The 121896-nt window shown below is 44.4% G+C and overlaps 17 protein-coding genes and 1 long non-coding RNA gene across 35 annotated transcripts; 10 read left to right on the forward strand and 8 right to left on the reverse strand.

Annotated features, from left to right (window-relative positions):
- Positions 3350 to 8202, forward strand: LOC110436093 (cyclin-dependent kinase G-2). Of its 6 annotated transcripts, none has more exons than XM_021462246.1 (10): positions 3641 to 5049; positions 5136 to 5264; positions 5362 to 5497; positions 5587 to 5675; positions 5770 to 5881; positions 5974 to 6080; positions 6184 to 6628; positions 6747 to 6820; positions 7819 to 7943; positions 8029 to 8202. In XM_021462246.1, the coding sequence occupies exons 1-7, from the start codon at positions 3641 to 3643 to the stop codon at positions 6278 to 6280; spliced, it is 2079 nt and encodes a 692-aa protein (XP_021317921.1). In that variant the 3' UTR covers positions 6281 to 6628; positions 6747 to 6820; positions 7819 to 7943; positions 8029 to 8202. The 6 variants fall into 6 exon arrangements, with proteins under 6 accessions (XP_021317919.1, XP_021317921.1, XP_021317922.1 ...); XM_021462247.1 differs by having other exon boundaries at positions 8072 to 8202; XM_021462245.1 differs by having other exon boundaries at positions 7819 to 8143.
- LOC8060178 lies at positions 10138 to 15104 on the forward strand. The gene is made up of 14 exons (XM_002446660.2): positions 10138 to 10496; positions 11089 to 11127; positions 11254 to 11307; positions 11406 to 11469; positions 11775 to 11833; positions 12648 to 12772; positions 12875 to 12934; positions 13086 to 13144; positions 13707 to 13780; positions 14054 to 14092; positions 14196 to 14258; positions 14353 to 14400; positions 14482 to 14610; positions 14690 to 15104. Exons 1-14 carry the CDS (start codon positions 10296 to 10298, stop codon positions 14735 to 14737), a joined length of 1062 nt encoding a protein of 353 aa, XP_002446705.1. The 5' UTR covers positions 10138 to 10295; the 3' UTR covers positions 14738 to 15104.
- Positions 16007 to 18669, forward strand: LOC8073698. Its single transcript, XM_002446661.2, has 3 exons — positions 16007 to 16528; positions 17940 to 18005; positions 18275 to 18669. Exons 1-3 carry the CDS (start codon positions 16096 to 16098, stop codon positions 18418 to 18420), a joined length of 645 nt encoding a protein of 214 aa, XP_002446706.1. The 5' UTR covers positions 16007 to 16095; the 3' UTR covers positions 18421 to 18669.
- On the forward strand, positions 20848 to 21531 carry LOC8073699 (E3 ubiquitin-protein ligase RNF13). The gene has a single exon (XM_021463614.1). The coding sequence runs from the start codon at positions 20848 to 20850 to the stop codon at positions 21529 to 21531; it is 684 nt and encodes a 227-aa protein (XP_021319289.1).
- Positions 24960 to 26227, reverse strand: LOC110436575. Its single transcript, XR_002454373.1, has 2 exons — positions 25701 to 26227; positions 24960 to 25443 (listed from the first exon to the last, which is right to left on the reverse strand). It is a non-coding gene; the product is annotated as an uncharacterized LOC110436575 (long non-coding RNA).
- Positions 28918 to 29851, forward strand: LOC8073700 (E3 ubiquitin-protein ligase RNF167). Its single transcript, XM_002446663.2, has one exon. The coding sequence runs from the start codon at positions 28918 to 28920 to the stop codon at positions 29533 to 29535; it is 618 nt and encodes a 205-aa protein (XP_002446708.1). The 3' UTR covers positions 29536 to 29851.
- On the forward strand, positions 34149 to 35218 carry LOC8060179 (E3 ubiquitin-protein ligase RNF149). The gene has a single exon (XM_002446664.2). It carries the CDS (start codon positions 34233 to 34235, stop codon positions 34830 to 34832), a length of 600 nt encoding a protein of 199 aa, XP_002446709.2. The 5' UTR covers positions 34149 to 34232; the 3' UTR covers positions 34833 to 35218.
- On the forward strand, positions 41711 to 48407 carry LOC8073702 (protoporphyrinogen oxidase, mitochondrial). The gene is made up of 17 exons (XM_002446665.2): positions 41711 to 42037; positions 42160 to 42295; positions 43669 to 43734; positions 43833 to 43883; positions 43974 to 44030; positions 44252 to 44337; positions 44581 to 44617; positions 44721 to 44786; positions 45003 to 45043; positions 45553 to 45685; positions 46363 to 46551; positions 46720 to 46794; positions 46941 to 47067; positions 47229 to 47337; positions 47414 to 47488; positions 47645 to 47751; positions 48041 to 48407. Exons 1-17 carry the CDS (start codon positions 41871 to 41873, stop codon positions 48151 to 48153), a joined length of 1635 nt encoding a protein of 544 aa, XP_002446710.1. The 5' UTR covers positions 41711 to 41870; the 3' UTR covers positions 48154 to 48407.
- On the forward strand, positions 59289 to 68582 carry LOC8073703 (ankyrin-3). Its single transcript, XM_002446666.2, has 4 exons — positions 59289 to 59741; positions 64751 to 65026; positions 66458 to 66595; positions 66682 to 68582. The coding sequence occupies exons 1-4, from the start codon at positions 59397 to 59399 to the stop codon at positions 68230 to 68232; spliced, it is 2310 nt and encodes a 769-aa protein (XP_002446711.1). The 5' UTR covers positions 59289 to 59396; the 3' UTR covers positions 68233 to 68582.
- Positions 68738 to 71673, reverse strand: LOC8073704 (ribosome-recycling factor). Its single transcript, XM_002448048.2, has 8 exons — positions 71276 to 71673; positions 70921 to 71061; positions 70712 to 70827; positions 70315 to 70406; positions 69967 to 69988; positions 69823 to 69891; positions 69158 to 69226; positions 68738 to 69082 (listed from the first exon to the last, which is right to left on the reverse strand). The coding sequence occupies exons 1-8, from the start codon at positions 71460 to 71462 to the stop codon at positions 69002 to 69004; spliced, it is 777 nt and encodes a 258-aa protein (XP_002448093.1). The 5' UTR covers positions 71463 to 71673; the 3' UTR covers positions 68738 to 69001.
- On the forward strand, positions 72842 to 76036 carry LOC8060180 (PTI1-like tyrosine-protein kinase 1). Its single transcript, XM_002446667.2, has 6 exons — positions 72842 to 73319; positions 73702 to 74067; positions 74168 to 74462; positions 74562 to 74694; positions 75430 to 75516; positions 75655 to 76036. The coding sequence occupies exons 1-6, from the start codon at positions 72857 to 72859 to the stop codon at positions 75769 to 75771; spliced, it is 1461 nt and encodes a 486-aa protein (XP_002446712.2). The 5' UTR covers positions 72842 to 72856; the 3' UTR covers positions 75772 to 76036.
- On the reverse strand, positions 76099 to 81437 carry LOC8073705 (CMP-sialic acid transporter 4). Of its 3 annotated transcripts, XM_021463317.1 has the most exons (17): positions 81109 to 81437; positions 80832 to 81006; positions 80472 to 80714; positions 80005 to 80121; positions 79706 to 79762; positions 79329 to 79406; positions 78990 to 79034; positions 78772 to 78831; positions 78351 to 78473; positions 78171 to 78248; positions 77951 to 78020; positions 77427 to 77534; positions 77177 to 77310; positions 77029 to 77105; positions 76765 to 76813; positions 76612 to 76675; positions 76099 to 76401 (listed from the first exon to the last, which is right to left on the reverse strand). In XM_021463317.1, the coding sequence occupies exons 3-16, from the start codon at positions 80640 to 80642 to the stop codon at positions 76625 to 76627; spliced, it is 1218 nt and encodes a 405-aa protein (XP_021318992.1). In that variant the 5' UTR covers positions 80643 to 80714; positions 80832 to 81006; positions 81109 to 81437; the 3' UTR covers positions 76099 to 76401; positions 76612 to 76624. The 3 variants fall into 3 exon arrangements, with proteins under 3 accessions (XP_021318992.1, XP_021318991.1, XP_002448094.1); XM_021463316.1 differs by lacking the exon at positions 80832 to 81006 and having other exon boundaries at positions 80472 to 80728; XM_002448049.2 differs by lacking the exon at positions 80832 to 81006 and having other exon boundaries at positions 81109 to 81436.
- Positions 85351 to 87931, forward strand: LOC8060181. The gene has a single exon (XM_021463156.1). It carries the CDS (start codon positions 85666 to 85668, stop codon positions 87655 to 87657), a length of 1992 nt encoding a protein of 663 aa, XP_021318831.1. The 5' UTR covers positions 85351 to 85665; the 3' UTR covers positions 87658 to 87931.
- LOC8073706 (phosphoglycolate phosphatase 1B, chloroplastic) lies at positions 88202 to 90620 on the reverse strand. The gene is made up of 11 exons (XM_002448050.2): positions 90266 to 90620; positions 90094 to 90161; positions 89919 to 90011; positions 89756 to 89827; positions 89611 to 89682; positions 89360 to 89419; positions 89225 to 89277; positions 88998 to 89095; positions 88812 to 88911; positions 88570 to 88673; positions 88202 to 88482 (listed from the first exon to the last, which is right to left on the reverse strand). Exons 1-11 carry the CDS (start codon positions 90507 to 90509, stop codon positions 88376 to 88378), a joined length of 1071 nt encoding a protein of 356 aa, XP_002448095.1. The 5' UTR covers positions 90510 to 90620; the 3' UTR covers positions 88202 to 88375.
- Positions 92006 to 97369, reverse strand: LOC8060182 (protein NRT1/ PTR FAMILY 4.3). Of its 2 annotated transcripts, XM_021462660.1 has the most exons (7): positions 96807 to 97369; positions 96270 to 96490; positions 95400 to 95524; positions 95063 to 95280; positions 93491 to 93931; positions 93273 to 93391; positions 92006 to 93153 (listed from the first exon to the last, which is right to left on the reverse strand). In XM_021462660.1, the coding sequence occupies exons 2-7, from the start codon at positions 96323 to 96325 to the stop codon at positions 92343 to 92345; spliced, it is 1770 nt and encodes a 589-aa protein (XP_021318335.1). In that variant the 5' UTR covers positions 96326 to 96490; positions 96807 to 97369; the 3' UTR covers positions 92006 to 92342. The 2 variants fall into 2 exon arrangements, with proteins under 2 accessions (XP_021318335.1, XP_002448096.1); XM_002448051.2 differs by lacking the exon at positions 96270 to 96490 and having other exon boundaries at positions 96807 to 97368.
- LOC8060183 (protein NRT1/ PTR FAMILY 4.3) lies at positions 99641 to 105411 on the reverse strand. Of its 8 annotated transcripts, none has more exons than XM_021463813.1 (8): positions 103744 to 105411; positions 103556 to 103617; positions 103417 to 103482; positions 102653 to 102804; positions 102278 to 102495; positions 101145 to 101585; positions 100934 to 101052; positions 99641 to 100811 (listed from the first exon to the last, which is right to left on the reverse strand). In XM_021463813.1, exons 4-8 carry the CDS (start codon positions 102747 to 102749, stop codon positions 100025 to 100027), a joined length of 1662 nt encoding a protein of 553 aa, XP_021319488.1. In that variant the 5' UTR covers positions 102750 to 102804; positions 103417 to 103482; positions 103556 to 103617; positions 103744 to 105411; the 3' UTR covers positions 99641 to 100024. The 8 variants fall into 8 exon arrangements, with proteins under 8 accessions (XP_021319488.1, XP_021319485.1, XP_021319482.1 ...); XM_021463810.1 differs by having other exon boundaries at positions 102653 to 102822; XM_021463807.1 differs by having other exon boundaries at positions 102653 to 102986.
- LOC8060184 (protein NRT1/ PTR FAMILY 4.3) lies at positions 106117 to 111838 on the reverse strand. Of its 3 annotated transcripts, XM_021462638.1 has the most exons (9): positions 111468 to 111838; positions 111147 to 111390; positions 110511 to 110680; positions 110235 to 110289; positions 109503 to 109641; positions 109151 to 109368; positions 107412 to 107852; positions 107222 to 107340; positions 106117 to 107105 (listed from the first exon to the last, which is right to left on the reverse strand). In XM_021462638.1, the coding sequence occupies exons 5-9, from the start codon at positions 109588 to 109590 to the stop codon at positions 106295 to 106297; spliced, it is 1677 nt and encodes a 558-aa protein (XP_021318313.1). In that variant the 5' UTR covers positions 109591 to 109641; positions 110235 to 110289; positions 110511 to 110680; positions 111147 to 111390; positions 111468 to 111838; the 3' UTR covers positions 106117 to 106294. The 3 variants fall into 3 exon arrangements, with proteins under 3 accessions (XP_021318313.1, XP_021318314.1, XP_002448098.1); XM_021462639.1 differs by lacking the exon at positions 110511 to 110680; XM_002448053.2 differs by having other exon boundaries at positions 110235 to 110680.
- LOC8060185 (protein NRT1/ PTR FAMILY 4.6) lies at positions 113922 to 120863 on the reverse strand. Its single transcript, XM_002448054.2, has 5 exons — positions 120691 to 120863; positions 116875 to 117089; positions 116118 to 116558; positions 115436 to 115530; positions 113922 to 115216 (listed from the first exon to the last, which is right to left on the reverse strand). Exons 1-5 carry the CDS (start codon positions 120782 to 120784, stop codon positions 114427 to 114429), a joined length of 1635 nt encoding a protein of 544 aa, XP_002448099.2. The 5' UTR covers positions 120785 to 120863; the 3' UTR covers positions 113922 to 114426.

Genomic DNA, 121896 nt, shown 5'->3' on the forward strand with positions numbered 1-121896 from the left:
CGGATTGTTTTTGTTGAAATATGTTATAAAAGTTAATATATTGGGACTTAAGCAAGACTCTTCCAAGCCAGAAATCTTCCCATAACCTTATTTCAATTCCCTCTCCCAGCCAAAAGTTGTCTAGTTTTAAAAAATAATCTTCCCCCCTCATCAAACTCATCGGAACATGAGAAACTCTGATTTTTTAACATGCAAAAGGGGTTTGTTTGATATACTTATTTATTAGTAATTGCTGCCACAAACCATCTTCATTTGTCTAGTGAACAATCACTTATTTAAAAATCATTTATTTTGTATGTCAAGATTTTGTATGGTAGATGACTTAATATGCAACTTCACGAAGTGTGGCAAGCAAGAGGCGACCAGTCATGACTATATATTTTTTTGTACCATTTCTATTTCAAAGTATTTTTATTACCTTGCTAATTCACTCATTGGTTATCTCCTAGTCTTTCAATTGAATATATTTCTAAAACTACTAGAAAACTAGCTAGCTACACAGTAATACATTGTTCAGTCTAGGTATGTGATGCGGTACTTCCATGGACCTTCAATTTGTCTCTATATTCAATTCATATATTAAGCAATTAGAGCAATATGCACCATCACTTTTGTTAAAAATTAATTAGGCTAGTCTCAATTGAGTTTCTCGTTAGAGTTTCATGCACATAAAATGTGCTAATGTGACACTATATTAATGAAGAGAGAGATGATAAGAGATTCATGAAATAGAGAGAGTTTCATCCCCATAAAACTCCTACGCACTGTTTCTAAAATACGGATGTGTTGAAAATTAGGTCATAAAACTCACATTGAGTATAGCCTTAGTAATCACTAACATCATCCATTATTAGGCCTTGTTTGGCTACCCATGCGCTGCATACACGTGAAACATAGATCACAAGTCTAATTGGTTACCCCCCAATCCAGCGAATCCATCAAAAGTGAAACCACATTAGAGCTACTCTCATTTAGAAACATATGTATTGGTGACTATGTATGAATGTCTTAGCTACTCATTTAAAACCATCACTCGCTTCGTTGATAATCAAATTTCAACCATCTAGATACTAAAACCAAAGGTCATAGAATTTAAAAACCTTCTTAAAAATGACAAAATAGAAATTTGAGAAATAACTTAGAAAAATGTAAAGAAAAATAGAAGAATTGACATGCACTTCAATGATTGAACACATTATATTATGAAACTTTTATAGTTGAACAAGAATTTTTTATCCATCTATTCAATGATAGCAAATGCCGCACATACATGTTTCTAGAGTCTATTATAGATGTGGGGTAATTTAATTTAGTGTTTCAACTCCAAATTATTACTAACTTTTTGGCATAATTTGGTAGTAATATATAGTTCACTCTTTCTACAAATATACCTTTGAAGTACATGTACAATACAAACTCGCCAATTAAGATTCATCAGTTCTACTTGTTGAATAGAAATGACCGATGAAAAGTACAAGTCCAGTATAAAGAAATACTAATCTCTCAAGTTCTGCAAACAGAGTGCAATGTGCAAATCTATTACCAAATAACATGAATGATCTACAAAAAGAGTTTCCTACACCTCGACAAAGAATGCAAGTGAAACAACTTTGACCTTTTATTTTATACGAAACTGAAGAATAACATCACACCTTGTCTATCTCTCAACCGGAAAAAACAAGATAATCTTCTTGCTTCTAACATCTAAGCACGACAATGAACATGTGTACTAGCGTTGACGATGCCACTATTTTATTTTTTATGGTAGTTTCTGTAACGTAGTATGAAAAATACAACTTTGAGCCTCACAAATTCACCATATAGCCCCCTTAAACAGTGAGTCACATCATTAAAACTAAACTATTTTATAGGGATCATGATACTTAAGATGAGGCGGATTAGATAATTTTAAAACTATTAGCTTCCAAAACCTACTTACGAAAACCTATGCAAAATATATATCTAGATGTGCATTATGGTTTTGCTAAGTGTTGCGCTATCTCTGATATAAAAGAGTGTTGCACTATAGATTTCAACCCTATCAACTAACTTAGTAAGATAGACTAGAAAAGGTAAACACACAAATTAGAGAAAAAGTAAATGCGGAAGCTTAAATTGAGTTAGAGACGGCAAACACCCGATAATGGTTTTTCTCCCGATGTATCAAGAAAAGTTCATGCTCCCACTTTATCTTCTCAAACATCTCTATCACCAAATCTCCTATGGTGTAGTCTCTGTTGACCGCCAAGGTAAGATGGGTCTTCATTGTTTTACCCCCTGTAACGCGCTACAAATCTGAAAGCATTGGGAATGGTGATGCACTCTAGTGCTTTGTTTCTTCGTGTCTCTTTGCATGATCTTTTTTCATTGATTTATTACATATTTACATGTATTCTTATCACAATTTGATGCCTTATATGCTTCTTTTTTTAGTTTGAGAAAAATGTCTCAAATACGGGACTTGCTATATTTCATGTGCCTGAAATATGGCTTAATTTCAGGCGATAGTTCAAAACAGATGTACTCCCTCCGTTCACAAATAAATGTACATCTCGCTTCTCGAGGAGTTAAACTTTTTTAAGTTTGACTAGAAATATATCAACTAATATCAATATTTGTATCTAATATTATAAAAGTATATTTCATGCTCAATCTAATGATATATATTACATGTGATAAATATTAGTATATTTTAGTCAAACTTAAAAATATTTGACTCATCTGGAAATTTATGGATGGAGAGAGTAGTCTCTACGATAGTTTGATGAAGCATGAAAAATAAAATAGATCAACAGCCAAATGTGTCGCCTAAACCAAAACCCAAAAATCTGGCGCCTGAACAATAGGAACCGTGCTTAGGCCTTGTTTAGTTCCAAAATTTTTTGCAAAACAGGTACTGTAGCACTTTCGTTTGTTTGTGACAAATATTGTCCAATCATGAACTAACTAGGCTCAAAAGATTCGTCTCATCAATTCCGACTAAACTATGTAATTAGTTTTTATTTTTGTCTATATTTAATACTCCATGCATGCGTCTAAAGATTCGATGTGACGGGAAATCTAAAAAATTTTGCAAAATTTTTTGGGAACTAAACAAGGCCTTAGGGAGATGCTTCTTGCTTGGTTACAAATGGAAAAATTCCGATCGTTGGCCCATTTGTCTCTGAATAACCAGCGGCCCAGTCCAAAGCGTCTTTAAAGCACGTGTTCAATCATTTAGCTGACATCCTGGACCCACGCAACCATCCCTACGCGCGGCGCAGCCCTACCCGTCATCCATTCACGAAACCACCAGGCGCACGGTGCCCGCGGGTTCTGAGAAGGCCCGAAAAGGAAAAAGCCTGGAGCCGACCCGTAACAACGCGGAGCGGCCGCCCTAGCAGCAGTCGCTTCCGTCCCCCTTCCTCTTCCTCTCGTATTCGCTTCGCCGCCCAACCCCAGCCTCCACCGCTGCCTTCCCGACCGTTCTCGCCGCCACCGTCTCCGCGCCTGCCACCCCGCGCGGCCGGCGACCGGCGCCGACGCGGCCGCTCGATCCAAGGCCAGATCCGAACCCACCCTGGTCCGCATCACGCCGATATTTTTCAGGTTTTTGGTACGGATCTAGGGTTTTCCTGCTGCGGGTTCGTTCGATTCGCTCATGGCCGCTGGGCGCCATGGGGGCTACAGGGACTACGAGGCGAGGGAGCGGGAGCTCGACGCGGAGGCCTCCAGGAGGAGCAAGGAGCAGCACCACCATCTCGGCGGCCGCCACCGCGACGTGGACCGCCGCCGCGATGGCGGGCGCAGCAGGGGTGGTAGGGAGTTCGCCAACGGCCACGGTCGCCGACGCTCGCCCCCGCCCAGGAGCCGACTCGCGGGAAGGCTTGGTGACCGTGAGCCTGGCGAGGTGCTAAGCGGTAGTGCATCTGATGACTCCGGTGGCAGACCGCATAGAGGGAGGGAGAATGGCGTGCCCGGTTCTATCAGGGAGGGCGATGTGGCAGTAGGCTCAGGGATCTCGTCGCCGAGCAAGAAGAGGAAATTCTCACCTATAATTTGGGACAGGGATAGCCCAAAGCCACCACATTCTGATGCAACAAGGGACAAGAAAGTGGTAGAACCTGTGCCTTCTGAGCTCCCTCCGCCACCGCCACTGCCTCAGCAAGACCACAGCCCACCGAGGTTGGCTGTGGAGAAGTCACCTATGGATGCAGAGCCTACTGTTGGTACAGAGAGTGCTTTGCAGTTGCCGGAACATGAGGTGAATAAGGTGACAGAGCTGGAAGAGGAGTATCCAACAATGAGGAACATATCGACTTCAAGATGGGCGGGTGCTAATGATGATGAGGAAGATGGGGCAGCTCCAATGAAGAAGAAAAGTGTTTCTCCTGCAGACCCCTCTGTGGCAGGGCAGTGGAAAAGAACAAGTCCAGAACCTGGTGAAGTCTCCGGAGGAAGGACAATGTCTAGGTCATCTGACTCAGGGAAAATGGGTAATGATGAGAAAGAAGATTATGAGGTCGATAAAGATGACTATATGAATGTCGACAGGGAGCATGCTAGTGACAGTGATACAGAAAACCATATGTCAGATACTGACTCAGACAATGAAATACGCAGACCTGAAACCCCTGAACCAGAGAAGCCACCACACAGGTGTATCAATATGCTTCAAGGTTGCAGAAGTGTTGATGAGTTTGAGAGGCTCAACAAAATTAACGAGGGCACATATGGTGTTGTATACAGAGCAAGGGATAAGAAGACAAGTGAGATTGTTGCATTGAAGAAGGTAAAGATGGAGAAAGAGCGAGAAGGTTTCCCATTAACCTCTCTTAGGGAAATAAATATCCTCTTGTCTTTCCACCATCCTTCAATTGTGGATGTTAAGGAAGTAGTAGTTGGAAGTAGTCTAGATAGTATTTTTATGGTTATGGAGTACATGGAACATGATGTTAAAGGTGTCATGGAGACCATGAAACAACCATATACCCAAAGCGAGGTCAAATGTTTGATGCTTCAGCTGCTAGAGGGTGTAAAATATCTACATGACAATTGGGTACTTCATAGGTAGTTATTGTTTACCTTATTTTTTCTGTTCACATATAGTCTTGAATCTGTTATTGTGTTGTTGATACATGGGGAGCTTTTTACAGGGATCTGAAGACCTCAAATCTTTTGCTGAATAACCGTGGTGAGTTAAAAATATGTGATTTTGGACTGTCTCGTCAATATGGGAGCCCATTAAAACCTTATACTCAACTGGTTGTGACTTTGTGGTACAGGTAGGTCATCGGACAACATCAGATTCCTCAGCAGTGTTTTGGTTTTCTTCTAAAGTTATTCAGTTGGACTCACCTTTCTTGCTCCTTGTGGCTACAGGGCCCCAGAACTGTTGTTAGGAACAAAGGAGTATTCCACCGCTATTGATATGTGGTCGGTGGGCTGTATAATGGCTGAGCTTCTTGCCAAAGAACCATTATTCAATGGAAAAACAGAGTTTGAACAGCTAGATAAGGTATTTAATTTGCTCTGAACTCCTTTCAGGCAGCTCTTGATATAAACTTTTATCGATGATATCTCATGTTTAAGCTGCTTCTTTGGCAGATATTTAGAACACTTGGCACACCTAATGAGAAGATTTGGCCAGGCTATGCTAAATTGCCAGGTGTGAAAGTAAATTTTGTCAAACAACCGTAAGTGTCTATATTTATACTGTTGTCTTTTACTGAGTGTCATTTTTTTGTATGATAGAATCATAGAACATCTTTTTTTTGTTCTTATTGTCAGGTATAATAGGCTAAGGGATAAGTTCCCAGCTGCGTCTTTTTCTGGGCGACCAATCCTGTCTGAAGCTGGTTTTGATCTATTGAACAGGCTGCTAACTTATGACCCCGATAAGGTGCAATTTTTACTCTCAAGTTGTCATTTGATCTTGTGATTCTTGTTATCATCATGCATACCAGTCTGATCACACTTCTTTCTCTCGTACAGCGTATATCAGCAGACGACGCTCTGAAGCACAAATGGTTCTCTGAAGTTCCTCTGCCTAAATCAAAGGACTTCATGCCAACATTCCCTGCTCTTAATGAACTTGACAGGTCAATTTTTAACCTTCTCTTCCACGTTGGCCCAATGTTACGTAGTTCTATTTCATTCAACCAGCCAAAATTGATTTTCCGTATATAATTTGAAAATACACAGGCGTACCAAACGGTATCTGAAGAGTCCTGATCCTCTGGAAGAGCAACGTTTGAAAGAACTGCAAGGGAATATAGGCAACCGCGGGCTTTTTGGCTGATCTAGAAGCACTTGCTTGGGTTCCTGTCTGTACTAACTGTTATGCTTCACCCTGAATCCCCGAGGTCAGATATCTTCTGAGGTGAGGTGACATGGACATGAAGTATCACATCTTCTCGGTGTCTAGCAGCGACTGATAGTGTTCTTTAGCAGGCTTGGTGCCGGTTTAAGTGGATAAGGTTTCTCCTTGTGGTCCATCATAGAAATTTTGTTGCAGGATTAACACTTCATCCAGATTGATCATAAAAGCAAATATAATCTGCCTGCATCGTAAGGTGTGGCGTGTTGGCTTTTATTGGTTACACCAGTTTGCCCTTTGGAACTTCTGTATGTAAAATATTCCAGATTGGTACGTTGTAAACAATGTCCAGTGCGTTGGATTTAAATTTAAAATAAAACATCATCATTATTAGTTTTCTTTATGCTCCTTGTGCATTTTCTTTTGATCTTTGCATTTTGTTTGCAAGAGACGAAAGAAGCGCAGGAGAAGGATGCCTTTTGCTTTCACCAGGAAATCAATGGCATTAATACAACCTAGAAGGTAATATATCAAAAGCCAATTGCTGCAAGTGATATGTTGCTAACTAAAAACTAATGAGCGCGGGAGTTCTTTACTGAAAGATCAGCTGCATGAAATGCATGATATCTTATCGTTTTTTATGTGAACAAACTTAGTGTTAATGTGATAGCATTTCGATGTGCCAGCCGTGTCGTGCTCGTGCACCCAACATTTACAGAGCAGTTGCTCTTATATTAGAAACTTGAAAACGAAAATGATTTAAAGGAATGACCTACATGAGATATTTCTTGAATGTACCTTTTCTTGTTGCCATTTCAGCTACAAGAAATCAGTGAGAGTTCATAGCTACCATTGGCGTTTTCTGAACTTAGTTTCACTGCCAATATATATAGGTGAACTAATATGTCCACAAAGCAAATTTGGAATTGGAACTTGAACTAATGTGTGCATATAATATCTGCTTGGTGTTTACCTTATATCTTCATGTTCTTATTGTAATCGAGGAGAGAAACCACTTTGGATTTCTGGTTATTCATTATGCTGTGCATCTTGCTTATCTGCTCTCTGCTCCTCTGTGGGTTTACACATTGCTTGAGTTAGAAGTAAATAGTAGGTTTTTGTTCTTCACAGCCAAATCGGTTAGTACTTGTTTGGGAAACAGTTTTAAGAAGTATATGTGGAATAACAGGAGGATAACTGCTATTGAGAGGAGTCTTTCAATACTGAAATCATCATATGTTATTGAGCAGCTGGTCATATAAGTGACCAAATGCTTAGGAACAATAGGTCACATACATGATGATCTGTTGTTTTGGCCTGTTCTTTGTTGTGCACCTGCACGCAGGTTTTCTAGTACTGTAACTGGGAGATTGCTTTTCTGCTACCTGTTTTGTTTGGAAGCTTATGATTATTCCATGATCATGTAGTCTTCACTTGGTTATAGTTAGTTACTTCTTTATACCACTCCAGAGCTGAGAGTTTGTGGAACTCATTACCATTGTTGTATGACACGTCTGCAGCTAAGCTGTGGCTGCTTCAAGATAGGAAGCTTGATGGCCGTCAGCTTGTTGTACCTAAGTGACTAAATTATGTGGAGGGCCTTCAAAAGTGTTCATCTTTTACTAGTGAACCATGGCGGTCACTGGTCAGTGTACTATCCTTCCTTGTACATTAATGTAACCATTCTTCTAAATTATTTGGAGACTATTTGTCTGTATTTTTGTTTGTAGAGGTTGTTGCTTATCTTCAGTTGAGAGTTAACATTGCTTACAGAAAAACACGAAGCGAATTGGTTCCCTGCGATATAGTAAATCACAATGAATCAAGTGAAAGTTAGCATGTAAAGTATTTGCGATATGTACCGTGCCATTTGAAAGTTTTGGTGACTGTTTGTCAGACCTTCATGCTTCGTATGTGTTGCTGCCCCTGCATTTGATTACTGCACAAGCAGCATTCATGTAGACTCATTTTTCGTTTGTTTCCAACTTACACCAACAACGATCGTCACGGGGTTTAGGCTCACCGATCCAACGATACTATGATTAGCTTTTATGATCGGGAAGGTTACCTGCGAGGATGGTGTTCAACTTGCAACTTGGCTCAATCCCAGCTCCTCGTATATAGTTGATGCTAGCAATCCACTGTAGCAATAGTCAATGACAGTAGTTAACCTTTTTTAAAAAAATACAGTTGTCGATGCGAAGTGTTACGGATGTCAAAAGCGAGCTTGTTGTCTCGTTAGTTTGGTGCGGTAATCTGTAGTAGTGTAAGTCAGCTTCTCCCATTATTAGTGGGACTATTGGTGCACTGTGATGCTTGTTTTCCAATTTCCGCTATTGTTCGACAGCCCACGACGCCTGATTATGGCCTTGTTTAGTTCGCAAAAAATTTTGGTTCAAGGTATTGTAGCACTTTCGTTTTTATTTGATAAACATTGTCCAATTATGGATTAACTAGACTTAAAAGATTCATCTCGCGGTTTACAGGCAAACTGTGTAGTTACTTTTTATTTTTATTTATATTTAATGCTCTATACATATGCCGCAAGATTCGATATGACGGAGAATCTTTAAAAATTTTGAGTTTTTTGGTGAGCCTATGTTGTGTCGGATGTGCGCATCTGATTCTGAGCTCTGTGACATGTGTGCTCTTCGTCACGGTTTGCGCGCTTCATGCTCTGGCCAGTTATGACAAATTATAGGGTGATGGTTCGAGTAGCTGACTATCATAAGTCACTGTATCAAATTAAATTTGGCAGAATGAATCCAATACTCATGCTTATATCAACCATTAACTCGTGGGAATGAGGTGAAAAGGGTATATTCGTTCAGATTAAATTTGGCAGGTTGTTTTCAATTCTCATTCTTGTATTAATTAGCTCTAGGAATAAGGTGGAAAGATGTCGATGAATCACCCTTTTTATTTTGTTATGCAAACTAAATAAAGTGAGATAGGTTTGTTCTACTGTACTACTTTAGCAGTACTTTTCAGCGAACAAACAATATTTTTCTTTTACAGAATTTTAGCATAAGCACCAACATGAGCTCATTTCAGCGAAATGAGACAAATAAAAATGGTGGTGGACTGGCCTGTGAGAAAACAGTAAAACACACTAGCAAGAAAAATATAAGGCTAGTCTCAGTGGGTAGTTTTATGACGACATTTTCAAGACTACTATGTTATGTGAAAATGAAATAAAATTTAGATGAAACACTCACTCTCAATGGAGAGTTTCATTCTATGGTTTCATAGAAATTTAATTCCAAAACTGATAGAGAGTTAGTAATCGTGCCAAGAGAGTTTTATTTAGATAAAATTTATTTTTTTCTCTCTTTTTAAATATACTGCCATATCATCAAAAATACATATATGACAACCTACTGAATGTGAATAAAACTCACGTGAAACTTTCACCGAAACCAGCCTAATTGTGAACACTCAAGTTTGAGATTAGGAAACGAACGTCCCAAAGTTAGCCCATACAAACACAAACACAGTTAGTGCCCTGGCTTGACAGTAGCTTAAAATAGTTCCCAGAAGGGAAAAAAAAAGACAGTACCTTAAAATAAGGTTTGAACCCAGATCAGTAACAGGTGGAGCCCACGTGTCAGCCGCGCTTAATTTGAATCTCGCTGCCAAACGACGCGGATCTCCAGCAAGCAGTGCCCAAAAGCATTTTCTTCGCCTCTGTCCCTCTCGTGTCTCCTTCATCCCGCACTCTCTCGACAAACCACACCAACTGCCATCGGACGGCCCAAAACTGGGCCGCGTGTTCGATTCAACGGCTACTGCAGCCCGCCGAACTCACATCCAAAGGCCAAAGCCACGAGCCCCCCCGCCCCCGCCCCGCGCCGCCTCCCCCCTCCTTCAAATTTGCGTAGTAGCGTTGGTTCCACGCCCTATCGCCCCTGTACCCAAATCTACTACCGACGCACCTCTCACAACGCTCAATCCAATCGCGAGCCGCCCGCAACCCTAACCCTAGCAACCGCGAGTGATGGCGCGCCCGAGGGGTAAGAAGCGCACGGCGTCCCAGGCGGCCGCCACTGATTCGGTCGAGCTGGAGGCCGCCGCCGGTGCTTCGAGCAAGCCGGAGGCGGCGGCGGCGGAGCCGGCAACACGGGGGCGGGGGAAGCGCGTCAAGGCGCCGCCCAAGCCCAAGCCCGAGACGGACTACTTCCCTGAGAAGAGAAATCTGGTGAGTTTGTTTTCCAGGATGGCCTGGCTCGGGTTAGGTTTTTGGTTTCCCCGATTAGTCGTTTGGCCCTGATCTGACTAGCACGCGGGCGGCTTCACTTTCGATTGTTGCTCTAGCGGCAAGATTTGCAGTGCTTTGATTGGTCCAAAAACTGGGGAATGATGGCTCCATTCTGCCGCTGGTGATGCTCAAATGTGGCATTCCATGGTTATGTAGGATTATACTTTGAGTTTTACTATTGGATTCTCCTCATCTGTGTACGAAATCGCAATGCACTACTGTGGCGTTAGGAATTCGTTATGCATGAAAATTTTCAAATCTGTGTGTTTTGGGATGCAAGTGCAGTTTGATAGGTTAGCATTTTCTTCCGTCCATTGGTTGCGGTTGATATATAAGGCTTGAGAACCATGTATGATTACCACTAAAAAATAGAACATGATGGCTTTAGAAGCATTTTCTCGCTTGTTGGTTCAAACAGGTTTATTTTTGGAAGTCACCATAACGATTTAGATTGTGTTTGACTGCCCTATATTTGATGATGTTGCTATTTACTTTACGTGAATTCTGACTAATGATTTGCTGCTATGTTCAGGAGGATCTCTGGTTATCTGCTTTCCCAGTTGGTACTGAGGTTTGCTCCCATCCCTGCCTTGTTTAATTTGTAGTAGTGTGTATGACTGTATGTTAGTGATGCACATTTGGACATAGCTCACATCTTTTCCTTAACAACTTATATACCTTGCCATATTATCTACAGTGGGAAAACATTGATAAGATAAAGGAGTTCAATTGGAGCTTCGAAAATTTAGAGGTATGGCGATCAAAGTTAATGTTTTAGTCTATTTTGCTTTTTGAGTGCTTATTAGTTCCCCCTTCATGATTATATATGTGGTTGTTGTTCGTGAACAGAAAGCCTTAGAAGAAGGGGGAGAGCTTCATGGGAAGACAGTTTATATGTTTGGAAGCACCGAGCGTAAGTGCACTTTGCTTTCAGCTACTTTCCAAAATTAATTTGCTGCCACTAGTCCTTGATGTATTTTTGTTAATCTTTGTTATAGTTTACACCAGTGCTACTGCTATCTTGGTTAATTTTAATCTCAATTTAATCTCGAGCTATTAGTTTAGTAAATTCGACAATTCTATCTGTGCAACACTATTTATGTGCTGGATTTATAAACTGGATTTTAGTATAGGCCATATGTTTCATTTGCTTACTAGTTTTACGGGCCTGCTGAATATTGTTCTACACAAGACTAATTGGCTCCTGTTGTCATGCAGCCCAGCTACTGGATGTTAATGGAGAATCAAAGATAGTGCTTATTCCAATTGTAGTTGTTGTAAGTTCTTGTCTACCCTCTTTGCTGGACAGCTATCCTGTGTGTATATTTATTCCACAATTTTGAGTTGCAAAACATGCTATTAGAAACACACCTATTGAAAATGCCACCTTTAGTTCCACACTATGTTATGATGAACATCTAGCTCTTTCTATATCGCGGGATAACTCTGCTTTTGTTGAAAGAAAATAAGGTTCAATGTACACTTGCTGGGGATACCAGCTACCCTCTAGCCATAGAAGCAAACCACATAAGTGCTGGACATGAAAATCTACTCATCTAGGTCATAGAATATGCCAGCTAAACAATTAAGAAATTCTGTTTGTACTTTTGCATTAGCAAATAATTCATACCATCTTTGGTGGGTGGTTGTTGTTTCCATTTTTTTGGTACTATCAATTGCACAACTTTGAAAATATCAGTCTTTAAGATTAAAAATTGCAACAAACATTGTGAAAAGTAAAAAAATGGCAAGAGACTTAATCTACCTTTGTCCATTGATATTACCAAATACCAATGGAACTATATTTTGGTAGGCAGATTTAGTATGTTAAATCATTTTTGTTCTTTAACAATATTGGTGCTGTCCAGATAAAAGTTTTTGGCTGGTGACATTTTTCTTTTCATTAGTGTTTTGAGTCTAAAATGTAGTGGCAAGTGTTGATTTTTATATTTGCAGTTTATGATGGCTCTATCAAAACAATTTGTTTATGGGTCAAATATTTTGCTATCTGTTGTTTGAGAAAAATATTTTGCTATCTATCTCTGGGTGGTGTTGGTCTCATTTTAACACTTGAACTCTTTTATTTTGCAGGTAGACTGCCCTTTCCCTCCATCAGACAAAATTGGTATAAACTCAGTCCAAAGGGAAAATGAGGAAATCGTGCCAATGAAGGCGATGAAAATGGCATGGGTGCCTTATGTTCCACTTGAGGACCGGTACTTTTGTATTATCATGTTGAATGATATTTTCTGCTTATTGTTTGTTCTCCCAAGTCATTGCAACTCATTTTTCTAGCTTTGGCTTTGCGTTCTCTGTAGGCTTAGCAGGATTGACAGTTTAAAAACAAAAATATTCACTCTCGGATGCACACAGCGAAGGTTGGTGCAAATTTATGGTTCTGCAATGTCATGCTTTAGGATTTATATATATTTGTGCTCATCCATTGTTGTGTTATATTTCCTTTTTTTAAGCACTGCTGTTGTTACCGCTGGTTCAAGTTACGAAGTCTCTGGTTTACACCTTTTGTAGGTCTGCGCTGAAGCATCTCAAAATTGAGAGAGTCAAGAAGTTTGATTACTGCATGCCTTGTAAGTTTAATCTCTATGTCAGTTAATTCATTGGAATGACAGTTGAATAACGTGGCCACGAAGAAACATAGTGTCTTCTAAACTCTTTATAATCTCTTAGTTGGCTGATTGTTGTGCTGTTTATGGCTTGAAATTAACTTTTGTAATAAGTGTTGTGCTTGTTTTGTAGTTATGTTGTAGAGTGTCTAAACATGTTTTGTTATAAAAATCCTTAGGAAAGTGTTGATGTGGCATATAATGTGCAATGACGACCTAAACCTAGGCAGAAATCATAAGCTAGGTGGGATGGTGGTGCTCAGGAACCGTCTAGGTGGCTGAGGGTCAACACCTTCTAAAACAGCAGACAATCATTTCAAATAACCTAACATTCCAGCACCCTTATAAGCTCTACATGTGTTCTTGCAATCTTGCATATTCACACATCCTCGAACTATTGTACTAATTATTAATTATAAGTCTGTAAGTCATTTAGTTTAAATATGTTTGGCATTATCTGGTTTTATGTTCTTTTTCCTGAGTAATCTCCTCGTCTGTGTATGAACCTTGTCTATAATCTCTGCAGACTATATGCCTCTACAACCTCTTGAAGATGAGGATGACACAGTTATCAATTTCTTATATCCTCTAGAACCCCCGGTAAGATTCCTTATTTATTTCAGTGAGGAGTATTAATCAGTCCAAACCGAAATGGAAGGTTTGAGCTGTTTGAAGTTTTCCTCTACTGTGTGAATTGACAATAAATGTGCTCACCGCCTCACCGTGGTTTCCACTTTAACAATTTTATCAGTTGGTCCATCCAACATTAGTGTACTTGATAGTTATGCCTCCTAATTTGTGCATGAGTTTTGATTTCATATAGCTGTAGATTGTTGTCATGCATCACTGTGTTTACTTTGTGCTGTGCTGCAGATAGTAGATGAGTTCGACTGGGAAATGGATGATTATGAGGTTTGTCATGAAATGTGTTTTGTTCCGCTCAATATGCTAGAGTTTTGCTACCCATGAAAGTGCATCCGTGTTGAATGACTTCAATTTTTGTCTTGCAATACAGGATTTTTCAGATCAGAAAGTGCAAGAAGGTAGCCTGCCAGAGGGCGAGAAAGAAAAATTCAAGGTACTGTATTTTGTGCTTAATCTGTGGCTATGCTAATCTTCAGGAATTGGTTACATTTTGTGTCTTAAACTTACAGTTGCACATTATTTGATAGGAGTTCCTCAAGGAGAAGGTTAGAGAAAGGAAGAGAGAGCTGAAACAGGTTCACAATCATGGGAACTATCTATTTTATTCACAGGAGATTTGTTGCATTAGTACTCAATGTTTCCACAAACTTTTGTAGGCTAAAGAAGCCAGGAAGAAAGCTATCGACGACATGGATCCTAAAATGAAAGAAGCATTCGAGAATATCAAATTTTACAAATTTTATCCTGTAAAAACCCCAGACACACCTGATGTAAACAATGTAAAGGTATGCAGTGTTGCTATTAAGCATTCCTCAGTTAAAGCTAACTGAATATATTTAACTTTGTACCTATTGTTTTCTGCAGGCTAGGTACATCAACAGATACTACAGGAATGCCCATTATCTGATGTAATGGCTTTCCTGATGACCTGATCTCATGTGCTTGGCCAGCATGTCATTTGAGGAGTTGATAGAAGAAGATTTTTGAAACCCGGGAGGAGAACAATTTGGTGACATCTTCGAATGTGGTCTTACTGTTGTATTGTACTAGAGTTGCCCTCAGGTCTCAGGTTTTCATTCCCTTGGGCATCTTCTTTCACTGTACGGTGTATACAATCCTGCAGGATAGATTATTGTGTAGCATTCAGAGGGTCAAGGTAGTTTTGAGACTAAACAAATCATTAAGGAACAATTTGTTCCATTTTTATCATCTAAATAGTGAAGCTTCAGCACAAGATTCATGAGTTTAACATCGTTATAGCACAGCCTGATGGTTATGTTGTGACTGTTTTAACATCTGCTATGTGCAAGCTATGCAACACGATGTGATTGTGATGTACAGAGAATCATGCTGTAATCATAGACGCACCCGACTGTTTTTTTAGATGCCCTAGCTGGGAACTCCAAAGGTAGATGTGTATATAGGAGAAACACGGCCTATCTTAGACCATTTCGGTTGCCAGGTCTATTAATGTTATATTTGGTGTCACAACTAAAAAAATATTACTATAATTGATTCAGCTTGTATTCAGTCAAGAAAATGAGTTATCATCAACCACAGGAGTACACGTGTCACGAAAAGAGAACCTATGGACAATCAGGAGGATTGCTAGTGCTAAACGTTTACCTCTTCCATCCCAAATTATAATAAGACGTTTGACTTTTTTTTTACCTAAAATTTGATAACTCGTTTTATTCAAAAAAATGTACAAACATAATCAAATTTAAGTCATTTTTGAAGAATTTTTGTTAATAAACCAAGCAACGATAAAAGAAGTAATATTTTGTAAAAGTTTTTGAATAAGATGAGTGGTCAAATTTGGTATAAAAAATCAAACGTTTTGTAATTTAGGATGGATTTAGACATTGAGTAAATAGTTTAGGCTTTGTTTAGATAAAAAAGTTTTTTAATTTTGACACTGTAGCACTTTCGTTTTTATTTGATAAATATTGTTCAATTATAGAGTAACTAGGTTTAAAAGATTTATCTCGCGATTTATAGGCAAACTGTATAATTAGTTTTTGCTTTTATCTATATTTGATGTTTAATGCATATGAAGTAAAATTTGATGTGACGAAAAATCTTGGATTTTTTATTTTTTATTTTTGGCAAGCCTTAGACAGCGATTCCTCTGGTGGAGGCCACCCTTCCTTCCCCCTCTCTCCAATGTCCCATGCCCGTCCCCCAAAACCCAAACCCAATACCAACTTTTCAGAGAGCGCGCGTCTGGAGGCGCCGCACCGGCAACCCCATCGGCACCGCCACGCACCATGGGCCCTACCACAGCTCGCATCCTTCGCCTCGTGCCCTTCGTCGCCATGTTCCTCCTCGCCTCCCCCGCCTCCGCCTCCACCTCCACCGTGGACGCCGACTCCGCCCTGGACGCGACCACGCGGTGCGTGGCCACGATCGTGTCCATCTCGCCATGCCTGCCGCACGTGGCGGCCGTGGCGCCGCCGCTGGCTGGCTCCCCGCCCGCACCCACCGACGCCTGCTGCGTCGCCTTCCTTCGCGCCGTATCCCCATCGGCGGCGGGAGGCGGAGAGGAGGGCTGCCTATGCCACCTGCTCCGCAACCCGCTTCTCCTCGGCTTCCCCATCGACGCCGCCCGCCTCGCCGCGCTCCTCCCTGCCTGCGCTGCGGGAAACGCCTTTGCCGCCGCCACCGTGGAGGCCGCCACCCTCTTCGCCGACGCCTGCCGTGGTGAGGGAGTCACGCTCACGCCCCCTCGTGCCTTTCTCCCCTCTCGCACCATGATTGAAGAATCATCTGCATTGTTGCGTCAGGTTCCTGTACACGTTCTCGTCGCAATGCTCTTTGCGCGCTTTTGCTGTGCAGCAACCGCATATGGAGCACTAGCTCAAGCTGTGGATGACTAATAGCACTGGCTTGCTTGCTGCCTCCTAGACGCGCCACTATCGTTCTGTTCTCTGATGGCTAGTCGTCAACTTAACCAGTCGTCTATTTTTTTTTTTTTTCAAATTTTAGCGACTCTGTTTTGTCCTGACATTAATTGCTGCAATAGTAGTATTTCTGCTCTTTGGTACTGGTTCTTAGCATGATTTTATTTTTGGCCTCAAGTCATAATGTCATATCCAGATGTTTGGCCTCAAGTATTTTAGAATTCCTTGCTCGAGTACGATTGTATGCGAGTCAGGCAGGTTCTCCTTTCATTTTAGTTTGTGTTGGGGCCTGTTTGATGCATAGGGCTAATTATTAGCCAGCTAAGTTTTAGCCCAAATTAGCTCTAGCCTATCCAAACAGGAAGCTAATATGTGATCTAATTTCGGCTAATTTTTAGCCTGAACTAGTAACTAGGCTTAGCTGATTCAAATAGACCCTTAGGAAGACTGGTTCATTTGTTGTGTTGTTTAGCATGGTGTAGTGAAAAGGCAGCTAGCATGCTTCATTCTTGTAATATAAGGCAACAGTGCTTTTTTCACCCTTCTCTTTCATAATTTAAGATACACCATCAGTTTGGTATGTGCTAAACAAAATGTTAGTTTCTTTGGAACCATGATTAGTCATCTACTAAACCTTGTACGTTGGCCGCTGGTTGGACTATCTTTGTGGGTTCTGGTTTCTTGGGCTGGTGGCTTATCTTTTTTGGGGGTAGTTGTAAGATGAATGGTCTTTTATGTCTTTTTTTCTTTTCTTTTTCTTCTTAAACAGTCTAAGCTCTCTGTATTTCCATTGGACATCTAATGGAAATGGGAATGCCCCAATTTGAAAATCTACTAATCTTAATCAATTTTCCACGTTTTGATTTATGGGAGTCCTTTCTTTTCTCAAAGAAATTTATTGTAACAATGTGATAGTTCTGTCTTGTCTTCATGTCATATCCTGATGCTAAATCTTCATCTTATATCCTGATGGTTTAGCAGGGGACAAACATTACCTGATGCTTGGGAAATTTGTCTCCCTTACTAGTTCACCTGTTTTTGTTATGTTAGAAGCTGCCATCTTTCTTCTTGACATGCAGATCGTGCATGTACTGCTTGTCCTAATCATATGACAAACGAGATAAAGAGTATAAAAAAGAGATAAGAGTATAATATTGCACAACCCGTTAACTTCTCACTGATCATTTTGTTGTTTCATTTCCTGAACATAGAACTGAAGGCACTGCCGCAATTGCATTTCATGCCCCAGTCAACAACCAGGCAAGAAATTTCCCCAGGTGAACATATTCCTTCAGCTTACCACACCATTTTTTTTTTAAAAAAAAGGTTCTCACTGCTTTTCTGTCCACACGAATGTTAGTTATTGTTTATATTAACTATTTTTACTGTGTCATAACGAAGAATGCTTTGTAATTTGTGTTATTATGTATGGACTATTGTGTACTACTTTGTGGTAATGAACACTTGAGTTTCTCTATAGTATGGTTGCCTTCCTATGAAGGTTATATATATGAATTAATATCTTGATATTTATGTGTTGGTGCAGCTGCTGTCCCTGAGTTAATGTCCAGTCCAATGGAGGCAGTTCCACCAGCTGGGTCAATGGTTCGTTCAGGCGCTGAGGTCTCCAGTTCCCGTGGCATTCCTATTGCTGCATTGATCCTCGCTGCAGCAGGAGCTGTTATCACGTAGTGCTTGTGATGTTTAAGTGCCACTTAATACTCTCGTCGTCCGCAATTTTGTACTGCGTTTTGTCATGCCTAGATTTGACGATTCAGATGGCCATTGTACATGGTGTAGCGAAGAGATGGTCTCTAGAAAACCCTTTCTGACCGCGGTGGATTCTTTGTCTACCACATTTTATCCAGTGTTACTCCTATCATATGTTCATGCACCGCTTACGAAGAGTGGCGCCAATAGATGCAGTTTCTGCTTTGCTGAGATTACCTTTCTTGGGAAACAAAAAGTTTCTCTTCAGCTGAGTGTCTGTCTTGTTGATTGTGATACTCCCTCCGTATCGTAATTAGATGTCGTTGTGGAGGCCAGGCAATTTGCGGCAAATGATGTCGTTCACAGTATTGAGGCTAATTTTGTACATTCGAACCACCGCCTCCTCTAAACCCTAAACCCTAAGGAGTACATTCGAACCACCGTCTCCTCTCGGGTGGCCTTGCATTTGATAGGCATATTGGCCTCGCATTCGAACCACCTCGTATCAGACTAGAAGAAAAGTCAATTGTAAAGTTTGGTCAACAATAAGTTAAATTCTGTGCAACAGTGCAAGTTTAGAGGACCCCCACTTCCCGGGTCGCTCAATTCTTGCCTGCAATAGGAAATTTCAGTGCTGCGCATTTTTTCTTTTCTTGTTCAGAGTGCGTCGTCGGCCGGTTTGCTGGCTGCTCGCCGTCAGCCCAGCTCGCCTTGTACTCATTCTAACTTCTCTGAATGAATACACGCCAAAACACGTTCTCTAAATACTGTTCACAGCATTGTTCGCTAATTTGCAGTAGTGCTTGAAATCAGCTATTTGACATTTTGTTGATTGAAAAAAAATCTGTAGGTTCGGTTTACGAAAATATGTTTGATAGTCCTGAAAATCTGTGACCTCATTTTCTTGTTCTTATTTCATTTCTTGCATTCCAGCTATGCCGGTATGTTACAGTGTTTAATCATAATGAACATTATTGTATTGTTTAATCTGTAGGTTCGTTTTTCTGATGACTGAAGTGTTTAATCATCTATTCTTCAGCTCCTTGGATGTATGCAACACATGATGGAGTGATGTTGTGTCGTCTTCCCGGCCGATTTCAGATATTAGTAGAATTTTAGGAGGATGTGAGCTCTGTTTGCGATCAACTCTGAATCTCCTTGTGATATCTTTCGCTAATGTCTGTCCATGCATATTGTTTGAAATTCCATGTGGCCATTATGTTTTTTCTTCTTTTCAATTCCTTGTGCAGTACTAGTAGAAGCAGAATTCGTAGTAATAGAGCTTAGTTCTGTCAGGCTTGAGTTACCTAGCAGCTCTCTGTGGTTGCCTATTTGTTATCTTCACAAAATAACTGTCGGTTACCGAAGCCACCCTAAGTGCCATAAATTTGTCCTTTTAGATGCCCTATATGTGATTGTTGCTGGGAACTCCAACCCATTTATAGACCATTCCGGTTGCCAGGTCTATTAGTATCACAAAAAAAAAACTATTACTATAATTGTTTCAGCTTGTATTCAGTTTAAAAAATGAGTTATCAATTTATCATCAACCTCAGGAGTATACGTGTCATTTCACACTTAGAAATGAGAATCTATGGACAATCATCCGGATTGCTAAACTTCAAAATACTTTAGACCGCAGATTCTTCAGGCTACAGATTATAATAAAAAAAATGGACCGCAGATTCTTCAGACTTCAGATTAAAAGCAAGCCTTTTCTAGTTTGGTTGCCTGTTCGGTTTATATGAGTAAACTAGATACAGAAAGGATCTTTTGCTACTACACATGAACAATGCGCTCACAAAATGTGCAGAAATTCAGGATGGGTGAAGGCGTGAAGCTACATTATTAGTTTCCGAGCGCACATGTCAGAGCTTCTCCGATCCCGAACCTGTGGACAACATGCTGTGCCATGGCAACTTTCTTCAGAGATACTAGTTGAAAAGCAAGTCTCTAACACTGTAACACATGTACAGATCTTGGTAAGCACACATTGCCAGCTGCTGTTACATGAAGGACATACAGTACTTCTTCCTGCCGTTGTATCGTCTCAGTGCATTATATGGTTGTGACACTGGCATCCCTATTATATATAGTGAGCCTGACAAGGTTTTCTAGTACAATATAAAGTGCAAAATCCTTAGCTGTAGCAGTTCTTTTTTAAAAAAAATTAGTTATAGCAGAGTTTTAGGACTGGTTGCTCAGGGCTGTGACGCTGAAATATGTCTCCCTATCCATGTGACGTCATGGGCATCCATCCGGTATCGCAGTCCAGCATTCCCTTCCGCCCCCTCGCTCTGCCGGCTGGCGCCCGGTGTGTACGGTCGTCGTCGGGGATCGAGACCCGGGGCCCACATGGTAACCAACCGATCGACTCTAACAAACTAATTAATCAGCTAACCGCGCCCAATGGCCACCTTCGTCTACAAATACCCACGAGACGGCAATGCCATGCCACCACCTTGCAAACACGCGAACGCGAGCGAACAAGAAGGGAAGCCAAGAGCACGAGAGGGCGAGAGGAGGAGAGGCAAGACAAGAAGCAAGGAAGGGGAAGAGGAGCGAAGGAAGGAGATGGCCGCCGACATCGGCTATTATTGGCTGGTGGCCATCCCCGTCCGCGTCGTGCTCGGCGTCGTCCTCGCCGTGATCACCCTGGTCGTGATCGTCGTCGTTGCCTTCATCGTCTTCGTGTGCGCCACCAACTTCAGAGCGTGGTGGCGGTCCCCGCGGATGCGCCTCCTCAGGCTCGGCGGCGTCACCACCCTGAGGCGGAGCCTGAGCTACCCCTGCACCATCTGCCGCGACAGTATGGAGGCCGGCGAGAAGGTCCGCACGCTCTCCTGCGACCATGTCTTCCACTGTGGAGGCACCGTCAAGTGCGGGTTCGGCATCGACGCATGGCTTCTCGCTGGGGATGCCATGTCCTGGCAGTCCTGCCCAAACTGCCGCCAGGTTCCCCACCCCGTGCTGCCGTGGAAGCGGCCACCGCCATCGTCGCCAGCGCCGTCTTCGCCGCAGACGTCAGACTCGGACTCGGAGGAGGAGTTGCTGTTTCCGTCGCACTGGTTCGACGAAACACTACCGGAGTAGGCGCCGCCATCGCAGTAGACGCGTCATCGAGCTTGGATGCAATGGGACGGTGTTGCATTGACGCGCGTCCTGTGGGGCGTTCTGGATCAGTTCTTGGAGAGGTTCTTGAAGGATTCTTTCGTCGTTTCTGTCTCTGCATTCTTGGAACTGATCGAGGGTAGTCTGGTGGTGCGTGTTGTCTGATGGTCTGGATTAGTTCTTGAAAGATTCCTTCGTTGTTTCTGTCATTAGCTTTCTTGGAACTGATCGAGCTTAGCTTCCTGTCCTTCTGTTCAGATTTGTGCTCAAGGGGGTGGTGACGAACTGAATTAGTTGATGCCAAGAAACGATGATTTGTTAGTTCTTGGATCAGTTACAATGACGCAAATAGATCCTTGGTTCATTTCTCGGGTACTCTGTTCAACTGCTTAGTGCCTCAATGTCAAAATGATTTAGTGTAAACTGTTTCACAGCATTGTTCGCTAATGTCTTGCAGTAGTGCTTGAAATCAGCAGAATCATCTGTTGGACATTTTGTTGATTGACAAAAATCTGTATGTTCGGTTTATGAAAATGTGATTAATACTTCTGAAAATCTGTGAACTCATTTTCTTTGTTCTTATTTCATTTCTGTTTGCTTTTATATCGTTTTTTGGCATTCCAGCTACTGTCGGTATTTTACAGTGTTTAGTCATACTGAAGATTGCTGTATTGTTTGATCTGTAGGTTCGTTTTTCTGATAACTGGACTATTTAATCATCTACTCTTCAGCTACTTTGATGTATGCAATACATGATCGAGTGATGTTGTGTTTTCCCCCTCGATTTCAGATATTTTTTATGAAAGTTGATTTCAGATATTAGTCGAGTTTTAGGACGATGTGAGCTCTGTTTGCGTTCAACTCTGAATCTCCTTGTGAGTTGTGATATCTTTCGCTAATGTCTGTCCATGCATCCCTGTTGCCATTATGTTTTTCTTCTTTTCGATTCCTTGTGCAGTACTAGTAGAAGCAAAATTCATTAGTCAAAAAAAGCTTAGTTCTGTCAGGCTTGAGTTACCTAGCAGTTCAGAATTCCCCAGGCAGATTGAGGCGCAAGCCACGAAGAGGAGTTGATCTCTTTCATCGCATGGTGTCCTAGTGCCTACCCAGGCCTTTTCAATTGAGACCCATTCATGCTATAGTCATCTAAGCCTGGTGCTCTTGTGAATTTTTTCTATGTTGACATCCCCAGTTCCCGTTTCCCATAGGGAAGCAGCATTATGTTCAATTTAACTTGAGGCATTTTTCCCATTGTCAACTGTGTGTCCCCCGCCCGCTTCCTTAAATCCTTAGCCTGTCCAGCTCTTCAAGCAGCTCTTTACTTTAGTTGTTAAGGTCACCGGTGATGTTTCTTGGTTGGGTTAGGCCATGTTTCAGTGTAAGAACGACATTGCAATTTAAAATCAACTTTCAGGTTTGCTCATTGTACCGCTATCAGAGTAGTCCATGCACATTGCCTTGCCGTTACAGCGTTACTACTGGCTTCACCAATGTCAAATTGTCAATGTACTCTCTCTCTCTCTCTCTCTCTCTGAAACATCAAATTTCTAAACATTTCGCAAACCAAACATGGGAATCTGCCAGCATTTGATCTCTCCAGCCATCCTTGCCCTTCTCATTTCCAAGCCCCTCGGCCCTCCCTGCTCTTCCAGCTCCAACTGCCGCCTTCGGGTGTCGAGCCGTGGGTCCACCTTGTAACGAATTGATCATCAAACCAACCGACTTATCAGCAGTTCGACATCCTCCCTACAAATAGCCGCCACCCCAATTTGGCCAGCCTTGCAAACGAGCACAACACAATCCAAGAACGACGTGGGAGAGCGAGCGCGAAGAAAGCCAGAGCAAGAGCAAGAGAGAGCCACCGTCCAAGCAAGAAAGAGCCAGGGGCCGGAGCGAAGGACCGATGGCCGTCCGCTTCAGCATCCCCGTCTTCCTTGCCACCATCATCCTGCTCGCGAGCGTCATCGTCCTCGTCAGTGTCGCCATCATCATCTGGGGATTAGCTGCGTCTTCGTTCTCGTCATTGTCGTCCCGGGTCAAGGCATGGTGGCATTCGCGACCGGTGCTCCTCTCCAGGCTCGGCGGCGTCACCACCCTGAGGCAGAAGCTGAACTACACCTGCATCATGTGCCAGGACAGTATGGAGGCCGGCGAGAAGGTCCGCACGCTCTCCTGCGACCACGTCTTCCACTACGGCGCCACCGCCAGGTGCCAGAACGACATCGACCAATGGCTTCTCACTTCGGAGGACATGTCCTGCCCTATCTGCCGCGAGGTTCCCCATCCCGTGCTGCCGTGGAAGCGGCCACCGCCATCGTCGTCGCCAGCGCCGTCTTCGCCGCAGACGTCAGACTCGGACTCGGACTCGGAGGAGGAGGAGGAGGAGTTGCTGTTTCCGTCGCACTGGTTCGACGAGACACTACTGCAGGCGGACGCTGAGGCGGCGGAGTTGCTGTTTCCATCGCACTGGTTCGACGAAACACTACCAGAGGGGTCGCCATCGCAGTAGACATGCGTGATCGAGCTTGGATGGGACGGCGTTGACGCGTCCTGTGGGACGTTCTGGATCCGTTCTTGGAGAGGTTCTTGATGGATTCTTTCGTCATTTCTGTCTCTGCATTCTTGGAACTGATCGAGGGTAGTCTGGTGGTGCGTGTTGTCTGATGGTCTGGATTAGTTCTTGAAAGATTCCTTCGTTGTTTCTGTCATTCGCTTTCTTGAAACTGATCGACATTAGCTGCGTTCCTGCTCTTTTGTTCAGATTTGTGTTTAGCTGTGACGAACTGAATTAGTTGATGCCAAGATACGATGATTTGTTAGTTCTTGGATCAGTTACAATGTTCTGACTGAAGCAAATAGATCCTTGGTTCATTGCTCTGGTACTCTGTTCAATTGCTTAGTGCCTCAATGTCAAAATGATTCTTAGTAGCATTGTTTGCTAATTTCTTGCAATTGTGTTTGACATCAGTTGCTTCATCTGCTGGTCGTTTTCTTGAGCCAAAAACCTGTAGCTGTAGGTAGATGGTGAAGTTTGTCAAGAGTCAAGACCCAAGACTGAAAAAGTTTGTCTCCCGCAAAAGCTGTCTGTTGGATTTTAGCAATTTTTACCCAGGTCCGGTTAATGGCAAGTGCAATGCAATAGTTGATTTGGGCTCCTCCATAAATTAAAACTTGTTCTTGCTGTTCAGGCCTGTGGGCTGTGGCTAATCAGACTATTGTAGTTTTAAAGAGAGATTTTTTGTTGCAAATCTGACACTGCTAGATGCCATTTTGCCTTTCCCATCATGAGCAGGAAGGCAATTTCCAAAAAAAAAAGAGCCTCCAGAATATTTACACATTAGTGGCACACTTCTAAGTACAGAGATGAGAAGGAATAAGGCACTTTTCTGCACACAAAAAAAACCCCAAGAAGAAATCAGCAGGAGTTTCTAATTGCCAAATAAATTTCTCATGACTGAGACTTTAATAGTGCACATGTACAGGGTTTTCACCTGCAACTATTTCAGCCATATATGATGGTACAAGTCTACAAGATTGTCACATCTATGTCAGACAATTACAAAAGAAGATTTTGTATCATAAAATTCTGAAAACATGTTATCATCAGGAATTTTGCATCCTACAGAGCAACTGCTTGTAGCGAGGTGGTAGGATCTCTCCACTTCAGTGCATGGGCAAGTAGCTGGACATCGAATCTCTCCACTTCAGTGCCTCAATGTTGAAGATGCCAATTCCCAGGTCTAGAGCAAGATGCAACTCAACTGAGCAGGCAACATCCACATACATGCCTTCACCCTCCCTAGCAACGATGAAAGTCATCATGGACCCTGAAGATTATGCCTCATCCTCCTGTCTCCTGCCCCCATTTCGTAAGCACCATCATTATTTGCAATACTGCAAATAAACACAATACAATGATCAATTATTTCTCTCTCACAGTGATCAATTTCATAAGTACAGAACTAACAAAAGCTTTGCGAAACACAATAGTCATAACGTAATACACTGTTATTTTCTCCTCTTAAGTTCCCACAAATTAAGAAAGACCCCTGGGTCCAAGCACAGTTGAATTCATAATAATCCAAGCTTGCTAAGTAATGTTCTACAAATTCCGCATCCACAAATTTCTCGTTAGTCAACAAAACACGTACCACTAGCAAGTAAAACATGCATCAGAGAGCTCAGGAGCCCTGTTTCAATCTGCATTTCTGCACCTTGAGGCAGAGCCTGAGGCTAAGGACTAACGCCTCGGTCACCACGGCACCACCACCCCGGCGAGGTAGTCAACGATTCAGCCATTGACCTCCCGCTTCGCCTAGCCAGCGAGCGGGAACAGCACCTCTCCCTACTCCCTAGACTGCTGCATGCTCCAAAGCAGCACACCTTGATGAAGCTCCAGCAGTTGAAGAGGGGCAAAATAATTTGCCTTGAAGAGGCGGTGGGGGCGAGTCGGCCCCTACAGATGCTGATGCGGCTGCTCGACCATGCCGGACTGCTGCAGTCTGCAGATGGCCGGACTCGACCGCCACCCGCGCTCCGCCGCTCTATCCCCGCATCGAGGGCGCTCGGCCGCTCGCGCCGACCGAAGGGGGTGAGGGAGGCGGCGAGCAGGTTCGTTGCGGCAGAAGTTGGATGGGAAAGCCGGCACCCTGCAGGAGGGGGAACGGGGAGCTGATCTCGGTTGGTTGTAGTTGGGCATTCTTCCATACGATAAATTTAATTAGATGTATAAAAAATAAATATAACATTTATATTTTTAAATAAAATTATTATAAAAATATATACAACATTAATTATATATCATAAATGTTAATACTTTTATATAAAATTAGTTAAAATTATTTCTTAAAAAACGAGAATAATAATTATTTTAGAATGGAAGGAGTACTCATGTCTGAGTTGAGCCAAACCAAATAAGCCCGGATCCATATATAACTATAAAAATATTATTATATTTTTCTAATTTAATTTGAAACGGTTTCAAATTTATTAGTTTTAAGTTTTCGTCGGGACAAAAACTAAAACAAAAAATTTCTTCATATCTTTTGATTTTATTAATAACGCTTTTTTACTAAAAAAAGATTGGTCTAACATTTAAGAAAAAACCGCTCTAAAAACTGTACATATAGAAATATTGAGTTGAAAGCATGTTCGACAACTAAACATAGGATAGGCTACCAATAATTGGAGCTTTGCAGCTTACCCTAGTGTCCTAATTGTGGGAGCTCATACCTTAACTTGTAGCTATGTTGTTCCCCTATGTATATTGTAGTGGTTGTTTCTCTTTGCATATATTGTTGGTGTTCGCATTCTTGTCTTTTCTTCCTTGCCTTTTAACTTAACTTCTCATATACCATTCTCGATTCCGTTAGCATCCGTGATAATAAAAAATTAGGTAGGGACAATATCATCCAAATTTTCTAAAAAAACTCCAATTGCAAGTTTAGTGGCCACTCGATGCTTACCATGTGGCAATGTTTTGGCTTGGTTCTAGGAACAAACTGCAGTGGCGCGGTGGCCAGAGGATAGGAGAAACAACAGGTGGGGTAGAAACAGGTTGTGAGATGTGGTGGTCGTAGACGAGACGGGCACACATCCTTCATTGGTTTTTTAGTGGAAGGCGTGAAGTGCTACAGAGATGTACTTGTGATGTTATGAAAGTGTGGATGGGAGGTTGAGAAGGGGTGCCTTGAACTACTTGGCCCTTCTCCACACAGCCTTGAATAGCGTCACATCGACCAATGCGACGTCATCGGCTATAGGAAAGGTAAAAAAAGACAAGTATTTCTAGTATGAACTCAAAATGAGTTGAGGACACTAGAGTTGGGTGATGAAACGAAAGGTTTAGAAAGAGTTGGCCAAGAAGGGCCAGTGAGCCATCTGGGGTTGTTGTGCCAGTGGAAGAGGGTGAGGCGGCGACGGTGGAGGTTATAGGCACAACATTGGATGGTACATTTTATAGACAACAAGCAGATGGCTATGGATAGGCGGATGTCGAGGGAGGGGGCGACAGGGGCTGATCAGCCAGGCGGGGTGACGCCTTGGCGGAATTCGACGTCGCTACTAAGGTTCTGAGTTCTGCTCGACTCTGAGTCACACTGCTTGTGTCGAGTTGAGTAGGTGGGATTAGGGTGGTTCGTGGGCGTTGGGTGGAGATAGGCCCGCGCGTGTCCGCGTAGACGTGTTTTTATGTTTGGATGAACATAAACAGAGACAAATAATTTTGATGGTTAACTATATTATACATGTGTATATATGTACTATTTTTTCCTTAAAAAATGTTAGGTTTGCCCAGAATTGAAATGCCTTGGCATAACTATAGATTTACCCCCAAAACGGTCGTAAAAAGGACGCTTTAGTATGAGAAACATGGTTGTATACTTGTATTTAGAGATGATGTCCACAACCACCAACACGAAATTGAAACCACTTAGGTCGGCATGCAGGCCCTTCAACAAAACCTAAGAGATGATTTTTCATGATCTGCCAGGCACCACCAACGGGCTATAACAGTTCCAACAACTTGAACCGCCATAAAAAGGTTTGGAATTCCTTCTGGGCCTAGGCTCCTATGAATGACTCGGCCCATCAATTGCCTTGTTTCCTTCACGCCAAAAAAATGTCCTGTTGCCGTCGACGCCTGACAGTGGTTCGGTCGGGCCTGGTTTCAGTGCGTGTAAGGGCGACGATGCAATTCATACTTCATAATATTTGTGCTCGTCAGACTGCAGCAAGCCGCCAATCGCTAATTTTCACTGGATTGACTGGATTCCGCAAGCTAGTCACTTCTGACGTTAACTAGTGTCATTTGGTGTCTCGTGCGTTGCATTCTGTGTGAAGTGTTCAGAATCAACTCTCATAGTTGCTCATATATATATACTGTCGTCGGCGACTTGCTGCACTCGTCGTCCTGCGTTCAGAGTAGTCCATGCACATTGCCTTGCCGTTACTAATGGCTTCACCAAGGGAATGTCAATGAGCTGTATGAAACATCCAACTTCTAAAGATTTCGCAAAAACAAACTTGGGAATCTGCTAGCATCCCATTCCATCTCCAGCCCCCTCCGCCCTTGCTACTCCAGTTTGAACCGCCGCCGTGGGGAATCTAACCGCGGGCCCCACCTTGTAACAAACTGACCAACCGACTTATCAGCAGTTCCCAGTTGAGCATCCTCCTCCTCCGGTCCTCCCTACAAATACCCGTGCCGCCTCCCTCGCCAATTTGGCCAGCCTTTCACTTTCAACCATAATCCAAAGAACGACGTGCGAGAGCGAGCGAGCGAGCGAGAAAAAACCAGAGCACGCAAGAGCAAGAGAGAGCAGCCCCATCGAGAGGAGAAGGCGAAGGATTCAGGGGAGCCAAGGACCGATGGCCGACCCCGACGACTATTGGAACGCCGAGCTCGGCGTCTTGTTTCGCGTCGCCGTTGTGGCCGTGTGCGTCGTCATCATTGTCATGTGGTGCCCGTGGCGACGGATCCGCCTCTCCACGCTCGGCGGCGTCACCACCCTGACGCGGAGGCTCAACTACCCCTGCACCGTGTGCCAAGAGAGCATGGAGGCCGGCGAGAAGGTCCGCACGCTCTCCTGCGACCACGCGTTCCACTGCGGCGGCAGCGCCAAGTGCGAGCGCGGCATCGACCAATGGCTTCTCACTCAGGCGATGGCGTGCCCGCTCTGCCGCAAGATCCCCCTCCCCGTGCTGCCGGGGAAGCAGCCACCGCCATCGTCGCCAGCACCTTCACCGTCAGCATCGGAGCCAGCGCTACAGCAGTTGCCGCGGACGTCGTCGTCGTCGACGCAGGATTTGGAGAAGGCGCTGCTGCTTCCGGCGCACGACGGGACACTAGCGGAGGCGTCGTCATCAGCATCGGCGCCACCGCTAGCGCAGACGCAGTTGCCGCGGACCTCGACGCCGGATGTGGCGGGGGTGTTGCCGCTTCCGGCGGGCGACGAAATACTACCGGACGCGTCGTCATCGCAGTAGACACGCGTGATCAAGCTTGGATGGGACGGTGTTGACGCCTCCTGTGGGGCGGTCTGGAACTGGATCAGCTCTTGGAGAGGTTCTTCAAGGATTATTTCGTCGTTCTTTTTCTGCATTCTTGTTCTTGGAACTGATCGAGGGTAGTTCGTCTTTTTGATGGTCTGGATCAGCTCTTGAAGTACTCCTTAGTTGTTTCCGTTTTTGCTTTCTTGGAACTGATCGAACTTAGCTGTGTTCCTGTTCTTTTGTTCAGAGCTGCGTCCACCTGTAACGAACCAAATGTCTGAGTGCCGAGAAATGATTAGTTCTTGGATCAGCTATGATGTTCTGATAGAACCTAATAGATCTTTGGCAGCATGGCTTGCTAATTTCCTGCAATAGTGCTTGTGAGCTGTGATCAGTTGCTTCATCTGCTTTCTTGAGAGCCAAAACCCTGTAGGTTTGGTTTGTGAACATATGGTTCATAGTTCTGCTTATATTGTTTTTCTTGCATTCTTGCGTTTGCCAGTACTGTACCTTTATGAATATATATGATAACTGAAGATCATTATACTGCATAACCCTGTATTCTTCAGTTTTTGTCTGTGTGCAACTCTTGATCGAACAGAGCAACATTTCTTTGTGCTTTCCCCATCAATTTGACATCTGTTAAATTTCAGGAGGATGTGATTCTTTTTTTTCGAAATCGTGCGCTGCACGTGTTTCATTAAGAGAAGTTGGAAGAAACAAGATACAGGTTAGCGTTCCACGGCGAGATGCCATGGGGCGCTGAGAACGTAACACAACACAAAGGTCGCCGGCTGAAACGGCGCTGCTGAAGCAGGAAAACCTGTTCTAAAACTGTTTTTGCTACTAACGCCCAGACGCAACTAGAGCAGAGCGGCGAAGGCGGCTAGACCACGGAAACCTGCTGCGAGCCAGGCGTTCGCCTCCTCTTTGATCTTTGCAAGAGTCTGTGGAGGCGTGCAGCTGGTGTTGTCAAAGGTTCTGGCGTTCCGTTCCTTCCAGAGTGACCAAGAGACGAGCACTACGAGTGAGTCGAAGCTTCGTCTGAGGTTATGGGGAAGGAGGGCCCGACTTTCCTGCCACCATCCCACCAGCCGTGACGCGTCCGACGGGAGAAGGTGGACGAGGCCAATGGCGGACAAGAGGCGATGCCAGACCTCCCTCGCGAACACACATGCCACCAGCAAGTGGTCGGCCGTCTCCGGCTGCTGATCGCACAGCGCGCAGTCATCCGCGGCCTGCAGCCCATGACGCCGCCTTCGATCGGCTGTCCATAGGCGTCCGTGTAGGGCCAGCCAAAAGAAGAACTTGGCCTTAGGCGGCGACGAGGCCGTCCAGACCTCCTTGGCACCGTAGAACGGCGTTCGCCCTATAAAGAAAGCCCTGTACGCTGAGGAGCTGGAGTAGCATCCATTCGTCGTCCATTTCCACCGTAGCTGGTCTTGCACTGATGGCTGAAGGTGCACCTCACTGAGCATATGCCAGATCGTCAAGAACTGGGCTATGAACTCGGACGTGGAGGCAGCCAATGCGTCTCTGGCCCATTGGTGATCGGTGATGGCGTCCCTGACCGAGCGAGCACGCCGCCTGGCAGGCACCGCGCGGAATACCGCCGGGGCGAAGCAGTAGATGGGGCCGGCCGGGAGCCAGTCGTCCGTCCAGAACCTGATCGAGGCCCCGTTGCCTACGACGAACTGCACCGAAGCGTGGAACATCCGCTGGACTACCCGTTCGTCGCGCACCGGTAGCGACGCCCAGGGCGAGTCCGGCTCGGTTCGGCGCAGCCACTCCCATCGCAGGCGAAGCGCGAAGCCGAGTACTCGAAGGTCAGGTAGGCCCAAGCCGCCTAGGTCCCGGGGCGAGCAAACCACCTGCCACGCCACTTTGCACTTTCCTCCGGCTGCCGAGTCGGCTCCGGTCCAGAGGAAGCCACGCCGTCGCTTGTCGATTTCCTGGATTGCCCAGGCTGAAAGCGCGCAGCAGATCGAGACGTGCACAGGGATGGCGGAAAGGGTCGTGCGCGTGAGCGTGGCTCTCCCTGTCGGCGTGAGCAGACCTGCCTTCCAGGTAGGTAGCCTAGCTGCAACGCTGTCCACAATGGCCTGCTCACAGCTGCGGGGCAGCCTGGAGAGGTGAAGCGGCGCACCAAGGTACTTAGACGGGAACGCTTGAAGTTTGCAAGGGAAGACCTCCAGGACCGCGTCGATCTCTTCCTGCGAGCAAAAAAAAAAAAAAAATCAAGAGGATGTGAGCTCTGTTTTTAGTTTAAATCCGAATCTCCTTGTGATATCTTGCGTGTGATGCCATGTCTGTACCTGCATATTATTCCCAATTTCCTGTTGACATTATGTTTGTTTTTCAGCTCCTTGTGTCAGGCTTAGTTCTGTCAGACTTTAGTTACTTAACAACGCTTGCCTATTTGTTTGTTCACAATTTTTTCTTCAGTTGATGAAGTTTCTAATATACTGTTAGTATCAGACAATCAGTTTCGTGGCAAGTATTGTATAAACTGTTTGCAGCATTGCTTGCTAATTTCTTGCAATAGCGCTTGACATCAGTTGCTTCATCTGTTTGTCCCTTTCTTGAGCCAAAAACCTGTGGGTAGATGAAGTTTGTCAAGACTGAAAAAGTTTGTCTGTCGTGAAACCTTGTTATTGGACTTTTTGCAATTTAGTAGGTCCGGTTAACGGCAAGTGCAATAGTTGATTTGGGTTCCTCCATAGATCAAATAATGGCAGGATCAAAAGCTTTGAATTTCATGCTTATATTCCGAACTCCAAACTGGCTTGTGCTCTGAACTATGAACTGTATTCAAGATGGACATGGACATATTGTGAATGAAAAGTAGAATATATATACAGACATTTTGATTGGGTCATTTAAGAACTTATCACACTTTGAGTTTGTGACATTAAGTGCACTGCATATCTATGTATCTATCTATCTATCTGGTTGCTATTGCTTGCTTTGTTTTGCTTTCTATATGAATGGCTTTCTTAGAGTGAATGTAGTTGTAGTTTCCAGCATTCATCCTTGTCAATTAGGACTTGATTTGGGCTAGGTCGCTAGGAGGGCCTTTGTGAAAACTTCATTGATCTTACCTTGGAGATCTTTGTCTACACGCGTCTTACTGCAACAACTTGCATATGCAATTTAGTGGTACAGTCTTAATTGCAATTTTCCATTATTTTTTTTCAGTTCCTTGTGTAGGAATAGTAGCAGCAGAATGCTTTACTGAAAAGCTTACTTCTATCAGGCTTGAGTTACTTAACAGTTTGTTGGGCTTGCCTATTTTTTCCTCCACAAATTTTTCGTTAGATGATGAAGTTTCTCATATACTGTTAGTATCAAACATAATCAGTTCACTTCATGGCAAATATGCAGCCGCAATTCTCGGTGACAACAGTGTAATTATCACTAGTGATGTTTCTTGGTTCAGTTAGGCGGCCTGAATTCAGTGTAAGAGCGACAATGCAATTCAGGGTTCATACCATGACAACAAAATTCAGCGTAAGAGAGATGCCAAAGAGAAGTAATTTTGATTCATTGTAGATACTACGCAGGAACATCTGATACTCCTGTTTCCTCAAAAAAAAAACATCTGATGCTCCTGTTTTCTAATATTATAGTTCTAGGCTATGTAACACGGGTTAATGCCAAAAGGCAGCTGAACTGAACATAAGATTATCAATTCCACGAAAATCTTGCACCGCACTTTGCTTGTTCGGAGTATCTTTTTTCTTGTATTCTACTCCCTCCATCCCAAATTATAAGTCACTACAAGAATCTTGGAGAGTCAAATCATCTTAAGTTTGACCAAACATATATGATAATAACATTTATGATCTCAAATAAATATCATTAGATTCTTTATTAACTATATTTTCATAGTATATCTATTTGATGTCATAAATCTTTTTAATTTTCTCTATAATTTTGGTCAAACTTGAAATGCTTTGACTCTTCAAGATTCTTAAAATGCCTTATAATTTGGAATAGAGGGAGTAGCTTCCAGGTGCTATTAGTTACTCCCTCCATCTCAAATTATAAGATGTTTAACTTTTTTATCTCAAGTTTGACCACTCGTCTTATTTTAAAAAAATTGTACATAATTTGGGACGGATTGAGTACATAATAAGCTAAAGATATATGTACACTTTGGACTTTGGGCGTCCTGATGTTCATTTGTTCAGTTCATGAACTTTTTTTTTTGGCTACATACACTGTCCAAATCCAAATACACCTTATCCAAAGCGACTACTAGAGTCCAGTTGGACTCCCTGCATAGCTAGTGTGGTGTGGTTCTCTGATCTGAATTCGGAAGGCATATTTCGAATTTCTTGTTAACGGCCGCGGCGTGCTCAGGATGTCTTGAGCGACACGCAACTACTCACAGCATTCCCCTCGCCGTGCTTGTGCTTCTTCCAGCAGCGTGCCAGGCTGGCAGCGTCCGGTGTCAGGGATCGAGACCTGGGGCCCACAGGATAACTAACCGACTAGCAAAACCCCTCCTCTGATCATCTCCTACAAATACCCACAGCCCCCGGCACCGGCAATGCCATTGCCACCTTCGGCTTCCAAACGCCAACAATCCTAGAGCGACGCGAGCGAACAATTGAGAAAGCCAGAGCAAGAGAGAGCGAGAGGGGGAGAGGCAAGACGCAAGGAAGGGGAAGAGGAGCAAAGGCGCCATGGCCGACGACAGCGGCATCGTCAGGATGGCCATCGGCACCGCGGTCGGCGGCGCCTCCATCGCCCTCTTGGCCGGCGCGAGCTGCTGGTTGGGCATGAAGGCCTACCGCGACGGCCGGTTCTCGAGAGGATGGCGGCGGGTGCGCGTCTGGGCGCTCGGCGGCGTCACCACCCTGGGGCACGCGCTGGCCTACGACTGCGCCATGTGCGGCCACAGCCTGGACCAGCGGGAGGCGGTCCGCACGCTCTCGTGCGGCCACGTCTTCCACCTCCGCAAGGGTCCCAAGTGCGGGAGCAACATCGACGACTGGCTCCGCGAGAACCGCATGCGCTGCCCGGCCTGCTGCAAGCCCGTCCACCCCGTGTTGCCGTGGAAGGCGCCGCCGACATCGGCGCCACCGCCCGCGCCCGCGCCCGTGCCACTGCCATCGCAGTCGGAGCCGTCGTCGTCGACTTCGGATTTGGAGGCCCAGGAGCCGCGGCGGATGGCGATGGAGCAGGGGCCACCGCGGCGGCTGGCGTTGGACCAGGGGCGACCACGGTACCCGCCGTCGATGTGGTTCCAGGACGCGCTACTGTATGGGTCGCCGCCGCAGTAAAGACACATCATCGAGCTTGGATGGGACGGTGTTGGAGCGTCTTTTGGGGCCCGTCTGGATCACTTCTTCGAGAGGTTCTTCAAGGATTCTTTCGTCGTTTCTGTTTCTGCAGTTTTGGAACTGATCAAAGGGTATTGCACTGTTGCGTCTCGTCTGATGGTCTGGAGGTTCTCGATAGATTCCTTCGTTATTTCAGTCGTTTGCTTCCTTGGAACTGATCGAGCTTAGTTTGTTCCTTCTTTTGTTCTGATCTACGTACGTTCAGTTGTGATGAACTAAGCATCTGAAAGTGGCTATGCAACTATTATCTGTTAGTTCTTGCCTCAGTTCTAATGATCTGTTGAAAGCGAATGGATTCTCGTTAATTGATTTGGCAGTTCACACCATTTCCTTGTGTCCCAGTATGGAAATTGATACTGCTGAGTGACCATCTTGGGATGAAAATTGCAGGGTTCTGCCATAATGTTTTCTAGTTTCTTGGAATAGTGCATCTGTGCATGACAGAAGTTCCTTCCATACTCTGTTAGTTATTTTCTTGAGTGCTAAAAAGGCAAAGAAAAAACCTCTAAAGTTTTGCTGCTGACAGTTTTTGTTCTGATAAAACTTCTGTTTGCTTCATAGTACTAATGTACTAGTATCATTTTTCTTGTATTCGACTATTCGAGTTCAGTGATTCGTACAACAGCTATTGCTTGTATCTTGCTGTTGTATAACTGAAGACTAGCAAATGCGTGACAGTTGACTCTTCTGCTGTATGGGATGCCTAATGAGGCGATGGTGATCGAGGGTAGTGTGTCTTGTCTGATGATCTAGATCAGTTTTGAAGGATTCATTCGTTGTTTCTGTCTTTGAATTGGTCGAGCTTAGCTTTGGGTTGTTTTTGTTGTTTTGTTCAAGTCTGAGTTTAGCCATGCAACTAAGATTTGTACGTTCTTGGCTCAGTTCCATTGTTCTGACATAAGCTATTGGATTTGGTAGTCTGTACAATTTCCTTGTGCGGTTGTGCCCCAATGTGAAAACTGATATGGCTGAATGGGCATCCCTGTTCGGTACAATGGTTGCTAATTTCTTGCAATACTTCAAGTCACCATTTATTCTGTTCAGTTACTTTCTTGAGTGGCTAAAACCTTTAGATTTCGCTGATGAAAATATGATTAGTTGGTCTGAAAATCTTGTGAACTATGCTTGTTCTGACTGCTTCACAACATTTTTCATGTTCCATTTCAGTGATGAGTTCAACTGCTTGTAGCCTTGTATCATACTGTATTACTGTTACTCATTTGTGATAACTGGAGATAATTATACTGCTAAATGTTAGACTCTTCTGCTGTTGAGTTTCAGCTAGATGTAAGATCTGCTGTGCGTTTAACTCTCAGATCTCATTGCCATTATTTCCTGTGTGTGAATACTAATTATGCCATACCTGTCCTTGCATATTTGGTTCCAATTCCATGTTGCCATTATGCTTTTCTTTTCCAATTCCATGTGTGGCACGAAGTAGCATCACAATTTGCTACTGAAAAGCATTTCTGTCATTCTTGTATAAGTTGTGCTACTTAACAGCTCAATATGTCACCTATTTGTTCTCCACTAATTTCCCATCAATCCTGACCTTTTGTTTATACATCCATGAGTGCAGCTGGACTTGTGACTATCGGTGCAATTTAACTGCATTCTATGTGTGCTTCAAGTGCTGGTCATTTTTATCTGTGTAGTAGACCTTATGGTAGTATCAACGAATTCAACTACAACATCAAGATGCAATATATCTTAGAGTTCTGTATGCAAGGACCACTCACTGGCATGACAGAACCACCGGATTTGTGTAGTAACTAGTAAACCTTATTGTTCACACATCTCGATGCGTACTCAACGGTGTAGATAAGCAATGGTCAGCAGCATATAGATACAGAAAAAAACTGCTTTCAGCCACGTGTTGCACTGCGCGAGAGCGACAGGTGCAGGAACGGCATCGACAGGTGGCTCGTGCACGAGAGCATGATCTGCCCCCATCTGCCGCAAGACCCCCTTCCCCGTGCTGCCGTGGAAGGCGCGCCGCCGCGCCGGCCGCCTTTGTCGCCGCCGCCGTCGGAGCCACCAATGCCGGTGTCGTCGTCGTCGGGGTTGGAGAACCCACTGCCGTCTCCGGGGTTGGTGGATCCGTTACTTCAGCCATCGCAGTAGACATACATGCTCAGGCTTCGATGGATACAATACAATGTCCAATATCCCAGACAGGCTGGATAAGTTCTTGACTCTTGAGAGGTTCTTTCAAGGATCCCCTCGTCGTTCTGTTTCTGCATTCTTAGAAACTGATCCAATCTTGTGTGTGACTGTGAATATGCCATGTCATCGTTGCTGTCCATGTGGTTTTGTGTATTGCGCACCACTCCCAGCATTATGCAGAGTTGCATACCCTTGTGCTAAGCACATTCCCCCGTCGGTAACCGCTACTGATTTTAATGCTTGATGCTCGTGCCTCCGCTGCTGACTTGCCCTTTCTGACGCCTTTTATGCTCTGTTGCTCGCCGCCATTTATCATGATTCAGTAATGAACTTTAACCTCAATAGATGAACTTCACTATTCAAGGAAGACGTGCACAAAACTTCTCATAAGTATAAACATCGCACCTCTCATAATATATTTATGAAAGCGTCATTGATTTTACCACCTCCAACCTTTAATAAACAATACAACTACACCTTCTTCGTAGCATAGTCAGCCATGCATCACATTTTGTCATGGTGCACGAGGAGGTGAAGGTCAATGGGGAGCTTGCAAGACTAGTCGGTTGATGAGTAGAGCAAGAGGGTCGCGCGAGGTGGTGACTAGACAAAGGAGATTTCTTTACAATTATGTGCCTAAGACCAAGCAATGCAAGATGCAATGTACTCATGATATTATTTTACACCATATATAGAGGTCATACACCACAAGCCTTAAGGTGTCAACACAGAAAGATCAGTTGGTGGGATGGATAGACCCAAGGTTAGAACTTTAACCCTAACTTATGGACTGCTTTTTTAATCATATATGGTCTTTCTAAAGGAAAGACTATGTTAAATCAGATTTTACCTCATAATCATATATGGTCTTTTAAAGGAAAGACTATATTAAATCAGATTTTACCTTAGAAGGATCGTTGTGCAACCGTGTGAAGTATTGAAAGAATCAAGGAGTGTTTGGTTAGCTGCCACCAACAGCCACACTATAGTGAAGGACTCTGCTACGTTATTGTTTGGTTGCTAATTTAAATTTGGTTTGCCACATATTTTTGTACAAACTCCTAGTAGCATTTTTGCCACACATGTGACGTGAGTATTTGTCACCATAGTCTCTGGCACTACCATAAACTCTGGCGCTCGGCATGGTTTATTGCGGCCTTCGTAGCTAACATTCTCGGACTGTGGTCCCACACTCCTGCTTCCACTTGTTTTGCTAGCTTTGTGCTTTCTTGATAACAACCATCCAATGGATTGAGCTCCATAATCAACCCATGCTAACAACCAACCAATGGATTGAGCTCCATAAGACTGGCCCCAAAGCTTGACGCACTCATTGATAAAAACCAAAATGCCTTCATCCAATCAAGGACGATCCAGGATAACTTCAAATACATCCAGCGGGCTGCTGTGTTGATAAGGAAACGGAAAGTACCAATGCTGCTGCTGAAGCTTGACATCTCCAAGGCCTTCGACACACTATCGTGGCCTTTCCTACTCGACTTGCTGCGTGCACGCGGGTTCGGAGAAGCTTGGTGTAGCTGGATTGAGGGACTGCTCTCTACGGCGACTTCACGGATCATCCTCAATGGCCACCAGGGACCATCGATCAGACACTTTAGAGGGGTGCGACAAGGCGATTCGCTATCGCCGATGTTGTTCATACTGGCGATGGACATCCTACACCGGTTGTTCGACAAAGCAAGCAGGGATGGAGTCCTGCGGCCACTGCGGGTACCGGAAATCAAATACCGGTGCAGCCTATATGCCGACGATGCCATCCTATTCATCAAGCCCACAAGACAGGAGGCACGAGCAGTGAAGGAGATACTAAACGTGTTCAGTCAGGCCTCGGGGCTGAAGACCAACTTGGCCAAATGCTCTATCACACCGATCTTCGGGGGCGAGGATGCGCTGAACGACATCGTCAGTATCCTCGACTGCCAGGTTCAGCCGTTCCCCATCCGCTACCTGGGACTACCGTTGTCAACAAAAAAGATAGCCAAGGCCGAGGTACACTCCATCGTTGAAGCCGTCGCGCGCAAGCTGCCGCCATCTCACGGCACATTGATGGCCCGCAGTGGGCGCCTAGTGTGGATTAAATCTGTGCTGCGCGCAGTGCCAGTCTACGCAATGATGGCGGACAGCCTGCCGCTGTGGGCAATCAGGGAGATTGACGCCATTTGCAGAAAATTCCTGTGGGTCGGCAAGGAAGAATCCATCAGAGGCAAATGTCTGGTCGCATGGAAGACTGCCTGCAGGCCGACCGAGCTAGGGCCTAGGGGGGCTAGGCATCGCCGACCTGCGACTAGCCGGGTTTGCCCTTCAAACTCGCTGGCTATGGTTGCAGAAGACAGACAGTGACAGGGCCTGGAGCTCTCTACCTCTGAATGTCGACACCGAAGTCCAGGCCTTCTTCCGGGCATCTACTTTCACCGAGCTCGGCGACGGGAACGACACTCTTTTCTGGGACGATCGATGGATTGCGGGAAGGGCGCCATCAGACATAGCGCCAAACCTCGTCAAGCTGGTCTCCAAACGGGTGAGATCACGGCTCACAGTCAGGCAAGGATTGGACAACAGGGCCAGGACTCGAGGGATCACCGGCAGCATGAGCACCGCGCAAATCGCTGAGTTCCTTGATCTGTGGCAGGCAACAGCGCACACCGAGCTACGGGCACAGCCTGACCGCACCATTTGGCGATGGACACCTGTCGGCAGGTACACTGCAACATCTGCATACAGGATGATGCATTGCGCAGTTCCGTTCCGCGGGCACAGGCTCATCTGGAAGACCTGGGCCCCGATGAAGGTGAAGGTCTTCCTCTGGCTGTCCTTCCGAAGACGACATTGGACCAATGATCGTCGTGCACGACACGGGCTGGAGGCTAGGACAGAGTGTTACCTCTGCGACCAGGCTGCGGAGACGATCGACCACATCCTCTGTACTTGTCCCTTCACAAGAGAGGTGTGGCACCACCTGTGCGAGGCACTCGGCCGACCCTTGCCTGCCGCGCGGCCTCCAGTTCTGGCTTGGTGGGCCAGTCTGAGGAGCTCTTGGCAAGGAAACTCGAGAAAGGGGTTCGATTCCCTCTTCGCGCTGACCTCTTGGACCATCTGGAAGGAGCGCAACGCGCGATGCTTCAGGGAATCAGCAACCACAATTCCAGAGCTCCTGACGATGATCAAGGCGGAGGCGGAACAGTGGGCGAATGCGGGCGCGAAAAACTTATGGAGTCTAGCGTCGGGGGGTAGCTAGCTGCCACCTTTTCTTCATTGTAAGTTTTGGGTTGCCCGGCTAACCGGGATGTACTGAACTTTCTCACTTAATACAAAGATACGCAACCCTCTTGCGTATTCGAGAAAAAAAAAAACCCAAGGATCCAACTAGGGTAAGTATTGGCGTAAAAATTTTCTTTTGTATAAGAGTTTTGTTCATATATTTCTTCTCCTCCAAGTCATACTTGATCAAGTTCGTAAGGCCTTGTTTAGTTCATGAAAAATTTTGTATTTAGCTAATATAGTATTTTTATTTTATTTAGTAATTAATGTTTAATTATAGATTAATTAGATTTAAAAGATTCGTGTTGAAAATAAAAGCAATTTAGCGATGCATAAATTAATTCCGACAACAAGAAAAAGGCAAACAACATGTATCACAGATATATGAAACAAAACTAGCACTACGATTTGAATCAAGTTCACGGGATCTAGTGCTAGCAACAGAAAGGATATGAAACCAAATAACAGAGAGAAGATAGACATCCTTACAGTGGGGTTGTCGGCGCGAAGGAAGAAGAAGAAGAAGACCGTCGACGGAGATCGGCGAACACCGGGCGTAGTGGGAAAAAGACGTCCAGCGAGCAGTCGCGACGGCGCTTCCCAAAAACCTGATACGCCCCCTACCCCGTGCAGGGAGACGTAGGCTTTGGAGCCTGCTCTCCCGACACCGATGGCACGTCGGCGACGGGATGGAGAAGACGGCGGCAGCGCAGTAGTGTGGCGAGAGAGATGAATCTCCCGTACAAAGGACGACGTCTCGCCCCATATTTATACACGCGTCGCACGTAGCAAATAGGCAAGCAATCAATCACCGTATTATGGAAACTTTACCTGTCGTTTACGCACTTGCCATAATACAAAAATAATTGCTTACCAAATAGGCCAGCGCAATCTCCTCCATCCACCGCAAGGGTTGAAGCGGGAAATCGTCGGACCATTCACGCGCATGTCGTGCATGCGCGCCCATTGGCCCGGCGAGGCGAGGCGAGCGAGCGCGCGCGCGTATGGTTCTTCCTTTCCTCTCTCCAATTGCTTCAACAAGATGGAGATAGCTCAACCTTTTAAGTTGGTCTCACTCCACTTGAAGTAGCAAGGTAGGATTAAAGTCTCTCACCTTTCCATATATACATGCATGTATGAGTGGGCCTTTGGGATTTATTTGGAATTGTTTGGTCCAAGGTCCAAAACATCTAACAATTCGTCTCACAATTTACAACCAATCTATGCAATGAAAATTTTTTGGATATAAACTAAACAAGGCAAGTTGTGACTTGTGAAGCCTGAAGTCTGGCAGCGTCGCCGCGAGTCTCAGGCTTTCAGCGATACCAGCCGTGCGAAACGGCGCGCGAGACCCACCGAAAAGGCACATTTTGACCTTGGCAAACCATTTCGACTACAGACTTCAAAGGTCCCGCGAGACGGCGACAAGTCCACCCTCCATCCCTTCCCCACCTCCATCTCTAGGCTCTAGCGACTCCGATCCGCGCACAAGGCAACAAGCAAATCCCCATCCAATTCCAAGCCCCAACTCAAATGCTCGCTCGGACTGCCACGGTCTCCTCCACTTCGTCCCACTCCCATCCTTATCGCCCCACCTCCGCTCGCAGTCTCCGCCTACGTCCGGTCCTCGCGATGGCGGGCTCCGACGACTCCCGCGCAGCTCCCGCCAGGTCGGTCGCCGTCGTCGGCGCCGGGGTCAGGTGAGCGAGCGCTCTTTCCCTTTCCGACCCTCGGGCGTGAGAGGGTTTTGGTGCGTGTTTGTTGCCTTTGAGGCGTTTGATGAAATGGTGCTGGGGTGGGGGCGCTCTGTGCCTTTGTGCAGCGGGCTCGTGGCGGCGTACAGGCTCAGGAAGAGCGGCGTGAATGTGACGGTGTTCGAGGCGGCCGACAGGGCGGGAGGAAAGATACGGACCAATTCCGAGGGCGGGTTTCTCTGGGATGAAGGAGCGAACACCATGGTGAGCGCATTTCAGTTCTGCCTACAATTTGACGGCTTCGATTGTGTTGTGCCATTCTGCATAGCTGCTTGCATCTGCGTGACTTGGATTGTGCCATTAGTCAGGAGTCAGTAATATGGCCCAACTGAACAGCCTGCTAACTGTTTGCATTAGCATCTAGTGCTAATTGCCACGTTGTCCTGAAAACAAGTATTACGGTGGTGATTGTGGATCTCTCCTTGTTTTGTGTGTAGATTGGTTTTAAGGCCAGCAGTAGCCGCGGAGCTGGCAAAAATCCACGCTTACGGCCAGCCTAATGCCTAAGCAATCTATAATGGACCCACATACCGATAGTTCACAAAAGCAACGGATACAATGCATAATTTAGAAGATATCTCAATTCAACGTACATTTATGCAACAAACATGATAAAAATATGATGTTGTACAAAATAAGTATCTAATTATAGATCATTATTTGATTCATCCATGCCTATCATATCATCTATATTTGCAAGTGAACTTGAACCTATACACGAAATTTGAACATTTAAAATCACTAGGGGAAACAATATAAAACTACACTTTGTTGGTGAACAAAAATGGATAACCGGGAACATAACATACTGGAGAATAAAATGGAGTATTGGTCCTTTTCATTGTGTAATTCTAGTAGAAGCCTACAAATGGCAGCATAAATAATTCATGGATTCAATTTGTTCAATTGAAAATTTGAAATAGAGAGGATTGGACCTGAGCGTAGAGCTTGTCTGGTTGGAGAAATCAGGAGGAAATGAGGAATGAAACACTGAGCTGCTTCATTACTTGTTTGGCTCCTGCTTGCGGCACTGTGGCAGTACTCCTCTGCATCTCCTGCACTGCTGGACCAGGTGACTGGCACCACTGGACCCACTCAATTGCAGCCTCATTGGGCATCAGTGGAGCTGGCGTCAAGGTCTGGCCTCTAGGCGCCGTGTCTAGGTTGGGCTGGCACTATTAAAGGTCCAGCCACGCCGCCGCTAGGGTTAGCTGGCGCCCGGCTAGTGGGAGTGACCAGGGGAGGGAGTGCGAGGGCCGAGGAAGAGGGCAGAGGACAATTTTTGGACGCAAGGCCGTCTGGCTGACATGCACCTGGGCAAACCATGAGGCGGCCTATCTGCTTGAATTAGTTTGTGACTTGATGGCTTGGCCTATAACTGATGGACTTCTATTGCTATGCTAGGCCACGCCTCAGGCTCAGACCAATTTATAGGAAACCTGACTAGGCATAGAATTAATGATGGTATAAGAGGTTTTGGACCACGCCTAGGGCCGTCGCCCTAGTGGCCCTAGGCGTGTATCCGCCAACGGCCAGCAGATAAGTTGATGAGGTTACTTATTTTTTTTTCCTTGCAGACAGAAGGTGAATTGGAGGCCAGTAGACTGATAGATGATCTCGGTCTACAAGACAAACAGCAGTATGTATGTGCAAATGTTGCCCATGAAGCATTCCTTGTTTTTTTGATGATGACTTGATCTGTTTCCATTTCATTTAGCTGATGGTTCAATATCTGTTTCAGCCTAACTCCCAACACAAGCGTTACATTGTCAAAGATGGAGCACCAGCACTGGTAAAAGGGCTTTGATGTAATCATGTGTGTCTCTCTTTTCTTCCTGTATTCTGCCTCACCTTTGAATATCCTGCCTTTTGTTCTCATAAGATTCCTTCGGATCCCATTTCGCTGATGAAAAGCAGTGTTCTTTCTACAAAATCAAAGGTACATTCAGCCACTGAATACAAACTGTCGATAACAAAATATCATAGCATTGCTAGTATCAATTCTTACCGCCATTAATTGAAGTAGTTCCTTTGAGTTAACTACTTGATAAATTATTATATTCCTCCGTTTTTTTCCCTTCAAGCTATGCATTTATGATTTGTGGTGATTTTTGTCATTTTGTTTTAACTGAATTATGTTTTATTTTTGGCTCTTTGTAGATTGCGTTATTTTTTGAACCATTTCTCTACAAGAAAGCTAACACAAGAAACCCTGGAAAAGTATCTGATGAGCATTTGAGTGAGAGGTGAACCTTCATACTCTTTGTGTCTTGCATTGATATGAAATTTAAAATTGGAATCACATATCAATATATCATACTAGTATTATTTTCTTTAAGTAAGTCTTGAGCTATACCTTATACCTATTGTTTCCTCAGTGTTCTCAAATTCTGAATATCAATATATTAAGGTATCCCATATATTATACACCATTGCAGTGTTTTCTTTTGAGTGTGGAAATAATAGAATTACCATGTCAACATTTTCAGTGTTGGGAGCTTCTTTGAACGCCACTTCGGAAGAGAAGTGAGTTTCTGGAAGGAACTATGGATAATCAAGTGACTGAAAGTTAACAGCTTCAGTCAACATCAGAATGAGCCATGGCTAAGAACATCTAAATTTCTTACAGGTTGTTGACTATCTTATTGATCCATTTGTAGCTGGAACAAGTGCAGGAGATCCAGAGTCACTATCTGTGAGTTACTATGCTCTTTCCCATTTTTTGCATTTATGGATTTTAGATATGCATATTGCTTCATATTTTCACAGTAAATTGTTTATATAACTAATTGTGCATAATAGTACATGTTCCTGATTCTGTTTTTAGCGCAAAAAGTCGCCAGCCTTTCTGATCAGTCAGGTCTTATCATTAACTTCTATGTTGGTTTGAGTAATTGTTTGTTTTGTGCAGATTTGTCATGCATTCCCAGCACTGTGGAATTTGGAAAGAAAGTAAGTCGCATGCCAATTGTCTTGCTCATTGCTTTAGATTGTTTTTATTACCCTTTTCAATATGGTTTTGTCCTGTTCATATTGTTCCTTTTGCTATCTTGTTTCTTTCCGTGCATTCTTATGTTAACACCAGCATACGGTTGTACAATATTAACTGTTGAGATCTTTCAAGTCAGCATTTTATTATATCACCATCAATCTTAGTGTCTCATGTCTTTCTTGAAGTAGCTACTTTACCTTTTTGATTTTCTGTTAAGAGTTTCATGAATTGGGCATTGGCAAATGAACAGCTGTTTATGCTGCATTGCTGCTTCCTGTTTTCACCATATTCGTCTTCCTTTTCTTTTTATCATCTTTTCTGATAACCTAGTGCTATTTTTCCTTGAAATTTAGATTTTAGCACTTTGTTGTTACAAATATGGTTAGACCTTACCCTTTTTGTTGAATTATGTTCATTTGTAATTTATAATATTTTCTCTAACCATGTTGCTTCATGCCTGTGCTCCCAGATATGGTTCAGTTGTTGTTGGTGCCATCTTGTCTAAGCTAACAGCTAAAGGTGATCCAGTAAAGACAAGACGTGATTCATCAGCGAAAAGAAGGAATAGACGCGTGTCGTTTTCATTTCATGGTGGAATGCAGGTATTCCTCCATTGTTTTTTTTTCAAGAAGAATCCCTTGATTGAAATCCTTTTAATTGTTTTATTACTATCAAAGATTTTAATTGGGAGCCCTTAGATTTTTCATCAGCTCTAATAATTTTGTTGGTGCCATTTAGAAATGGTGAGTTCAGATTTCAGACCATGCAAGTTCTTTGTTTGTTCAACTCAAGGACACAAGGACATTACTTCACAATGAGTATCACTTCTTTAACAAGTCTCACAACCCAGAAAAGCTGTTAGTGTGTGGTTATGGTTTAACAAGTCTCACCATCCATATCTAGCTCTAGTGACCCTGTTACATCCTACCATAATCATTGTTTGTAGAGTTGATACATGCTTATTAGCTTGTGAAGATACATGTGTTTTGAGCAAATAAATTGAAGTGAAAATATGTATTTTTAAGCAAATGATAAGTTTTAGACATTGCAGATAGTTTGCATGGAAGCAATGATGACTCCTGAATATACTCATCTATCATGAGAAATACAAACAAATCTAGATTTTGATACTTACCTTGGCCCCTTATCCCTTACCCACTCTATGGAATGCATGTTTTATAGCAGTGCAATATACATACTGTCTGTCATTTATGTTGTTAAAGTTGTTATATGTTTTCTTTTCTGGTTGAGTAAGTTTAAAAGTTCTGTGTTATTTCAGTCACTAATAAATGCACTTCACAATGAAGTTGGAGATGATAATGTGAAGCTTGGTACAGAAGTGTTGTCATTGGCGTGTACATTAGATGGAGCCCCTGCACCAGGCGGGTGGTCAATTTCTGATGATTCGAAGGATGCTAGTGGCAAGGACCTTGCTAAAAACCAAACCTTTGATGCTGTTATAATGACAGTAAGAACTACTAACCTGCATCTGTCTTTTAGAGTTTTGGTCTCTGGTCAATGATCTGGCAAATTGGTTGCCATTGATCTGTAGAGTTTACCAGCTTGGTAATGTTCTCAGTCAGGATTTTATAAACATCTGAACAATAATATTTGCCTTTTTATTTTTTTCCTTTAGGCTCCATTGTCAAATGTCCAGAGGATGAAGTTCACAAAAGGTGGAGCTCCTTTTGTTCTAGACTTTCTTCCTAAGGTCAGGTTAGGATCAACCTTTTAGGTTAAGAAACACAGCAATTGACATTATTGTTCTTGCAAGATAGTATATACAACTTTACAATTATGAGTTTCACTGCTTTCATTATACACATTTCATTTTTAGTCTTTTTTCAAATTATGCAGGTGGATTATCTACCACTATCTCTCATGGTGACTGCTTTTAAGAAGGAAGATGTCAAGAAACCTCTGGAAGGATTTGGCGTCTTAATACCCTACAAGGAACAGCAAAAACATGGTCTAAAAACCCTTGGTAGGTCACCTCAGCCTTTTTTGGGTTCTTTTCAGTTTGCAATTCTTGTTATTTTGAGCCATGAATTAAATAGCATAGAGCAGCTTGCCTCGTACTTCACACTTTGGTTTGCCTGAATATTCTGTTCCTCATCTTTACATGTGCCAATGTTTATCATGTAGGGACTCTCTTCTCCTCAATGATGTTCCCAGATCGAGCTCCTGACGACCAATATTTATATACAACATTTGTTGGGGGTAGCCACAATAGAGATCTTGCTGGAGCTCCAACGTATAAATCTTATTTCGATGATTTATGTTGTTTCCTCATTTTTAAACTAGGTCATTCTTATAGTTTACGTAAACAGGTCTATTCTGAAACAACTTGTGACCTCTGACCTTAAAAAACTCTTAGGCGTACAGGGGCAACCAACTTTTGTCAAGTAAGTACACAAACTTAGTTTCTAATTGTAGGTATTTTTATTTTCCTTTCTTGCACTGGCATTGTTGTCTGCCATCTTTTAGAGAGTCTAAGGTTTGTGCAAATCTTTTGACCACATGGTCATGTTTTTCTGTTTTCATTTTTTGGTGGTACTCAGGCATATATACTGGGGAAATGCTTTTCCTTTGTATGGTCATGATTACAATTCTGTATTGGAAGCTATAGAAAAGATGGAGAAAAATCTTCCAGGGTTCTTCTACGCAGGTAAGCCACTAAATGCACCCTTGTTTAAAACAAATGTTGGATATATGAAGTTATGAACTATGCCCCTTGTTTAGTGCCTTACTGATTACCACAACATTTGTGCAACATGTCAATCAGCTATGATTTTATGATTTCCCATGACAACTCGCTTTCCTTTTCTTCAGAAATGAATTCTCGTACAAAACAAAACATATAATTAATATTTTTATATAGTTAGTGAACCATAGTAGTAACCCCAAATTTTGGTGTTATAGGTTGAAAAGTTTAATTGGACTTTATTGTCTTGTAGGAAATAACAAGGATGGGCTTGCTGTTGGGAGTGTTATAGCTTCAGGAAGCAAGGCTGCTGACCTTGCAATCTCGTATCTTGAATCTCACACCAAGCATAATAATTTACATTGAAAGCATCTGACCTATCCTCTAGCAGTTGCCGGCAAATTTCCTCAGTTCATGTACAACAGAAACTGTTTTGTTGCAGTCTCAGAACATCTTCGCTCCTTCAGGTATTAACCCTTCGTCGAACATCCACCAGAAATGTAGCGGGAAAATGAGGTTTAAAACTATTCTGGTAGTCGACATGCTCTTTTTCCCTCACAAGTAGCCCATGACACTTGCTGTTGGAAATAAATTTAAATTTGTTAAATTGTTTGAGAATACATGTGTGACTTTAGCAGCAGAGTCTTTGTTTGAGAATACATGCATGAAGTATTCTCAAACAAAGACCTCACAGATGAGTGATGACATACCCCATTGACCAAAGGTCGATACCTCGATCTCGATGGATCACGGTTCGCAGGTCAGCTTGTGGCCAAACTGAAAGTCTGGTGAGAATCTAGGTAAAAGATACGCCTGTACGACATGCGTGCTCCTCTGTTGTGTGCATAATCATGATGTTCCTCTCCTTTCATCTTTGGCCCCCTCTTTTTGGCGTCTAGAGCACTCCATAACCACAAGTGGATTACATGATGCTTGAAGCTTGGGTTTGGTTCATACACGCACTATTTATCCATCATTAGTTTTGTATAGTTTCGGAAAGGTGTCTTCATCTCAAAGTACACTCGGCTTCAGTCAGGACGGGAAACATGCAATGTAAGGCATGGTTGTGAGCGAGCGAGGCAGTGCAACTGCAAAACAGCAAAAGGATCTTGCTGCTTGGAACTATACATGGTTTGGCTCCTTGTGAGGAAAACAATGAGAGACACATTTGCTTGGCCTTGGGAGCTTTAAGGCACAAGCAAACCTGAGTAGCGCACTCCTTGTCCTTTGGGAGCCTTTATGTCGTTCGTTGTCTTTTTTTTCTTTTCTTTTTTTCTTTTTTGGGCACATCCTTCCTAGTACAGTAGTACTGGGGCCTTGTTTAGTTCACCCTAAAAATCAAAAAGTTTTCAAGATTCTCCATTATATCGAATCTTTTGGCATATGTATGAAGCATTAAATATAGACGAAAATAAAAACTAATTGCACAGTTTAATTGTAAATCACGAGACGAATCTTTTGATCTTAATTAATCCATAATTGAATAATATTTACCATAAACAAACGAAAGTGCTACAGTAGCGAAATCTAAAATCTTTTCGTGTATGGGCATTTGAGCATGCATGGCGGCCACTGACTTTAAAGGAGCACATACTATAAGAAAGCTAAAAGGACTACAATGGATTCTTGACAGCCTTATCCATGAAGCCGGCCGGCTTCTGGTTTACATTTTGGTTGTTTTCCTCAGATTTTTAGCAACGACAGATGACTAGTTTGGCATGATTGTAAGCTATACATTTGGCAGCTATCACTGTAAATCTAATGGTTCATGTGGTTGTGTTAGCATGATAACAACATCAACGAAAATGGTGAAGAAGAAGAAGATAAACATGTGTTTTCCTCCTAATTGGCCGCGTACCCAGTCAACCAGCCAGCAATGCCGTCCACAGCCTGGGTTCTCGTCTAAAGTGCCAAATGGTTAGCTCGAGCTGTGATTGCGATACTAAATTATTGTAAGCAAAAGCAGGGAGCATCATTGAAGGACTAAAAGTAATCTTACCTACGAAGCCTAGATTACTTATTTATTAACCCCAGCACTACTGTTTGATCCGTTCAATGCCCATGGAATGGACCAAGACAGAGCTGCTTAGGCCAAAGACTATAGGGCCAAGAACCAAGAGGGTCTCGACAGGAGTTGAGCTTGGTAGCTTACCATTTTCAAAGCAAAATGGCCAACTGGAGAAGACAAACGCCGTGCAGGTGCGAAGTGACCATGATTGAGGCCTTGTTTAGTTGGGGAAAATATTTAGCTTTGGCTACTATAACACTTTTATTTGTATTTAGTAATTATTATCTAATTATAGACTAACTAGATTCAAAAGATTCATCTCGTAAATTATAGATAAATTATACAATTAGTTATTTTTTATCTATATCTAATGATTCATATATATACGTCTAGAGATTTGATTTTACACAGAATCTTGAAACAAGCCCCGGTGAAATGTGTCACCGGCCTAGACATGTTTGTGATGTATATATTGTTGGTGGACATGGCCTTGTTTAGTTCTAAAAAAAATTATAAAAATATTTTAGATTCCTCGTTATATTGAATTTTGCAACACATATATGAAGCATTAAATATAGATACAAATAATAATTAATTGTACAGTTTATCTGTAATTTGCGAGACGAATTTTTTTAAGCCTAGTTAGTCCATAATTGAATAATATTTATCAAATACAAACGAAATGTTACCATGTCTATTTTATAAAAATTTTTGGAACTAAACAAGACCTATATATATAAAAGAATGGCACCTATCAATAACTACAGCATCTTAGCTAGCTAGTTACACAAATATAAAAAACACGGCACCTACAAAGCGATGCTCTATGAGCTACGATGCCGGCCATAAGAGGATAACGCCATCAAACTGTTTATGGCAAACAATCAGCTGTATGCTTGAGGATTAAACAGTTAATGGTATGCGTCCGCGAGCCATTTTTGTTGGTACGTGCATGGTTTCGTAGCCATTGGACCGGAGCGTTCCGGTACAGATGTTACTGTTCCCGCACTTGTGTCCAGGCACCCAAAGGTGTTGCAAATGTACCACCTGCTTGCATCATCCATTGCATGCATGTGGCCTCGTACGTGCTACTCCCACGCGATCCAGTGGATGGACTGTGTCGAGGTGTCACGGAGGACATGCATGTGTAAAAAAAGTCACTACACGTACTACTAGTGGACACTAGGGCCTTGTTTAGTTCATCCTGAAAACCAAAAAGTTTTCAAGATTCTCCGTCACATCAAATCTTGTGTCACATGCATGAAACATTAAATATAAACGAAAATAAAAACTAATTACACAGTTTAGCTGTAAATCACGAGACGAATCTTTTGATCCTAGTTAGTCCATGATTGGATAATATTTGTCACAAACAAACGAAAATGCTACAGTACCGAAAACTTTTCATTTTTCGGAACTAAACAAGGCCTAGTACTGCATGCATGAAGTACACATGGTAATATGCCCTTGCTGTACAGGCAGGCAGGCAGGCAGGCAGATATCTGAATCTGAAAAATACAAGCGATGTGGTTTCCAATACTGGCTACAGCGCCGCTAGAAGAGACGAACGGAGAGATTATACAATTATACAGAGCAGGAGGTACGGAATCTTGGCAGCTTAAATGGTGGATCCCAAACACACGGTCGTCGTGGCTACACCACACGAGCAATACGCCAATACGATACGACCCCGGCCAAAAATTTTATGCAGCCAACAGGGGCGCTGTCGTCGTCGTTTCCTCGAAGATTCGTCCCAGCGTATCAACCTGCCCCGTCCGATCAATGCACTCGCGTATGCTCGTGCAAGCGATCGATGCAGCTGTACCTGTAGTACAGTGTACAGATTAACTGCGGCAGCCCAATGGCAATGGCCATTGCGCAGTGAGCTACTCCTACAGTATATATGTACTCTAGTAGTAGCTCGTAATGATGCAAAGCTCAGTTCCGACCACTTCCATCCACTCAAGCTTTGCTGCTACCGCTAGCCTTGCATGATGCATACCACTTGAACCCCTACCCTGCATTAGGTCGGTAGACTCAGTGCTAGAACTAAAAGTGTCTGACTAAACCGATATGATGTTTAGTTATATACATGCTCAGTATAATGGATGGTCGCCCAATGGACTAGAATTAACCAAAAGGATGAGGTGTAATCGACTCGATTTAGCATCGAGAGTTGACTCGTGCTGCTCTCTTCGGTGTGAGGCTGTGACTGACGCAAGAAAAAACGCAGAGACATGCATGCAGTCATGCTCCTGCGTCTGCCGTGGCAGAGATCAGGTTTTTTTCACCTTTACCCACTGCGTAGTACTTCAGTGGTTACCCTTACCGCGCGCAGTGCTGCCGATCGATCAGCGCGGCTCCCCCTGATCTGTTCCGTCTCACGTCACGTACACAAACCACGAAACAAAAGGGAGAAAACCAAACTAGCGCATGCAGCTCGCCTTTCTCTCTTTTCTCCTTTCCTTTTTGGCAATCCAGTTGCCTGGCGGGCAGGATCGGATGGACGGGATTTGACGAAAAGAGAAGAAAGAGAGCCATTTGCGCTCGCTGTAACAACTTTGCGCAACGCGGCAACCGGGCACGGCGCCAGCGTTTGTCCCCTAGCACGTAGTGCCGGCAAGCAAGGGGCTGCACACACACACGACGGTTGATACCAGCACCACGCCACCAGGCAGGCTCGTTATAATACGAGCATCTGCATCTGGTACGTAGCTGCCCGTCTGGGCTGGTGCCTGCCTGCCTGTAGTGCTGTCAGTACGTACAGCGTGAGTACTCGTACACGGTAACACGGGCGGGAGTGAGAAAGTAAAACTTAGCCACGTGTCCTGCTGAGCACGAATCTCAATGTTAAACATGTGACTGACCGTAGTAAGAGCATATCCCCTCAAACATAAAATTTCTGCGTTCGAGCCGGAGGGGGATCTCTCCAAGGTCTGGTTCCGCCGCCTTCTCGGCGTCGCCTTTGCATTGGGTGCGCAGAGAATACTGGCGGCACAGGGCAGCCAACAACAACAACAACAGATGCGCTCGTCCATGGACCATGGAAAAGTAGGCAGTGGCAGCCGCACCCCATGGAACGCAAGCAAGCAAGCGCCGTCCGTACCGTCGGAGGGACGACGCAAAGGATTCAGATTTGGGTGACTTTACAGAGCAAAGTTACATTGTAACTTTTGTACGATCTTCACCCTCCATTCCCTATCCAACGACTGAGAATGGATTCAAAGCTTGAAACACTTAGCATTTTTGGTTCCCTCCAGCAGCAGTCTGCATATGCAGGTGACGCCTGCCGCCGCCGGCGGCACCATGGATGCTCCGCGACGGGCACGCGACCGACATGGTGAGCGTGGCCAGGGAGGCGACGTGCTGCTGGCTTCCGTTGCTGGCTTCCGTTGCCTCCGCCGACGCATGGGCAATAGGGATTGTCCCACGCCAAGTCACTGACAGGTGATCCCACGAGCTATTAGGATGTATAACCTTTGGATCTGATTTGGATGGCTGAGATGGAGAGAAAGTTACGTTGTAACTACTGAATCTGGATCCCGAGGCAAATGGCTGGCCCGTCCGTACGTGGCTCCAGTTGCAGCCACGAAAAACCATACTACTACCACGCTCGTAGAGTACACACGCGGTTCTGCAGCCTTTCGGTAAGTCGGTACGCGCTGGTACTCCTACTCCTGTACTCCATGTCGCGTAGAGGAATGACCGAATGAACCAGCGGCGCTCCGAGCGTATCTTTTGTTGCCGATCGCGCGCTCCGGTTCCGGGCACTGCGCGCGCCCGACTTGTCGCGCGGCTCTAGCCCATGGACCACCGGTCCACCGCAGGGAACAGCAGAAGGGGAAGGGTTCACGCACGCTTCCACCGGCTCCACCCACGGAACGGAACCATACAGAAGGGGAACGCGCCCCCGATACGGCCATGCGGGGCGCGGTACAGAGTGCAGTAGTAGAAACAACAAGCTGACGCGGCAGCAGTGGTCCATTTTCACTTTGTATATCGACGATAAAAAATACGCATACTTTGCTCGAGCAGTAAAAAAAATCGGGGTGAAAGAAAAACAAAATGGAGCTCCGGCCACTGGGTCGACAGCAGCACAGCATCTGTGACAGCTTTACCCTCCACCCCACGACACGACGACGCAAATGGATAGGCAGAGGCAGCGGCAGCGGCAGCGCGGCGCAGAGCCTTCCCGTTCGTTCCAGCAGCGCCGGCGCCCGCGCCGGCCGCGGCTTTCTCGGGGGCAACGACGCGCCCCGCGTCCCACATAGGAGTATAATAATAAATAAACAAATCCGCTGGGAAAACGACCGGCCCCGTTCGTCACGTCTCACGCAGTGCGCCAGGCGCCCACCGCCCAGCCAGGACCCCCCGAACCCAACCCGTGCCGGCAGGCCGGCGGCTAACGCTGCACTCCTGCAACGCACGCACCCTTTTCGGCTCGATCGGCACTCGGCAGCTTCCCGGCTGAGCTGCCGGCTGCCGCCGCTCAAGCGGAGCCGAGAGAGAGTCCTATGGTTTCATGATTCCCGTTGCCATCGTTGTCTCCGTATTCCCAAACATGCCCGGGGTTTGTCCATTTCCCTGGTAATGTTACTACAGTGTGGCCGTAGCCTCGATCTCGGCGCGGCGGGTACGTTGATATTTGTTGTTGTGACGCAACGCAGCAACAGTACGTGGCGGACCTGCGCTGCCGCTATTTGTAGCGTCGTTACCAGTCTACTACCACGGGTCCACGGCCGCTGCCTGGTGCCGCCCCGGCCGCCCGGGGACGTGAAAACAAAAACCCTACGCAACGCGCATATGCATACTATGATGCATGCATGCGCCCGTCCAATGAACGGTCGGGGCGATCGGCCTAGGTAGCCGAGGACGCGACCACCCGGCGTGGGAGAGAGTGGTCGTCGGTACAGTGTACGTGCGTGCTCAGCTAGCTCGCATTAAAATCTCGATCACGGCCGGGCAAGCACTACTCTCTTCACCAATCAGCTCATCACACGTACGTACGTACGTTCGTAGGCAAATTTAACGGCGGCTAGCACGCACGTACGGGCACGGGGCACGGGCGCACGGCCACGCCATGTCGATCGCGTTCACGTACCGCACGTACCAACCGTCCTAGATGGGCCACCGAATCTTACATGCATGAGAAGGGAACTTTATTAGCAGCCATGTTTTTCCATAACGATAGAACGAGGAACGTGATAATATATTTTACAAGTTTAAATTTACATAGCATAAACATGTAATGTAGTTCTTTTTGAAACAAAGAATAGAATCGTTCTCTGAATGTGTTTCTAGAACGATCGGGAAACGTGAACTATGCGCAATAAGTCTGAAAACGGTGTCAATCACATCTTTGTTTGAATGCGTATTAGCCCAATATATTTGGTGTTAAGTTAGGGATGCTTTTAATCTACAAGATTCCCTTTGTTTATCCAGGACTTAATTTCTCAATGGATGCCAAGGAGAGGCTAGGTGTTACTAAAAGATTATGCTTCATCATTTTGTTTGCAAGATTAGCATGGGCTGGAAGAAGAACCGTAATAAGATGGCTACTGAAAACAACACCCCACTAAATCAAGACGTTGTAATTCATATGGCTATCCATTTTCTGCAGATGTGGGCAAATTTACACAAGGAAAGCGACAAAGTCAAGAAGGTGGAGATGGCGCGGTGCTTGGAGGACTAGATGAGCCAGAAGAATAACTTTGAGGGATCTTTAATTTGCTCTGATATTATGATAGTGATTTTTTAACACTATATTATGATAGTGTAGTTTGTAGTCTTCCACTCTTCCTACTTGTTTCTGTAGATCAGCCGTGTTGGCTAGTGGGTCTGAAAGACTGAAACTTCATTCAAATGTTGGAATGTTGCTTCTTTAACTCTTTATGTTAAACTGGTATCCCCAGCATGTAAGACCTTGTTATTGATTTTCTTAAAAGCCAAGTTAATCTTCTTTTCAAAAAAAAATCTCTTATAAACAAAGTTAATAATACATGAGATGCACACTAATTAAATACAGAGCTCCAGTCATCGTGTGTGTGTGTGTGTTTAAAAAGACATACCTTTCTCGTTCTGACTGAACTAAAAGTAATATTTGATGATTTTATTATGAAAAAAAAAATATTGCTACATGACTGCATATTTGGCAGATAAGTTCAAACTGACGCTATAACGTTTCGAGCGGCACGAAATCATGGACGAGCTGTTGTTCCGCGGCAAATAGATGGTGATCGATCGACGGGTCACGGGTGCAAGTAGTATGCAGATTGCTAGTAGGCCTGGGTGCTCCTGAGTCCTGATCGTCGAAACCATACATGTCATGGCTCGGAACAAGCCAGACACACAACCCGATCCTACAGACTTGTCACAAGAGCAGAGCGCTGGATCGATCGGTAACGAGGGCGCGTAGACTCCCAGTCTGTCAGGTGCTATACTGCTATAGTGGCTCAAGGCTGGTTATTTTAAAAAAAACACTGCTATTGTACCTATACTGCTATAGTAGCAGCGTATAGTCACAACTAGATTTTTCAATTTCTCCTAGTAGTGTGGGGTTCTTCTAGTATTTTAGCATTCAAATTTTAGTATAAACTTTCTCTAGTAAATACCTCATAGTGAGGATTCTCTAGTGTTTTGACTAGTAGTAGTATTTTATTACTAACTAAAAACAATAGGAGAACTCCACCATTTTGGTAGTGAGTAGCTGTAGTGGTATCTGATATGGATAAGGCTACCATTTCACGTACACTCATGTATATGGTGAAAACTATACCATTACAAATATTTGATAATTCATAGATATACTTGTTGCAAAGGTTGCACTCAAAATCGTTAGAGATTTTTTTCATACAAAAAAACTCAAATTTGTCGATGTGCACTCGGATTTTGTCATTTTTAAAGAATTAATATGTAATGTCTTTGAATCTCATTTTTAAAACAAAGTATATACATGTGTGCCAAGTTATATTTCTTAAATACCCACTTCAAAGTACATTTTTGGATGAATTCTTATCGTTTTAAATTGAATATTTGTAGTGTTCTCAAGGTATTTGCACCCACTTCTATGAACACTCTTGTAGCTCTAGCTCTTTTTTGTATCCTTCTAAGGATGCTGTAAAAGTTTATGTAATCCCTGAACAGGGCTTGCCTTGAGGCACAGACCAATCACTATATTCAGGTGGGGATCCGATCCTCTCCCCCACGGTGACCTTAAAAAAAGATTCAAAAATCGATTTGATGAAACTTGGTATACATATGCCATGTACGCTGCATAAAGGTGGTGCACTCAAACTAGGTTGCTTCTTAGCACATGACAACCAATGACTTTATTTTTATTTTTGGAAATTCCTTTTCTACAGCTTTAATCATTAAAAATTTAGGGTATTGAAATGTGTATCTAAACCCATTGTGGGTTTTGGTGAGTTAATGAGATAAATAATCAAATGGCTAATATTTCTGTTGAGATAGGGACATCTGTTTTTTTCATAAGATAAGACTTTGATGATTAGTGATCCTCAAAATTTTATTATACTTGGAAGGATCGAATTTAATGAACACAAGATCATAGTACAATTTCTTTCTATTTTGAGTTTCACTTAGGATTTATCTACTACAATTCATGTTTACTATCTCTTTTTAGTCAGACGGGAGGGGTCGCCTCTAATGGAAATCTCTTACACAAAAGTTACAGCAAATAGAATCATTTCAAGAGACAAAGAAAATAAACTTGTTTATTATCTTGTATGTGTCTCTAACTCTCTACTCTCTATAGTTCGGCTAACAAACCTTGAGAGATACTAGTTCAACCCTAATGTCAAAGTTAGTTTCTAGCTAGTTTTTTCTAGCTAGGTTAGATATTCGGTTTAGAACAAATTTCCAATGACTAGCTGATTTCCTAGTCAACCTTCCATATATAGCCATGATTGAATATTCGGTGGGGATTGGATGTCATCCTAGGTGTTGCTCTATGGTCTTTGGTGTTTGCTAACTTGCTAGGATCATGGCTCAAATCAGATTGTACTTCATAGAGACAGTGACGAATCTAGAAAAATATTTAAGGGAGACTTCTGCTACCTTAAGATAACTTCAGCCCCTTCTTAAAGAGTATCAATGATAAAAATTTGTAGGAGAGGCTAAGGGGGGGCTACGTGGGTTCTACGGCCGTAGGGGGGGCTGGAGCCCCACCAGCCCCACCGTTGGCTCCGTCACTGCATAGAGATGACCTTGAGAGAAAAATAAGTCCAGTTGGCCAAGATCAGTTTGTAGTATTCTGGAGAAACATGGAAAGAATATTCACTCTTGATATGTTATAGGTTATTATTGGTAAATTGATTCTTCGGTGCAAATGCGTGAGAAGCTCACAAGCAACATAGAAGGACATAATTCAAACATTTTTTTTCATCTCGACAAGCTGGTCACAAGCATAAACAAACATGATCATAGTATTGTTCACAACAATGCGGTGGAATGCCTTAAATTGTAGGCTAGAGATCAGGAAGTTCGCTGGTGTCAGTGATGATTACATAGTTTGTTTTCATAATGCTTCATGTAATGGATATTGGTGTGATTATGAGACTGGCTAAATAGTTCTTTGAGGCAACAATAATAGCTCTAGCAAACATGAGCAAATCGGAGTTAAATTCCGTGATGTTTTAGGACAAAAAGTAGCAACTAAGGATCCATAAGAAAGGTACATATGGTTCAAACTTTACACTTACAAGAGGATCGGAGAACTAAAATTTTGCAAGGGACTTCACAATGATTTTTATCTAACTCACCAAAGAATTGGAAACTGCCTAGATCTAGTATCAGTACAAATTGCACGCTAAGGGGATATGACTGGAAGAAAAAAAGAAACCAAGAAACTTGGTTAATGATAACAATATGAAGTTCGTGCAGGTGAATGTACCTGACAAATATAGTGAAATAAAAACAAAATATTTCTGACAAAAGGTCTAATTGTTACATTAAAAAAAAATATTTGTGCGAGTCATCTTGTTAGTTATTCCCATGAACGAGAGGCATGAATCATAACGTACGCTTTGTTCATTTGGCACATAAGTTATGATAGAAAGTAGTATTCGTTGATTTGTTGAATAGCTGGCAAACTCAAGTAATAAACTTTCAGACGAAGGATTTTTGAGAACCCAGGGGAAGGGATTTGAGCTCGCTCAAAATTCTAAAGCTAGCCGAGCCAAAGCTTCATGGGCATGGCCCGGACCCCATTTGGCCATTCCAGCTGAGCCGGGAGCCAAGCTGGACTTGCGGGAGGAGCCCGAGCGCCCGAGCGCGCTGTGGATTCAACTATTCATGACCACTCACGCGCGCTCTATGAGCAGCTGGGCCCACAACCCACACCATGCGTACATCACACACACACTTACAGGTGGGGCCCTCTACCTGAACTATTTTCACCGGCGCGGTGACTTCACCACCCGTCTCCCTCTTCCTCGTCTCGCCACCCGAGTCTCCACCTATATATCGGCCCCTGCGGCCGTGCCGGCGCGCCTCGCCCTTTCAAGTTTGCCCATACACCAAGGGAGGAACACACACCGAGGAGGCCGCAGCAGGGCAGACCACACCCGCTCGCGTTTCGGGAATGGCAGTGCTGCTGCGCCCGGCGGCGATCGCCGGAGGTCGGCAGGTGTGGCCGGTGGCAGAGGACGATGAGGGGGCGCGCGAGGCGGAGGCGGCGTCGCAGCGGCTGGTGGAGGCGGTGGCGCGCGGCGACGCGAGGGAGGCCGGCGAGCTGCTCGCAGCGGGGCGCGCGGACGTGAACTACGCCGGGGTGGTGTGGCTCAGGGCGCGGCGCATCGCGGAAGCGGAACCCCAGGAGGGCGCCGCCGCCGAGGCGCGGGCCGTGCACGAGGAGATCCGCGCCGACGTCTCGCCGCTCTTCCTCGCCTCCGGCAACGGCGACGTCGCGCTCGTCCGCGCCTTGCTCGTGAGTGATCAATCCTGCTCCTGTTCCCCCCCGCATTCCCTCCCTGCTCTGTTTTCTCGCGTCGGAATTTACTGACTACCCGCATCACGATTCACGCTTGCTTGTTTTTGCGTTTTTGTTATGCTTTTGGGCCTTGCGTTTTGGGTCCTACGCGTTTAATCGTTCACAGAGTAATCCGACCCCAGATTTGGCATGCTACGCAAGTTGCATTTTCGAGCTGTTCGTGCGTAGCGTCGTAGCCTCTTCCCTGAAATTTTGGGGCGATTTTGGTGCCAATTTGTTTTCAAATTTGCCGACCACTGAAGAGCATGTGCTTCATTGCAGCGTTCTAGGCTAGCCTTTTGCCCCGTTATTCGGGCCTTGTTTAGTTCCAAAAAATTTTGCAAAACAGGTACTGTACCACTTTCGTTTGTATTTGACAAATATTGTCCAATCATGCACTAACTAGGCTCAAAAGATTCGTCTCGTCAATTTCGACCAAACTATGTAATAAATATTTATTTTCGTCTATATTTAATACTTCATGTACACATCTAAAGATTCGATGTGACGGAGAATATGAAAAGTTTTGCAAAATTTTTGGGAAGTAAACAAGGCCTCGGTCTTCCTTTTACCGGTTGGTGAAAAGCGATACGCACGGTATTTTCGAATGGTTTTAGCGGGCGCTGCCATTGTTTTATATATAAGTGCCACAAAATCCTACATCCTCGCCTCGTTTGCGCTTGCTAGAAAAAAGGCTGGTATGTTTATCCACACTGTTGATCCAAGTACGAGCCACCAACTCGGTTCGTTCTTTGCGCCAATCATAGCTCTACCTACTGTGTAAATGCACGCGCAAATCCCATTTTTGTAGTGACTACATCAATACAAGGTGGAACCAAGAGATTTTACCGGACCCACTTCGAATATTTTGGCCTTTGTATAGGCCGGAGTTATGAGTACGGGTTTGTTGTAGGCAGATAAATGCAAAGCAGAATACATGATACCTGTACTCTACTTCCCTCTCGATTGCTTGGTCCTTTGCATACTAGGACTTTTAGTTTCGAAAAAATTTCGGATTTCGATATCGTAGCATTTTTGTTTTTATTTGATAAATATTATCTAATCATGAATTAATTACATTTAAAAGATTCATCTCGTGATTTACAGGTAAATTGTGCAATTAGTTTTTATTTTCATCTATATCTAATGCTTCATGCATGTATTCTAAGATTTGATATGACGGTGAATCTTGAAAAGTTTTTAGTTTTTAGATGAAAACAAGGCCCTAGTATACTAGTGCTGGCAGTATATGCTACGTAGGATTCACTTTTTGTTGCCCTCTGAAGATAAGAGATGGATTATAGATCTTAGTTAATAGAAGGATTGCTCATTATGAGACACATCTTGCAAATGGCTGAGACCAAATTATGCGGTTCATTACTAGCCTAAAATCATTTGGAGCCTTTAATAACTTTGATTAATCAGTTCAGTTCCATTTGGAGCCCCTGCAATGCAATGGGACCAAGCTTTTGCTGCAGCTCTTTACTGGGTACGGACGGCCGTCCTCTTCCAAATCGGCAAATGGGGCATGCAGAGGAAGCGGAAGCTTCGCCGGAACACTCGAGATCCTTGGTGTCGTGTTGGCATTGGCCGTGGTGTCGACAGACCACAAAATAAGGCCAATTACTGACAAATTCTATATAAAAAAAATAAAATTTCTCGTCATTTCAAATTTTAAAATACATCTGTGAAACATTAAATATAGATTAAAAATAACTAATTATACTATTTATCTATAATTTATAAGACGAATCTGTTAAACTTAACTAGTCTATAATTAAATAATATTTAATAAATACAAACGAAAGCACTAAAGTGTCTATTTTTGCAAAAAGATTTATAAGTAAACAAGACCTAAGCTGCACTACTTGGTTTAAGAATCTGTTCGCCTGTTTATTTTTTTGATAGTATTTTTTTATAATAAATTAGCGAATATTATTTTCAACGGCTAAATATGTATGTACTGGTATGGTATTGTATCAGTCTGCCAACCAGGTGCCACTGTAGTAGCAGCCAGGTTAATTCTACTGTCAGTTAAAGGAAGGAGCAGTAACACGAACAGTGAACACGCGGGGTCCATCCGCAAGTAAAATTATCCCCGCCGTGGCCTACAGTTCCACCGTGTTGTCGCGTCAACGAACTGGGCACGCATGGAGATCCATAACTGTAAACTGCAGGCGCTGGAAAAATAAATCTTGGGGGCAGTAGTACTACTAGGCCCTAGTAGTAGGAGGGTTGGGAGACAGTGGTAGATGGGTTTGACCTGAGCCCGGCAGGAAGGCGAGCCCTGTTTTTGTTAACTCACCAACATAATCAGTAGGAGTAGAAAGCAAACCCGGCCAGTGTTTGTTAACTAATGCAACCAAGTACAACAGCTCAACACTTTGGTAGAGACCAATATATTCCCCTCGTGAGCGCGGTCGGGTGTGGGATCACCAGTCACGTGCCCCCCGCCCGGTCTCCGCTGTCCGCTCTCGGTCTAGCTCCAGCCTCCAGCCACGTTCCACGTCTCCTTCGTGTGCGTGTGCCGCGCCGATCTTGAGCTGGTACGGGATCCTATGGTACTTCGCCACCTGCGCCTCAGACCCTAATCAATCTTAGGTTTTAACCGCGTTTTACTAGAGGATTTACTAATGGTGAGGCCTAGAAAGTTTGGGACTCTCTGGGGCGGGCGAGTTGGGACCTCAGTCCTTTCGGCCGTGCCGTGTCGTGGCACGGGCGTCCGGCGCGCGGTCCGGCTTATCCGCCGGCCGGCGTCATGGGCGGCGCTCCTGGGGGGCGCCATTGATTGGGAGTGGATGCCGCTGCTGCCGCGGCATGCGCCCAGCATCTGCCACGTACTTTCGCTGCCGCGGCACGGCGACTGTGCCGTCGTCTCCCCTGATACCACTGTCGAAAGTCTAATGAATGCCTCTGCCGGTAGCAGGCGCTCGCCCATGGCCGGCCGTGCCCGGGCCCTTGTCCCGGAACGCGCTGAAGCATCTCCTTCGTTTTCTTTGGAGCTCTGGCTCGTCCGGCTAGCATGGCGTAAAGTGCAGCGCCGTGTGGCAGTCCATCCTTCCCCGTCCTCTTCGATCGGCCGGACAATCATGGCCTGAAACTCGCATGCTGCGTGCCCAGGTGGTGGGACGATAGTCTTCGTTACATGAAACCAGCCCTCTGAAACCGTTCGTCTGTCATCACGAATCACAACACTTGATCAGTTTACAGTCCAGTCCATGCGCCGTGTGGCCAGGATTACACCAACCCGTGCGTGTTCCCAGCCGGATCTCATCTCATCCATGTATGCCAGGAAGCTCACATGCATGACCTGCATCTGAAGCCAGATGCTGGTGCACCCTGCCGGCTGCCGCCCCCAATGCGTCCAAGCCGAACCAGCTGTGAGCTGTCTGTATTTCATCGCGCCATGAAATGAGGCCATCTCATCCATGACTCCATGTCCACCTCCCGGCCCCAGGCCAGGTAGTAAGGACCGGTCGACGATGCTTCTCCTCGGCTATCTCTGCTGTATTAAAGACGGCAGCGCATGTGTCACAGAAGCTCGGCCCAGCGCCGCGGCACCGCAGTTGCCAGTGCAATGTATTGGGCGCGTGGTACGGAGGGAAGCTCGTCCGTATCGTGCCGTGTCCTCTTCCCTGCCCTGTAGCCATCAGCCCCCTCATCTCTGCCACCGGCCGCGGCCAGCTGTATCCCCTGCTCGGCTGCTCCCCGTTCCTCCTGGGCTGCTCTGCCAGTAACGCACGCACGCACCTGGCGCCCATGCACAGCCGCGGGCACTCCCTCCTGCCTGCGGCCCCGCCCCAGCCACCCCAGTTCGTGTTTCAGGGCGTGGCCTCCGTGTACTGTGGCGCGCCCCAGCCGAATATTGACGATGGCACGAGGAGGACGCTGCCTGACGCCTGTGAAGAACATCACCCCAGTTCAACAGTGTGCGTGTTTTTTTAAAAAAATTCGGTGTTTACTGTGTGTTGCTCGTGCTAGATCTTGGTGAGATGTGAATTCCTGGCTGTTTACCCTGGAGCATCCATCCCTAGGACCTGCTTGTGATTTGATGTCTGATGGTTGGATCACGACACCGATGCAGCAACTCTTGTCGCCCGATTTTGCGAATCGTACGGCGTACGTTGCAAACCATCGTTTGCTTGTGTGGTGGCAATTCATTTGCTGTGCCAAAATGCACAAGGCAGATGTGACCTGCGAAGCCGACGGAGGGTACACGATGTTTTCCAGCAGTTGCAGCAATCCTGAAAGCTAGAGAACCAGGGGTACTACTACTGTGCACCGCGAGGCGGTGCCACCACCAGCCACGCATGAGGATTTCATGAGTAGCGATCGCCCTGCAGAATTTTGACCAGATTCCCTGCTTCCAGGAGGCGGCCCCCTCCTGTCTCTTGCGTAAATGAATTCCAGCCATGGAGCAACCACCACTGCTCCGGTTATTTCCAGTGACCTGACGCGGCCACTCCTTTGGTGGTCCGCACAGCACCGACCTGACCCAGTGACCGGACATAGTAGTAGTAACAGCGACATTTGTTACCCGGACAGCTGTTGTGCAGTGCAGGTCCCGATGCTCATTTTGTCACGCCCTGTTCGATACTACTATTGCTTCTTACAATGTACTACCACTAGATCTCGAGCCCTGAATTCGTGTATATTCAGTGTCTGTAGTAGGTCAAGGAGAGTAAAGAGAAGGAATACTACCACTAGTAAAAAAACCCAGAAATGTAGAACCAATCAGTTAGGTGAAATAAGCATAAGAGAAAAATGTAATGCGATCATTGATCTCAAATTGTTTCACGAGCCTCGGTAGCGGTTTTAAGGTCCTGTTCTTCAGCATTTTACAACGAGAATGCCACTGACATTGTGTTCCATTGGATTCTTGAACTTTTGCTCAAGAATACAACTCTGTCACAACTCACACGTTATCTGATGGTTCACTGTTCTCACTTGGCGTGACACTCGTGCAGGCAAAGGGAGCGGACGTGAACGGCAAGGTGTTCCGGGGCTACCCGACGACGGCTGCGGCACGGGAGGGGTGCGCAGAGGTGGCCGAGCTGCTTGTGCGTGCGGGTGCGTCGCAGCCGGCCTGCGAGGAGGCCGTCGTGGAGGCTGCGCTGCAGGGCCAGGCCGCGCTCGCGGCCATCTTCATGCGCTCGGACCTCGTCCGCCCCCGCGTTGCCGTCCACGCGCTCGTGTCCGCCGCGGCGCGCGGCTTCGTCGACGTCGTCGACACGCTCATCAAGGTACTGGACCTTCGGGTCTTCCTTACTTGGTACAAGTGCTCTACGTGGTTGCACTCGCGTCCAGTTTCAGAAACTATACAAAAAGAGCTAGGCCTTGTTTAGGCCTTGTTTAGTTCCAAAAAATTTTGCAAAACAGGTACTGTAGCACTTTCGTTTGTTTGTGACAAATATTGTCCAATCATGGATTAACTAGGCTCAAAAGATTCATCTCATCAATTCCGACCAAACTATGCAATTAGTTTTTATTTTTATCTATATTTAATACTCCATGCATGCGTCTAAAGATTCGATGTGACGGGCAATCTGAAAAATTTTGCAAAATTTTTTGGGAAGTAAACAAGGCCTTAGTTCACCCCAAAAAGCAAAAAGTTTTCAAGATTCTCCGTCACATCGAATCTTGCGGTACATGCATGAAGCATTAAATATAAATGAAAGCAAAAACTAATTATACAGTTTAGCTGTAAATCGCGAGACGAATCTTTTGATCCTAGTTAGTCCATAATTGAATAATATTTGTCACAAACAAATGAAAGTGCTACAGTACCGAAATCCGAAATCTTTTAAAAAAAAACAAGGCCCTAGTGTTAATATCGTATACTACTATACAACATTGTCGTATTCCACGTGCAAGGCCCAGTATGTGCATTGTTGGCCCAAGACGTTGGGTTGCCGTATGGGCTTTTGCATCACGAAACTGCGCAAGCTGAACGGTGAACAGAGCTGAGGCAGTCGTTTAGTCCCACCTCGTCAGCTGAGCTGCGCCGTGACCAATTTATAGCGGTGTGCGCTAGCCGTAGTGTTGTGTTCGTAGAAAGGAGAGACGGTTGGCATCTCCCCTGACAGGGACGGGAACAGTCTTCGGACTTTCCTCTAGCACATTGCGGTTAAGGCTACCCACTTCGGTGGATCTTACCCAATTTTTTTTTCCAGTTCTAATTAATTTTCTTTTGCTTATAGAAACCTACTTTACCAAAAAATGGTTTCTTTTGCTAGAAACTTACTTTATCAAAAAAAAATGTTAGAAAATTACTTTAGCAATCAGTATCATTTTATTAAAATACGTCAATGGAACTCAATTTTTCTTTTTTTGCTTACAAACTTTAGCAATCAATATCAGTTAGTTACAACAGGTGAATGAAACTTTAGCTCTCAGTTTGTTAGAAACTTACTTTAGCTTTTTTTTCTAAGAAACTTAGTTTAGCAATCATTACCAGTTTGTTACAATATTATGAAACTTTTTTTTCACTTACAAACCTTCTTTAGAAATCAATATCAGTTTGTTATAGTCTGTGAATGAAACTTTAGCTATCAGTATAATTTTTTACACTTATACTACCACTATCAGTTTGTTATAATGTGTAAATGGATTTCACGATCGCTGTTTCAAACAAGATCTCGAGCCCTGAATTCGTCTGCTTCCCTCAAACGCAGTGTGGAGCTGATCCAAACGCGACCGCTCGGGTGCTCCTGCGCTCGCTGAAGCCATCCCTGCATGCCAACGTCGACTGCACGGCGCTCTTTGCCGCAATCGTGAGCCGTCAAGTCGCTGTGGTCCGCCATCTACTTCAGGTGCGCATCATCTGTCAACAGCAGCCACAAAATACAACTCATATCCAGGAATGGGCGCTTGACACCATCTACCAACTCATGTTCAGGCCGGCGTGAAGAGGGACACGAAGGTGAGGCTGGGAGCATGGTCCTGGGACGCGTCCACCGGCGAGGAGCTGCGCGTCGGCGCCGGACTCGCCGAGCCTTACGACGCGGTATGGTGCGCCGTGGAGTACTACGAGTCCACGGGCTCCATCCTGCGCATGCTCCTCCGTAGCGGGTACACGTCGGCCACTGCACACCTCGGCCGCACGCTCCTCCACCACGCCATCCTCTGTGGCAGTGCCGGTGCCGTCCAGACCTTGCTGGCGTCCGGTGCAGACTCCGAAGCTCCCGTGAAGACGTCCAGGAGCAACAGGTCCAGGCCGGTTCACCTGGCCGTGCGCCTGGGCCAGCCGGAGATCCTGCGGATGCTGGTCGACAGGGGCTGCGACGTGAACGCGAGGGCGGACGCCGGCGACACCGCCGCCATCCTCTGTTCGCGCCACAAACGCGAGGACTGCCTCGGAGTTCTCGTGTCCGCCGGCGCAGACGTCGCGCTGTTAAACTCGGCTGGCGACTCCCCGTCCTCCGTGGCCTCCTCTGGGGGATGGAAGACCGGCTTCGAAAGGGCTGTCATTGGCGCAATTCGGTCCGGGACCATCCCACGCTCGAGCGATCGGAACGTGTTCTCGCCGCTGATGTTCGGCGCGCTGTGCGGCGACGCGACCGCGATGGAAGTGCTGCTCGCTCAGTCAGACGTGGACGTGGACGAGCAGGATCTGGACGGGTGCTCGCCCATAATGGCTGCTGCCAAGATGGGCAACGTCGAGGCCTTCCGTGCCCTCGTATTCGCCGGCGCCAACGTGAAGCTGAGCAACAAGCGCGGCGAGACGGCCATTGGGCTGGCGCAGCAGAGCAAGAAGAGGGACCTCTTCGAGCAGGTCATGCTCGAGTTCGCGCTGGAGAAGGGCATGCCTGGAGGCTTCTACGCGCTTCACTGCGCCTCCCGTCGCGGCGACACCGCGGCGGTGCGGCACCTCGCCAGCACGGGCGGCGACGTGAATATCCCCGACGGCGACGGCTACACCCCGCTGATGCTCGCGGCCAGGGAAGGCCACGCGGGCGTGTGTGAGCTTCTCATCTCCTACGGCGCTCGCTGCGACCTCCGCACGCCGCGCGGCGAGACGGCGCTCTCCCTGGCGCGGGCAGCGCTGGCCACGGCGGGGTTCAACAAGGCCGAGGACGTGATCATGGACGAGCTGGGCCGGCAGGCGGTCCTCCAGGGCGCGCACGTCAGGAAGCACACCAAGGGCGGGCGCGGGAGGCCTCATGGCAAGTCCCTGCGCATGGTCGCTGCGGCGGGCGTGCTCAGGTGGGGCGGGTCGAACCGGCGCAACGTGATCTGCCGGGAGGCCGAGGTCGGTGGCAGCTCGGCGTTCCAGAGGCACAGGCAGAGGAAGGGAGACGCGTATGAGCACGGGCTGTTCCGTGTGGTGACTGCGACAGGGAGGGAGGTGCACTTCGTGTGCCAGGGCGGCGAGGAGGCCGCGGAGCTGTGGGTGAGGGGCATCAGGGCCGTGACAAGGGCGGCGTTTGGCAAGAGAGGCAAGGAGTGAGTGACGCGTGGCTGCTCTCTCTCTCCGTTAGGCTCTGTAGGTTTGCAGCGAGCGCGTGCTTGTAAAGAGTTGTAGCGGGCGTAGAGCCGTAGCGTAGAGGGGCTGTGTGGTTTGGTGTGGTGTGCAGCTGCGCTGGTCTTCAGCTCGAAGGCTTTGGCTGCTGGGTTTGGCTTGCCATGATGGTTTTTGGTTCAGGGGCATGGGGTTGTGTTAGTGTGTATATAGCCTGGGTGTTGTCTCGGCTAAGTTACTTTAGCTAACTGGCTTGTAGTGCGTTTCTATCTGAACTATCAGTCTCCTTTGAGAAACTTCGCCAATTTGAGTTATTATATGAGTTCTAAGTTCTGACACGAAGCAAAAGAGAAAAACACTTCCCGGAGAAGCTCAAAAGACACTTCCTGGGGAAGTTCAAAAACAGCTAGGCCTTCGGCACCACTTGCAACTTATTGTGTTAAATAGAAACAGGAAATAAGAAACAACTTGTTTGAGTAGAAGCTGAGACTAATTAGTGCCAACCACGTATATCAAACTGAACTTAGTTTCTTCGTTCTGCAAGTTTTAATCAAAGCCTGTGCGATTGGAAATTACATCACCACCAGCTAACCTGTTCATGTCATCTCACTGTTCTGATCTGCTATCAGTATAGTTAGAATGGGGCAATAAAATTTATATCCTCCACTCAGCTGCCAAATCGCAGCTGCTCAACATTGTTGGAATGTAAACAAAACACAACTAGTAAATGAAACATAACTCATCGACACAGAACACTTCAGCTTCCGCTGATTTCCTTCTCCTTAGCCTTGCACATATCATCTGCTGACTTTATGAACTTCTTGGTCAATTCTTCAACCTGGCGGAAACATAACAGGTTAAATATTCATTGGCAGGCAACATACTTGCTTTTAGCACTGTTTCAGATACTCACCTCCTTCTCAATCCTCTTTACATCATCCTTGGGCATACTTGATGCAGATTTCTTTATTGTATCAAGTGCCTGGACAAACATGGCAAAGTTTACTATGCAATGCCAATTACAGCATAGAGCATTGGAGTTGATGGAAACGGAAATCCACCAGTACTCGAAAGTACTAGGCTCCAAGCAACTTTAGTTTAGTGGAAGAGTTTGAACATAATAATTTTAGCTTGGAGAGCCATGTACTAGGCCGAGTGAGATGGCAAAAATACTTAAGCACACCAGTGAACATTACCCACAATAGGAAGACTCATCACTAAACATATCAACAATGCTTCTACATAAACCAATTTATTAGTCTTCACTTCTGATAATGAAATGGAAGCTCAACCACAAATTAGTTTTCTTACTCATAATATAACTAAATAACCAGAGAACAACTTGTCAAACTTGCTGCAAGTGTACCCTGCACCCAATGCATAATAAATTCTAGAACAGACATACTCAAGCATCACATACTCGCCAAACATATTTCTCCTAAATTCCAAGTGTCAAACTAATGTTTAGTTTAAAACCTGTCAACTTAAACTAGCAATAAAGCATATGATTGTCCACATAACTACTGCCATCACCCGAATAGATTAATCAAAAGAAGAAAAAGAGCAAGCCTTTGTTACCTTTTGGCGTGCTCTTCTAATACTTTGTTTAAAATCCTCTGCTGATTTAGTAACAACCTTGCACAGTGCCTATACTCAGGCAGCGAATAAAATATGTTAGCTGTTTCCATACAAATGAATTAGTACTAAGTCAGCAAATCTTACCTGTATATTCTCCTTCGTCAACCTAGGCATGCATAATAAAACAAAATTAGCAGAAGGAAGCAAATTTAAGAGTGTAGTTACTGGCTTATGTAAGCTAAGTTATTCCGGCTGCCTCTCCATAAATATTAAATGGAATGAATCTCAAGTTTGTAGACCATGCAATTAACTCTTTTTGAATCAGTAATACTATTAGCCATTAAGTAAAAAAATCGTACTTTCAAGCTAGTGCCTGAAAATTTAATGTCTATAAAGTAGAAACCACTGCTAAAGGTAAACATAACAACACATACATACCAACTATTGAATTACCAATAAACAATAACCATCAAATTCAAAGGAAACACTTACGGAGGGATAGCTGCAATAATCCTATTCCCATCAGGTGTTGGATTAATGCCCAATGGTGATGAGATAATAGCATGCTCAATAGACTTCATGGACTGTAGAGCAACAGATTAGAAATGAGTTTTGAAGGGAGCCTAAAAGCAGAAGGCCAAGTACAATTAATACAGCTATGCTATTTAAGTCCAAGGCTGTGGTAACAAACACATTAACATGACATTTGGTGTTTAGGCCTATAACAGAAACTTGTGATGAAAACAACACCGAACATATCTTCTGTGTATCATGTATTAGATTTTCAGGAAATTTGACTTGATCCTCCTGGAAACAAAAACTGCATCTAACTGGCAACATAATCTACCGGCTGCAGCTAGTAAAATTTAAGGAAAAAGATGCTTCTTACAGTAGGATCATAAGGCATCACTGATAGGGTATGTGCATCCAGGACAGAAACAACGGCAATGCGATTCAGTGCAACTTTAACACCTGCATTCTCCACCATGATATGGTCAAGCATGCCTGCAGAACAGATGTATTTTTATCATTAGCCGGAGAAACTGCACTGATCAAAAAAAGGAAAATAAGAATATTATGGCAAAGGCAAAGGCTTACCAGGAGTAGCTCTTCCAGTCCGTAGTTTGCTCAGCTCTCGTGACAGTGCGATCACTGCAGCATCCATTTGTGCAGTGGCAGCTGATTTGACAGTCGGCCCAATGTCAGGAACAGCTTGAACAGTGTCACCTCGATCATCCTCTACACAGCCACAAACAAAGAAAATGTGATTGGTCCATCAAAGGCATGCTTCCATAACCATCCTTCTTTTCACATCGACAGTCGTAAGACCCTGATGTATCCATTTACTTGTATCAAATCAGGGACCTAATAAGTACCAGTAACACACAACAGGAACTGAGCTTCCATTTCACAACATCTAACTATCCAAAGGACGGGCGGGTGCGCAACTTACTCGATTTCTTCCCCTTCGCGAAGCCTCTTCGGTTCTCGAAGACGAAGAGCCTCGATGGAGCGAATTCCCCGGCGCCCGCAAGGGATCCCCCGGCTGGGAGGCGGCGCACGGTGGTGGAAGCGGAGGCCGCCGCGGCGCGGAAGGAGCGGGCGGCGAGGGCCGCGCCACGGCGAAGGAGGAGGGCCATAAGGGCAGGGGTTGGGGGTTCCTCTGAGGTTGGTCTATAGAAGTAGAAGGCTCAGGTGGTCAGGTTTCCTATCAGCTACGCCGGCTAGCGGCAACGACGGCGGCGGCGGCGGCGGCGGCGAGGGGAAACAGAACAAAGAGGGGGGTTTGCAAACTTGTCCCGTTTTCCGTGGGTTTTTTTACCCGTTTGCGGCCGAACCGAGAGGGGACGCTTTGTTGTTTGTATAAGCTAAAGGGTTCCATTTATTTGGCCTTTTGATTTCTTTTATTACAAGCACGGTTTTGGTGCCTATGGTTTATATTTTGGCATAGAGTGACTGATATTTTTTTAAAAACGTTTAAATTTCGCTTTTATTTATATAACTAAAACATTTTTGCTATGATGTCGGAAAAAAACAAAGGCGGAGTTCCGGACTTTCATGGACTTCTAAGGGACGATGACTCCAAATCAAAGCGATGTTAAACAAATTCTGCAACGACGTCGTCAAACTATTTGATTTTTTTCCTCTAATAAAATAAATCCATGCATCGCACGAAAAATCATGTGCCAGCGCGGAGTTGTTGCGCAGAGTTTTCGATCACCGTCGAGCGTCTACAACCAAAGGACCGCTGAGTTTTGAGAAGACCATGCTTGAATTTGCCGTCCGTGCTCATTTCAGAGAATTGGAGTTTTTCTTTTTTTTTTCTTTACAGTATCTTTTTTTGGAGGTAATAATTTGCAGGCTGATCCCGTAACTGCACGCCGCCGCCAGCCAATGTTGAGAAACACACTGCTCACCAACGGAACAGGGAAAGAAAACGCGCAAATGTGTCTTGGAAGCTACTGTCCAGAGCGGCCGCAACGATGCCAACGAAATGTAGCCGATCCGGCATCGGCACGGCACGGCACGAACTCCAGCCTCATTCATATCGGAGAACTCGATCACAGGCCGCGACGACGGCGACCTCTCTGCTATGCCATGACCGCCAACCGCAGTCACCGTCGCGCACACAACGCGCCGCGCTGGCCCGGGCCGTGCGCCCAGCGCCCCTGTGCCAGAGCAAACCGCCCGGCCGAGACCTCCGCGCACCCCGTGCCGTACGTGACATGCCGTCGTGCCGCGATGACCAAGGCGCGTTCCGTGGCACGGTCTCGGCGACACGTTAGCCATGTCGTCGCTGCGCTCATCAGCCACGCTCTGTAGTACTACCAGTACGTACGTATACGCTGCAGCGCGCAGGGTAGGATGAGATGAGACGAGCAAACGACGTGAGGCGTGGGGCGTCGTGGGTGCAGCGGTGCGCGCGGACTGGGCCTGCGGACTCGGTCCAAACACGCGTCAGTCCGTCCGGAGGCCCGGAGGCCGGAGCTGCTACCCGTCGCTGGGCCCCGCGACCGAGAAAATTCGCGCAGAGATGTCACGGCCGTGCTTCACATCGCGCTGGCCCGCCCGTTTCCTGGTCTCGTCTCGGAACTTTGTCTACTTCGCTACCTCTGAGCTGCGGCTCTCTGTGTCCACAGGACGGGACGGGCGGCTTGAGAAAAACCTTGAGCGAAACCATCAGCGGATTCCGTGCGAGATACATAAGCCGACAGCCACCGGTCGTTGCGTCCTGCTCACAAGTCACAACGCTCATCTCTGCAACCACGGACCGAGCAGTCCCGGCTCCGGGCGGCTCAGCGATAAGAGAGCAGGAGCGGCGGCGACAGCTGTGACCGCGTGCGAGCGTGCTGCGTGCTGCGTGCGCCGGCGATCGATGGGGTGGTGGGAGAGCATGTTCGGCGACGGCGGGGACGGCGGCAACGTCGGCTGCTTCCGGAGGATCGGCAGGAAGCATGCCAGGAACTCGTACGCTTTCCCGGCGGATCCTGGGAGCGGTACGTTTTCTGGTCTCGTTTTCGCTCCGTTTTGCTTTTGGGGGCCGTGTCTGTCCAGTACAGGTTTCGATTCAGGAACCTTTTTTTTGTCATTCTTCTGTTCTTGTTTGCTCTGATAGTCTGGCCCCTTGGGTTTTAATAGGATTATTATCCCCATGCTTTGCAGTCAGCAGAAAAAAAAAAGCAGCGTTGTTTTCCTTTTGTGTGAGTGTGTTCCTTGCTCTGCTACGAAAATTCTGAAACCTGGCAGCACGACGAACCCTTGGAACGAACATCAGCGGCAAACGCTTTGATAATCCAAGCACTCTGCAGTTTGCTACCTCCATGGTGGCCTCACACCAGAAAGTTTCTGACGCGCGGAAAACTTTGTGCTTCGCTTCAGAGAAACGGAGAGGACGATCGGGCGGCCCCGTGGCGGAGGAGGTGATCACGGTGGAGGTGCCGGAGGTGCCGCTGCGCGAGCTGAACGAGATCACCGCGTCCTTCTCCGGCGAGAAGCTGATCGGGCAGGGGTCCTACGCCAAGGTTTACCAGGCGACGCTGCGGAGCGGCAGGCTCGCCGTCGTGAAGCGGCTCGAGAAGCCCTCCAAGCACGCGTCCAACGTCGTCTTCCTCAGGCAGCTCGGGGTGGCGTCGAGGCTGAGCCACGACAACTTCGTCCGCCTGCTCGGCTACACCATCAGCGGCGACCTCCGCGTGCTCGTCTACGAGTTCGCCACCATGGGCACCCTCCACGACGTCCTTCACGGTGGGTACAGTACAGAGAAAGCATCTACCTATCTCCCTGCTGATGTGAAACATCTATTTACGCCCAGCAGCCATGACCGATAACCAACCGAACCACGCAGGGGACAGGGAGGTGCTGGGGCTGCCGCCGCCGGAGCAGGGCAGCGTCGGCAGGCCGGTGCTGAGCTGGATCCACCGCGTGCACATCGCGCTGGACGCGGCGAGGGGCCTGGAGTACCTGCACGAGATGGTGCAGCCGGCGGTGACGCACAAGGACGTGCGCTCCACCAACGTGCTGCTGTTCGAGGGCTTCAGGGCCAAGATCGCCGACTACAACATGTTCAGCCAGGCCGCGGACATGGCCAGGCTCAACCGCTCCACGCACACGCTCGGCTCCTTCGGCTACCAGGCGCCCGAGTACGTGCCTGCCTGCCTGTGTGTGTGGGGCTGCTGCTGCTGCTGCTGATGATGATGATGACTTCTAACGGATTCATGGTTTGGGGGTTGTTAATTCAGGTACGCCATGACGGGACAGATGACGGACAAGAGCGACGTGTACAGCTTCGGCATCGTGCTCCTGGAGCTCCTGACGGGTAGGAAGCCGTTGGACCGGACGCTGCCGCAGGGCCAGCGAAGCCTGGTGAACTGGGTAAGAATTAGCAAAGTCGCGCCCGTCTATACAGTAGCAAATTAAGGGTCAGAATTTGTTAGTAGTAAGTACTTGTAGGTCACCCACCCCTGGGCCCTGACCCTGAGACCATTATCAGTTACGGGTTTCTGAAGGTAACCCCAAAATGCTAGACCACATCAATCAAATCAAACGATGAAAAGAAACGCGAAACCAAATTGGAATAATTGCAAGCAGTTAGTCTTTCCTAAATCCTAATTATCAACCATTCTCTCCGCATTCTCTTACCTAACGAGTTGAGAATCGAAAGAGGTACTTTTCTAGACACAAAGTGGAAGATTTAGGTGACTTGATCAAAATGTGTTTTGTTTGTTCAGCTTCAAGTAAGACCTGAAAGGAAGTTCTAGCCCCCAGATTTAAAAATTGATGGAGCTTCCCCTCCAAGTGCTATAAGCAATAATACTGTAAATCAAGGCAGTTAAGCAGGCAGTAGCTATTCGAAACATAGTGGAGTACTTCGCATGATCTAGTTCAACACGAGAACAGCAGTCGGAGCAGAAATGCAGAATCTTGTCCTCGAAAAACGATGCTGCTACACATAATACTCCTCTGTTACGTATCTATTATTAATAATAGACACCGAATCGCAAAAAGATGCTGCTACACATAATACTCTTCTGTTACGTATCTATTATTAATAATAGACACCAAATCGCAAAAATGTCTGACGATTTCCTGATCATGTTGGTGCATCAGGCAACTCCGATGCTGACGGAAGATAGGGTTCAGGAATGCATCGATCCAAAGCTTGGTGATCAGTATCCTCCTGCCGGAGCTCTCAAGGTCTCACTCTCGATCCATATAATATAATATAATATAACTTTTACACACGAAAACTTCTCTTCTGCCAGTAGTAGGGCTCGCGAGCCCTTGGCATGGCGCCAGAAACTAACCATGTCGACCTGGTTGTCACCTACACAGCTCGGGCGAATCGCGGTGCAGTGTCTGCAGTACGATCCCGCCTTCCGGCCGTCGATGGGCACCGTCGCCCGCGTGATCAACTACGCCGTCTTGCGAGACCAGCAGGGCGTCGTCTGATCTGATGCATGCCAAGTTTTGCCACTGTAGCTGTGAATATCATGCATGCCTTGCTGTGCTATGTTATGTAAGCTGGCCATGTGCCCATGTTTAAGCAGCGGTTATTATATTATATCTGTAGGCAGTCTATGGATACTATGCAAGCTTGGAAGCAGCACAGAACGCTTGCGGTTACGGCCATGCATGAAATTGGGCTAGTTTGTAATAACAATATTTTTTTTTCTGAGAATAATTTATGAAGAGGTACAGAGAAAAAAAACAAAAAGGTAAATTGCACAAGGACAGAACTGGTCAGTAAATCAGCTAAGGTTTTCTCGACATGCAAGAGAAGATCTGAACTGTCTTACCTTCCGCAGATTGACTTTTGTTTAAAATCGCAACAAAAGTTGTACACTATCATTTTGCCCCGAAAAGGAGGGGGAAAGAATTGTGGTACATAATAAGCAATTAATACATTAGCTGTGTAGAAGGCCCTACTGCCATATATTGGCCCCAAATGTGGGGGTATAAAACAACAAAACAGAGGAACAAGGTGGCCTGAATTCTGCATGTATAGATATTCTTTTGCTTATACAGTTGACAAAGAGCATTTGTTCTACTCTCGGCAAAAATAATTTCTTCTATACCTACCTGCAGAACCAAATAAAACTGACTTCATTAAAAATCCTTATGAATGAGATGTTCCATGTAATTAAAGTGCAGTGCTAAAAGGATTTTGAACATGTTGAACTGTTGTACAGTTATACCAGCAAAGTAGGTTTATATTTTTCAGTGCCAACAAATTATCATTTACATACAGGCCACCAATGTCTCCCGTACAAAAAAAAGCATGAAATGTACCTTGAATGTAATCTCAAATTGGCAGCAGTGGTTTTCTCTCATCAGTTGCGTTAAGATGCCTTGCCTGAAACCAGTGCCAGCATAGACATTAGAGATCACCTCACAAAAAGATGTCAATTCTTGATTTATTCAGTCAAAAAATGAGTCACTTACATCATCAGTGGCACCGGCAGTCATATTTACAAAAGAAGACTCAGAGGACCTGTGAAACAGAAATCATGTTATTAGGCTACATGTTGGGCAACATTTAGCGGATATCAACAATGCATGCTAATATTTTAGTTTTTTTTAACCAGGCTAATATTTTAGTTATTATGCTGTGCTCCTTTACCATATCGAATTTATTTGGTAGCATCTGAAATAGCCATGAGGACCAGTGAATCGTGTATGAATTAATATTCTTCTCAGCCTCTTTACCTATGATTTTGTGAATCTCCCAGCTCAACTGTTCCAGCTGGCTTTTCATCCTTGACTTTTGCTAGTGGAGAGAAAAACTGAACAGAAATAGCATTCATATAAGTTTAGTCGAGGGAAAACAATCTAAAGAACAGAAAGAAACAGTTACCTGGTGCATTGAAATAAATACTATTGAGATGCCTAAGAGAAAGTTAACGGTCAAGGGTTGCCCCAAAAATGCAGCTGAAGCTAGACCAGTGAAAATTGTGGCAACAGTAGATGAGTACTTCTTCAAAATAGTGTCTGCAGTATTATTCCAGACAATCATTCAGAACTATGAGGTAAGAGGACATAATGGACCAAAAAGACAGACAAACTAGCATCATAAAAGTGAGATTTGTGGGCATATCTTCTGTTACCTGCATACTTGAAGAAGAAAGAGGAGAGAATGCCTTGAGCAGCATTGTTACAAATGAGAAACAGTGTTGCCCTCGAATGCCCTCGAAAGATATCAAAACTCTCTGGGCCTGTAAACGAACAGGACATAGTACATCATACTTCATACATCATACTGCAATAAACAACAGTCACAACCCACAAACCAAACATAAACACATGATTCTCAGCTCTGGGTTTGCATATCATTCCAGCATTTTTGCATTACAAATTGACACTACACAACAAACTCATCAATACATAAAACTCTAAGAAAGACACCCTGTTATAACCTCCAAAAGCACCGGTTCACCACTAATAACCAGCCTGGGCACTGCTGCTTACTATAGGGAGGAACCTATTTTACCATTGGCTGCCCATATAGTCTATGAAATAACATTGGTAATGTGCCTAAGGAAATTGTGGCACCAGTGCCCATATTTTACCGCTGCTTAATGCCTTACTTATCAGTAGAAAAAGAAATATCTTTTCACATAAGATACTGTACCTTGAAATATGACAGTCCCTAAGATGCCAAGGAAGTTGAAAATTGCACCATAACCATATAAGAACAAATTCTGCAAATTACGTAAATGCTTAGTGGAATAAAGAGAAAGCATGGCCAAGAAATTGAGGAAACAACATGGTAGAGAAATGGTATTTAATTTCCATATCACATAAAGGTAAAAATTAGGAAAGGCAGCTGATTTTTTTAAAAGAGAAATCACCTGAAGGTATATGCTTGTATCAAACTGGCTTTTTAGAGCGTACTCATTGTAGACAGAGGCAAATGATGGGACAGAAACCTAAAAATTTACAGGAATGTGTATACATGACGTTCTGCATCCACCAATTGTTCAGATATATGGAGATAAATAAAAAGATGAAACCAATCTATACAAACTTACAAAAATTAGCGTATATGCGTATGCAATAGCGGTGACTGGAAGGCCAAAAGCATTGGTTCCCTCAGGTATAGAGCGTAGTTGATTGACGCTGATACCAATAAGCAATAGTGCAAGGGCTTCCCACTGATATCATACGATAAAACAGGGAGGATTAGACATTGCCAAGATAACTTTTCTTTATTAAAATAGTACAGAGGCCATGAAAAAACTGAAGAAAAATGGATCCACTATACTAGTCATAAGTGTTTTACTCAAAAAAAAGTCATAAGTGTTCCACTTAAAACACATAAATGAGACAATGTTTTTGGTTGTGTACAATCAGCCAAACTAAGATCATGATGTTACCATCAAGCTATCAATGGAATATGTTTCCTCACTCAAAGAAAATGCAATGATAATCCAATGATGACATCAGTCTTACCTGAATTATAGAGAATTTTCTTCTCATAATAACTTTTAGGAGAACAGCAATTACCAGCACCTGGATTGGACGTCAAAGAGTAGCAATATTAGCAACCTTGTTTTTTTCATGCAAAGGAATTAGATGTGTGCATTCACTAAGAGTACACACAGATGCACATGTACTCACACATGGTACAAGAACAAAACATGTGAAGATGGAAGTACACTAGCAGGTACCTTCAGGTTGCTTAGCATCTTCACAGTTGAGGGGTTGAAGTATAACTGTATTGGAAGTAAAAAGAACATCATACAGCAAGACCAAAAGCTAGTGAAGACAAATACCACATGAATGTCCAATACATAACAGGATATGTTAGACTTGATAAAATAAAACAAATGAACCTTGAAAAGTAGTTGATTAAAATGTTTCATTCATCTGTTAACATGCCTTTATCTTTATCCTTTATTAACAGGGATTAAAAGTGCATAAATGTATATCGTGCAAAAGTGTTTGCACCATGAAATATAGGGGTACATACAAGTGAATGTTATCTCAGCCAGTTCAGTGAACTTTACCTGCATGATAAACTTTAGGTAGTTGTTGATGGCATATAGGAGAGCCGGAACAGCTAAGAGTACATTATTACGAGCTGCCTACACAAGAAAACATGCAAGAACCAAATGATCAGGTGTCATGGCTCAAAAATGGGGAAAAATAAATATAAAGCACAGTTTCCATAGATAAAAAATACATTTATATAATACAGGAAAGATGAAGCAAGGCATTAGGACACAAAGATTTAACCAAAAAATGAGCAGTGGTTCTCTAGAGGAAATGCACATGAATGGAAAAAGAAAAAAAAACGCCATACTTGTCTAAGATGAGAACAGGAAGTCATGTATCATATATGAGCACAGGTACATGTGTTGTCTTTGAGACAAGATAAAATCACCTGTACAAAGGTAGAAAGTGACAGAAGCGGCTTCTCCCCCACCTTTTGTTTTCTAGACTGCAAAATAGAATAAATACTAATAAAGTTAGGGGAAACACTTCCCACACGATGAGAGCTACATGAAAGTCTTCAAAATTAATCAGATGTGCCACTGGTCTACTGAAAATAATTTCTTACAATACTTTCCCAGCTTCCCAAACCGTAAGTTAAAAAGATTGATATATTTCACAGCACGGTTGTACACACCCAACATGAAAAAAAAAAACTCTTGAGGAAAGCACGAATGAACACAAACTAACCTCGATTACTAGCATTACAATGGCAAAAATAACTTTTGCAACCTCTGTCAAAAAGTTAACGCTGATAGGACTGAACTGAAACTTCCCATCAACCTTCGACATGAAGACCAGGATAGGCTGCAAAACAAAGTTAACTGTTAGCATTTAGCAAAGTTGTGACAATGCATATATTACAATGTGGTGCACAATTAACTAGATTAAATATGCATGGGGTGCTAGAGGATTACTATTTACTTTCAAAACAACCTTACTCAGATATACTAATAAATTTCCAGCACAGCCAAACAAGTAGAATTATTTATACTCATTCCCTGTTTTAGGTTTACATACATGGGATTTCCTATATTCAAACAAGCATACCATATGGGTATGAACTGCAATGCATGGCGTTATTGCTAGGATTAATCCTGTCCAACAGTTTCATTGATTGGGCACTAATTCATAAATAACTAGAGAGAATGAACCACCTGGAGGCCAACCAAGATGCAGTCCCCAGACACGAGAAGGACATTAAGTGCACGGTACTTGGATGATATCTTGCTGCGGTGCTTGTCATAGGCCCTCGACACACTCCTGGGGCTCGGAACTGCCACCTTGGAGTGACAAACGCTGCATTCCAGCACGCCATTCCTTTGCATCTCCTCCAACCGACCAGGATCAGCAGCTAGCCCAGACTATAAGTGTGAGCTCTGAATAGTCCCCGCCAATACCTGTAGCCAAAACACTATAGCAAACTGAGTAATAGCTAGCAGTTCCCTCTAAATTTCACAGCATTTTGTCTAGTTCATTCATCAAAACGCACGAATTTCATCAAAACGTATCATTACCCTGAACGCCGAAAACGCGAACGGCAATATAAGCAGCTGTCAGCACTCAGCAACTAGCTACCCACACCAGAACCAGATCAACAAAAACCAACAGCGCCAGTGAATCAGCATAAATGGACTAAAAACCGCGGACACAGCTAGTTCACGATCATACGCCGCCTCCGCGTCCTATTAACTGATTCTCGCCCAATCAGCAGCCACGAAAAATAACTCCGAAAATCGCAGAAACAATCAAAGCAACGAAGAGATCTGAGAGCGCGCTGGCGCAAGGCTGTACCACAGACTCCCTGGAAGATGCGGAAACTTGGTAGCGAGATCTCGCGGATAAGTGGATCTAGCCTCGCGCCCTCGCCTTCCTAGTGACCGGCTCACCGCGTGTGCGCGCGCGCGGCGAATCCCGCTCGGCCGGTCCGGTGCAGGCTCCGCTGCCGGCACGCTTCCACTCGCGCGCCGCGTGTGCTGAGCGGCGAGGAAAGCCGCCGCGGAGATCTCGTGTGAAGGCGGGAGGAGGTGGGGGTCGCGAGCGCGGTGGCGGTGGCGCGGGAGGGGGAGGTGTGCGTGGCCGTGGGAGAGGAGGAGCGGAAGGAGGCGGGTGCTTCTCTCGCGTTTATTTATGTTTTCCTCGTGGTCTGGCCGCTTTTGAGCTCGAGTAAAATGCTTGGAAGTCCCTGCGCTTTACACGTTTATTATGCAGCTTTTCCACTTCTCCGGAGTTCTTGGCTAAAGAAAATTTTTGTACTCTTTCTTGAGATGTCTGTTAGTACTTGTAGGGTCTGTTTGATTCTTCTTGCTAAATTTTAGCTAGCTAAAATTATTTTAGCTATTTTTAGATGACTAATGAAACTAAACTATTTTAACTTTTTTTAGTCAATGTATTTAAAACTTTAGCTATTAAAATGACTAAAGTTTAGCTAATAGTAAGGCCAAATAGGGCCGTATTATTAGAGCAACTCTAAAGCTTTGTCTATTCTTATTGTTAAGGCTATTTTTAAAATTTATATAATAAAAGTAGTTCTTATTGTTAAGGCTATTTTCAAAATTTATATAATAAAAATAGACTCTAATAGATATCTTATCTGACTTCGTAAAATAGAAAGCTTGTTATCTCTTAATTTTTAATGGTTATATATGGCCAACCACAAGTGTTGGCTATCTTATACTTTGTAAAATAGAAGGCTTTTGCAGATTTATTCTCTTTTAGCGACTTTTCTATTTTATAAAATAACTAATCAATAGAATTTGGCTACTAATTTTAGCCAAGTTACTGGAGTTGCTCTTGAGACAACGTTTGAATCCAACTAGCTAAGTATTAACTATTTTTAACCTATTTAGATTTATATTTATGTTAGTTATAATAGTTATTAGTTGGCTAATAACTTTATAAATAGTATTTGCTGGATTTATTTAGTTCACCGACTAATAGGTGATTAGAATTGTCTAGAATATCTTTGCGTTTATTTTGTCAAAGAGACATGTGTAGAAAGGAGTAATGAGGGATAAAAAGGTCAATCGGTCTGTTAGTTGTTATTAACTGAGTTTGGCCAGCTAATGAAATGACCATTAGCTAGGTTTATTTGGACTCATGCTATCTAAAATGTAGTAGCTAATTATTAATTGTTGGGTCCTAGTAAGGAAACTAGCTATTGACTAATGTTGAGCTAGGTGGTGGGTAAAACACTACTCATTTTAGCCCCCAAAAAATATAAATCTTGTTTTTTAAAAAAGTAAAAAACCTCAAGTTAAAAAATCTAATATTTATGATATGTAATGAATATTGATAGGCCACTCGTGGAATATATCTTCATAATAAATCCATCTAGTGATATAAACGTGGATAATATTTTTTTATACGTCTAGATTGAATGGCTCATCGAAAAATGAGTTTTACATTTTTTAAAACAGAGAGAGTAACTTGCATATTTACTAGAATTAGTTATGTTCTTAGTGTTTTTATAATGGATAATAGTTAGCCTAGAAAAGTATGGAAATAGAATAGTGCAAACTAACAACCATAAATAAATAAGGAAGCATAATAATACTAGAACCTAAACCCTAGCGGTCATATAGATGATGATAAAGATCCACCAAAGTTATGATTAGTTAAACATATATTAATTAGTATTGTCCCTTAATTGGTTAAAAAACCAACAAGTAAAATTGTTATACCATTCCTCTCCGTCTCTTGCTTTATTAACAATGAATTGCAATGTTAACACTTTTTGTATGTTTTTTATTTTTTGTTATGTGCATATCTTGCTCAATGTTAGTGTATATTGTAATTGCCCTTGTCTTTGTTGGTGTCGACAATCTAACTTAAGTTAGAGGGACTAACTAGAGTCACTGGCAGGTGCAATGGCTCAAGTCCCTCTAACTTGATTAGGAGAGACTCATTCGTTGACAAATTAGATGACTATATTATGAGTTGTCAGATATAGCGTCACATCACTAGATACCTTTAAATTAGATAACTATATTATGAGTTGCCAGATATATCACCACATCACTAGATACCTTTAGATGTTGTAATTATCCTTTTACCATTGTCGTTAGTGAAGTCATTCTATATTAAGATGATAAAGGGAATAACCATCGGTCCATTCCACGTCGCATTAAGATACCTTTTAGGTGGGATATCCTATTTTAACTTGATGTTTGGTTCAAAGTTAGCTGGAGATATACACTCTGATTAGGGCTCAACTCGCCCCTAGAAAACTCGCAAACTGAAGATTTAGAGATTAGAGATTGAAGGAGTAATCTAAGAAACTTACTTATTGGTCTGTTGGTGTTTAGGGCATTTGGTTTCCGGCGGGTCATAACCCTTTGCAACTCTAGTTCGTTTGTTGTACATTGTAAGTATTATTGAAATCACTATGTATAGAGGTGGGCATGACCATTGCATAACTGGTAGAACAAATTAGGTCACTATAAACTGGCTTCATCAGCAACTAAAATAACAGAACAAGCACTACGTTTGAAAATATAAATGGGAGAACGGGTACAAGTAAATATAAGATATGTAAGGGAGGGAGGAGCAAAAGATGATGCCAAGCCCGTTCTTGACGTCTTCCTGGTCTTTGGCAAGTTGGTGACCTGTCTCATTTTGGCCGTCGCGTTCACAAGCAATTTGCAGCTCGTGCAAGCTACTGGCGCGCTTCTTTCTGCGATATATGTACCCTTTTTTAGCACGTTGCCGGCGTTCCATTTGAAACACCATTTGCATGTTAGGTCCAGGTCCAAACACACCGGGAGTACTAATGCATAAGAATATTCTTAAGTATCCTACCTATATATTTCTTCTTTTTAAAGAAAAAAGGAGCTAGAAGCCTATATATGACGCTAACAATCGTTACAGTGGCATTACCTTTTTCTCAATGCTCATCCGATCCGCTTTGATGCGTTAGTTTGCAATCTTTGCTCTTTATTAATGACGGAATACTTATTAACCCCCCCCACCCCCCCCCACCCCCAAAAAAAAGACGGAATACTCATTTTTGATCCCTTAGGGCTGTCGGAGACCTATTTGGAATCCAAACCCAAAATAGGTTTCCAACACAATACATATAGCCTCCAACAGAGTACCCACACAGAAGACCCATTTTGGATATCCGAAGAGGCATAACCCAAATTTGGGTATCATCTCTCCTCGAGACCCATTTGCAGAGAGTGTTGTTTTTTAGGTCTTGCTGTTGGAGAAGACTAAAAATAGGTATGGAACCTTTTACCTGTAGCGCTACCCAAAGGACAAATGAGTCTTGTATTTTGGGTGACGATTGTTGGAGATAGTCTAACTATCGTCCGAGGTTTACTGTTAGCCCAAACATTTAAAATGGTTATTTTAATTTTCAAAATTATAATTCATAGAATTGAACCTATTTATAAATTAGGACAAACATATTCACATTCCTAAATAAAAAAGAAAGCATCACGAAAGAAGACACTTTGAAGCGTCGCTTCGCTGAAGTTTAGCTTATGTTTAAACTCTTTGAGCAGTACTTTTTAGTGGAAAAAAATAATATTTTTCTCTCACAACAAATCAACATCAGCTAAAATTTAGCGAATGGTTCAAAAGCGAGAGAACAAATTTATTTTTCTAAAAAAGAGGCAAAAAGATAGATATGAGTATGAATAAAAAACTGGAGGTTTCCTTCCACGAAAGGAGGAAATCATGGTGAACACTGAACGAAGTTGCAATCTGCAAAACACGAATAGCATCATACCATCGCCTACTCGATTACCAAATTGAGGGGAGATGGCTAGGCATCGCTTGTGGGGAAGCATCAGAGAGCACAGTAGACACTAGACAGACAGATCGAAAAGATAAACAGAGACACTGAATGAGATGGCATTTTTTTTTGGAGCAAGTGAGACAGCATAGCTGCACTTTGTTTGCCAATTGGCTGGGCCTCGCAGGGTGGGCCATATTGACCTCGACCCAATCACCCAAACGAGACCCATCAACCGGCCCGGAACCGCGGAGTCTGGAGTCTGGACCGGACTCTGGAAGGAGCACGTCGCGCCCGGACCATCAGCTCCCAAAGAAAAAAAAAACTGTGGAGGGGGAAAAGCAACCCAATCCTAGGTCACGCCGCCCATCCACACGGCACTGAAATTCCCGGCCCTTCTCGCCTCCCCGCCAGCCGACGACGGCGTCCACCGCGGGCGGCGGCGGCGGCGGTCCGAGAAGAAATAGCCGCCGTGCAGGCGCATTACCCGTCCTCATCCAACCGGGCCCAGCGGAAGGGGAGGAAAAGGCGAAGGCGGGGGGGTAAGTCAACCGACCCTCCTCGCCGCCTGATCGTTCGCTCCCGCCACCACCGATGCTGCGGCGCCGGCCATGGCGTCGGCGCTGCTCTCATACCTGCAGGCCCTGTGGCCGTTCTCTGCCCTCCTGAGGGAGGAGGACGACCTACGCGCGTCAGCGCGGCTGATCGGGCCGCTCTCTGTGCCGGAGGAGACGAAGCAGTTCGTGCTCGCGCTCCGGGAGCCTGGCGGGTCGACGCAGGACCCGCACCGGGACGGCGCCGGCGTGATCTACATCCTCGCCGCGCAGAACCTGTCGGAGCAGTCCGCCTCGGACGCCGAGCGCCTGATCAGGGAGGTGCGGCCGAGGGCCGTGGTCACCCAGGTCGCGCGCACGGCCCTCGAAGACGTCCGGATCGAGGAGGATTGCCTGGCCGGCAGTGGAAGCGGGGGCGTGCCGGTACCGGCGTCGCCGTTTCAGGTGATCAAGCGGTGCGTCACGGAGAAGAGGAGCAAGGACCAGTACGTGAAGGCTGCCGCGTGCCAGGTCCTGCAGGAGATTTTTGGGGTCGGGTTCTATGGCCATCTGCTTGCTGCCAAGAGAGCTGCAGAGGAGACGGGTTCGTGTTTTCTATTGCTTGAGTCTCCGTATGAGAGGAATTGTGGTGGGGGTGGATCGGTCAGCCGGAACAGCACTACAGATAATAACTCAGCTCAGCCATTACAGGCTAGTTGCTCGCTAGCTCACAGCACCATGGATGATGACTCAGGTTTGCAATTGCAGGCTAACTGCTTGATCCCCAGGAGTGCCATGACCTCCCATGGTAGCAAGATATGCCTTATGGATGATAATGGAGGACAGCTCTTGAAGTCACTGGCACCAACTCTTAATTTCTTGATGTCCCAAGCAGTCCCTTCCAATGCTGCTACTGAGTACAGGCCATCTGAATGCAAGCCGGCTGACAGATATGAGGCTCCACAGTTTGCTCAGTCTGTCTACCCTTTACTTGCTGATCTTTATCATATATTTGTCGATATTCCGTCTATTGGTAAGGCTATGGCTTCTGCTCAGAAGTTGCTTACTCAAGTTCACGAGGGGGAGCCAATCAGCAGTGATATGCTATCTGATGTGTACGTATTTAGAATTGCAATAGAGGCCCTCAGGATGGGTTTAAACAATGCAGCAAGGTCCCATATTGATACCAGAGATAAACATGGTTCAAAAGATCTGGATTTTTCAGATCTCCAATCTGATGAGAAGTGCCACATTCTTCTTGCGCAAGCTCTCAGGAGTCAACTAAGAGAGTTTGGTTCTGTGGTGGCTATAGTTGACGCGAGCTGCTTAGCTGGAATAAGGAGACATTGGAACACCCCTGTTCCTTCAGAGATTACTCAATTAGCTAGCAGATGCTTCAATCACTATGGTGCTGAAAATGATGACAAAATTGAGGTACCTTCAGCAGACAGCACTGATAAAAAAAGTTGGATATCTGAGAAACCTGTGGTTGCTGTTGGTGCAGGAGGTACAGCACTCTTGGGCTTTTCATCATTGTCAAAATCTCTTCAGGCTTCTGCCTTCCTTAAGCTCGCCCCTTACAAAAGTCCAGTGGTTCTAAAGTATGCATTGATGCAGCTACAAAGACATGCTGCTATTGTATTAAGCAAGATGCTCCCTCACGGGTTTGTTACTGCTGGCTCAAAGGCTTCTGCTTTGCAGTTCACGGCTTCAGCAGAGAAGATCCGAGCGGTGGCACACACTGTAATATCATCAGCTGAGAGAACAAGCTTACTGGCTATGCGAACTTCATTCTACGAAATAATGCAGAAGAGGCACAGGCAGCCTTTCAGAATAACTCCTTGGGCAACATTTGGCTGCAGCATGGTTGCATGTGCTGGCCTTGTGATGCATGGAGATGGGATCGAGTGTGCAGCCGAGGCAGCACCTTCTGTTCCCATGATTGCTTCTCTGGGCCGTGGCCTTGAGAGCTTACGTCTCACATCCCAGGAGGTGAGACAAACAAAGGGCCAAAATGTGAAAGAAGCTTTGCGAGCATTAATGAACAGCTTGAAGAAATCAGCAAAATAAAGGGCCAACAGTTCACAACTGGAGCTGTATGGATTTTTGTCTTGTGATTTGGGGGCAAGACTAAAATTATCATGAGCTGTGAAGTGCACTTTTCTGTTTGCCAAGATAGTGAAATTATGTGATTGTGCTTTGTGGGCGTGGCTAGCTTGAGCTTAGGGAGCACTTGAGTGAGATGAGTGTGTTTTTTTATTGACTTTCTGTACATACATACAAGATATAATGTTCTTATTGGTATGAAAAATAATTCAATAAGATTTCAATGACCTATGGCAAATACTAGTGAAATATTTACAACTTTGCCAGAGGCGCGCAGGTGCCATGGACAGAACACAGAAGTACCCCGCTGGCCTTGTCATAATATATTTACTTCAGATCCATGTACATACCAATAAGTTGTACATGGACAGAAGTGCATTTTTCAGTATCCTTTTTAGGTCATGTTTGCAACTACCTACTTCGTTCTTATCATCATTTTCTTAATTTGTTTATGCTTGTATACGTTGGACACATGCATTTCGTTTGAAGTAAAAAAAAAGGTTCTAACTGCAGAATCTAGAGTAATTCTTGGCATCCTTGTGATATGTGCATGACTGATGTTACAAAGCGATATCTCATGATTACACAGAGAAAAACAAAACCATCCTTTGTGTTTCCTTATTTGTTACACACAAAAAAAATGGTCGATGCTGCCTATGCAAAAGGAAGGCGGGCTCGTCCTTCAGACAGTTGCTGCTTTGAGGGTGAGAAAATCTGAAAGTTGATTTGTGTAGAAATCTGGCTGGATCGAGTTGTCGGGGCTCTGAAGCGTCTGCAGGGAAGTCACACCTGCAAGAGACAGCCGAACTCAATGCTTATGCTGATGTTAAGCCAGCAGTGCCCATATCAGAGTTAGAACCGAGGAATTGATGAAACCTGAGAGAACAAGCAGAGTCTTGCAGCCTCCGTTTTGACCAAACAGGATATCAGTATCCAACCGGTCACCCACCATGCATATCTGGGATGTTGTGATTCCGAACCTGTCATGCAGGTGGTGAAATGTAAGAATCTGAAAACTTGCAGTGAGCTGTATGATTTATTACACTTAAAACAGTGACACATCCTTCGATGAACAATTTCTAATACTGGACATGTTTAGACTTTACTGAGTTTCTTACTTCTTTGCCAGGTAGTCCATCATGAAAGTAGATGGCTTCCCAACTACGAGCGGTTCTTGTTTAGTTGAACCAAGAATTGCACCGACCATTGATCCACCACCTGATGCAAGGCCAAATGTTTCATAATTGAGCAACTGGTATGTTTCTTCGTAGCATAAATAGAAAGAATGCAAATAGCTTACTTACCTGCCCATTCTTGGGCATCAGTAAGATGAGTGACAGCATCCCTGTTTGTTGCTATGAAAAGGCACCCTGGATTCTCACGGATGCATAGTGTCCCATACCTAAAAATGCATTGGCGGCAAGTTTACATGCCTTGTAGAACGATTAGTATCAAATCCAACCACAACTGCTCCCACCTGTAAGAACATGAATGAAGAGGAGTAACACAGTAATGCGAAGCTAAGACTTACTGAACTTTGTAGTAGTTAAAGTAGCGATCAAATCCGACCACAACTGCTCCCACCTGTAAGAAACCCAAATAGTGTGTCATTGGGTTTTCTTCTCACTATATGCCACCCCAGAACATGAAGAAGGATCATACATACATCTTCGTCATGCTCCATGTAAAAACCAGGCTTGAGCTCTATCTTCTTGTCTCCATCTGTCTACATGATGATAAAATCTAAGTTGCGTAAGTAAGTTTGTATTCAGACTTCACACAGTGCTATTAGTAAATACTGATTGATATCCATGATATGTTGGCTCACTAACATTGTATATAATGTACTAAAGTGTCAGTGAAACTCGTCTTCTGTACAAGTGTTCTGTCATGAATTTCAGAGAAATTGTTACTTACGGGCCCACCGAGGTACTGAAATCCAGCCAACTCTAGCTCCTTCAGAATCCCTTCCTCTCCAATGACATACACCTGAAGTAGCCACAAAAAAAAAGTTGTTAAACTTTGCTCATTTTTCGTGCATATTTTGAACGGTGATAGTTACCTTCTTGTCCTTGGGGAAATCGATGGACTGCAGGTACGCAGCGGCTGCAAAAGACGAAGCGAAGATCTCTTCCTGCGCAGCAGCAATCCGGTCTCATCGGTTAGCTGAAGAAACTGATGGACAGAAGCAGTTCATGATCATCACAAGTGCCGAACTACCCGACCTCGTCGATGCTCATTCCCAGCGTCTCGAACTTCTTGCCATACTGCTTCCTCGACTTGGTGGAGTTGTTGGTCACGAACACCAGCCTCTTGCCCTGAAAAAGGCGTACCAGCAGCAGCTTCAGTGAATCATCAGGAAGTGACGACTGACGAGAGCATTGGGGTTTTGGGACGGACCTTTGATCTGAGCAAGTCTAGAGTCTCCGGCACGCCGTCGATCAGCTTGTCGCCCTTCCAGATCACACCTGCGCGGCACACGCAGAGAAGACGCGCGCCAATTTAAGCAGTATAAGCACGGCACACACACCCACTACCCAAGAAGCCGGCGGCGATCGGTGTGGTATCTGACCGTCGCAGTCGAAGATGAAGGTCTCGACGGAGTCGATGAGCGCGTCGGCGTCCTCGAGCTTGGCTGCCGCCGCGGCCGCTGCCATGACGACGCCGGACCGCCTCGCCACGCGGTTCGCCGACGGCGCCGCTGCCAGCCCGCCGCGCCGCTGGCTCTTCCCCGAGAACGGGGAGTGCGTCGGCGCCTGCGACGAGGATGAGGAGGTGGAGGGGAGGAAGGTCGGGGACGCGCGAACCTGGAGCATCGCCGCGCCCGCTCGTGGCGCTCTGTTCTTTTTTATCGGGTGGCGTTTGGTTGGCGTTTGTGTGATGTGCCTGTGCGTTATGATTTGGGCGGGGCGCAGGCGCCGCGACCGCAACGCGCCAGCGATCGCTCCCGTCTTCTTTCGATTGGTCTCCGGGCCTGCTGTGATTTGTGGCTGGGAAGGCAGACGGGAGGGATTGGGGGTCTGGGCTCGTGTTGTGGCTGCTGTTCGAGCTAGGACTGGGGAGGCAACGAAAGGTATGTGATGTGATGACATGTGATGTGAGGACCAGGAGAGAGAGGAGCAAAAGGAGGAAAGGATGAAGAAGTGAAATTCTGCAGGGAAGTTTTGATTCAGTTTGCTAAAAAAAAGATTAGATTCAAGTTAGAACAGTTACAAACCTCTAGCGGCTAGTTTATCTCGTGATGGCCTTAGGCTTACGGCGCGATTGTTATTAGGGCCTGTCTACGCTGGTGGGCTGTGGCCCTGCTGGGCTGTTGGTGTGTCAATTCGGCGGGCGCTCAGAATCATGGCTCGCTCTAGAAAAAGTGAAGAACCGTAACTTTTTCCGCCTGGACTATGGTCACAGTTCAGGTTTACACGTCCTAAAACCATTCACAGTTCAGTTTTCAAGGTAGTTTTTTTAGTTTATAAAAAGTTTCAATAGGCAATTAATAATGTTTTAAGCAAACAAAATGATTTCTAAGTTTATGGAAGTTCTTGAGAAATATCCTAAGAATATATTGGACACAAGAAACCCCAAAAAAATATTTACAAAGGAATATAAAAATATATCTGAAATCACAGAAAAAGAGTTAACTTTATGGTAAAGGAAAATTTTCTAACTTTTTTTTTGAAAAATTCCTAAAAAATGTAACCAACCGAATATGTTTCTAAACTTCTCACAACCAATATATGTGATGCAACCAACATGAATGTAAGATACATTGATCCTAAATGCATTCATGCTTAATGCATTTGTGATGGTTTCATCATGTGTTTTGTCATGAAAAGTTTTTAAACGCATTTAGACATTAATTTGAATTTTTCAGATTTTTCTGGATATTCTTCCCATTTTCTTATGTCTCAATCTAATTTCTGGAAGCTTCTAGATATATATTCATGATGTCTAAATATTTTGTTTGAGTTCATCATGTCCTAATCTATATCTAGGATTTTTCTCAAAATTTTAACAATCTATATATATTTTTATAATTTGAAAAATATTAAAGTTTGTTTTTTTTGTGATTTTAAGGTTTTGGATTGGAGTTCAAGGAAGAAACCTAAATTACAAACAATGAGACAAAAAAAACTTTTACTCGAGAATCCCTGTCCTTTGTTTTTGAAAAAAGGAGTTGTGGGATGCGAGTCCTGTATGTAGGCGCGGAGAGCCACGATAGCTGCTAGGCATGTCATTGATGTGCAAAACATCCATTGACAAACCCGTTCAAGGTAAACCATAACATCATGCATTTGGGTTAACTGATGACGCAATATACTCAGGATGTCACTTCAGATTGTACATTACAGATTGTGGCGATTGCATGATTTGGCACATGAATCTTCCACCGAGAAATCACAAGTTGCACATTACAGATTGTGGCGATTGCCGTTACAGAAGACCATTTCACAAAGCCAACTTTTCCAGAAGTATCACAGGTTAAAATCCAAACAATGAAGACAATACAAATCAGGCATCACCGCATCAGCGGTGCAGCATATTACAAAGATATACTAGCACAAGAGAGACGTTTTGCAAATTTGACTAATCCATGGAATGGTGAACCAGAGGATACTTCTACATTCTGAACCAAGCAAAACAATGTACGAAGTTTAAGGTGAATCTTGATCAACTGATGGCTCATCAGGGAGGCGGGGATCCTGCTGGTAGACATACTTCTTTGCCCAGTACAGATAGTTCAAGAAGGCAAGCAATCCGACAACGGTGACAACCCAGTAGAACAGGTCAAGTCGGCTGTTGTTCAAGCTTGTACCCTCGAGCCACCCTCTCTGGTGGCCCCGTCTCGTGGCCGCGTTCACTGCTTTCACAAGGAAAGTGGCCAGCAATGACGCGAGCCCAAGCTCGCACCAGAACAATGCAGTGGCGATGGATTTCATGCCCCGTGGCGCCTCGCTGTTGAAAAACTCAAGGAGGCCCGGGAACGATGTCACGTCTGACACACCCAGCAGGAAGAACTGAGGCGCGAGCCAGAACAGGGACATCTGTGTTGCAGAATCCTTTCTCTTTCTCTCAACAAGTGCTGCGATAACTGATGCGAGTATCATGCAGGCGAAGCCTAAGCTGATCCGCTGCAGGTGAGTGATGCCACTGGCATAGCCAGTGCGCTTGCGCAAGAATGGAACAATGAACCGGTCATAGATGGCGAGCATTACCATCTGGAATGTGATAGGGATGATGAAGAGTGACGCCGGGGAGATGTGGATCCTGCCAAGCCTTGTGTTTGTCATGCTACCTTGCTGCACAGTGAATGTCAAGATGATAGGATTCGATACATATCCGATCATGGAGCTGACAAACAGGGGAAGCATCCGGAGCACAATCTTCGTCTCTTCCACCTTTGCCACACTGCAACATGACCAGGCTCCATCTTTCCCACGGTTAATGCAAGCTTTGTCGAGGAATCTGAGTAAGATGAACGAAATAGTTTGTAATTGGCAATACTACTAAAAGGGGAGGCAATGCCCTCAAATCTCTTTTCCTGGAAATACTACATGAATGGCATGTACATCTCTGAATCTTACTTCAGGTTATTTTTTCGGGAGAGTGCTTCAATAGTGCCTGCCCCAGTACTAATTTCCTGTGCTTCTTCCAGCTTCTCAGGAAGCTCAAGCCTCCTGTTTCTGAATGCAACCACAAGAACCTGGAGCAGCAATGCTGTAGCTAATTAATAAGCACAAACTGTGTGATAATTGAGATGATGCTATGAGATTTTATGTTTTAAACCAGGAATGAGCACAACCTGCAGTATTCGAGTTAGAGGGCTTCCTTCAGGTACTTGGTTGCGGTAGAAAGGGAGACCAGTAGCAACCACAATCAACCCAAGCAGAACTAGGATGGCACACAAGCCAAGTCCAATGTCCCACCCCTTGTAGTTCTCGAGCCACACAATGAGAATTAATCCTACTAAACCACCCAAGGAGATCCCAAAGGTGTACCAGTTAAAGAAGCTGGACTGTTGGCGGGACTCAGTGGGATCTTCATGGTCAAACTGGTCTGCTCCGAGAGATGGCGAGCAAGCACGGATGCAACCTTCACCAAATGCACTGATATACAAGGTTGCATATAATAGGGTAGCATTCCAACCATGAACTTCTTTACAGACAGTTCGTTCATCTTCAATATCGCAAGATGGTGGATGGAGTGATGGAAGGTAGGCTTGTAGTGCCAGCAATCCAAAGCCCTAAGAATTGCATGCTTAGTGGATTACAAATGCTGTACATAATCACTAAGAATGAGTGCATAAAGCAACTGTCAGATCGTGCACATTTGCTTAAGAACTTATCCAACATTATAAACGAAACCTGTTTTTGACTCAAAGGGACAATGGTTTAATGCATTTTAGAAGCTAACAAAGAGTATATATAGCAAACTTTACAGCAGAAATCAGTATATGGCCCGGGTGTAGCTACTCCCATTTGTGTATCTCAATATTTAGGGTATATATGGCCCGACGAAGTGACCACCTGGGTTAATATGTATGTTAAGTATGCAAGTATACATAGAGTATGTGGTTATACTTATTTTTATATACTAGTATGATGGTAGGGATCCTTTGAGTAATGCATATCATTGCATTAAGAAAAAAACTTGTTCAGTTTCAACCCTCAATTCATTGTTACATTACATGCCACAAAGGAAACCTGAAACATTATACTAGGCACATGCCGGTAAGTATCAGGAGTGTGTTAGATTAAATTGTTAATGTAGAACTTCAAATATTAATTAAAAAGAGATGCTAACACTAGCACTTGACACCCAAACAAAATTCCTTTTTTTTCATATCTCAGTTAGGTGGATAATTGGACTTCACAGTCAAGATTATGCCAGAGGTATTCTTGTCATGAACTGAGCTGTAAAAATACACAGCAGGCTCTACGTCTGAGTTTTATGTTTCAGCTGTTTATTAAATCTATTTAAGTATTTGAGGCCCATCAATGTGAACCAACATCAGTTTGATTTACGTGTATACTTAACTATATATGAGCATCATAAAGTACTTCAGCAATTGGAGGTACTTAAATTGTAAACACACATGTTTATGGTAAGATCACATCCCAATAAGGATAGTTACACATTTATACTAACTTCATTAAAAAATTTAAGTGACTTTGGTAGTCAACCCTTAGCACTAATGGCTAAGTTTTTTTTTCATCCACTTCTCTAATTGACAGAACTATGTCCTCACAAAAGGGGACGAAACTATGAAAAATAGTCTATTCTGTACTATTGGTAGGTTTGCATTTATTAACTGCAATGGAACGTGTAAAATATCCTGCAGCATGTAGATTGCATAGATCAAGAGCAAAATTACCAGAAACTCCAATGGACCAAAGAGAAGTATAGTTCTAGAACGACTGATGTATGAGTCAGACAGAAAAGCCCCTATCAAAGCAAACCCACTTGTGGCACCGACAAAATTAGTTACTGTAGTTGCAGAACTTGACACGCCCATATGCATTGTCCCGTGGAGATAGGTAACCAAATTCAGCAAATTGGGAACATTCACCATGCTTGTTACAACCGTTAGGACTGTAAGGGGGGAAAATATGGAGCAGAAGTTCAAGAATTAATACATATTTCATCAGTGAAACATGTGTTCAAAATGACTACACACATAAATCAGGAAAGATATGAGTACAGCCACTTACAGTATATAAACATTGCTGCTCGAACACCTCCATGTACCTCTCTATGTATGGGGTTTCCTCTCCAGTCCACAAAGCCTCTAATTGCCATGGTACTTCTGAAAAGATTCTTCTCTACTGCCTGCCCACTACATCCCTCACAAACGAGATGGGTATAAATAAACGGTAGACATACGAATTTTAAGGGGTGATAGCAACAATTAGATAAATCAAAGTTTACTGCCTATTTTATGCCATCTCTATCACAAGGCCCACTAGTACCAACTACCAACTACAGTTGACTTTTAATGTACCTATCTTCTGCTGACTTAAATACTGAAATTGGACTCTACAAGTCTACTACAAGTATTGAAAAGCACTACAGGAAAAGAAATCAGGGACATGTATGGTTACAGAGGTTCACAAGTATGAAGCCATTAAAGTGCAATATTTGTAACTTAGATGTAAATCGATTCATTGTATTTGAACAATAAAATTTTCAAAATCTAAGTTCCTCTTAAGAATTGCAGCTTAACTTATGAAGAGGAAAGAGTTAGCCTGAAAGTGACAAGATAACTTCTAATAGCATAAAAAGAACTTACTGCTGGAGTCTGTTCAATTTATGGTATTGCTGACATCTACTTAACTATTCATTATGCGAATATGTCTGACAGCAGCATGAGGGATGTGAAAGTTAGGTGGAAATGCTTAATGTTGTGTTAATTTTATTCCATTTGCTATCAATACAACAAGAAGTGCAATTATCCTTTGTTATTTTCACAAGGCCTCAGGGCCACTGATATGGGAGAGTAAGCAGGATGATGCTCTTACAGGTAACACCTAACACCTAGTAGCCAATATAACCAACAGATCCAACCATGAGCGAAATGTTACCCAAGTAGATCAGACTGAAGTGGGCTTGGTTTCATTACAGCTGCTGCTGGCCCCATCACCCTGAGATAGTTTGAATAGTTGGCGACCTTCGCGCAACTGTGAAAGTTGTACAGCGAAGTGGTCACTGCTGACTAAAATGCCTACACTAAGACCTCCTTGCCTGGGGTGACAGGGATTTCAAGCATCTTTGGGAGCTTGCTGTTTTCAGTCGGAGGATGGACCTGTAATAGGGGATGGTTAAGTGCATGATTAATGCAGAGTCGGGAATATCCCCCACCCCCCCTCCTCCTAAAAAAACAAGCAACATGCTCTCACTTCTTAGTGTTTCCCAACCTACAGTAAACATGATGCTTCCAGCGATACCAGGAGTTTCACAGTATAGGCATCTAATCGTCCACACATGTGCAGAACTTATGTAGTTCTAGGCTCTAACAGTATCAATTCAGGCTCATAAATATGCATGTTTTGGAGGAAAAAGTCGAATGAAAACTGTTATAAATATTGAGGAATGCAGTACACGATGGGCACTCTGCATACTTCTATTCTCGGCACAGGCAGGCAGAGGAGGTAAAGGATGGGCCGCAGCAGATCTCTGGCTGGGGCCGCCCGCTGGCCGCTGCCGTTCGCGACGAAGAAAGCGAACCGTTTGCCGGCATACAAGAAGTTGGCAAACACGGCCTTCGCTGGAGCCCATCCTGTACAGGGCCGCGCTTATGCCACCATAGGAGTGGAGGGCGAGATGGAGGCGCACCAGCGTAGCGGTGGGGAGGCTCTAGTTGAACTGTTGAAGTCGACTGCATCTGCATAGTTCACGGCGGCTATAGCGAGCGCGCGGTGGCAATGCGAGTGAGGTTGGCCCTCGGCGGAGGCGTCGAGCGAAGCGGCCTCGCCGTCGGCGGGCAAGTCGCTGCAAATCAGTCCCCGGGTTTTTGCAAAATCAATCCCTGTACTTCTGCAAACCAGTCCATGTTTAGTGTTTTGGATCACAATTAATAAGCTTGATCCAGTGTTTTGCACAAAACCCCCCCTGTTTTGGGTTTAACTGCGTTCCAGTATTATGCAAATCAGTTTCAATATTTTGCACATAAGCTCCTGTTTTTTTCTTGAATACGCAAAAATTTTACGTATCTTTGTATTTAAAAAAAAAGATATTTTTACAACGTACACGGGCGCGCTAGCGACGACAAAGTATAAAAAAAACGCAGCCTCCCTAACCTGATTACACATAGCGATTACTCGTGAACTAATTCTCCTAGGTGACGCGGTCCTGCCTCTATCCAAAGGTCGGCGATTTGCTTGATCATGGCGAGGAGTTACGCGCTGGTGGCCGCTTCGTTCCGGAATAATCTTGCGTTCTTGTCTTTCCACAGCTCCTATGCCACGAGCGCGAAGAGGGTGTCGACGCTCTTCGTTTTTTTTTCTCTATGCCATCTCTATCTCCACCGTTCCCACCAGTCGGCGATAGAGGCCCCCCACCTAAGCGGTGTCGGCCCCCAGCACCGTCAGAGTGGACCACCATATATGTCTGGAGAAGGAGCAGATGGTGATGATGTGGTCGATGGTCTCCGGATCTTGGTCGCAGAGGTAGCATTTGTCGTGCGCATGAAGCCCGTGGCGTTCCTCCTGTCCTGCGGTCCAGTACCTCTTCCGGACGGCGAGCCATAGGAAGATCCTAAGTGGCGCCTAGGTCTTCTAGATCCGAGTGCATCCGAGGACCGGGTGTGAAGCCAGGTGCAACGCTCTGTAAACTGAGCTGGAGGAGTAGGATCCGTCTTGGTTCCATCTCCGTACCAGACGGTCCATGTTGTTGTTTAGGGTCTCAGTCGCAATCAACCTCTAGAGCCGTCTGTATTAGTTTGTAGCTTGGACAGAGATGCCTCCGAAGATTTGACGAACCCACGCGCGTCCCTACAGGCCATCTGCCACAATCGTTTGCATAATGTCTCTGCGGCTTATGAAGTTCAGCAAACATGGTGCAATGTGCTTGACTGCTTGGCCCTGGATCCACCATCCCGTCCAGAAGGCGGTGGAGCGACCGTCCCCGATGATTGTGTATGTGGACGCCTCGAAGAAGCTCTCGACTTCGCATGGCACCGATAGTGGTAGCTCAGCCCAGACGCGGCTTTCATGGGCATGCTACAACCATAGCCATCTTGTCTGCAGCGCGATGGAGGAGAGGCGAAGGTCCGAGATGCCTAGACCCTCGAGTTCCTTCGGCCAGCAGACAGTGCACCATGCGATCATGCACTTCTCTTTGATGCTCCCTTCCTTGCTAGTCCACAGGAATCGCCTACAGATGGCGTTGATTTCCTCGATCGCCCACGCAGGCAAGCCATCGGCGATGATGGTGTAGATTGGGATCGCGCATAACACCAATTTGATTTAGATTAGCCTTCCACTTCTGTTCATTAGTGGTCCGTGGCAAGACGACATCCGTCCGGCGACGGCGTCCACTGCGGATTGGATGTTGGCCTTGGGCACCTTCTTCACGCACAGTGGAAGACCGAGGTAAGTTATGGGAAAGTCCGCGAGCTAGCACCCAAGGATTGCTTGTAGCTGTTGCGTGTTGTCCTCTGGATGTGGATTGGCATGATGGAGCACTTCCCCAAATTCATCCTTAGGCCAGAGGCGTCGTCGAAGATGTGGAGGATTATTTTTATTGTGTTTGCCTCTTCCGCGCTCGGGTGCATGAAGAGGATGACGTCATCGGCATAGATGCTGCAGTGATGGCAGATGGGTGCGGCCTCCGTCGGTCCCAGAAGGCGGCTCTCCGCCGCCGAGTGCACCAAACGCACGAATGCTTCCATCACAATAATGAAGAGCATCGGCGATAGATAGTCTCCCTGGCGTACCCCCCTTCGGTGCTAGATAAGCTGGCCGGCACTGTCATTGAGGAGGATCCTGGAGGAGGTCGAAGCAGTGTGGCCACCCAACGCCGCTAGTGCTCACCAAACTCGAACACGCGGAGGTTGTCGAGTAGGAATGGTAGATAAGCTGGCCGGCTCTGTCATTGAGGAGGATCCTGGAGGAGGTCGAAGCAGTGTGGCCACCCAACGCCGCTAGTGCTCACCAAACTCGAACACGCGGAGGTTGTCGAGTAGGAATGGCCACGAGACGGTGTCAAACGCCTTGGAAATGTCGAGTAAGTGCCTTGGGGATCTTCTTCCTTCTCAGGTAGACAGCTGCTCGCTGGATGAATCGAGATTATTTTTTCATATCAACCCTAGACTGGGCTGTAATTTCCAAAACTTTTACAGACCTATCCTATATGATGACCTCAGCAGCAGCATACTGTGAGAGGTATCGACGAACGCTGGAGCGGGAGCGCATGATCATCGCTTGTGTTGTCGGTCGTCTCTGCCCCGTATGCTGAAAAATTCATTCATGCTGAACCATATGCTATTAATATTGCAGCAATAATATATTCTAGCTGGCATTTCAGCTCTTACCAATTTGCCAGTTTGACATATTTCTGTGTCTGAAGCTTACATTGTCACAAAGAAACACCCACTTACACTTGCACAAACTAGAACATCTCCTTTGATAAGGAGCATTTCACAAATGTGAACTACTGCTAATGCTAAGTATAACGAATGATGTCCACCAATGATCTGCATACAATCAGGCATCTGAATACGACAACAGGCTCTAATCCATGTCATGGTAAACCAGACCACACTTATCCTGCTTTTGCTGAACTGGAGGACGATCCTAGCGAGATATTTCAACGTGGATCCTGATCAACTGGTGGCTCATCAGCGAACGACGATGCGTGGATTGTGCCGGTACACATACCTCTTGGCCCAGAACATGTAGTTCAAGAAGGCAAGGAATCCGACAACAGCCACAACCCAATAGAACAGATCAAGACGGCTGCTGTTCAAGCTTGTAGCTTCGAGCCATCCTGCCTGGTGCCCATGCCTCGTGGCCCTGTTCACTATCTGCACCAGGAAAGTGGCTAGCAATGACGAGAGCCCTAGGACGCACCAGAACAAGGCTGCCGCGATCGACTTCATGCCTCGTGGCGCCTCACTGTTGAAGAACTCGAGGAGCCCAGGAAACGATGTCACGTCTGACACTCCCAGCAAGAAGAACTGAGGCGTGAGCCAAAATAGGGACATCTGCACTGCAGCTTCCTTCCTTTTCCTCTCAACGACTGCTGCAATGACTGACGCAAGTATGATGGAGGTGAAGCCTATGCCCACACGCTGCAGATGAGTAATGCCACTAGCATAGCCTGTGCGCTTGCGTAAGAATGGCACCAGGAATTGGTCATAGACTGGAAGCATTACCATCTGGAATATGGTGGGGATTATGAACAGTGTAGCCGGGGAAACATGGATCTTGCCCAGCCTTGTGTTTGTCATGCCACCTTGCTGCACGGTAAATGTGAAGAGGACAGGGTTTGATATGTATCCGATAATGGAGCTGATAAACAGAGGAAGCACACGGAGCACAATCTTTGTCTCCTCCACCTTCGTCCTGCTGCAAAGTGACCAGACTCCATCTTTCCCACGGTTGATGCAGGCTTTGTCGAGGACTCTGGTAAGATGCATGAAATAGTTTATAATGGGAAATACTAGAAACAACACAATGCTCTATACTCTATATAAATATATAAATAGGCCTGCAGTGAAAAACACACGTGTTTCTCTGCATCTTACTTCAAGCTATTTGTTTCAGGGAGTACTTCAATACAGCCTGGCTCAGTACTGCTTTCTTGTGCTTCTTCCAGTTTCTCTGGAAGCTCAAGGCTCCTGTTTCTGAATGCGACCACAAGAACCTAGAGAGGCAAAATGCAGCTAATTAATAATCACAACACACTTCTCAATAGTTGAGACAAGATTTTATGGTTACACTAGGAAGGAGCACAACTTGCAGTATTCGGGTTAGAGGGCTTCCTTCAGGTATTTGGTTGCGGTAGAAAGGGAGACCAACAGCAACCACAAGCAGCCCAAGCAGAATTAGGATGGCACACAAGCCAAATCCAATGTCCCACCCTTTGTCGTTCTGAAGCCACACTACTAGAATCAGCCCTATAAAGCCTCCAAACGAGATCCCAAAGGTGTACCAATTAAAGAAGCTAGATTGCTGGCGTGACTCAGAGGGATTTTCATGGTCAAACTGGTCTGCTCCGAGGGATGGCATGCAAGCACGCATACAACCATCACCAAGTGCACTGATATACAAGGCGGCAAACAGCAGGGTGGAATTCCAGCCATGGACTTCTTTGCAGTTACTTGGTTCTGCTTCAATATTGCAAGGAGGTGGATGTAGTGAAGGAAGGTGGGCTTGCAGTGCAAGCAGTCCGTAGCCCTGCACAAGTGAGTGTTTTGTCATGACAAAAAAAATACCGTGCATAAAAGTTAGAAAGGGTGTCAACATGTGCACGTTTACTTAAGGATTGATCCAAAATTATGGCTTAAATCTGTCTAAATTCAGGAGGCTACCCTTGTAATGCCTTTCAGAAATTCTCTGGAATATCAGTATAAAATTCTAGGAGGATGTTAAATTGTTAGTGCAGGACTGAAACCTTTACTTTGCACCCAAAAATAAATCCATTTCTTTCAATATTTCAATTGAGTGGACTTTGCAGACGATTATCACAGAGGAGTCATACTTCATGAATTGAAATGTAAAAAAAACAAGGCATGTAAGTCAGAATTTTACATATGATCTGTTCATCTAATAATTTTAAGCCCATCGCTCTTATGGATATGTACCCTTGTAGGCCATTCTTACAGTACCTAAAATCGTTTTACATGTATATGGTAATATGGTAAATACCCAACTAGACGTAAGCTCCTGAAGAGGTATTTCTGCGCTTCTGTAAACTTTCAACAGTTTACCTTAATATCACCCTTCTTAGCATAGTTTTTCATTCACTTATCTAATTAACAAAAATCTAAAACGTAATACCATGTTTTCTAATTTCTACTATTGTTACTTCAAATCTAGCAATAGCAACAGAACAAGTAAAATCCTTTAGGGTGTAGATGATTGAATACCAGAAACTCCAATGGACCAAAGATAAGTATAGTTCTTGAACGAGTGATGTAAGAGTCAGAGAGGAAGGCTCCTATCAAAGCAAACCCAGATGTAGCACCAAGGACATTAGTGACTGTAGTTGCAGATCTTGACACTCCCATATGAATTGTTCCATGGAGATAGGTTACCATATTCAGCATATTTGGGACATTCACGATGTTTGCCACAACTGTCAGGACTGCAAGTAGGAAAAAGGTGAAGAAGAAGAAGATTGAAAATAATAAAAAAAACTTCAAATTCACAAGCCCTTACACACATCTGTAAATGATTACACTCATAATTCTGGAAAGATAGTAAATGAAAGAAAGAATAGAAGATAGAGTGTAGACACTTACAATATATAAACCATGCTGCTCTCACTCCTCCATGCACTTCTCTGTTGATGGGGTTTCCTCTCCAGTCCACGAAGCCTCTAATTGTCATGGTACTCATCAAGATTTTTGCCTTTTCCCTCTTGATTACTGCCTGCCCGCTGAGTCCCTCAGATCTGAGGGGTATAAGTAAACTGATGGGGGTTCAAATCAAGGAGTGATAGAGACAACATGATCAACCAAAGTGTTTTTTCTTGCCTATTTTATTTCGTTTCTATCTCAAGCCCAGATAGTCCAATTCAAACATGCGAAAGTTGACTTCCAATGTTACTATTTGCTGCTGACTGAAATTTGTACGCTACAACATGTTCATATATTATAAAGGGAGAAAACAGGACATGTACAATGAGAGAGATCATAAAGTAATTGTATGTAGCAGTCATCGTTTTCAGCATAAGACCATCCTGAGTGCGACATTATGTCACTTGACTACTAAAGTGCAATATTGATTGTTTTATGTAACAGTCACTTCAAAAGCTGACTTCCTCAGCAAAATAGTGTAGCCTAACTTATGAACAGAAAACACTACCATCTGAAATTTACATTATGACTATGTTGATGAGAATAACAAAATAAACTACCAATTGGTTCCCCAAAACATATTCTTTTAGATGATAAAAACCTTGCAAATAACAAATCATGGAACACCAATATTATCAGGAGTTGATACAGTAACAGTAATTAGAAAATAGCAGCAATAAGCAAATTAAGTCAAATGCAACCATCACCATAACACGCGCAGAAAAGTCTTGAAACTACGATAATTTGTTAGTCATCCACTGAATCAATCCTGCCTGGCAAAAAAAAAAATGAACTACATCAGGTCGCAGTCCTGCCACACACAAATGAGCTCCTTGGTACAGCCACCTTATCCGATAATCACCATGTGAAGTCCCTTCTTATTCACTACAGGAACAGGAGTATAATACCTGAAAGTGATGCAAGGGAAATGAAGGCAAATCAGAAAGGATTACAGTTACTAAGATCTTATTCAGGTTTCTACCTTTTTTTTCAACGTAAAGGTTTTGTACCATTTAAGTATGAAGTGAAATCACCTTTGCAGTTTCCACGAGACCTCAGGGTCATCAATATGGAGGTAGTAAGCCGGAAGGTGTTCTTACAGGTATACTAACACAAGTAGCAAAAGGAGATCCACGAATAGATATATCCAAAAGCAGAAACAGAAGTGGTCTAAATACCACTGCTGCTGTCAGCATCACCTCCTTACCTAAAAAAAATCCTGTAGAAAACACATAAAACTTGATACAACTAAAACTGCTGGGGGCTTCGAACTTACAAGCTTGTAAATTCCTTCAATCAAGGCACCCTTGCTGGTTTCCCCATCCCCTTATATATTCCCAGAAAGTATTTTCATTTGTAACCAAGTATTTTGAGTTCTCCGCTAGTTCTGCTCCCCTGCTGCCTAAATGGCTTACCCACCTTTATCTTCTCAGCATACCCCCTTTATTCATTCACTACCACAGTCAGCTCCAAGTTTCTTCTTCTGGGAATTATTCTTGGATATGATTGATGAGAGTTGAAATAATAGCGTTCAGAAGTCAGAACACATAGAGCCAAGATAAGCAGCCATTGTTGACTAACCATCCATACTGACGTGGAGATAGTATCTGCAGTTTTCTCAGATTTTTTTTTGTATGAAGTAGTATGATTTCGGTGATGGTTATTTCAAGCATATGAAGATTGAAGAATACTAGCTGCCACATTGACTTGGCTAATTGGGTTACATTGCAAGCCATAAATCATCAATCTCCAGTTTTACCCTACACAGCTACACTACAGAAACCAGGATGTTTCCAGGGACATCAGGTATTTCACGGTATGGTACCTACTCCTACATACAAATTCACCAATAAAAAGTGTAAGGAAGACGCCATATTATCCAAATTCGATTATCCAAATTCGCAGAATTCCGGTAATATCCAAATTCGCGGAATCTATGTTAGGTTTGTATTTTATTATCCTGTACGCTCAATGAAGACATTGGAGGTAAGAACCAAATGAAATTGATCTAGCTACAGGTTGAGAAATACAATACACAACGAGCTGTCTGCATTCTTGATTCTTCCATTCCCTGCGCAGGACGCAGGTCAGCAGGGGTGAAAGGCCGGGAGTAGCGGTTGCTTGGGAGGCGACCTGGCCACCCGCCGTTCGCGATGGAGGAACCGAAGCGGATGCCCGCGTGCTGGCTGTGGGCTAGCATGGCCATCACCAGAGTTCATCTAGCATGGCTCTTGCCACTGTACAGAGGCACGCACGGCACATGCCACCACGGAGTTCCGCCCGAGCGCAGCGGCTGCGCGCGTGGAGTCCACGGCACGTCGGCACCTATGGTGAAGCTATGGTAATGAGCGGCGACCCTAGCGAGGTTGGCGGAGGCCGCGAGCTGCGCACGACCTGGGCGTCGGCGGGCGGCAGCCGGCGGCCATGACATTTGGCAGCGCAAATCTCAGTCTCTATTCCGCTGATCCTCCCGTGAGTTTGGCTGAAAACAAAAGTAACATTTGTTGATATTGTTTGAGAAAAATACTAGACAGATAAGCTTAAGTGAATAGAGAGGATCTATAGTGAATGTATAATATGATATGCTTTAGTATAAATATTTTAATGTAGTAATTGTCTGCAATTAATTGAAATGATTTATAACTGCAGCTTAGTCTAATTATGATGATATTTTTATGGTGGATTAATTATTATATGTTTGCACTATAGTAAAAATTTTATACTCATTATGTCATGTAAAACTTAAGCTTTGTTGAGTTACACCCAAAATCATTTTTTTTTAAGATTCTCGATCACATTGAATTTACGGCACATGTATGGGGCATCGAGTATAGATAAAAAATAATTAATTGTACAATTTGCCTGTAATTTGTGAGACGGATCTTTTGAGTCTACTTAGTCCATGGTTGAACAATAATTGCCAAATACAAATGAAAGTGCTACCCAATCCAAAAAGTTCTAAAATCTAAACAAGGCCTTAGTTTTTTTTTAAAAAAAATAAAATATAAGAAATTTGATCACATATTTAGGATTCAATCAAACCATAGTATTTTTCCTGAAGAAGAGTAAAAAATACTACTAGTTTGATTGTGCCCTAAATATGTGATTCAAATTTCTCATATTTTAAATTTAAATAACATATTTAGGACTCTATCAAACCAATTGTAGATCACATTAAGAACTATAATTTTATTGTAGACCTTGTTGATACGCAAGTCGTTTGGAAATTTTAAATTTTAAAATTTGATAACTTAAAATAAAATCATTGGATTCTAGATAGTTTCAAATAAAATACTAATCATCTCGCATTAAGCTATATAACTCTCGGTACAAAGTTCCTCTTCATTTGACTTCATATAAAATAGTTTTATTTATTTCTGTTGTAACAATTTCTGGAGACGTAAGAGTGCCGCATTTATTAATTATAATCGAGTTCAGTATCGCAATTGATGTGACAATATCATGGATGAAATTATACTAACAATCCAAATACAGATACTGCTTTGCAGCTTGACTGATAAGTGGCACTGTGAACCAGAACCAGCTTCACCTTTCTGAAGTAAAGAACGGTTCGAATGTGGAAGTTCAATGTGAATCTTGATCAACTGATGGCTCATCAACGATGCGTGTATCCTGGCGGTAGACGTACTTCTTTGCCCAGTACAAGTAGTTAAGGAAACCAAGCAAACCGATAACAGCCACAACCCAGTAGAACAGGTCGAGTTGGCTGCTGTCCAGGCTTGAACCCTCGAGCCACCCTCCGTAGTGCCCATGCCTGGTGATGCTGTTCACTGCTTGCACCAGGAAGGTGGCCAGCAACGAAGCAAGCCCTATCTCACACCAGAACAAGGCTGTGGCGATGGACTTCATGCCTCGTGGCGCCTCACTGTTAAAGAACTCAAGGAGCCCAGGAAACGAAGTCACGTCCGACACGCCCAGCAGGAAGAACTGAGGCGCAAGCCAGAACAGGGACATCTGCACTGCAGCTTCTTTTCTCTTTCTCTCAACAACTGCTGCGATGACTGATGCAAGTATCATGGAGGCGAAACCTATGCCAATGCGCTGCAAATGGGTGATGCCACTGGCATAGCCTGTGCGCCTGCGCAAGAATGGCACAATGAATCGGTCATAGATGGCAAGCATTACCATTTGGAAGGTGATGGGGATGATGAAGAGTGTCGCGGGGGAAACATGGATCTTGCCCAGCCTTGTGTTTGTCATGCCACCTTGCTGCACGGTGAATGTGAAGATGATAGGGTTTGATACATATCCGATCATGGAGCTGACAAACAGAGGAAGCATACGGAGCACAGTCTTCGTCTCCTCCACCTTCGTCACACTGCAAAGTGACCAGGCTCCTTCTTTGCCATGGTTAATGCAAGCTTTATCGAGGAATCTGGCGAGATGCACCGAATAATAGTTTATGAGAGGAAATACCAGAAACAAGGCAATGCTCCCTACACAACTAGTAATGTGCAAATGAAAAATGTTAAGTGCTTCTGCTAATCTTACTTGAGGCTATTTGTTTGGGAGAGTGCTTTAGTAGAGCCTCGCTCAGCACTGCTTTCATGTGCTTCTTCCAGCTCCTCAGGCAGCCCAAACCTCCTATTTCTGAATGCAACCACAAGAACCTAGAGAGGCAAGATTGCAGTTAATTAACATTTAGAACACATGTGCCGATTATTGAGGTTAGATTTTCAACCTGCAGGATTCGAGCTAGAGGGCTTCCTTCAGGTACTTGGTTGCGGTAAAAAGGGAGGCCAGCCGCAAACACAAGCAACCCAAGCAGAATTAGGATAGCAGACAGGCCAAGTGCAATGTCCCACCCCTTGTAGTTCTCAAGCCACACAATGAAAATTAGCCCCACAAAACCTCCAAAGGAGATCCCAAAGGTGAACCAGTTAAAGAAGCTGGACTGTTGGTGGGACTCAGAGGGAACTTCATGGTCAAACTGGTCTGCTCCGAGAGATGGCAAGCAAGCACGGATGCAACCTTCACCAAATGCACTGATATACAGGGCTGTGTAAAACAGTGTAGCGTTCCAACCATGGGCCTCTTTGCAGTTACTTGGTTCATCTTCAATGTTACAAGTTGGTGGATGAAGTGATGGAACGTAGGCTTGCAATGCAAGCAATCCGTAGCCCTGCACAAGGGCATGCTTAATCACAAATAATATATATATACACACATACCACTACTATGATTACTATTACTAGTTTTTTTTTCTTTTCTACCATTTCTTTTGTGGCCACAGTGTTGGGTTTCATCTCTAGCCTATCCGAACTTGCTTCCAAATAAAAAAGTTTTTGTTGTTGTTGTTGATGGAAACAGTTACAGATTCTATCAGAGAACTAAGTGGACTTCACACTTCCACTGTCAAGACTCAAGACTATGCCAGAGCATGTAATCTTAACTTGCAATGAATTGAACTTCAATAAAACAAGGCAGGCAGCCAGTGAGTTTTGAGTTTCCAGTAAGTTCCGACCCCCTCTTAATTGAAAGTCAAAGCTCCTGCCACCTTTTTCAAAAAAAAAGTTTTAAGGTTCAACTGTTCCCCGAATACTAAAAGCCTATCACTGTTTTAGTAAAGTAAATGCAACGGTCATTCCCACCTAGCCAGATAACCTGAAATTTAGTTAACACAAATTCAGTTTATATCTGTAACTATCTCCATTTGAGCTTTGGGAAAGTACTTCAACAAATTCAGCTTCACACAGTTTACTATAATCAGATCCTAGCATGTATAATTGTACCAAAATAAGAGCAACTCAAGTGAAATTGATTATTGTTCTGCCAACTAAATTTCTGTGACAATCTGCAATTGGTGTTGTGGATGTTTTCACTGGATGCATGTCGCGAGTAGCTGGCGCCCACAAGTGTCTACTTTGAGTTCGTTTGGGTCATTTAAGAGTTTGTTTCAAATTATTTACTAGTCTTTGAATAAGAGAAGTAGCAGGTTTGTTAGGAGGTTAGAGCCATATCTAGTCTGGCAGATCAGTTTGTAATCAAGGAAGAAATAAAACTAATCCACAAAATAGGTTGCTCAAAGCCTCATCTTGAGGGTGAGTACGCCTCGGTATCTCCTAAACCCAGCAATCTATCCATATCAATTGGGGTATTGTATAAAAGCTAAGGGTGGTCTGTGCCTGTGAGGAAGATTAGCTGATGATCTATCCATATCAATGTCGCCTGTATTTCATTAAGAGGTTAGCTGATGATCTGGGCATAGAAATGAATGTGCTGGATGTCAATTTCTGAAATAAAACTAATGCCGGAAGGCAATCTTTAGCATAGTATTAGGATACTTCTGTAGTTGTGAAAACTATTTAAACTATCACCGCATTCTCTACTATTGATAGGTTCACATTAGTAACAGCAATGGAACATGCAAGCTATCTTTGTAAGCTGTAGTTGGTAGGAAAAAACATGAAAGAAGATTACCAGAAACTCCAATGGACCAAAGAGAAGTATAGTTCTAGAACGAGTGATGTAAGAGTCCGAGAGGAAAGCTCCTATCAAAGCAAATCCGGAGGTGGCACCAACAAAATTAGTGATTGTAGTTGCAGAGTCCGAAACTCCCATATGCATTGTTCCTCGGAGGTAGGTGACCAAATTCAGCAAAATTGGGACATTCACCATGTTTATTACAAATGTCAGGACTGTAAAGGAGAAAAAATAGAGCAGAGGAAGTTTGAATATAAGAAATTATCTCATCCAGGACCCATGTGCAATTGACTGCAAACATAATTCAGGAAGACACATCATACAAGGAACTTAGCGTGTAGAGACTTACAGTGAAGAAACCATGCTGCTTTAACCCCTCCATGCACCTGTCTGCCGATGAGGTTTCCTCTCCAGTCCACAAACCCTCCACTCGCCATGGCACTGAAAATTTTCTTCTCCCTCTTGATTATTGTTTGCCCATTGCATCCCTTGCAAACAAGATGGTATAAGTAAGCATATGGTTTCGAACTCTGGGTATTATAAAATTCAAAGGGAGTGGGTGATCAATCAGAGATTCTAGCCTATTTTATGCCATTGCTACTCAAGACTGTATAGTACCAACTACCTACACTAAAGTTGAGTTCGATTGCTTCTACTTCTTGCTGACTGAAATCTAGGCACTAAAACTAATAAAAGATCTGAGGCATGCACAAATGGGAGATGTCTCTAAGTAAGAAATAAAAGAGAAAAAAAGCATCCATTGCTATATGCGTGCCATCATCCTGAGTGTGATATTCGTAGTTTAAATTCAATAGTCAATCTTTTGCAAACTAACTTCCTCTGCATAGCACTGCAGCTTAACTTATGAACATGATATGCTTATGTCTGAAAGTAGGTACATCAGAATCGGAAATCTAATAAAATAAACATATGCTTATGTCAGAACAGGATATGCTCTGATATTGTTTTAGAAGATGGATTCGAAATAAATAATTAGTCGTGTACAAGCACAATTACCAGATATGCTAGAAAGATATAGCAGTAACAAGGAAAAAAAATCAAAATGCAACCAGCAGCATACCTGAGAATGGAAGTCCTGAAATCAAGAGTATCTGTTTGCTGGCTACTGAAGTCCTCTGCCAACAGAAAATAAACTACATCAAATCTTTTTCAACACTGAAACAGCACCAGTGAGCTTCTTGTTACAGTCGCCTGGCTTAGTTCATGGTCATTGCAAGGAGTTAGTTCAAATATACATGATATAGATTTCTGGTAACTGGTAAGGTGATGGTGTCCTTATTCCCATGACTAATCACATAATTCGGGAAAGATAGATCAAACAAGGAACACAACATACAGATTTATAGTATAGACCATGTTGCTCTGACTCCAACACACAAATATCCTCTGTAGATGGGTTTTCCTCTCCATTCTACAGAGCCTCAAATTGACATGACACTGCTGAAAGTTTGCCGTCTTCCTCTTGATTACTTGTAGCCTCTTTCACAAACAAGAGGGGGTATGAATCTACAAATAAGCGAATGAACCTTGAAACTTAAATAGGTGGTAGCTTCAACCAAAAACAGGATCAACCAAAGATTCTGGTCTATTTTATGCAGTTGCTATAGCAAGCACCAGTGTACCCACTACCAACGCTGTTGATTTCTTACCTGCTTCCTGCTGACTGAAATTTGGACACAGCAAGCATTCGTTAACATCAAGGGACAAAACTCAGGAATATTTTACAATGAGGGAGGTCTGCAAGTGCTAATGTATAGCAAACATTGCTTTCCACATGCCAAAATACTTAATGAGTAATAAATGTCTACAATGTTACAACAAAAGAAACAACTGCTGCCCCAGAACATATTGTTTCCAAAGACGAAGACTAGTAAATAATTAATTTCGGACAAAAACAAATGCAAGTTCTGACAAAACGGCACAACACAAGCAATCGGATAACAAAGTTTAGTTCAATTGCCATTAACAATACCTGGGTCGATAAGTCTTGGACGCAAGATCAGTTGTTGGCTAGCTGCCGAATAAGTCCTCTCCCAGAAGAATATAGGCAACATTAAATCAATTTCCAGCACGTTACACATAGGCAATGTAACCGAGCTTCTCGCTAGTTCAGTAGTTGCTACAGTCCCTACTCCCTAGTTCGCCATCTCCCCATGACATCAGTTCAAGTAGTCGTTTCATCATGCTCTCGGTTCTCATGTTATTGTCCTCTGCAGCTGCAGTCATTGCAAACACGCTGAAGGAATAGATCAAATGAAATTGGTCACAATCTATTAATATAAGAAATGCATACACATTTTGAACAGTGCGCAGGCAGGAAGAGGTATCAAGGGGTCGCAGGGGACGAAGAGGAAGGAATGGCCCGATGGAGGAATGGCCCGATGGCCGGCCACCCGTCACCGCCGTGCCCGACCCGACGGAGAAACTCGAATCCGCGAAGCGGATGCCCATACGGGCGTTTGGCTAGCACGGCCATCACGGCGGCTCTTCAGCTTCTGGTAGCAGCGCGAGGTGGATGCGGACCAGCGCCACGGCCCGGTAGCTCCGATTGAAGACGGTCTGACACTGCATAGCTCCAAGCAACATGGCACCTCGGCTGGGCGCGTGGAATTCACGGTGGCGACGCGAGCGGGCCTGGCGGCGCCTGGGCGGCGAGAGGCGGCCCACAGGCAAACGGGTCTCCAACTCGGAATATCACAATTTCCACTGTAATTCTTCGTATCAAATCCTGGCGTTGACCCCGAAAATCAAAAACTTTTCAAAATTTCTCGTCACATCAAATCTTAGATTATATGCACGAAGCATTAGATATAGATAAAAATAAAAACTAATTGCACAATTTGCCTGTAAATCACGAGATAAATCTTTTAAGTATAGTTAATCTATAATTAGATAATATTTGTCAAATAAAAATAAAAATACTACAGTGCCGAAATCCGAAATTTTTTCGGAACTAAACGAGACCCTGTTTTGAAACCTCTGGTCAACACAATTACCTCTGGTCTGTATATATAATAATCAGTTTACAGGGCTATCCATTAACGTTAACCAAACAAAAGGTATTAATCGTTACTTCTTAAGGCCATCCACAATAGTTAACAAATACTAGCTAGCTAAGAGAAATTCTATTGGCTCTCAATAGCACTTTACAAATAGCTAGTGAGATGATGTATAAAAATAATAAAAAAATAGCACTTTCATTGGCTATCGAAGAGAGAAATCAAATAGCTAGCGACTCATAAATAGCTAATCTAGCACGATTTTCTAGAAATAACTCTCTCACAATACTCTCTACAATAGCTAGCGACTTCCTAATAGCTAGCGACTTTCTAAGCTAGCTATTTATAAATTATCATTGAGAGCTAATAACATTATTCCTAGAGATCAAATAGCTAGCAATTTAAACACCATTGCGGACGCCCTAAGGGCACTCACAATGCAGACTCTATCATAGAGTCTAAAGTTATTTATTATCTCAAATAATGTGGACTTAGAGTCTAAATAAGACTTGGAGTCTTATTTTTTATACCTCTTTCTTCAATAAATATACTACCATATCAGTAAAATACCATAAATAATATGTAAGGTGTAAGTGTAACTGCTGGCGCTAACGTTACCGCTCTTACTGCAGAATCGAACAGCAACAGATTTTTGCAGGTGTTTTAAATACTCAGTCCGATCCTGCTAGGTATTGACACATAGTTTAGGGGTTGCTTGGTTTGGAGTGTTAAAGTTTAACGTATATTGTAGCACTTTCGTCTTATTTGATAATTATTATCTAATTAGACTTAAAAAATTCGTCTCTCAAATTACTCTCAAGCTATGTTTTAAGTTTCATAAATAATTTATATTTAATACTTTATACATGTATCCAAATATTCGATGTGACGGACGGTAAATTTTAACCAAGCAAATCAAACAGGCCTTTAATCCCGATCACATTCTGAAATAATAATAAAACGGATAATTAAAAAAATACTCTACCATGAGGAGCACAAGCAAGCTTAGCCAATCCTCATTGGATGGCTCCGTCCTTGCTAAGGAACAAGCCGAACCATTTGTATGATCTTTTTTTTTCCTACCAGCGTGTGCTTTGCTGCGTGGGGAACGGGGAGCAACATAAACAATGTTGGAGAACTGTGTCGAACAGTGCTAGGTTCCCGGAGAGGATAGAAATTTATTTGCGTTTGAGAAATATAGTAATAAATTTACATAGTTTGCATGTTTTAAAACTAAATAATGTAATAATTATTAGTTGTTTATAATTTTTAAATTTTAACTAAATAATTTTACAAATAATATTCTTTTTATTCAAGATAGTGCTATTTTGAAAACACAATTGTTAAATACAATCTAATATTTTCTTTACAAAACCATCCATTTGGATCGATTTATAACTGAAAATTTAATATTTACACCTTTGCAGGTTATTACCATGTCATCTATTTTTACATATAGGCCCCTAGCTGGCCCACTCTAAGGCATTATTTAGATTTTTTTTTGAATTTTAACACCGTAGCACTTTCGTTTTTATTTGACAAACATTGTCCAATTATAAAGTAACTAGGCTTAAAAGATTCGTCTCGTGATTTACAGGCAAACTGTGCAATTAGTTTTTGTTTTTATCTATATTTAATGCTTCATGCATATGCCGCAAGATTCGATGTAACGGGAAATCTTGAAAAAAATTTTGGTTTTTTGGGTGAACTAAACAAAGCCTTAAGTCCATGCTAACATCCTTCCCTCCTTGGAACATCAAGCCATTTTTGGCGAAAACAATATTTATATAAGGAAAGAAAAAAAAGCAAACATGTTATCTTGAGAAAATAAAAGAACTAAAGGGTGGCTAGATTTTGGCACCCCTTTGCAAGATGGCCACCACAAATTTGGTCTTCGTTTGATTTCATTTTATTCTCTGGAAATGGTGGCTAAAGAAGGGTTGAGAGAAGTGATTACTCAGTGGGATTGTGCGCTACGAGATAATAGTTCTTTTTATTGAGCGAGATGAGATAACACTTCTTGCAGCTGCAGAGAATTCCACCGTATAGCACATTGGTTAGGCCGTTGGTAACTCCGGCCTTACTAGCGAACCCTCTATTTTGACTGACGGAGTCACGGAGATTGTGTAATTTCTTTGTTACACTACACTCCATGTAATATCTATGGTTTAAGTATTAAAAGTCATCAAAATTGGCTTTTTGAAGAGAAAACATCAAACCTGGGTGGCCTTTACGACATACTTATGTTTGTGTTTAATGTCTTGTGTCGTCCTCATGTGTTTCGACAGTACTGATACGTCGTAGCTTCCTAGCATATCTCCTGGCCCAGAAAGTGTAATTTATCAAGGCCAATAGCTCAAAGGCTCCCAACAACAAAAAGAAATGATCAAGGCGTGTTTTGTTGAAATTTGTTCCATCCAGCCATCCTCCACCACCATTCCCACTCCTTGTCATTCTGTTTACAAGCTGAATGAAGCCGCTACATGACCAGGCAGCCAATCCAGCTATACAGGATTGTACTGCTGGTGCAATTGGCTTCATTGTCGAAGGCGCCTCACTCTCGATGAACTCAATTAGTCCACCAAAGGATGCTATGTCCATGATGCTTAGCAGGAAGAACTGGATTACCAGCCAGAAGATAGACATTGGCACACCAGTTCCTATCGATGTTAACCCCTGCTGCTTTGCAACATTCAATCTTCTTGCTTCCACTAATGTGGCGACGCATGCCGCTGCGATCCCACAAATTGATCCAGCACCAATACGCTGCAGTGGGGTGACCCCATGCTCATGTCCTGTGGTTCTTCTCAGCAGAATTGTCAAGATTCTGCTGTAGCATGGTTGCATCAGCACGTGGAATGTTGTTGGGATTGCAATGAGAGAGGCAGAGGGTATCTGGATGACGCCTGCACCTTTGTCCATTGCACGACCAACTTGTATGGATAATGTCATTAGCAGCGTGAATGGCAAGTAGACAAGAAAGCAACTAATGAAAACTGGAAGCATCTGAATGAGGACCTTGGTTTCATCAGCTTGATTGGTTCTGCAAAACAAATTGGGTTGTTAGTTTTATCTTCTCATGTATCCAGACCTTGTTCAACAATTGTTTGGGGTCTTTGTGTGTGGGGGGATTACAATTGACAACTGGCATGGTATTGCTATGTCCTGCTACAAAAATGGTAACTTTTTATCCACAAAAAAGTTCTTTTTTGTTAAATTAAAGAAGCATAAGTTCCATGAAAACCTGAACAATGAAACTTACCCAAATTTGAAAACATGATCTTGTGTATTGGTTTCTTGTAGCTCAATGACATCTACATTGGCAACTGCCTTCTTATTTGATGAAATGATAAGAACCTGCAGCAGTGCCAGTGTGACAGAACTTGAGAACCTCTGTGAGTCCAACTTTTCACGTTTTATCTTCAAATTGTAGTACAAACCAGGTGATCTTGATAACAGATGTAAGTTAATTTTATATCCATACCTAGAAAAGGTCTATTGAATTCCTTTGTTGCTTATGAGTAATCATTGGCTAGTTATAGTTTAAAAATAGAAATATGGGACGAAATGACCTTTCAGTATTAATAAGCATTAGCAAGTATTTACATATTGAAATCTTTATATTAGTTATTATAACTAACACAAATACTAGAATATTAGCAGGAGCCAAGGCGTTGAGCTCTCTTCTAGAATATTAGCAAACCTATGTTGTTTTTATCTAATTAAAAGGGCGCGAATGTAAAAAAAACTAACCCAAGACACGGAAATGTGTATGTATTCAAACCACCTTTTCTACCTATTAATGAAATCGTACGCCTCTTGCGTGTTCAATAAAAAATGAAATGGTAGGCCTCTTGCGTGTTCAATAAAAAAATTAACACAAATATTAAATTGCAATTGTATAAGTACATTCTATATGATATGTTTGATGTATGAACTTTTACCTGCAATGTTCTAGTTAGAGGACTTCCACTAGGCTTCTGCATGCGATAGAAAGGATATCCACTGGCTGCCACAAGCAGCCCAACAAGAACAATAAGGGCACACATCATAAATCCGATGTCCCAACCCAAGTTATTCTCAATCCACACTAAGAAGGCCAATCCAATAATAGCTCCAAGAGAGTTTGTAAACTTAAGCCTGGTCAAGAACATACTCTGGAGCTGTGATTTCTTTGGGTCACTATTGCTGAATTGATCTCCACCAAGGGATGGTATGCAAGCACGCATGCAGCCCTCCCCAATAGCAAAGATTAACAAGCTCAAGTAGAGCAGTGTCAAATTCCAACCTTGAGCTGCCTCACAATTGTTTGGCTCTTTGTCAATGGCACAAATTTCAGGATGAAGTGAAGGAAAATGGGCTTGCAGAGCTAGCAACATATAACCCTGCATCGTCCAACAGAAGATTATTTATAACTTAACATTTGTTCTTTTAATTTTGTAGCTTCAAAAGAAAAAATATATAGAGCACTTGATATTTGTGTACAATAAATTTTTTCATGGAATAAACTACTATATTACGTCTATCTTGTATAATACTTATTGTATAGCTTAAAAGAAAAAACTGAATAATCAACATGGTGTGCTTTGCTTTAATCGCTCTATTTCAACATTGTAGCCAAAACATGAATAGTTTTGTTTGATAGCAACAATAATAGTGATCGATTATCTAACAAAAATTAGAGCTTGAGAAGTAAATTACCAGGACCACACATGGGCCAAATACAAATATAGCAGTGGTTCGCTTGATACACGCATCAGAGATGAAGTTCATCGCAGCAGCAGATATCATCACGGTGCCAACTAGGTAGCTTATCACAGTTGATGAGGTCACAATGTCTAGATGCAACATGCCATGCAAATAGGCCACCATACTGAAGTTTGAGCTATTAGAGCAGCTTCTTATCATGAACAAAACTGCAAATAGACATAAGAGTCAACTGAAATTGTTTGTTTGTACCTGGCTCAGAAGTGCATGTCAACCAACATCTGCACAAAAGTATTGTCTGCATGGCTAGGCTAAACAACCAGTTTTTGAGAAAAAAAGAACAAGGTAGACAAAATGACCAATCTAGAGCGAATGGAAAACCTTCATTGCCTGGCGTTTCCACTTTCATTCTCCTCTTGGCAGCTAACACCAAAATCTCCATTCATGAACCCAGGTTGTAGGATTTGCTATGTGAGGGGCTTGAAACAAGGTGACCCTCTATCCCCCATTCTCTTTCCGCTAGTCATGGAATGTTTGAATGCCATGATCAGCGAAAGGGCCTCTAGCCTAGTGGTTAGAGCACCTAAGTAGCACTAGCAAACTTGGGTTCGACCCCCGTGGGAGCGAACTTAAACAGGTCTGCATTATTAAAAAAATAGGCTGAGGTTTCCCTTGCTGACTTCGGTCAAAAAAAAGTTGGATGACTAACTCCTACTCCAACCCTTGTGACCTAAAGCCATCAAACATTGTCACGGATGACTTGGTTGTATTTCTACCCTGTGATCAATGACCCCTGAATGTTATGAAGGGCACCATAGATTTTTTAGGGTGCCTCCGGTATCTTGTGCAACCTTGTCAAATGTAGGTTACCACCGATTTGTTGCGATCAGCACGTCACCCTAGTGCAAGAGATCATTATTCATGCACTTTGGTAAAGTTTCCTCGCATGTACTTAAGGGTTCCCTTATCAACAGGAAAGCTTCCCTCAGTTGTAGTCACTAATAAGGAATCTACCCCCCCCCCCTTTGTAACGAGAAATGGCTTAGGGTCATATATATTTGGAAGAGCTATCACTAAATCTTTACCTTACCATCCCTCCCCAGACATGAAACTCATGGTCAGTAGCAGAGGCATTTCTAGATAAACTATGAATCTAGAAAAGACAAAATGTCTTATAATTTTGAATGTATGGAGTAGAAAATAGTATCGATATTTGTATCTTTAAATAGATCTGTTATACAAATATCACTACTAAAAAAACTTATGGGGCAACCGGTCCAGTACCCTCCGCGTTGCCTCCCAGGGGACGGGAGGGGCGCCTGCTACCGCTAGCCAGAGGCCCTTGCCGTGCTCATCTCCGACCGCTGCTGCCACCATTTGGTGTGTGCGCGGCCTGTAGTAGCGCTCAAAAAGGTGTCTACTCGTGCACCGCCTCCCCCTCATCTGCTCGTTCACTCCCATCTCTTCCTACTTCCATTGCTGTCCATGGATCGATGGCCAACAACAGATTAAGACGGCGTCAAGGCAGGTCCGGCTATGGGGGGCATGGATCCGTCCCCACACGTGTGGATCCACGCCCTTCTCGCACCGGCGTAGCCTGGTGGCCGTTGGGCGTTGTCCCCGCCTCCTTCCCCTCTAGGATGCCTCCTTCCAGAGCCTAGTCATGGGATGAAGCCTCAACCCCTCCAACTCGATGCATCGTGGGGTTGGGGCCGGTAGCGCCCAGGACGGGCCGCGTGCTTGTCTGCTCAAGCAGATGGCTGGTGGCAGACGACCTCCACTGCGTGCTTGTCTGCTCAAGCAGATGGCTGGTGGCAGACGGCCTCCCCAGCTGGCTGTTGGACGGAGGCCAGATCTGTTTGGCTAGGCCCAGCAGCTGGCTGGCTTGTTGGCCGACTGTTGGCCGGCCAGATGGCTGGCTGGCTTGTCGGCTGGTCGAAGGCAGGGCTGGGTGTGGCCCTGCAGTGGAGCGAGGCACGCAGTTTGGCTGTGGGCGAGCCGGTGGTGGGGCAGTGTGTCCGTTTTATTCTTCGCTCTCATTTTGCAGTGGTCTAGTAGTGGCGCGGTGCACGCAGTTTGGCCACAGTCTTGCCGACGGCGGGGCTAGCTGTGCGTCCATGGGTGTGCTCGCCTCCCACCATCACGGGTGAGTCTGGGAATGACTCCGCATGGCGTGGCGACGGCCGACACACGCTTGTTGGTGCACGCCTCCAACAGTCACAGGCGAGTCCAAGAACGGCTCCGCACGGTGTGGCAGCGATCGGTAGACGCTTGCCAGTGCACGCCTCCTACCATCGCGGGGGAGTCCAAGAATGGCTCCGCACGATGTGGTGGCGGCCACGAAACCCCCTACTTCCAGGCGTGATCGCTTGCCGATGCGCGCCTCCCACTGTCGTTGGCGAGTCTGGAAACGGCTCCGTGCGGTGTGGTGGCGGCCGACAGCCCTCAACACCAACACCACTCCGTCCAGGCGAGGACGAAGTCAGTGTGCGCCTCCCACTATCGCAGGCGAGTCCGAAAATAGCTCCGTGCAGTGTGGCGGCAGCTAGCAACCCCCCCCCCCTCCCCATATTTCCAAGCATATACGCTTGCCAGTGCGCCTTCCTTCGGTTCCGGTGGGTTAACAGGTGCCGGTGCGCCTTCCTTCGGCTCCGGTGGATTAACAGGTTTTCTGGCAAAGGTTCTGGGCGAAAGCTCAGTTCGATAATTCTAGGTCATTGACTAGAAACTCCTTCTTGAAGGCATCATTGAAGAACCTCTTGTTGTCGTCTTATAGATTGGCCCACTCAATTCTCGATGCAAGGCTCGGGTGAAAGTCTTGGCAAGGTCATGTGGAGTCACTTCTTGCTCCTTGGGCAACGATGATTACGTTGTGGCGTCATTTACCTCCCGGAGGTACCATTGAAGAGTTCTTGTGCCTTGTTGTACTTTCTTCTCTTTTGGTATACCTTTAGTTATGCCACGGTTCGCCCATGTGTTGGGCGTCTAAAATTATACAATATATCTTGTAAAACTATATAACGAGTTGTTTTGGACCAATATATGAATTCAGGTGGGGAATGCCTCGTCAAAAAAATCTTATGGGAGGTGTTTTAAAAACTGCCTTGGAGACGGTTGGGCCAACGGCCCACCTCGGTTAACCGTGGACGAGCTGCCGGCCCAGCAAGACGGGTCACATAAAAAACCGCCTCGGTAATCAGAGGGGTTGTCCTAAAGTAACTTCCTCGGCTAATTGTTAGAGGGGGGTTTGCCCTTGGATTTGGTGATGGGGTCATTGCAAGAGGTTGATTCTTACTCTCCAACTTTCATCTTCTCTCTTTTACTCGATGTAGGTGGTTTTTCTCTCGAGATCTAGATATAAATGAATGAGAGAGAAAACTAGATCTATAGCTACTCAGATGCTTTTCTTTCTTATACTGCTATGTTTATATGACTTTAATTTCTCGCTACGTGTGCAAGGTTGCAGTTATGAACACGAAATGGATGTACAAGACACTAAGGTTGGGCAACGATCTATCTTTCGGTGGTTAATTTAGTGCATCATAAATATTAGCATTTTTTTGTATCTATTTGGTTAAATTTGAAATTGTTGAATTTCTACGGGGCGTGAGATTTCCATTTTTTTAAGGACCGAGGAATCTGGGATTGGGGTTGGGGGTGGATGCAATGGACTTTTTCTAGAGAAACAAAGCTTGCGACAGCTTGATCGTGCAGTACTTTTGCATGGAACAGGAATGAAGCAGTTCAAGAAACAGACCAACCACTGGAGTCCTGATGAAGCAGTGTTCAAGAAAGGTTGCGACAGCTTACCGTAGAGGAAGACCGTTGCCCTGATGCCTCCGTGCCTCCTCTCGTCCACCGCATTCCCTCTCCAGTCCACATATACCTCTTCACCTTCTTCCATGCATGCAGCAGCTAGATCAGTTCAGCTCTGTTCTGTGCTGGCAATACTCTATCACGCCGAGGGTGCACAGAGATCCGAAGCTCCTCCAAAAACTCCAGACCCCACAGGGCCGGCCGCCTCTATATATACACACACATACACAGAGACCCCACCTTGCCTCTGACGTGCTTGATTTGGAGGATATGTCATATCAGCATCTCTTGATCTCCGAGCCTCCAACCCATCTCATTTGACTCCATAATTTGCACGGTATATCAAGCAACACCGAATCTGATTTTCTGCCGCATCAGAAGATCGAAATGATTATATGAATCCATTTCCTTCTTCTAACGGAAACTAAACAGCAGGTTCCAACGCAGCCTGGAAACAGGAACATGGCCACGTTTCATGTTCCATGGTGCAAAAGTGGATTTCACTGCTAATCTAACTCGAAGTGGCATCCACGTCAGAGGTCAGGTCCAATGTGGCAGGTGTGAGGCGAGTCTAACTAAAATTTCATATGAGTTTGTATATTTAATAGTAGACTGCCTCATACATAGGTATTTTTGATAACATGACACGGTAGTTTATCAGACGAAGGGGGGGCACGGTAGTCGATGCCTGCCCTTCTTTAGAAGAGTTGATGACATTTTCATAATCTTCGCCACTCATGTACTTTTAGTGCCTGCGTGAACCTTCGATCTATTCTATATAATCTATGGGGTGCTTATGTAAAATACTTTGTTTCCTTCATCAAGTGCGCATTGTATGTGTATCTCCTTGCCAAAACGTCAACATTATAATGTCGAAGATCAACGAAAAGGAAACAAAAGCGAGCACATGCATGTTGTTAGAGAGATAGCTGTCTCCATGTGTGAGTTCATGTGGCTCTCATGTTGAGTTGAGTTGGCTGGACCATCTTGTTATTTTTCACCTTAAGTGTGCCACATAATATATATGAACCGCCGTTCAAGCATTGTACGAGAAGTATATATTATTATGACCTATATATTGATATAATACACCTAAATTTTCTCATGCGCAATATACATTGACGCCACACCCATGCTTATTATATCCCCGCTCCCCCCCCCCCCGCCCCAAAAAAAAACAATAATCCTTATTAGAATGGG

Source organism: Sorghum bicolor, chromosome 6 (genome assembly GCF_000003195.3).
Source record: "Sorghum bicolor cultivar BTx623 chromosome 6, Sorghum_bicolor_NCBIv3, whole genome shotgun sequence".
NCBI classification, from domain to species: Eukaryota; Viridiplantae; Streptophyta; class Magnoliopsida; order Poales; family Poaceae; genus Sorghum; species Sorghum bicolor.

Bases quoted from the DNA above. Each gene is read 5' to 3' on its own strand.
- LOC110436093 (XM_021462244.1), top strand. From the start codon at position 3,641: ATGGCCGCTGGGCGCCATGGGGGCTACAGGGACTACGAGGCGAGGGAG. The intron at 5,050-5,135 runs GTAGTTATTGTT...AGCTTTTTACAG, and splicing joins GACAATTGGGTACTTCATAG to GGATCTGAAGACCTCAAATC. The intron at 6,081-6,183 runs GTCAATTTTTAA...GAAAATACACAG, and splicing joins GCTCTTAATGAACTTGACAG to GCGTACCAAACGGTATCTGA.
- LOC8060178 (XM_002446660.2), top strand. From the start codon at position 10,296: ATGGCGCGCCCGAGGGGTAAGAAGCGCACGGCGTCCCAGGCGGCCGCC. The intron at 14,093-14,195 runs GTTTGTCATGAA...CTTGCAATACAG, and splicing joins GGGAAATGGATGATTATGAG to GATTTTTCAGATCAGAAAGT. The intron at 14,611-14,689 runs GTATGCAGTGTT...TGTTTTCTGCAG, and splicing joins CTGATGTAAACAATGTAAAG to GCTAGGTACATCAACAGATA.
- LOC8073698 (XM_002446661.2), top strand. From the start codon at position 16,096: ATGGGCCCTACCACAGCTCGCATCCTTCGCCTCGTGCCCTTCGTCGCC. The intron at 16,529-17,939 runs GTGAGGGAGTCA...TCCTGAACATAG, and splicing joins CTTCGCCGACGCCTGCCGTG to AACTGAAGGCACTGCCGCAA. The intron at 18,006-18,274 runs GTGAACATATTC...GTGTTGGTGCAG, and splicing joins CAGGCAAGAAATTTCCCCAG to CTGCTGTCCCTGAGTTAATG.
- LOC8073699 (XM_021463614.1), top strand. From the start codon at position 20,848: ATGGCCACCTTCGTCTACAAATACCCACGAGACGGCAATGCCATGCCA.
- LOC8073700 (XM_002446663.2), top strand. From the start codon at position 28,918: ATGGCCGACCCCGACGACTATTGGAACGCCGAGCTCGGCGTCTTGTTT.
- LOC8060179 (XM_002446664.2), top strand. From the start codon at position 34,233: ATGGCCGACGACAGCGGCATCGTCAGGATGGCCATCGGCACCGCGGTC.
- LOC8073702 (XM_002446665.2), top strand. From the start codon at position 41,871: ATGCTCGCTCGGACTGCCACGGTCTCCTCCACTTCGTCCCACTCCCAT. The intron at 47,068-47,228 runs GTAGGTCACCTC...TTTATCATGTAG, and splicing joins ACATGGTCTAAAAACCCTTG to GGACTCTCTTCTCCTCAATG. The intron at 47,752-48,040 runs GTAAGCCACTAA...ATTGTCTTGTAG, and splicing joins TCCAGGGTTCTTCTACGCAG to GAAATAACAAGGATGGGCTT.
- LOC8073703 (XM_002446666.2), top strand. From the start codon at position 59,397: ATGGCAGTGCTGCTGCGCCCGGCGGCGATCGCCGGAGGTCGGCAGGTG. The intron at 59,742-64,750 runs GTGAGTGATCAA...ACACTCGTGCAG, and splicing joins CGCTCGTCCGCGCCTTGCTC to GCAAAGGGAGCGGACGTGAA. The intron at 65,027-66,457 runs GTACTGGACCTT...CCTCAAACGCAG, and splicing joins TCGTCGACACGCTCATCAAG to TGTGGAGCTGATCCAAACGC.
- LOC8073704 (XM_002448048.2), bottom strand. From the start codon at position 71,462: ATGGCCCTCCTCCTTCGCCGTGGCGCGGCCCTCGCCGCCCGCTCCTTC. The intron at 70,828-70,920 runs GTAAGCCTTTGC...TCTGTTCTGCAG, and splicing joins GACTGGAAGAGCTACTCCTG to GCATGCTTGACCATATCATG. The intron at 69,892-69,966 runs GTAAGATTTGCT...GCCTGAGTATAG, and splicing joins TGACGAAGGAGAATATACAG to GCACTGTGCAAGGTTGTTAC.
- LOC8060180 (XM_002446667.2), top strand. From the start codon at position 72,857: ATGTCACGGCCGTGCTTCACATCGCGCTGGCCCGCCCGTTTCCTGGTC. The intron at 74,068-74,167 runs GTGGGTACAGTA...CGAACCACGCAG, and splicing joins CCTCCACGACGTCCTTCACG to GGGACAGGGAGGTGCTGGGG. The intron at 74,695-75,429 runs GTAAGAATTAGC...TTGGTGCATCAG, and splicing joins AGCGAAGCCTGGTGAACTGG to GCAACTCCGATGCTGACGGA.
- LOC8073705 (XM_021463316.1), bottom strand. From the start codon at position 80,642: ATGCAAAGGAATGGCGTGCTGGAATGCAGCGTTTGTCACTCCAAGGTG. The intron at 79,035-79,328 runs GTAAAGTTCACT...CTTCCAATACAG, and splicing joins ACCTAAAGTTTATCATGCAG to TTATACTTCAACCCCTCAAC. The intron at 78,249-78,350 runs GTAAGTTTGTAT...GTAAATTTTTAG, and splicing joins ACGCATATACGCTAATTTTT to GTTTCTGTCCCATCATTTGC.
- LOC8060181 (XM_021463156.1), top strand. From the start codon at position 85,666: ATGGCGTCGGCGCTGCTCTCATACCTGCAGGCCCTGTGGCCGTTCTCT.
- LOC8073706 (XM_002448050.2), bottom strand. From the start codon at position 90,509: ATGCTCCAGGTTCGCGCGTCCCCGACCTTCCTCCCCTCCACCTCCTCA. The intron at 90,162-90,265 runs GTCAGATACCAC...TGTGCCGCGCAG, and splicing joins CTTCATCTTCGACTGCGACG to GTGTGATCTGGAAGGGCGAC. The intron at 89,278-89,359 runs GTATGTATGATC...GGTTTCTTACAG, and splicing joins ACATGGAGCATGACGAAGAT to GTGGGAGCAGTTGTGGTCGG.
- LOC8060182 (XM_021462660.1), bottom strand. From the start codon at position 96,325: ATGGGGCCAGCAGCAGCTGTAATGAAACCAAGCCCACTTCAGTCTGAT. The intron at 95,525-96,269 runs GTAACATTTCGC...TGAGGGATGTAG, and splicing joins CTTCAGTCTGATCTACTTGG to TGGGCAGGCAGTAGAGAAGA. The intron at 93,932-95,062 runs GTAATTTTGCTC...TGCAATTCTTAG, and splicing joins TTGGTCCATTGGAGTTTCTG to GGCTTTGGATTGCTGGCACT.
- LOC8060183 (XM_021463813.1), bottom strand. From the start codon at position 102,749: ATGAGTACCATGACAATTAGAGGCTTCGTGGACTGGAGAGGAAACCCC. The intron at 101,053-101,144 runs GTTGTGCTCCTT...TTGCCTCTCTAG, and splicing joins CTCTAACCCGAATACTGCAA to GTTCTTGTGGTCGCATTCAG. The intron at 100,812-100,933 runs GTAAGATGCAGA...GCATCTTACCAG, and splicing joins CCTGAAACAAATAGCTTGAA to AGTCCTCGACAAAGCCTGCA.
- LOC8060184 (XM_021462639.1), bottom strand. From the start codon at position 109,590: ATGGCGAGTGGAGGGTTTGTGGACTGGAGAGGAAACCTCATCGGCAGA. The intron at 109,369-109,502 runs GTAAGTCTCTAC...TCTCCTTTACAG, and splicing joins AGCAGCATGGTTTCTTCACT to TCCTGACATTTGTAATAAAC. The intron at 107,341-107,411 runs GTTGAAAATCTA...TTGCCTCTCTAG, and splicing joins CTCTAGCTCGAATCCTGCAG to GTTCTTGTGGTTGCATTCAG.
- LOC8060185 (XM_002448054.2), bottom strand. From the start codon at position 120,784: ATGGAAGAAGGTGAAGAGGTATATGTGGACTGGAGAGGGAATGCGGTG. The intron at 116,559-116,874 runs GTAATTTACTTC...TGGACGATGCAG, and splicing joins TTGGCCCATGTGTGGTCCTG to GGTTATATGTTGCTAGCTCT. The intron at 115,217-115,435 runs GTAAGTTTCATT...TTTGTTTTGCAG, and splicing joins GATCATGTTTTCAAATTTGG to AACCAATCAAGCTGATGAAA.